General features: G+C 45.3%; 1 protein-coding gene across 4 annotated transcripts; it reads left to right on the top strand.

Annotated features, from left to right (window-relative positions):
- The first annotated feature begins 46,362 nt into the window (after positions 1 to 46,362).
- Positions 46,363 to 106,573, top strand: LOC142583268 (cytochrome P450 6a8-like). 4 transcript variants are annotated; one of them, XM_075693660.1, is made up of 9 exons: positions 46,363 to 46,628; positions 58,664 to 58,760; positions 61,012 to 61,064; positions 62,215 to 62,311; positions 63,934 to 64,059; positions 77,989 to 78,238; positions 92,458 to 92,588; positions 94,283 to 94,391; positions 95,181 to 95,247. In XM_075693660.1, the coding sequence occupies exons 1-8, from the start codon at positions 46,549 to 46,551 to the stop codon at positions 94,352 to 94,354; spliced, it is 906 nt and encodes a 301-aa protein (XP_075549775.1). In that variant the 5' UTR covers positions 46,363 to 46,548; the 3' UTR covers positions 94,355 to 94,391; positions 95,181 to 95,247. The 4 variants fall into 4 exon arrangements, with proteins under 4 accessions (XP_075549775.1, XP_075549776.1, XP_075549777.1 ...); XM_075693661.1 differs by lacking the exon at positions 95,181 to 95,247 and having other exon boundaries at positions 94,283 to 94,392; XM_075693662.1 differs by lacking the exons at positions 92,458 to 92,588; positions 94,283 to 94,391; positions 95,181 to 95,247 and adding an exon at positions 86,700 to 86,791.
- The last annotated feature ends 37,606 nt before the right edge of the window (positions 106,574 to 144,179 follow it).

The raw sequence follows: 144,179 nt of genomic DNA, 5'->3' as shown, positions 1-144,179 counted from the left end.
CTTCTACGACATTGGTATGTGAAATGGGGTGTAATTTGTAGGGTATACTCTTGCATAAACTACATGAGCATTTCTTCTTGTCTGTGCCACAGATCATTGTTGCTACGACTGCAAAGGCAGGGAGCCTGTTTACTGCACCCGATGGGAACAGTCTGTGAATCTTTAATGAAGAGTAAGGATAATGAATAATCGAATAATTCTTAGTAATTTTCAAGCAATATAGCGCTCTTTGCTTTCCACTGTGGTGTTTTTCACTCTAATGTTGGCACAAGGCTTCACTGCAGGATGTCATTTTGTATGAAAGAGTGCACTTGTGCAAATAACACCTCATCGGCAACATTCTGCTGCACAGAATGTCATTAGCTTTCGTATGCATTGGGCACTACTCGCAAACCGGCTGCGTCTTTGTTAGTTAGAATGTAGCATTAATGTAAAGCACATTTGATGTTCTAACAAAAAGCATTGTGCCCTCTTATCCTCTAATTCTCCTCACTTGATGCCTAGTGTTGTAATAGCATGGTTGACACCATGTGAGTCAGTGTGGTGTATAATTGTGATTGGTGGGGTACGGAGTGTACAATGACTTAAGCAACTTTTCCAGACGACTTGAATCGGTATTGTGGAATGCTGTTCTTTTTCACTCACTGTTACCAAGTTTCACTTTGGTTGTCGCAACAAGTATGGCTACACTCTGAAATAACAGATAATGAAATATTTCCACATGATAGCACATATAACATTTTAAGGTGTGATCGGACCGAAAAGAGAGGTGGTGGCGTACTCCTTGGTATCAAATGAACAGTTACCTCACAAGTTATTAATGTAGATTCCAGTATTGAGATAATATGGGCTGAATGTCTAACCTACAGAAACAAGCTACTGATAGGATGCTGTTATCGTCCTCCCGATGCAAACCAGTACTTTCTTGTCGAACTGCGCAATAGTATTTCTAAAGCCCTTGAGCTCTGTCAGGCTGATATCGTCTATGTTTTTGGCGACTTTAATTTTCCATTGATCGACTGGAATAACCTATCATCCTCTTGTCATACATCAATGGAGTTCATTTCTTTAATGTTAGATTTCAATTTATTCCAAATAATTACCCAGCCCACCCGTGGCACTAACATATTAGATTTAGTTTTCACTAACACCCCTGAAACAATTGGTGAAGTTGTTTGCTTAGACGGTTTCAGTGATCACAAGCTACTACAACTTACTCTTAACATTCCCTTGAAATATACAGGCGTCTCAAACAAAACCATCCGTGATTACAACAGGGGAGACTATGGCAATATTAACAAAGAACTTGATACTTTTTTTTCTGGCACCTTTTTAGCTTCGTTTACTGCTCGGTCAGTCAACGAAAACTGGATTCTGTTTAAAGAAAAGCTGTGTGCTTTAGTGGAAACGTATATCCCCCAAATAAGAATAACAGGCGATAGACAGAACCCTTGGTTCACCAAGCACCTTCGACGGCTCAGAAACAAGAAGAAAAGGCTATACGCAACTGCAAAGCGTAGAAACTCACCCGTGGTATGGGATAAATATAGCTCATTTTTGAAAGTTTACTGTTCATCTTTAAAAGAGGCTAAAGAAAAATACTTCTCTCAAGATCTACCTTCACTACTTAAAAACAACCCCCGAAAATTCTGGCAGGTGATTTCACCCAATAGTGGCTCACATCACATTTCACTAAGTGATGGGAATCAAGCTCCAATCAGTGACAAGGAATGCCCAGTCGTCTTTAATGATTTTTTTTTCATCCATATTCACAGTAGAAGACCATTCTAATCTGCCGGAAGTCACTGATCTAGATTACCAGTGCATGAAATCCATCGATATAACAGAGGATAGTATCATAGGTCTCATAAATAACCTTAAGTTGACTACTTCTTCGGGTGTCGATAATATTAACTCAAAAATTTTAAAGAATACAGTCACGTTATCTAGCAAATTTTTATGCAATATCTTCCGCCAGTCGTTGTCATCAGGCCAGCTTCCCTTAGACTGGAAAATTGCAAAAGTGATACCAGTCCACAAAAATGGTTGCAAGAATTCCCCAGAAAACTATCGGCCGATATCATTGACAAGTATTTGCTGCAAAATGCTTGAACATATCATTGCATCTCACATGTATCATCATTTGGAATCAAATAATTTTTTCTTTATTAACCAACATGGGTTTAGGAAAGGTTTGTCATGTGAGACGCAGTTACTAGAATTCACTACAGACTTGCATTTTAACATGGACCATAATCTTCAAACAGATTGCTTTTTTCTCGACTTCTCCAAAGCCTTCGACCGTGTGGATCACTGCCGTTTAATTTCCAAATTATCCGTTCTCAAATTAGACTGCTTAACGCTCTCCTGGATTCGTAACTTCCTAACAAATCGTCAGCAATTTACAGTCGTTAATAATTTTACGTCACCCCTTGCATATGTCAGTTCCGGTGTACCGCAGGGTAGCGTACTAGGAGCCTTGCTTTTTCTTATTTACATCAATGATCTGCCCAATAACATCTCATCCTGCATGCGTGTTTTCGCCGATGATTGTATATTATATCGACCAATTCGCAGCCTTGATGACCATCACATTCTTCAAGAGGACCTTCATCTCGTTACCAAATGGTGTGAAGACTGGCAAATGAAACTTAACTCATCTAAATGCCAACTAATGACATTCACGCGAAAAACATCAACTCATAGGTTTTCCTATTATATGAACTCAAATATAATATCTCAGGCATCAGCATATAAATATCTAGGCGTAAATCTTACACCGAGCCTTTCCTGAGCCTTTCACATTGCAACCATATGCGCAAACGCTTCCAAATCTCTTGGGTATATTCGCCGCAACTTGCGTAATAGCCCGTCTAACATCCGTAAATTAGCATTCGTATCATTTGTACGCCCTCAGCGCGAGTTCGCGTCCCCTATATGGTCTCCCTACCATGAATACCTAATCCACATGATAGAAGCCATCCATAACCGAGCTAGTCTATTTATTTCCCGAAATTACAGCTACCAGTCAAGCATTACTCAAATAAAACTCGACCTTTCCCTTCAATCACTGAGCAGCCGACGTGACATAGCACTCCTGTCCTTGCTCCATAGATATGTTCACCAAATCAAGCCACCAAACTTGCCACTGGAACGCGCGTCTTGCACATCACGACGACTTTATAATGATTTAAGTCTCACTCGCATTTATGGCAACACTAACGCATTTAACTTCTCGGCTTTACCACGAGCGATTCGGTTATGGAATTCGCTTCCTAATAGCACTGTCGCTCAAATGAGCAATGATAAATTTAGACAACTACTGAACCTACAGTCTTCATCATAACAAATATCTTCATCTGTACATATGTCATGTCATATAATACGTGACTTTCTTTTTCTTGTTATTGTGGTTTCAATTTTGTTTGCTTTATGTACTCGCGCTATGTACGTTATTTTGCGCAAGTGTTACATCGCCTTTTATGTTAGGGTGAAATGTACTTTTCATTCCTTTCCCGATAACTCTTTGTATTGATTTAGCGTTTTTTTAACACTGTTTTGGAAGCATGTGATCAGTACAAACATTTTTGACTCTCACATTTTTTAGCGCTCATATATCTGTTTTCTCTAAGGGGGGCGTCATTCGTTCAATGACGCCCCCCTTACTCAATGCTCCCCTTGGGGCCTGTAAGGTACTTTGAAATAAATAAATATTGCAGCTCGCTAGCGCTGCTGCTAACACATATAATGTGCAGGCATCTGTGTTGAAAAAAAAGACCAGCTAAGGGTTTCCCAGGAGACCATGGTCCATTTAGACCCTTAAATTTTGAGCTTACAACTGTGGAAATAACTGGTGAATGAAAGCACACCCAGGAGAACTACCCGTAATATTTTCTATCATTATAATAATGCTGAAGCTTTGAACTACATTTGAACTGACTTGTTTAAAGAATGACCCATTTCCTTGTTCAAGTAAGGCAAAGTTTCCACAGGAAGACAGAAACTTGAAGCCGTCAACAGCAGCATGAATATAAACAGCGCTCAGCGTTTTGCAATCTTGCACGTGGTTATCATATTGTCCATCTCATCTTTTTTTCCACAGGCTGTTCTTTACAGTTTTATGGACATACCCAGTTTAATTTTGATGTCCCTATTTTTTAATATTTGGTTAATATATCTTTCCTTCATCGGCTTTCAACAAAATATGTATTTTTAATGTGCCTTCATTTACCATTTACAGTGATCTTAACCAGATGCATCTTCATACAAAATTTATTGTCCTTAATACTTCGTTTCCTTTTTCCAAACGTGCAAACTGTTTATCTTGATACTTTTTTGTCTTCTGGGAAGATTAGGTCTACTGGATTAATGACTGCATACATGTGTACATCGTTTTCTGTTTTGGTCACCCCTACTCTTAGCAAGAAATTACAGCAGTGCTCATACCCGCTCCATCACAATCACCACTGTTAAGCACACCCTTCCTTCCTTTATTTTAAAACTTTGACTTCTATTGACCTATTATATGCACCAGTTTCTTCTCCCGCAATGAAGCCAGGGGCCAGTGAGCTATGCACAACCCAAACCAACACAGCCAAGGAAAACATTTGCTACTCTGATGACATGCACCTATGTCGAAATGTTGGCTACAGCAACATCCCTTGTTCCAACAACGTTGATCTACTTACATGTTTTTCTAACACAGAAGTTACTGCTTGTCGTGTTCTGTGATTATACTTTTTTGGCGCTTTCTTTAGGATGGATATTCACGAATACTGTTTGTTCCTCCTAACAGCAGCAAGTTTATCCTTGCAAGCGATTGGGGTCAAGAACAACTTTCACCAGGGAAAAGTGCAAGAGGAGTGACTGAAGAAAATATAGTTGCTTCTCTGATCTAATAACTTGAAGACTAAAATGTTGCACCTTTTTGTATATATGCCATGCAATGCATTCATATCAAGAAGTGCAAAGTGTTTTATCTCTACAGCCATATCAGTGTGTCGGCAAGACAATTTTCTCAATGGTGACCTGCTGCTTCGGCTATGAGCTGCCTTCATGACATTTGCATTAAAGGAGATGTACTATCATGGAAAAAAGTACCCTGGAAGTGCGAGCATCGACCAAATTGCATTTCTGTTCAAGACCGCTGAAAACAGTGGGTCACGTATGCACATTCCGAACGCCGATGTTACCACGGCTGATCCCAGCAAATACTGCACCATAAAATTCGGTCTACTCTCGCGCGTCCTGGGCAATTTTTTCCCCGATGGCACATTCTCCGAACAATAGATATGCTCTGCAAGAGGAAATACGGGAAGCACCTGTACTTTAACGGATATAGTACACATTCAGCATACGGAGTCTTTCGTTTTCTGAATGCCCAAGCACCTGTATTTTAACGGTTATAGTACAAATTCAGCATACGGTGTGTTCCGTTTTCTAAATGCGAGAAGCACCGTACTTTAACGGTTATAGTACAGATTCAGAATACAGAGTCTTCCGTTTTCTAGATACAGAAGCACTCGTATCTTGCATTACGGTCTCTCTTTTACAGTTGTCCGTTCTACGGAAATGACCGTTCTTAATTTACGGACGAGTGTTCGGTCACAAATTACAATCAGATTTTCTGTAAAGTAAGGCAAATTTTTTTCACAGTGTAGAGTTAACATCGGAGATTCTTCTTTCGTCGCCGCTTTCATCGTCCTTCCTGTATGCTGCAAAGGTTTGATTATTGGAATGGACTTGCTAATAGAATATCGCGCCGTAATTAACACCCGGGACCGGACGGTGACGTTTTATAAGAGCTTTGGTTTAGTCCATTGCTTATCGCCGCAACACAACTCCTTTCGTCTAACAGAAGACGATGCAGTCATCCCCGCTCGATCGTGTGCCCTTGTTTCCGTAGCATGTGACATATCGTTTTGTTGCGAAGGAGTTGCCGATCAAATAACCACGTTGTTGTTTACTCACGGTATTTCGGTCGCACGAGGAATCGTGAATGTCACCGACGGGCGCAGAAACCTGTTGCTAACAAATTTTAGCACACAGCGACGGCACCTTCCCAAGGGCATGGCTGTGGCTTGTTTTGACGGCGTTGCGGATGCTCGTGGCTGCTGTTCACTACTCGAAGAAGCGCCTACGCAAGACCCAGCTCCTGTACATGACGTTAGCACTGCTTTGTCGCAGCACGAACGAGAGCGGCTTCTGGCGCTATTGGCCAAGTTCAACTTCAACGACTGCTTTGCGTCGACGTCCAGCGTTGGTCGGACGCCTCTAACAAAGTACCGGATAATTACAGAGGACATGGCAAGACCAATTCACCAAAATCCTAATCGTGTGGCTCCTAGAGAACGTGAAGCCATACAAGAACACGTGATAAAAATGCTTGAAGATGACGTGAACCAACCATCAACGAGTCCCTGGGCATCTCCTGTAGTTCTGGATAAGAAAGAAGACGACAACTTGCGTTTCTGTGTCGACTACCGAAAGCTAAATAGGGTGACAAAGAAAGATGTATACCCGCTTCCCCGTATAGATGATTCACTCGACAGGCTTCGTCAGGCACGTTACACCTCTTCAATGGACTTAAAAAGCGGATATTGGCAAATCGAAGTAGACCCGAGAGACCACTAAAAAACTGCTTTCGTGACGCCAGATGGCCTATACGAAATTAAAGTCTTGCCTTTCGGCTTGTGTTCTGCCCCAGCTACGTTCCAAGGCCTCATGGATACTGTACTTTCGGGTCAGAAGTGGAAAACCTGCTTAGTGTATCTCGGAGACGTCATCATGTTCTCCGCGACGTTTAAAGAACACCTCGAACGGCTTGAAGCGGTTCTGCAGTCCATAGGTCCGCCGGCCTCACACTGAAGCCGCAGAAGCGCCACTTTGGCTTTGCAGAACTGCATTTTCTCGGTCGCGTCGTCAGCCACGCAGGTGTCCAGCCGGATTCTGAAAAAATTGCAGCCGTCGCAGTTTCCCGTAAAATTCGATAAAAAGGCTGTCAGGCGCTTCCTCGGCCTCTATGCCTATTACCAGCGGTTTATTGCCGACTTTGCGCGCATTGCGTCGCCGTTAACTTGCTTGACGAGAGACAACGTTGCTTTTATATGGGGCGACGAAGAGCAAGATGCATTCAACGACTTGCGGCAACGTCTCCAGACACCCCCAGTGCTTGCTCCCTTTGATGAGACCGCTCCTACACTGCTCCACACTGATGCTAGCAATGTTGGCTTGGGAGCTGTTCTTGTGCAGCGGCAAGAGTACACAGAAAGAGTACTTGCCTATGCAAGTAGAACACTATCACGTACAGCGGCTAATTACTCCACAACTGAGAAAGAATGCCTCGCCGCGGTAGGGGCGGTTATGAAATTTGCCCATATTTGTATGGCCGCCAGTTCACAGTTCTCAGCGACCACCATTCACTATGTTGGTTGACAAACCCTAAAGATCCTTCTGGACGACTGGCGCGTTGGAGCCTAAGGCTGAGAGAGTTTGACATGTCTGTCTCGTACAAGTCGGGGAAACGACATACGGATGCTGACGATATAGTCACCTGCTCCGCCCGAAGAAGAAGGCTCAGCATTTCTTTGTATTATGGACACATCCGCCATCGCGCAACAACAACGGGACGACCCTGAGTTGCTTGAACTAATCAATTACTTGGAAGATATGCGAAACCACCTAGAGTTTTCGCACGAGGACTGTTGTCCTTTTCTATACGGGCCAAGGTCCTTTACAAAAAAAACTTTTATTCGGCTGGGTCCCCCTATTTGCTTGTCATTCCTGCAGCTCATCGTACGGAAGTACTTCAAGCTTGCCAAAACGAGGTGACTTCTGGTCACTTACGCTACACGCGAACTTTATCCAGAGTGCAGCAAAGGTACTACGGGCCGAGACTCACCACCACCGTGAAACATGACGTTCGCACTTGTCTCAACCGCCAGAGGCGCAAATCGCCTCCGACAACACCAGCCGGCCTCCTCCAACCCGTCCAGGTCCCTCGAAGACCATTTGTTCAAATCGCAATGGATATTTTAGACCCACTTCCTACTTCTACTGCAGGTAATTGCTTTGTTACCATCGCAACCGACTATCTCACACGTTACGCTGAAACAAAGGCCATCCAGAGCAGCACAGCAGCCGAGGTAGCGTGCTTTTACATTGAGCATGTGGTGTTGCGACAGTGCGCACCAACCGTTGTAATAAAACACCTAGGAACCGAATTTACGGCTGCACATTTAGATAACATCTTACTACTAATTGGAACGGCCCATCGAAATTCGACCGCCTATCATCCAGAAACCAATAGGTTAACAGAGCGCCTCAACAAAACGATTGAAGGCATGCTATCAATGTCTACCCAGACATGCTATCTACCCAGAGTCCGAGTCAAACTCCCAATAGTACCGACTGCGCTTCTGTGGAGGACTTGCCAACTCCATCACCACGGTTTCCTGGCAAGAAGCTAGGTTTTACTCATCTTGGTTTTCTGGATCCTATGAAAACGGGCCAACCTCGGTCGACCATATTTCTGAACCGATGCTAACCGATCCCTGTCCTGTTCCTGAGTCAGCAACGTCTATGCTACTCGGCCGGGCCCCTGCCACAGAGCTTCAGGTGTCCGGTCCGCCACGCCAGATTTCTACTACTGCTGATCAACAGGTGCCAAACCTCCCCAATGAGCCTCCTTCTTCTGAGGAGCACCAGGAAATAACACTCCAAGAAGTGACTCACTTGCTTCCTGTTAGTTTGGCTTCAAATAATCATGTTCCCACCCACAAAGTGTGCCTCGAGAGGATGAATGAGACGGCTTCTCGTTGCGGCAACAGAGAAGTACGGACACCCCCGCAGCTAGAGGTACGTTTCGAGATTATCCGAAGTGACCCTGCTAAGTGGCCCGACGTTATTACTGACAGCTTTCGGAGTGTCTGCCTTTCTATTGCTTTGCAAATGTACTTAAGCATACCCGTGGCAAACCGTGAGACCGAACGATCGTTTTCCAAGTTGTCTCGCTGACAAAAAAATCGCCTTCGTTCAAGCCTCCTTGGGAAGGTGAACTCACTTCCTATCATGTCCATTGAAAGCAACCTCCTCCGCGATCTATCCTTCGAACAGACTATATCTGATTTTCCAAAGTGAAGGCACGAAAGATGCCATTTTAAAAGAGGACTGTTTCCACTATACATGAATAGTTCCAACAAGTTCCTTGTGTCGCCTCCCAGCCTACACGTTGCCAATGAAACTTTGAGCAGTGTAATTCAAGATATGCAAATCTTCGTTGTTCGTCTCTTGTTTGTTCTTGATATTTAGCGTGCTTATAAAGAACTGTATTTTTGTTGTTTTTGGTAGTGCCACGTTTATTTGGTGTTGTCCTTGCTTGTCTTACTTTTAATGAAAATATCTTCAAATAATGTTTTGTAGTTACAGTTGGTAATTTTCATGTGTATTCTAGGGCATTTTTATGGTTTTTGTATTGCCTTAAGTATTGTATATATCTATTGCATATTTATAGAGTAACGTGTATAACAATTCCTGCAGTCTGATGCTTGAATTTTAACAAAGAATGTTTTGTATACAACTATGCATTCTCCTCACAGGATGAAACTTAGTGATGCAAACAAAGCCTAGCTTCAGAAGGATCGACATCTGAGCTGTGTTGTCTTTCCTACATTCTTGTTCGTCTTTAGTACACTAAACTTTTCCTTAAAGCCTAGCTTTTGCTGAAAACAGAATGCAGATTAATAACAAAGTGAACATATGTTTGGTGTTTACAACAGCACGCGTTTCAAGTAAGTTTTGTTGTATTATTTATAATAATAACAATAATAATAATCCCGTTGATCGCACCTCGTTCTTTTTAATATGTTGGAATTAAAATGAAACATGGCAGATTTCTTGTAGTGTAGCAGGCAACAGGGTGCGGGGTCAGTATAGGGAAAGAGGGCCTGCATGCCCATTAGCCCAGGGCCCTCATTTTTCTTAATCAGGCCCTGCTCTTGATAGCTGCAATTATCCGGGACCCCCCCCCTCAAAAATATCATGGGAACTGCAGCGCTTCCCTTTCTACTAATCTGCAAGTCCAAAGGGGACATAGATAGAACTGTAGAAAGGAGGGAGGAGAAGAGGCAGTTCCCATACAAGGGGGGAGGTGACGTGAGAAGGCAAGGAAGGCCTATACTATACAACAGTGGTTGTGGGGAAACTGGATAAGCTTGAGGTCCAAGGTACGGTACAGTACGTTCCTGCTATTTCTGAAGAATAAACACCAAGCACATATGTCAAGCGGACAAATTACGCAGGGCGTGCAGAAGCAGAACCGCACTCATTAAAGCACATTACAGGGTCCAGGCGAAATTACGAATGTGATCGACTGTCAAATCAATACTTCTGTGCCTGCCGCGGTGGCTTTGCTAGAGGCTGCAGATTTGATCCTGTGTGCAGCAGGCACATTTTGACGGGGGCGACATAGAAAACGCATGTGCACTTCGATTTTGGGACAGGTTAAAGAACATCACGGTGTCAAAATTAATCCGGAGTCCGCCACTATGGAGTGGCGCATAATCCAAGTTTAGTACTTCTGCCCTGATGCAATGTGCCGTGTGAGGTAATGACAATGCTCAACCCTCTCAATGGTTATGAAATATGGCGCAGAACGGCATCTCCCTGTGTTCTCTGTGTACTAAGCATACAAACAGCAGTGGTGCACGCAAGGTAATGTTTAACATCAACTCACCACTCTCGTATTGCACTAAACGCTGAAGAAATTTCAGATTCGTCACCAACACCACCGCTAATCCACAGCAAGTGTGCTGTCGACGAGTGGCAAGTTTCACATTTTCCTGAGAGATGTCAAGTTTTTGGGATTGGGTAACGCTTAGCGTGTCGTCGCTAAGCCTTTTAGCTTAGAAATAGCCGCACTATCGAATGCCGACAGGTCTGGACACATCACAGCTCTGCCCGCGATCAAAGTCAGAAGACGAGTCAAGTGTGAACATTGTCGATACGTAATGTACGTGCAATGTGTTATTCTTGTATGTGCAGCGTTCAACTCTATGAAGGTATTACTCAGCTCACAACAATCAGCTGTCTCCGCATGCCATGCGGTGTGCCACACCAGCATGCACCTCAAGCCTGGTAACTGCGAAGCTCCCAGGAAACACGATTTGCTAGCCTTCGTGCCCGGAAAATTTTCACGGCATGATTTTGTAAGCATTGTTTATCTGGTACCCTAGACTGACTTTACAAAATAAGGAACTGGAAAACAACTCGACCAGAAGCGCCATCAACACGGATAAAACAGCCTGATGACAGTGGCCGTGAATATGCCAGAATCAACCAGACGCAGACAGTGTGTTGAAAGAATATGTGCACTCTTAGGTGTCGAGTGGTGCCTGGGCAAGGGCACCTCGCCGACTTGAGAGCGCTGAAAACGAACAGCTACTCTTTGCAACAGCAACATTATTTCCTGAAGTAATACAGCGCATGATGCGCGGTGTCTCCAAAACAGCTTGCCGGCGAGAATCGGCACATGTTAGAGAAAGAAAAAGAACACCTTCATTTTCTTATTCGGCGCATAGTGTTTTCGTGATATATACTAGGTCAACCTCCATCCGAACGTTAGTCCCGAAGCATGATTATTTACTTATTTTTATTTATTTAAAAATAGGTTACAGGCCCCTAGAGGCATTGTGTAACGGGGGGGGGGGGGGAAGAGTACACTCAAATATTATAAGTAGAATACATCTGTGAATACATATACAAAAATACAGTGTAAGAAATGCGCTAACATGCTGTAATGTGGTGTTAAAAATTGTACAAAAGACAAACCGAATGCTTTTGAATGCGAGAGGTCAGTGAAAAAGAAATTTTCACAAAGTAAAATATAACTAATAGAACTACAGAGTGAGCGGGACAATATTTGGCTATAATAACAGTATTTAAGGGGTAGCAGCACAATAATAACGACACTCAAGAAAAAATAACACGTTAGGTTATGTAGAGTTTGAAAAAATGTGTTGCTAGAAGATGCCGGAATTTTTGCTGGTCACTCTCATAAGCGATGCCATTAGGAAGATTGTTCCAAAGGCGAATGGCTCTTGGAAGAGCAGAGTAGTTAAATTAATTTCCGTAAACGCGCATGAAATTGAACTGATTGTACAGCCTGTGTGACCTGTAATGAGTTTCAAGAGGCAGGACTGATGGTGCTCTATTAGGGAGATATTTATGAAATAATGATAGCAGGTCTATATCATGACGATCATGTAAGGGCTATAGTGAGAGGTCGAGTTTAATTTGTGTTATGCTTTTGTTATAGTCATAACATGAAATAAAAAGCGCAGCCCTATTCTGGATAGATTTGAGTTTTTCGATCAAGTATTTCTGATGGGGAGACCCGACGGATGCAGCGTATTCAAGCCGAGGTCGAACAAATGTTAGGTAAGCTAGTTTACGAATGTCTTTAGTAGAATTATGCAACTTGCGTCTGATGTACCCTAATGTTCTTGAAGCATTAGCACATATGTATGTAATGTGCGTTGACCACAAAAGAGTCGAAGTTAGGTAAACACCAAGATATTTATATTGAGTATCATGCAAAGTAGTGATGTTATTTATGTGATAAGGAAACATATTAGTATGTTTGCGGCTAAAATAGATAATTTTACATTTAGAAGCGTTAAGCTTCATTAGCCAAGTCTTACACCAAAGAGAAATAAGTTCAAGATCTTTTTGGAGGATTGCATGATCATCGGCACATTTGATGGAACGATAAAGAATGCAGTCGTCTGCAAAAATGCGCACATGTGAGGAAATGTTACTGGGTAAGTCATTAATGTACATTAGAAATAGTAATGGCCCAAGAACGCTGCCTTGTGGTAAACCTGATGTAACATGCGAGAGAGGAGAGGAAAAATTATTAACTACTGTGAATTGCTGACGACTGGAAAGGAAATTGTGAATGCATGTTAATGTAAGAGAATCTAATTTTAGAGCAGATAATTTCAAAATCAAATGGCAGTGTGCTACGAGATCATACGCTTTTGAGAAGTCTAGAAAAGCACAATCAGTTTGGAGATTCTCTTCCATGTTAGCATGCAAATCAGTTGCTAATTCTAGTAATTGCTGTTCACAAGTTCCTCCAAAATGCGTGTTGGTTAGAAAAGAAAAATTTGTTTGCTTCCAGGTGACTGTAGACGTTTGATGCAATTACATGTTCTAGCATTTTACAGCATATAGATGTTAATGATATTGGACGGTAGTTTTCCGGTGCGTTTATTACATGACTTAAATATGGGTATGACCTTTGCTATCTTCCAATCTGAAGGCTGCCGTCCAGTCTCTAAAGACTGCCTGAAGATATGAGACAGAATTTTACTAGATGCGATGACAGTGGTGTTTTTCAGAATTTTAGAATTAATGTCGTCAATGCTACAGAATGTGATTAGCTTGAGGTTAGCTGGTTAGCTCAGATGGTAGAGCGGCTGCCACGGAAAGGCGGTGGTCCCGGGTTCGAGTCCCGGACCAGGGTGGATTTTTCAACTTTCAGGCTTTTCTTTCGAGGAACCCGTTGGGTTTCTTTTGTACCAATTTCTACGAACGGGTGGATGTCTCATTTTCCCTTTATTCAGGTTATTTATCAGGCATGCGGCACCTTCAATTGTTATTTCTATTGGTGATATGTATTCGTACTTCAGCTCCAATGCATCAGGCAGATCAGCCTTCTGTGGTGAATACCGAAGAAAAACAAGTATTTAAAGTGGAGGTACATTGATTATCTGGAATGGGAGTGTTATTGTTGCGGAAAGAAATGTTAGTGTGGTCCTGATCTGGGCTTATAATGTGCCAGAACTTTCTGGGATTAGATTTTAAAAGAGATGGTAGGTCATGAGTGAAGTATTTATCTTTAGCTGAAGACAGGGCTGAACAGTAAACTTTCAAGCTTTCCTTGTATGTGTCCCAAGCTGGTTGCGTGCGCAAGCGCTTTGCACTTTTGTAATGGCGCTTCTTCCTGTTTCTCAGTCAGCGTAGGGATCTGGTGAACCATGGGTTAGATTTATCAATGGTTATCTTAACGAGAGGGACATACTGGTTAACCAAGGCAGAAATCTTATTCATGAAGAGTATCCAATTCTTCTCCACCGATCGACAGTGAAATGAAGGTAAGAGCATGTGCGAAAAGAATATATCTAATTCCGAATTTATAACGTTGTAATTGGCTTTGTTATAATCGCGTAATTTTTTAGTAGCGAAACCTGTAAAAGATGAGGGTACGTTGAGAGTTACTTGCAGTAAGGAATGATCGCTAAGACCATTTATCGACACAATGTGATGAACAGTCTCAGCTGCTGTTGTGAGGATTACATCTAAGATATTATTACCCCATGTAGGCTGCATAACAACCTGAAACATGTTAAAATCGAAGGTTAAATGGATGAGTTCGGTCGAAGTATTACAGGATGAAGATAAGTTACGCCGTCGATCAAAGGAAAATTGAAGTCTCTTAGTAGATAGATGGCATCAAACGGGTCAAGCTTCGTCACTGATTTTATGTTGCTGCGCAAGTCACTAATAAATGAATTAGTAGAATTTGAAGGTCGGTAACATACACCCATAAGTACTTGCAACGATGAGAACATGCATGCAGGCCAAATAATTTAAAAGGTTAGAGTATGAGGTAATTACATAGGATGGAAGTGTTTTTCTTTTTCATAGAAGGACGCCGCCGCCGCCTATTTCATCTTTTTGGTCATATCTGTGAATGTAGTTGTGAACACATTAAAATATTTCTTTATAAGATATATCCCGACACAACCAAGTTTCAGGTAATGCTAGTATGTCAGATTTGCTATCTTCAAGGATGGAAGAAAGCTGGTCGCATTTACACACAAGGCTTGGAATGTTAGTGAAAGATAATGATACAGTAGGAAGGCATGATAGGAGTTAGACTGATTATGGTGTTTTGGACACGTGCTGCCCCTGAGCTATCTAGATAAAGGAATAACAGAGTTAGTAGCGACATCAAATATGTATGTCTTATTGTCTATGGGCAGCCTGTCAACTGTTAGTTTGAATTGTTTTTTCTGTGTCTTCTTGAATGCAAGGAGCGGTCATCTCGCCTGCCGTGTAGCTGGGGAAAAGTCTTCATTGAAAGCGAATGACGATCTTTGAGTTTACATGCTAACATCAGAATGTTTTCTTTGTCCTTGAAAAAGGTTAATTTTGCTATAATTGGCCTGCGTTTATTGTCACTGTGCCTGCCTATTCTATGAACGCGTTCAAATTGGTTATTTGTTGCAGTAATTTGAAGCTTCTCTGAGTAGAACTTTATTATTCTTTGTTCGGATGCAGCCCAATCTTCGTTAGGGGCGTCATCAATTCCACAAAACAGAAGGTTAGAGCGTCGCATCCGATTTCCAGCACTATAACACCTAGGTAAAATGTTATAAAGCTGCTCAGTAACACTGCGCAAGTTAGTTGAAGTTATGACAGCATCGGATGTTTCCTGTTCGGATATGCTGCATGTTTCCAAAGCTGCAATTTTGGCATTTAGGAGCTTAATTTCATTCTCAGCGGACGCACACCTCTCTTTGCTTAGTGTCAATTCGGCAAGTAAATTAGCCTGCCCCTCCTCAAGTTTACACATTTTTTCCATGGCTGAGGCAAAGGCATCTGCTTCCGCCTTGCTCATAGGACCTGGATTACTTTCCACATCGCCAAAATGCATAAGCAGCAGATTAGACAAGAAAGAGCATAAGCGATTTAATGAATCGAATAATGGTGGTGGACAAAACACTGCAATAAAACAGTAATTACTAGACCTAATACAAGGTGCTGCTTCCAGGTAACTAACCTGTAGCAACAATGGTGGTAAGTGCGGCATCCTTGCTGAAGTGTCAAGCCCCAAGTGGATCGTTGCGGACTGGCGCTTTTGTAATGCTCCGGCGATTCCAGGTGAGGCAAAGCCATGCTGAGGTTGCCAGCCCAAAAAGACGGTTTCTTCGAGAAATGGCTCCAGGCAATCCGTAGCTGACTTAGCCCAAGAGGCGGCGCTGGAAAACTGCCAGCATGAGCCAAACGGCTCCGCATGAGGCGGACCAGGCGAAGACGGAAAGTTGCCTCAGGAGTGGATCCGGGAGGACCCGCGCGTCAATGGGCGCGCCGAGGAAGGCCATTCTGGAGAGGCGTCACCCAAAAACAGTTGGCTGGAACTGAGCGACCCATTGCACATCGCCAGGGTAACCACTGCCTGTAACAACAACGGTGGTAAGTGTGGCATCCTTATCTTAGAAGACATTCAAACAGATAGACTTTAATGTACATGCACAAAGAAATAGTTGACTTCGGCCATTCGCTATAGTTGGCTGACTCGACTGCACACCTTTTGATCATGGGCACCGAGTTCGTTGCCATATGCTCACTGGAAACATCTTTTAAATATACACGTTACGAAGCTGAGGGTGTCAAGGCCTTTCTGTTTATGCTGGCAATGCAAAGGGGACACTTGTCTGCAACTCCACCGGCGGAGTCTATAGAGTCGCTGCAACTGAAAAAGCACTTCACATTCGCTTCCGAAAGTTATTTTTACAGCTGAATACAGCGCCATGGTAGCTCGCTCACATTCGTTGAGTCGTCTGACATCGCAGCAAGCACAGACAGAACACTTTAGAATTGCACTAATTTTCTACTGTTCCAGGCTCCAAATGGAAGAAATGGTGATCCGCATATACCAGTACGAGGAGGAGCGCGGCGCGTTAGTTTGAGGCTACGTTCCTCCTCACCGATAAAACTGTCTATAGCTGGTAACACTAGCATACTGCGGCATCTTGGTTCATATGCCTCAGACCTATTTTACTTCCTTGCAGGAGTAGACATATACCTGTAAATTTTTTTGCCATCAGTTCATGTACAGATTTAAGACATACCCCCATCTGCCACATGGTAAAAAACATAAAAAGCATGTTGCATATTTACACTTACCCCAACGCGCCATTATGCTCTTATACTTATTAGGTCTACACAATCTTAATTTGCTCATTGTTATCCTTACTATGACGTGGTTAACAAATAAGCCAGTGGCTTGAGTTTATAAACTAAACTCAAGCAAACATTGACATGTTAAACATAGTGAAGCTATAATTAATTTCAGAGCATAATTTAAAGGAACAGTTTCGTGAAAGTACAACAGTGAAATTTCGTTCACAGTGTCTTCATCTATGCATGTCATACATTTTATTTCATAATCCTACTTTACAGTTCTCTATCAAAGGGAACCTACAAAACTGACAAATAATGTGGGCTTTCAAGTTCAGTGAAGCCTACTGTAAATATAGTTTTCCATTTGTTCGAGTATATATATCACTGCAAAGTACAATGCGCAATCAATTGCTTCTCAGCCAACTATCGATTACCTTTCTCATAGCAACACAAAGCTGACAAGCCTGAGTCCACCCTGTTAAAATCAGGTGGCGTGCAGAAGTGGGCTGGTCATATATCTAACACATTTTCTTACCTTTTTGTTTTTGGCATCATGCGGTGTACACACATTTGCATTTTCTCGTAATAAATGTCTGTTTCTAGAGGATTTGTCTGTAATTCTCCTACTCCATGTATTTTTCGAGTTGTTTCTTTAGTTCAATTAAATCCATCTTCAGCTAATAGCTGCTTAGTCGAGCTTCACAGCAGTTCACAGCAACCCACCGGCGAAGCCAATACGGTTTCAAGAAATTGCACGAGTGGGCAGACAGCGCTCTTAAGACTTAACGGGTGCAAGAGAACTAAGTCGGAAAGAAAGGTTAGGAGAGTCAGAATGCTCATCCATCAGGTAGCCAAATGGAAAAGAGTAAATTCAAAATGTCAAGAGCATCTTTGGTTATCAGGTAAAATGAGTGGGAAAAAAAACTTGGCTCGGCGTTACGTATTTGTGGACTGGAAATAACAGCACAGAGAAGAATAAAGAGTTAGTCGAATGCATAAGTGCTGATATTAGGGGTATCGGGAATAAGGCTGAAATTATCCTATTAGGTGACATTAATGCCCACATACAGGATTTAGATGGCTATACCGACAAAGGGAAGTCAATGTTATACCTTTGCGAGCATCATAACCTCTCTATCGTGACTACAGTGCCTAAGTGTGAAGGGCAGATTACGTGGGAAGTGGAAAACTGGCAATCAACAATTAATTACCGTCTGATGACAGAAGGAATTCATGAGAAGTTGAGAGAAATGGTCATTGATGAAGAAGGGTATAGCAGCCTAGGGAGTGGCATAAATGCATCATTTTTGAAGATGGGATATATAGTTGGGAAAGAGAGCAAGGAGTGAAAGATGGCCAGTTCAAATTTGAATGCTGAACAAATAACAAACATAGTCACTAGTGTTGAGGAAGAACTTGGCAAATGGCCAAGGAAAGAGTGGGAATATAGTGAGCTTCTAAGTGTAATAACGACAGAAATACAGAAAGAGAAACATGTTTGTTGGAAAGGAAAAAAGGAAACCAAAAAGCTGGTGGAACAGGGAAATACGAGAAGCGATCGCCGAACAACAGAGCATCCCGAGGGCACATGCAGGCAAGGAAGGCGCAGTTGCCGCAGTATGAGGTGGCCAGTAAATGGGAAATATATCGTTTCTTTAAAGTTTATGGTTCAAATACTAGTGCGAGCAAAGATAAAAGGTGAAACTGAACGTTGGTTGTCAGAAACACGTGATAAAGAGAAGGCCGCACTTTGAATATTTTCGAACCACATAAAATTATTAGGCCGGAAGTCAACAATACAACAACATATCCTAGACAAAGATGGAAACAAACTGGAAGGACTGCGGCCATAAATTACAAGAGAAAAATAACAGCTGAATTTTTCCAGGGCAATGAAGAGGTTGTATTTGAAGAAAAAGAAAGAGCAAGAAAGAGAACCTGGTGCAAAAGGAGCTGGTACTGACAAATTTCAACTGGAAGAAAACCAAAAAGAAAATTCCTATGGGCACAGCCACTGGGCTAGACGATGTTTCTGTTACGCTGATTAATGAACTAGGACAAAAAAGTAAGGAAGCTCTGGTGAAAACAGTGGAAAAAAACTGTAAAAGATAGACGAATACCGACAGTTAGCGAGGAGAAAGATAGAATTCACTCGTATAGACTGTCGACCATTACATCAGTAATATACAGGCTAGCAATGCAGGCAATCAAATTAAAGCTGCAAGCATGGGCAGAGAATAATGGCATTTCTGGAGAACTTTAGAATGGCTTAAGAATAGGTAATTAGCAAAACGTGAACAAGGTGAATGCAGGAGCCAACCTTCCGACAAGCGGACTTGTCTTCTTCAAGGCGACGTATGCTGTCCTTGCCACAGTATATATAGGGGGGGTTCTTCTAAAGGAGAGAGGGTGTAAGGCGGGAGGGTGTGGCAAGGAGGGAACGTGTACTATCGTGTCGAATTGAGAGTAAGGGAACACTGTGCACAAGGCCAAGGCCACCCCCCCACCCCGGTCTGCCGACGCATGTGTGTTAGCCGGCGTGTCAAGGGCGTCTGACACGCTGGCTGAAAAAAAAGAGAAGAGAAAAAGAAAGGAATGGAAAGGAAAGGCATACAAGGGGGGATACGCCAAGAAATCAAACTGTGTTGTTGCCTATAGCTTGAAATTTAGCATAGCGAATAGATTCTAAAGCTCCCTTTGCAACGTTTATGCCTATTGGTTGCAATGTCTTGAACTTATGGATAAGGTATGATTCTGTGTATTTTCTTTCTCATTCAGAACGGAAATTTGTCTGTAAGATGTAGAGTTTAAGTTCATCAATGTTGTGACCTGGTTGGCTGAAATGCTCTGCGACGGCTTTGGGAAGCTTTTTTTAGCTGTGCCCATGCGATGTCCATTTAATCTGACGTTCATTGTCCTGTTTCACCAATATATTGTTTCTTACAGAAGGTATATTCAAGCATATAAATCACATCCGAAATTGTACAAGTGAAGCTAGATTTGATTTCATCTGTGTAACTATTTATGGTGCTTTTAATTTTAATGTCACTTTGAAGGTGCCTGCAGGTTTTGCACCTAGGGCGACAACATGCTTTTATTACAGGGGAATGCTGTTGGCTAACTTTTGCGTGCACTAATATATGTTTAAAGTTCTTGTTTCGGCGATAGGTAACCCTCGGTACATCCAGGAACGCTTTTTGCAGACGCTCGTTACTTGATAATATTGGGTGGTATTTTCTTAGGTTGTTGTTTATGTTTGGGAGTGCATTAGAATATTTTGTTATAAAGGCCGGCGGTCTGTCAGATTCTAGTGTGGGCTGTCTCTTCACCAATTCCGACTGTCTCTCCAATCTTGACGCGGCATCATAAGCTCTATCGAGAGCAACTTGGGGATAGTTCCCTTCAGCTAACGTTGTTTTAAGGTCATTTATATGGTGGATATAGTCGTGGTCTTCGCTGCAGATTCTTCTTATACGTTTCGCTTGTCCGACGAAAATTCCTTGCTTGCAATGTCGCAGGTGGTGACTGTTGTAGTCTAAATATTGCTGGCTATCTGTAGGCTTCCGGTAAAGTGTCGTTCTCAGTTTTCTATGTAGACCGTCATGTCCAGGAAGTTGATCTGACTAGGGGAGTGGTGAGCAGTGAATTTAATACTCGGGTGAACGCGATTGAAATGGCTAATTAAGTCGGTTAAGGCGCTTGTGCCATGTTCCCATATTATAGATATGTCGTCAATGTAGCAAAGATAGGTGTGGGGTTTTAAAGGGTAGGATTTCAGCAGGTCTGCTTCAAGCTGTCCCATGAAAATGTTCACATACGTGTGAACGAATGGCGTACCCATGCTAGTGCCTAAAGTTTGCAGGTAGTGAATAGAATCGAATGCGAAATAGTTGAGCGTGAGAACTAACCAAAGGAGGGATAAGTAACCTTCAGGAGCGGGCGCTTGGGGATTGATTGCGCAGGATTTAGAAACAGCTTCCATTCTTTCACTCATAGGAATGTTGGTGTAAAGGGCAGAAACATCCAAAGTGACTAGAATAGCGCGGTCGGAAAGGATTTGGTTGGCGTTGATGTCGCCGATAATTCGAAGGAAGTGCGGCGTCTCTTGAACGAAAGATGGGAGGGTAGTGCGTATGTTTGACAGGTGATGATTTAAGAATTTAGATAGCGACTCAGTAGGTGTGTTGTTATTAGACACAATAGGGCGACCTGGGATTTCTGCTGTATATATTTCTTCGACCGGAACTTTATGTATTTTAGGAAGAAGGTAAAAGCGGCCTGCTTTTTTGCTCTTGGGCATCATGAAGCGATAGATTGCGTGATTAGTTCCCTGGACAGGAGCTCCGCAATTGTGTTTATCACACTATTGCTGTAATCTGAAGTTGGGTTAGAGTCGAATTTTCTGTAATGGGTGTGGTTGCTCAGTTGTTGAGAGGCCTCATTCTTGTACTTTTCTATAGGCCAGACTACGATACTGCCGCCTTTGTCTGCTGGTTTTATTACAATATCATTCCTTTTCGCAAGTTCTTTAAGGATTTGGTGCTGAGCGGCTGTCAAATTTTTGTGTTTCCGACAATGCCGCGCTGACTCTAGAAGTTCCTTTGATATCAGTTTTATGCATAAATCGAGGTCTGAGCACTGTTCGGTTTCCGGTGTCCACGTGCTAGGTAGTCTAAGAGAGTCCCTATCTTTTTTTCCTACATCTGGTCTATCGAAAAAGAACTCCTTGATGCGCATGCGTCGTGAAAACTCATTGTGGTATATATCTTTGTGTTATATCTTTGTGGAGTTCGTATTCGTTTACTGCGTTGTTCGTCGGACAAAACGTTAGACCACGTTTCAGGAGAGCAACTTCTTCGGGGCTTAGACTCTGGGATATGTCTACTACATTGCTGCAGTTCTCTGGATACTCGCTTGTAGGACTGTCGGTGGAGCTACGTGCTGCAGGGGTTACATTAGTTTATTTGGGTGGATCTGCAGCTCTAATATCTTTGCGCCGGTACTTATCTAGTAATTTTTCCTCCTTAGTTTGGCCGAATTGTTTAAGTTCTCTTATTTCCGGTTCAGTTAACTTTACTGTCGAGTTGATCAACAATTATCATAAGTTGTTCCTTGCAGTGTTCTTCGAGAATGTCGCAACAATAATAGCCTGGAGGGTAGAGAACCAAGGGCGCATCTAAGCTTAATTCTGAGACCTTTTGGGATTTTCCTCTTTTTAATACAGCTAGTGTAAGTGTTTAGGTCAAATCTGTAATTTGTTTGTTTGGCGACGAGTTTGCGGGATTGGAGGAAAGGGCGAGATTTGTTGTTGCATGTGTATTCCCTAGTGCGTGGTAGTCATTTCTGTTTGGCTCGGGCAGACCTCCGGGGCGAAAAATCTTCAGGTGGTGTTTTTTCACGCTTAATTTTCTTGTAAAGGCCTGCACAGGTGTCTGTATGTGTATCTGTCTGCGTATCGGTTTGCTTATTAGTGTATGTTGCCGTTTGCGTGAAGGCTTCGCGGTTGGTTGTGGGCTTCCGTATGAGCGGATGTTGTGAAGGTGGTGTTGGTTCCGCGTCCACCGTTTGTGTAGATGCTTCTTGGGTTCTAGCTTCGGTGGAACGTGCGTGCGAGCTGGTGTTGAAAATTTCAGGCGTGTGTTTCTGTGTTGAAGCTAAATGGGATGCAGAATTTATTGGTGTTGTAGGTTGCGTCGATTTAAAAGAGTTGCTGAGCCTGTACTTGATGTTGTTAGCCATTACCTTGACGCCAAAAAATTGGGGTATAGTCCGTCCCGGGCGAGCAGAATGTCGGGGTCCTGGTGTATTTCAGCGTGGTGGATGACATCGACGTTCTCGTGTTGGTTTCTAATGTCAAAAAGGAAATCATTGAGCTTACGTGTCCCTAGTGCGTTAGTTAGGAGTGTCGCTGATTGTTGAATAAGTGGCGTGTGTTTGTTTGCGATCCTGGGACGTACCGTTATCAGGGTGATTTCTGCGTTTGGTCTGTTGGTGTTCAAATCGTTTATGAGCGTTTTTGTGGCCTCAACTGTGTTGTCGTCGGTGTCATGGTTAAGGTCATTAGTCCCGCAGTGAATGACGAAATGTGTGATGTGCTGTGGTGCTGCAGCAATGAGGTCTGGGATGGTGTGTGTTGTGGCGCCGCTCTCAAAGCTAATGTGTGGTGAGTGTTGGCCTGGTGGGAAGTGTTCATGCATGTACTTGTAGTCACTGTCTCCAATTAGTGCGATTAATGTGATTTATGTGTTTGAATGTTCCTTCTGTGAGAAACAATATATCGGTGAAACAGGACAATCAATAAACGTCATATTAAACGGACATCGCGCGGACATAGCTAAAAAGCTTCCCAGAGCCGTCGCCGAGCATTTCAACCAACCAGGTCATAACTTTAATGACCTTAAACTCTACATCTTACAGTCAAATTTCCGTTCGGAACGAGAAAGAAAATACAGAGAAACATAACATAAGACATTGCAACCAATAGGCATAAACGTTTCAAAGGGAGCTTCAGAATCTATTCGCTATGCTAAATTTCAAGCTATAGGCCACAACACAGTTTGGTTTCTTGGCGTATCCCCCCCATTTTTGTTCTTTTCTCTTATTATTTTTTAGATGGGGTGTCAGACGCCCTTGACACGCCGGCTAACATGCGTGCGTTGACAGACCGGGATGGGGGTGGGGTGAGGTGGTGGCCCTGGCCTTGCGCACAGTGTTCCCTTACTCTCAATTCGACACGCTAACACACCTTCCCTCGTCGCCGGACCCTCCCGCCTTACACCCTGTGTGCTTTGGAAGAACCCTACCTATATATAATGTGGCGAGAAAAGCATACGTTGCCTTGAAGAAGACAAGTCCACGTGTTGAAACGTTGGCTTATGCATTCACCTTGATCACTTTTTGCTCATCGTCTTGAATTTCGATCTCGCGCATTCCCCGTGTTTTTCAGAATAGGTAGGCGTTTGGCTGATAACTTATTTGTTCTTACTCAATGTATTGAAATATCAAGAGTAGGAAGCAGACCGTTATATGTGGCATTTTTAGATATTACGGGAGCCCACGACAACGTAGACCGCAACATTTTGTGGGATATTCTGGAAAGGGAAGGCTTAGGTGGCGCTTGTCTACAGCTTTTGAGAGAGATTTACCAAGAAAATACCGTTTGCGTTGAATGGGAAGGGATGAGGTGCGAGGAGAAAGTTGATATCAGTAAGGGACTGAGGCAGGGGTGCCCTTTATTCCCACTGCTGTTTATGATGTACACCCGGCAGCAAAATAAGCCGGGGCACGCGAGCGGCGGCCGAAATCGGATGGATGTTATGAGCGTCCCTTTTGGAACGGGGTGGTAGGTTGCGGCGTCAAGCTCTTGCGATTATACTGCCTAACGTCCTATCTAGGTTAAACAATAAAAAAAACTATGAACTACCACGCCCAAATTTTCTGATAAAACTGCATCACCACACCATCTGACGGTCAGTGTCTGGGGTCGAGACATCACGGTGCGCGTCCTTTCAGGCACGCAGCCATGTCCTTTTACTCGTTCGTCGCGTACTAGCTGATTACACGTAACGTTTGGCGGTAGGGGTGGCTGTCTTTATTTAATTCGTCGCACACTCAGTTCAACAGGGGCACGTTGGGGGCGGAGCGCTGGGTGTGAAGCCTACACTGCTCGCTTTGCCCCGACCAGACAGATAATGCAAAGCAGCCAGACTTTTTTTTAACGTGCTATTGTTCACCACTGCTGGCACGAGTTTTTGTTAATCCATGTAACCATGCAGAACGCATTGTGATTTCCGTGCCTGCTATGATGATCACTGTCTGAAGGAACGCCATCACACAACATAGTAAGAAGAGTTGCATCGTTAGACCTGTCTGAAAGCTTCGAGATCAGTTTTTTTTTAGTTTCACCACGCAAAGCAGCAGTTTGTCTGCTTTTAATTACAACTCAATACAGCGTCAAGTATTAAATGGAACGAGTGTTCTATTAGTGTCCGCGGCGGCAGCCTAGTGGTTATGGTGCTTGGCAGCTGACTCGAAAGACGCAGGTTCGGTTCTGACCACGGCGGTCGCATTTTCAATGTAGGCAAAAATACTAGAGGCCTGTGTACTGCGCGTTATCAGCGCACGACAAAGAACCCCAGGGGTTAAAACTTTCCAGAGCCCTGCACTGCGGCGTCCCTCATAATCATATCGTGGTTTTGGCACGTAAAACCCCAGCAGTCATTAGTTTTCTAATATTTGGCACATGTGTCGCACTAAAAATCTGAAGGTGACGTCAGTCTGCCCGGCTGTTTTATGGCGCTGATAAAAAATATAAAAAGCCAACCAGAGGGGCATCGCGCGAGCATAAAGATTTATCTATACAGTGAATGACCTGATGTTCAGTGGTTCGAGTAGAAATTGGCTGTCACGCCATTTCTTTATCTTTACCCGCTCGTGATGTGTTCTGGCTTCTCACCGGCCAGCAATACTTTTTAATGGTTTAGAAATGCGGAGCACCAACCAAAGGTGCGGCGTCTGCTGAAACGGCACCACCTGTACCAGTTGAAGAACGGAAGCTCGTCGCCAGAGTTTTCGTTGAGCGTGCACCGCAGAGAGCGCTTTGCCGAGGAACTCGCAGGTCGAAGACATTGGTGAGGAGAATTATCCGTGCCTTTCGAGATGAAGGAACACTTGCGGATGCCAAGCGGCCCGGCCGGCCAAGATCCACAACGCATGAGGATGACATACTGATTGTGGTCGCATCTGTCGTGGACCCTTTTCTCAGTGCTAAAGAAATCTGCGACGAGCTGTCACTGGATATTTCTCCTTCGACAGTTCGCCGTCATTTAAAAACCGCTGGAATTTGAAATTGTGCTGCGGCGCAAAAACCATCCTGACTGAGCGACAACGCCGACAATGCCTGGACCACCAGCACTGGAGTTCGGAAGAGTGGCACAATGTAGTTTTTTTCTGACGAGTTCACTTTCTGCACTCGGGATAAAAAAAGGAAGGTGTGGCTGCCCTTGATTCTAGGTAACCAATGCCTTCACTTTATCGCCGTGTTAACATATTTTGTTCCTTCGCACATGCGGAAATTTCCCTTGGCTGTAAAAATACTGAGGAGTCGTCAAATTATCCCTATGAATGAAATTATCTGCTAATCTCAATTGAGAAATAAATACATGGCAAGTAACGTAAATACTCATAAATAACTTCTGTTAGCAGCACCTCGAATACACGTGTTTCAAGTTATTTGTACAATGCTGTGGTTTCAAGGTGTATGTAGCACAACCTGTATTGTAAGCTTTCCTTTACCGACTGCAAAATCACTTTTCTGCATATTTTCTTTTCTGTCCATTCTGGTTCTTTTAAAATTGCAGGTGTCACCCTGGCTATACTCAGACCGTTCTTTCAAGTGGCCGGTGTGCAGTCTCCGTGTGGGGTGCCATGAACCAAGATGGGCTAGGACCTCTTGTCTGCATTGATGGGAAATTCATGGCGTCATCTTACAGTTTTCTGCTTCAAGACACCATGATCCCATATGTGCTGGATGGACCCTTCCCCGACGGCTGTTTTCCTTTCCAGCACGACAAAAGCCCCGTGCACATGGCTCGTAAGGTGACTGACGTGCTAGAGAACCTTGGCGTGAGCACGTTGCTGTGGCCGCCGAATGGCGCGGATTAAACCCCATCGAAATTATGTGGGCACGCACGAAGTCCGCTCTGTCCAAACGCAACTTGTCCAGGGCAGACGCACTCTGGAACACCAATCGTGAATACCTGCTTCGATCTGACAGCGAATATGTCGTCTCGCTTTCCAGTTCGATGCCAAGGCAGATGTCAAATAATTTTCGCGAGCGGTCACTTCACCCACTACTAAATTTGTGTAGCAATATCGGGTGCGCGGATAATACATTTTCCCGGTGCTATATTTTGCGTGCCCTCAGGCTAAGTAGTTTTCATTTTGTTCTTTCATGGCCAACCTATGACTGCGCCTATATCTGCTTGCGTTATTTTTGACTCGTCTACTTGCCTATTTTTTTGGTGACCTGCCTATCTCGTTTCATTTGAATTAAATAAACTGATTTCTTTGGCTCAATGCCTCTTTGTTTTCTGTGCCCTCGTTCGTATTTCATGATCACACAGGGCGTTTCAAACAAACAGAATACAAACAGGCAAACTAACGCCGCATGTGGCACAGTCTGTCGCCGAGACAAGATATGTTATCTCTTTAATCAGGGCAACTCCAGCAGCGTACTCTTCACCCTCACCGAGGCCCCGTCAGGCTGAGCACGTCACGGTTTGAATATAAAGAGTGACCCCTACTGCCAAGCACTACATGTGATCAGCTAGTAGTCGGCGAGTGAGTAAAAGGGCATGGCTGCGAGCGAAAAAGGATGCGCACGCATATTGTGATGACTCAACACCAGACGCTCAACGTCACATGGCGCGGCGATGCAGTTTTATCAGATTTCGGCCGTTGCTTGCATCCTCTGGCTTATTTTGATCCCGGGTGTACATGGTGAGGGCGCTAAAAGGAAGTAATATCGGGTTTAACCTCTCATACAAACGGGCGGGTACAGTAATATAGCAGCAGCTTTCCGGTTTATTTTATGCTAACATCATGTTGCTAGCTAACAAATAAAGTGTTTTGCAACGTCAGGCTAATAACTGTGGACAGGAAGGCAAGAATTTTGGTTTGAAATTTAGTAACAGAAAATCAGGTGTGATGGTATTCAATGAAAACAGTGAACAGACTGTGGCAATACAGGGCCAGGAAATACATCGGATAAGAGAATATAAATACCTTGGTATATCGATAAACGAAGGCAATATATATATGGAAACACAGGAAAAAACAATAACAGTGAAGGGGAAGAGCAATGCAGCAATAATAAAGCACGGAGCACTATGAGGATACAATAAGTATGCAGTGCTCCGGGGTATGTGGAAAGGTGTAATGGTTCTAGGAGTTACTTTTGGAAATGCAGTTGTTTGCTATAAATCAGGGGTACAATCAGGACTCAATGGGAACCAAAGGTCAGTGGGACGCATCGCATTGGGCGCTCACACGAAGACTACAAATGAAGCTGTGCAGGGTCATATGCACTGGACTAGTTTTGAAGTGAAGAAAGCTCACAGTAAAATCGATTATGAAGAACGACTGAGGAATACAGAAGAAAGTAAATGGCCTGGGAGAGTGTTGAGGCATCTGTACGGGAAAAACATTGATTCACAGTGGAGGAAAAGAACTAGGAAGTTTACCAGCAAGTATGCGGCCTGTAGGGTGGGCAACACAGCAATAATTAAAGTCGTGAGTGAAAGCATGCGCTGCTGCTGCGCACGAAAGCACGCGCCTGAATGCGCGAAATTGGGACACGCTGTGCGACGCCATTCCAACTTAGTCGCGCGTTACAGCAGTACACGAGCGTTGCCGTGAAGCCCGCTGGGGAAGCCAATACGGTTTCAAGACATTGCACGACTGCGCAGACGGCGCTCTTAAGACTGAACGTGAGTGAAAGCATGCGCTGCTGCTTCGCACAAAAGCACGCATCTGAAGGTGCAAAATTAGGGCAAGCCATGGAACGACATTCGACCTTAGTCGAGTTTCACAGCACTACACGAGCGTTGCCGTGAAGCCTGCGGGAAAAAGCAATCTTTCCTCAATGCAGTGCACAGGGTGTGCTGCACTGCGTTTCATGGTTGAAACAAATATTTTACCCCTAAGAACAGAAGTCTGTGCATAGTCTGTGTGGTAATGCCAGAAATGGCCTTATTCCATTAAAATCCTGTAATATCAGCTTAACACAAACAGGTCAAAGTGCAAACATACAGAGTCTGTTAGACAAGTTATGCAGCCTGATATTGGTGTACGTTCTTTCTTTTTGACAGAAACGGAATCTTCACAGTGTTTTTATGGTGATCTGCTCGGCACTCTGCAAAATGGATCAACCTGCCTGTCCACTGCAGCATAACAATGCACATTGTCACAATTTTCAGTTGTTTTGATAGAAAAAGGACATTCCTGTCTTTGCACAATGCTCTACTCGTCATTCATTAGTTCAGCTCACTTTCCTGAAACCGAAGATAAGAAGTCGTAAATAATACATAGCACACAACGAGCCATGACATTCAACTTGAGCAAGCACATGGGACCATTTAATATAGCGCTGCCAAGACTAGAGGCAAACAGATGCACAGTAGTGTGTAGCTTCCCAAAGAAAATAGATTTCATGAGGCACGATAATTTGTGTGCAAATTCTGCTGGTACAGTTGAGTTACTTTGCTAACGGACCTTTGCGTGTGCTTTATTCACTGTGCCATGCACACCATCTGCATGCACCCTTGAGCTATTGGAAAAGCGTGATGGATCCCTGTTGTAACATAACGGATGAGACAGCAGCAGCTGTGCATTGATGTGTTGCTGTGATCCTATATCTGGGCAACACAGAAAGCATGTTTGCTTGCAAAGAGGTTTGCTGTCTGTCATGTTATTGCGACACGTGGTAGAAAAAGGGAAAGAAAAGGCAGCCTCTGGCCTGTTAAATGTTCATTCCATAAGCATGCTTGAATGGAATGAGTGAAAACCAGTGATGTCCGGGCTCATCGAGGAAGCCTTTGGCCTCTGGACTGCATGCTCATCGGCATTTGGCCAAGTTTGCTGCACGATCTAGTCTACAGCTTTTCTTGCTGCTAGCAATGTTCATCATCAGACATTGTTCACCCTCCAGTGTGAGGTAGTGCTCTGCTCACATTTCTCTTATCTTTTTAGAATAACATCGGAAATCTTTTAACATGAATGTAGTCCACATGTAATTTCAGCTATTCTTGCAATTCAACTCTAGCACAAGCTGAACTTTTGCTTAATTTTGTTAATAGTAAAGAGTTAACAGGCCCATGCGTAGTCATGCAAGTAATAAAAAAGAAGCACGCTTGTCAAGCATAGTTCTTTTTGTATGTGCCAACACAGGTGTTAACAAAACTCTGCTCAATACAAACACTAATTAAGAGCGCACCAAACACTAGATGTGCAGTCTGATAAGCTTTGTAAGTTATGGTATAAAAGCCATTTAAGCTGTCCTACAGTACAGCTTAGTGGCACCTCGGCACTTCCTTACGTCTACAAAATAGGGTGGTGGTGTTACTGAATACTGGTTTTGACAATCAGCGGGCAGTGTTTTCTTGTTAAAATTCCTACAATCAATTTTAAATGGCTGTCTTATATCAAAACAGTATCTTAACATGTTGTTTTATTCAAGACTGTGCATTGCACCCAACACATGTAAGAATTGACAGGGAAGACGTGAACATTTCTAAATACCTTGCCGACTCACTCCATGTTGCCAGTAGATACAGCTGGCTCTGCAATAGTAACAAATTCATTATTCCCTACAGTGAACAGGATGCAGTAAGCAGCTCCTAAATCAAATAAATTTGAAAGATCCATTAATATACCTGCAACACACACTTTACCCAGAAGTTGTTCAAGAAGGTACCCACTCCCTGTGTGCAATGGTGCCAACCAAGTTGACTTCTGTTGACTAAAGCAACACGCCGCAACGATATGGGTCACGACGGACGTTTGACCAAAGGGTCGATTGTCAGAGTCAAAAATGTCGCGATAGCCTTCAAGAACGCGGCAAAGGGCTGCAGCTTGAGCAGGTGTAAGGTCAGAGGAGACCATCTTCTTCATGTCGACGTCAGTACTGTGCGATGACGTCACGGTATGGGCTGAGCTGTAACTATCTTCCACTGTGAATGGCTCGACCTCATCATCCTGCAAAGCGCGAATTATAGCCAAGGAGATCCCCTGAGGCAGAACTTGCGCGGTTAGCGCGAAATTGACGAGTGGAAGGCAGGTGCGGTTACCAGTAATTTTCAGCACAGTGTGCGGCACGATAACACCATGTGTAAGCATAACGGCCGGAATTGGTGCGGCCACGTAATGGCCGTCAGGTACAGCTGGTGAGGACAACAAGTCTACGTGTGTCATAGAGTGAGGTGGTAGGCGAATAAAATCTATGCAGCTCAGATGGCTGGGAGGCGGGTCCACAGGGTCGGCAAGAAGAGGCAAGTCAAGGCGAAGTCAGCCGGCCGAACAGTCAATGAGGGCAGAATGATGGGCAAGAAAATCCAGACCGAGAATGAGTTCGTGAGGGCAATGCTCGATGACGGTGAAGAGAACGACGGTGTGTCTCTCAGCAATGGTGAGTCGGGCAGAGCACATGCCAACAATAGCGACAGTCCCTCCATCGGCGACTTGTACGAATCGGTTCGGGGCAGGCGTCAGAACTTTCTTGAGCCGACGGCGAAGAGCAGCACTCATAATGGACACATGCGCCCCGGTGTCAATCAACGCGCACACAGGAACATTGTCGACGAGAACGTCCAAAAGATTCTGGTTCGTCGGCAAGGTGAAGCGAGGATTTTGAGCCAATGTCGTCTTTGCAGCTTCACCTCCAGAAGCTGCGCTGTCTAGTTTTCCGGTCGGGGGTGCGGCGAGTAGGTCGGAGAAGGAGCACGGCGAGACGGGGGCGAGCGAGATTGACGACGGGAGGGAGAAGGCGAGCGGGAGTAGCGGGGTCGTGTCAAAGGCGTCGCAGGGTCAGATGATGGGGTGGGCATAGAAGGGGCGAAGGAAAAGGACGCACTAGAGGGGCGAGGGTGGTAATTAGGAGAATAGCGTGTGGGGGAAGTCCAGCGGCTGCGGCAGTTGCGAGCGACATGTCCAATGCGTCGGCAGTTAAAACAGATCGGCTTGTCGTCCACGGTTCGCCATTCGGAGGAGTTGCGCTGTCCATAAGAGTAAGAAGGGCGCGGTGGGGCCGTGCGTGGAGAGAGAGGTTCCGAGCATGCGGAACGAATGGAGTGCAGGCCGACGTTGGATAACTCTTGACGGACGATGGCCTGGATCAAGGAGATTGTCACCGGAGAATGATCAGGTGACGGAAATGAAGGGGCCGCCGGTTGTGCCGCTTCGACCTCACGACGAATAATGCGGGTCAAGTCACATCGCGACGGCTGGTGGAAGAGGTCGTCACAGGATGACGTAGCAGCTGTGTTGGGAAGTCGCGTGATGTGCTGGGATAACCGGCGGCTTTTAGCATGCTCAAGACGGCGGCACTCCTTGAGGATCGTATCGATGCTGGTGACGTTGGTAAACACCAGTAAATTGAAGGCGTCGTCAGCAATCCCTTTGATGACGTGATTCACCTTATCGTCCTCAGACATGGTCGGGTCAGCCTTGGCACAAAGGGCCAAGACGTCGAGAATGTAGGACACGTAGGACTCGGTCGACGTCTGTACACGTGTGGCTAGGGCTTTCTTGGCATTGACTTGACGACCGAAGGGATTGCCAAAAAGGTCGCGGAGCTTCTCTTTGAAGAGATCCCAGCTCGAGATCTCCTCTTCGTGAGTCTGGAACCATGCAAGTGGAGCTCCGTCGAGGTAGAAAACAACGTTCGCGAGCATAATAGTCGAATCCCACCTGTGACTGGTGCTGACACGTTCGTATAAGCGGAGCCAGTCGCAACATCAGGACTGCCGACTCCGTTGAAAACACCAGGATCCCGAGGTGGGGAAATGGCGACGTAGGTCGGGGCTGCAGGCGGAGACGGTGGCGTAGAGGAAGTGCCGCCAGCAGGAGCCGAAGTTGCACTGTCGCCGTTGCGACCGCTGCGAAGCTCCATGACGGGTACGGGGAACGTCCACCTCCACCAAATTAATGTTACGTCTAGCTGACGTACGAGTCTACAATATATTTACACGTAGACAAGCGGTGGCAATGATGGCGACGCTATATCAAGCGGTGGCCACGTCGTCTTCCTTCTCCTCAGTGCGGCCACACTGTGGCGGCTGTTCCGCAGCAATATAACCGTTGCAAAGGAAGTTTGTGAACCGATCGAGGGTTTCTGTGAGAACAACAATAGTATACAGACCCTTATAACGTCCTGCAACATTCTTTCCAAATTTTTTTATATACAAAGAGCCTCGACATATGCGAGGCTTCGTAGGTGATTGCTCCAGGAACAGGCACAAGATAGTTGCGAGTATTACAGAAGCCCTTTAGCTGTAAACATTGCAAGCACAGGCAATCAGAAAATAATATTGCCAGGCACTGGAGTTGTTCCTGTCTCATTCCTGTTCGGCTATTTTCTGCACATTACTTACATCTACATTATCGTGCCAGCATTAATTGTAGTGCAGGCGCACTTAGAAATAATAAAAAAAGAAGTGTTGCCCATGTGCAGAACTAGAGAGTTCTTATTGCGTTGTGAAGCCGTTCCAAGGAAACAGTTTCTTTTTTTTCTTTTAAGTCGTGAACGAGAACAGATTAAGCCGTACTTATTGTGGCACCACTACTGCAACTCGAGAACAGTTGCCTTTTACCCCACCCCAGAGGAAACTATTCCTACTAGTCGAATAAATAACAGCACAGATGTATATCACGCTCCGGGCCCTCTTGAATAGAAACAGGCCAAAGCTTCCTCTCGCCAGGTAAATAAGGGCTACTGACGCACAAATTGGCGCGATGTGTCGGCATATGAATTATATTACTTACGTGTTATGGTCAGCAGCACATCACAGCACCTCCGTCATCGCCGTCTGTCAAGCATTAGTCGACGCTAGCGAATATTGCGGACACGAAGGCGCCGCTGCAGGGCTCCGGTACGCGAACTGGCCGTAGCTGAGACGCCGACGCCACTTGGATATTTAGAGCGTCTGTACCGCCGGATCCTCCAGTAATACAGACCGAACAGCACGGATTTCATGAGTGCTGAACAGTGGGTAGTCGACGCAGACACATTTAAGTGACTTGCAGTGAGCAGCACATCCCTCGACCTCCGTTAAAGAAAGGCGGGTACGGAGACGCCACATTGCAGTTCGGTGACACTTCGACATTTCAATTGTCATCACTGCCAAGTTCTCAAGGGAGTACAGGTCACACAACGCAGATTTTGTACTGCGAGAGCTCACCGAGGCCAAAGCCGCACTGCCGCATCGCCACTACTACTCGCGGATTTCCACCAAGTAAGGCAGAACCTAAAACCAACATAGAAGTAGAGCGTCCTTGAGTACGACCATTATCTAGTACACTCTACACATAAGCAACGCAAGCACAATCACACAAGCGACGTTGAACGACGCGCGGTCGAATTTCTCCATGGGAGAACGAACACGCCGAGAACGAACAGGCCACGGCGTCGACAAACAACGCAAGCAACGTTGAAGAACGCGCGGTCACCGCTCGGCGCGTGTCAGAGCCATAGAATTAGCGATCGCGGCAAGAACGAACACGCCACGGCGTCATGTGGCGCCACCATCGCGCTTTCTCAAAAGTCCCTAAATAATTCTGTTCCTAGGCACCTAGGATCAGGTAACGTAAGGGATTTTTGTAAGACAAATAGACGCACGCATGGCGCAGTGCCAAGCACTGTTGCCCGCATCACCGGCGCATCCTATACCAAGTCACATGAAAATGAACCTGTTAGGACAGGTTCAAGCGTAAGACAGCCGACATAAGGAAGTATAATATCGATAGAATTGAACATGCTCTCAGGAACGGAGGAAGCCTAAAAGCAGTTAAGAAGAAACTAAGAATTGTCAAGAATCAGATGTATGCGTTAAGAGACAAAGCCGGCAATATCATTACTAATATGGATGAGTTTTTTTAAGTGGCTGAGGAGTTCTATAGAGATTTATACAGTTCCAGTGGCACCCACGACGATAATGGAAGAGAAAATAGTCATGAGGAATTCGAAATCCCACAAGTAACGCCGGAAGAAGTAAAGAAAGCCTTGGGAGATATGCAAAGGGGGAAGGCAACTGGGGAGGATCAGATAACAGCAGATTTGTTGAAGGATGGTGGGCAGATTGTTCTACAGAAACTGGCCAACCTGTATACGCAATGCCTCACGACCTCGAGCGTACCGGAGTCTTGGAAGAGCGCCAACATAATCTTAATCCATAAGAAAGGTTAGGCCAAAAACATGAAAAATATAGACCGATCAGCTTACTGTCTGCTGCCTTCCATGTATCTAATAAGGTAATCGTAAACGTAATCAGGGACACTTTAGACTTCTGTCAAGCAAAGGACCAGCCAGGATTCCGTAAAGGCTACTCAACGATAGACCATCTTCACACTATCAATCAGGTGATAGAGAAATGCGCGGAATATAACCAACCCTTATATATAGCTTTCATTGATTACGAGAAAGCATTTGATTCTGTCGAAACCTCAGCAGTCATGGAGGCATTGCGGAATCAGGGAGTAGACAAGCCGTATGTAAATATACTGAAAGATATCTATAGCGGCTCCACAGCCACCGTAGTCCTCCATAAAGAAAGCAACAAGATCCCAATAAAGAAAGGCGTCAGGCAGGGAGATACGATCTCCCCAATGCTATTTACAGCCTGTTTATAGGAGGTATTCAGAGACCTGGATTGGGAAGAATTGGGGAAAAAAGTTAAAGGAGAATACCTTAGTAACTTGCGATTCGCTGATGATATTGCCTTGCTTAGTAACTCAGGAGACCAATTGCAATACATGCTCACTGACCTGGTGAGGCAAAGCGGAAGAGTGGGTCTAAAAATTAATCTGCAGAAAACTAAAGTAATGTTTAACAGACTCGGATGAGAACAGCAATTTACAATAGGTAGCGAGGCACTGGAAGTGGTAAGGGAATACATCGACTTAGGGCAGGTAGGGACGGCAGATCCGGATCATGAGACGGAAATAATCAGGATAAGAATGCGCTGGGGTGCGTTTGGCAGGCATTCTCAGATCATGAACAGCAGGTTGCCATTATCCCTCAAGAGGAAAGTGTATAATAGCTGTGTCTTACCAGTACTCACCTACGGGGCAGAAACCTGGAGGCTTACGAAAAGGGTTCTACTCAAATTGAGGACGACGCAACGAGCTATGGAGAGAAGAATGAAAGGTGTAACGTTAAGGGATAAGAAAAGAGCAGATTGGGTGAGGGAACAAACGCGAGGTAATGACATCTTAGTTGAAACCAAGAAAAAGAAATGGGCATGGGCAGGACATGTAATGAGGAGGGAAGATAACCGATGGTCATTTAAGGGTTACGGACTGGATTCCAAGGGAAGGGAAGCGTAGCAGGGGGCGGCAGAAAGTTAGGTGGGCGGATGATATTAAGAAGTTTGCAGGGACGGCGTGGCCACAATTCGTACATGACCGGGGTTGTTGGAGATGTATGGGAGAGGCCTTTGCCCTGCAGTGTGCGTAACCAGGCTGATGATGATAATGAGGAGGAACAATGAATCCTTAATACCGCCTTTAGTAAGCTACGATGCTTACAATCAAAATGGAAATGACATCCTGCAAAGAACATATGGCCACGTCTTAGCAGGCGGCCTGACCAAGGCATTCATGCCAAGAGTGCATGAAATGAGAACAGTGTGACCAAGCAAAAACACTTTATTAAAATGTAATGCTTATTCAAGGTTCAAGCAAAATGTGTGACAAATGGAAATAGAAGTAAAAGTACATCAACAATGAGAAAAATCGCAGAAAGGATTTGTAATGAACTTGAAAGTGAGCATTACTAGTACATAAACAAAATTCCAAGTACACATACAAAAATGAACAGAAAAACATGGAGTGTACTTAAGCTTCTCATTTATCATAGTAAAGAGCACGTGCTATTAGATGGACTAGATCGAAGCGAATGAAAGAAGTAGACTGAAAAATGCAATAGCTTGAGTCGGATGGTAACTGCATGCCTCAAAGCAATGTTACCCATAAGCTAGAAGCTTGAAGAGAGCACAATAAGAAATACCACCGCATGCCATCATAAAACATTGCTGTGACATAAATCAAACAATGGGAACAATGCAAAATTGCAAATATTGTCTTTAGGTTATATCACAGAAGGTAATGGCTAGAAAAAGAAATATACAACAAAAAGCAATAAAGTAAAGCTAGTACAGAATACTTAAACGGGGGAGTCAGTGTAACAAGTAAGCACTACTGTAGTACAGTGAACGATGAGACTGAATAATGCTGCATCTTGCCACACCAGAACGTGAGAAATGAATATGCAAGCCTCATATTAGAAACTTACATAAACATGGAAATAAACTGGAATGCACTGGAAGCTGCATTTGTGTAACAAAGGAAGCAATGGTCACAATAAATAGTAATTGGTTTATCTGAAAAGCCCCGTACAAGAGGCAAATTTGTACCACTCTGGCAAAAACAAGGTTGCAAAGAGTAATTTGTAAACCAGCAAATACATTAATTAGCCCACTGACATGTCGCACTTTGCGCACATCTCCAGTCTACTAAAGCACTCTGAATGACAAAGGTTTAACACATGCAGTCCAGAGCCAATTCAGAGCTTCATCGAGGAACAGCTTGAGAGCACACTACTGAATATTCTGCAGTCCCGCTGGAAATAGAACAGCCGCACATGCTGGTAGTGGTTTCAGTTTAGCGACACTTGCTGCCTTGGACAGGTAAGAGCAGATATCTGCACTGGTGCTCCATTTTGTCGAAGTAGACACATTGATGCACTACACTGGTAGCTGGAATGTTTTGAATGCACAAGCATTGGATTCACGCTACAAGGGGCTCACTATATTACTGCCATTTGCGGCGTCAAATAATATTGAATTTGACCGTTTCATATATTGGACACAAGTTCCCGGAAGACTATGAAATACCTATCACGTGGGTAAAGGGAGCGAAAACACAATCGAGAATCTGAAGCGCGAACGATAAAAGCACGGTATATATGGTGCACGAAAAATTCTGTCAGTGCGCTGAAGCGCGAGGGAATAGGGCGGGCACTTGACCTTACCTCTTGGAATACAGTACTAGTACTGAATCATTTAAAAAAGCCCGTTTGTACAAGTTCTCTTGTCGGCAACAGTCTTGCTAAACGGGACACTAAAATACGACGACGACGGCTCCATTGCGGAGATCGGCAAGATGCGCAGAGACAGCAATTTTGCTGCCTTTCTTCGCATTCTGCAAAATGCGACTTCCTTTTTAGGATCACGCATAGCGGCCGATCCCTACGCTAGGGACGCACAAGCACGATTTCGTCCCTCTAAATTTCGTCCTTATACTGCCCTTAACTTAATCATAGCGTTATTGAACAGGCGCCTCACATAACATGACAATGAACTTGAAGAGCTGAGTAGTGCCCTCCACTCGGCGCCCTCCAATTGAAAACACTACTGATTTTCAAATGAAAACCACACAAACAGATCGCACAGCCCAAACTAATTACAGAATGTCGTTTGCTTGACGGCAAAACACTGCAACACTCACATGACTGAGGGCAGCGGCAGCACGTTCACAACAGCCGCAAACATACTACATCGCAATGCGAGTGCGATAACGCTATTATGCCCGGCTCAAACAGATCGCACAACCCAAACTAACTACAGAATATGGTTTTCTTGGCAGGAAAACACTGCAACACTTACATGACAAAGGGCAGCGGCAGCACATTCAGAACAGCCGCAAACACAACACACTGAAATGCGAGTGCGGTGCCGCAACTATGCCCGGCTCGCCCACCCGCCCGGCATGCTCAAGCATGCTGCCCGGCATCACGAATCACGTGGCCGCCTTGGTCACATGATGTGACGACGGTATCGCCACCTTGAGCAAGGTTGGATCGCGTTGATGGGTTATTGAATACTGTATGTACAAGCACGGCCACTCTGTAGGGGAGCGCGCGCACCCCTCGAGACCGGCCGTGGTTCAAGACGCTAAAGAGGCTGACGCGCCGTGGTATGGCGCCTTAGTGTGCGCGTCTTGTGTGTCGTGCGCATTGCGCTTTTGTAGTTCTCGACCCGTGAATCATGTTGCGCAGAGCCAGACGCCGCGCGCTCTTCCATTGCTCTTTAGCCACTCCATCTGCTGCAAGAGTGGCGAGCTGGAAGTTGCCACTGGGCGTTCCGCAAGGCCTTTCAGTTTCCTCTCTCATTTCGGACGCTTTCCGCTTTCAGTGCCACGTCGTTGTGGTTACAGCATGTTAAAAAAATTACCGACGATTACGTTACTTCCTAATGCGAAATTTGAGCGCAGCAAATAAGCTGTTTCACCTTCTCGATAGATTGAGGCAAAGAAATCGAGCAACACATGTATGCGCTATCAAAGAATTTTTTTTTATATTTCCCGTACTCCTGGATCATCTCGACGGCGGCGACGGTAAGCTTCTGCTTCGGCGGCACGCACCTCTGGATTCTGACGGCGAATCGTCATCTGCCTTGATGCGTTTCCTTCCTTTAACGCTGCGAGCCCGGTACTTTCCAGTAACGAATGGTACGCGCGTTATCAGCATAGAACAGTTTACACCCTTTGGAGTGCCTCTTCTGATAGCGCGCGTGCCGTTCGTTACTGGAAAGTTCCGGGCTCGCAGCGTTAAAGGAAGGAAACGCATCAAAGCAGATGACGATTATCGTTGTGTGGCAGAAGGGGCACGCCAAAGTGTGTGAACTGTTCTTAGAGTGTAAGAGCGGAACCGGCAAAGAGGCTGTCCGCTTCGGGTCGCGTTAGCTGTTAGCTTGTGACCCTGGCTGAGCGCGCCGGTCGCGCGACCCCGGAGACACGCGGGCGTCGCACGCGCATGCGTTGGTTGGTTCGGAGGCTATCGATTGCCCTTGTCGTCTGCTTGGCGTTGCTCTTTCGGTCTCGACCGCGGCTGGATGTGCAATACGCGTTCGAAGACATGACAAAACGTTATTTGCACCGTTACTGCCGGCTTTATAAGCACGCCTCTCCCTGGCTACGCTACGAACTGCGAGAGACTCGGGTACGACCGTATCATCATCATCATCATCATCAGCCTGGTTACGCCCACTGCAGGGCAAAGGCCTCTCCCATACTTCTCCAACAACCCCGGTCATGTACTAATTGTGGCCATGCCGTCCCTGCAAACTTCTTAATCTCATCCGCCCACCTAACTTTCTGCCGCCCCCTGTTACGCTTCCCTTCCCTTGGGATCCAGTCCGTAACCCTTAATGACCATCAGTTATCTTCCCTCCACATGACATGTCCTGCCCATGCCCATTTCTTTTTCTTGATTTCAACTAAGATGTCATTAACTGGCGTTTGTTCCCTCACCCAATCAGCTCTTTTCTTATCCCTTAACGTTACACCTATCATTCTTCTTTCCATAGCTCGTTGTGCGTTGAGCGTATACCAGCGATCATTTCGCGCAGAGGAAGAAATTGCGCGTTGCAGGTCATCGCCACAGGCCTGCAGCCCCCAGAAGTTGGCGGACATTCATCGGAATGGCCTAGATCTCTGCTGCCGACACTGTCCATGAATTTGCTCTCGCAATTACTGCATTGGTTGGTGGAAGGGCTGGATCAGCTTTCCCATGACTTCTGCTTCAAAGCCGATGCGAAGGAGATATTTGCATGGTGAGATCAAATTGCCAGTGCTTTCACCATCGTGAGTAGCTCGCAGATCGTCCTTGAGCAGTCAGAAGGGTTCTACCCGAGCAGAAGAGTCAGGACGGAAAAATATTGTGGAAATCTCTGATTTGTCTGCCCTTCTTGCTCAAGTTCTGGAGTGCCGCACATGCGTCCTCAATTTCACGGCACAGTGCGCACCGTCAGCACCGCGCTCTCCGGGTTTACTTCGCGCAGGCAATGCAGTGCCCGTATACTGCAATGTTCGATTTCATGTTCCGTTGCTTCTATCTCGCGACGCGCCGTGGGGCAGATCGCAGCGATAGCGCGGCGGCGACCGAGTCATGTCCGAGCCGGTGACCAAGGGTGAAGAAAGTAAGGAAATTTATATAATCCTTTAGTAAAGGCGGCCCTGAGAACCGGTTCACGGCTTTGTTGCTCTCGCTACTTAGGAAGTGCTGGCAGTGCATTCATGGTGCGTGCATCGTGCAAGCTCCCGGTAGCAGAGGACATAGATCTGCGCTGTGCCAAATTATTTACGCTTGCGATACGGCATGTCGGCTGAGAATATAAAAAAAATTGGCAGTAATTAAAATATTTCAAGCATTGCGTAAACGCCCGGCACCACACGTTTATGCTTTAGAACTTGGCAGATAATATCTAATTTAAATTTTATATTTAATTACTAAGCAGAAACAGTTCCTGGATTGGCTCGTCAAATGATGACGTACACTTCGGAGGCGGCACTCTCTCGTCTATTGGTCACGTCCTCCCCTTCTTCCAAATCCGGCTTGGGAGTGGCCCATTTAGTGACATAAATGGTGAAGTGAATGGTTCGCTTTCCGAAACGTTATAAGATTCCACCCATGGGCTCTATTCTCGACACGCATTGCGGTTGCACGGCCGTCATTATCCGCCATGTTGATTCGCTCATCGGTTCTCGAGAGGTCACGTGCCTTGAACTTTTGCCGGGAAACGGAAGTTTCGCAAAATGCAATTATACGTTTCATCTAGATGAAGAACCGTGACGTGGAGGTGCAAATTCTATCGACTAACATTTTTTTCTGGCCCTTGGCAGCTAAATTTTGACGTCAGCGCTTCAAAAAGGAAGTGAGCAGTAGTGTGCAGAGGCTACTGTAATGCATCTGTAATTTGGCGAATATGTGGCGAATATGTAGCGAATAGTCGCCATGTCAGCTTGCTGAACGACTGAAGGAGCGTGCCGTGAGGAGCATCATAGGAAGAGCCGTATCGTAAACATCAATGTGACACTGCGTGACGTTGCGCTGGTCGCCATTGCAGATATTTGTCGCCACAAGTTGTCGTGCAACGAGCCGCGCGAATTATGCTAACCAGCAGCCATGTGCAATTGCGGCCTACAGGAGTGCGCATCGCCGATTTTCGCCATCCTTTGGGTCCATAAAAGCTTCTGTTCAAAGCACGCGCTCATAGTATTTGCATCGGTCCCGAGTTTAGTTGACATTTGTGTTTGGGACGCCATATTTTTAAGCACGTTTATTTGAATTTATATTGCCTGAAGATTTCGGACCTTCTGCGACGTTTTCCACTTTTCACTGATGCGTTTGTAGAAGTTGTGACAATGGCGGATCATTAATATACGCAAAGAAATGTGCTCAAGGCGGCGTCTTCAGATTTCCTCACGCGGTGCGATTAACCAGCGAAGTGAACAAGAGACGGCGGCGCCGGCGCTTGTGTCGCGCAAGCGGATACCTCTGACGCACGCAACGCTATCGGTGATATTCGGCCGTTACTCGAGATAGCGTTTCGCGAGATAGCAATAACGTGGCCTATAGAACGTGCGCTCATCGCCATTGATAGGTCGCGCACGCTGTCTCAAGGCAGAGCACAAGCGCGTTCGCGCCTACATACAATGACTGAGTCCGTTTGCGAAGCACACGCAGCCTGGCTAACGAAGGAGACGACGGTTTGTACGCAGCAGACGACGGAAGCGAGAAGCGTTCGCGACGGAATAATCGTCCCCTTTGAGCTAGCTTCATTTTTTTTTTACTGAGTAGGGAAACTTTAATTTTATCGAGGACGTTAGGTTCACTGCCTTCATTTCCGTTTCTCAGGCAAAACGCAATGCTTGCGTCACGTTATGCAAGCAAAACAGTGCATCAGTGCCATTTTGTACGCGTCGCGCCTGGAAGAAAACTGTGGAATGTCTAGAATAGAGCCCCTTGTTGAATTTCTGTATGACCATGGCCCCCAGCAGTTGCCACAGCCGTAGCCATAGCCTCAGTGACTTCATCGGGAAACACATACGCCACCTGCCGGATTTGGTGGATCTCCTTATCTTTGCCATGAAACGGCTCGAGTGTCCACTCTTGTCATTTACTGTGTTAATCTATGCTGATAGTACGGGCACACCTCTGCATGCCTTTCAGGTTATATTCAGAGGCGCTTGGAGTGGCCGAGGTGTACCCCGCGAGACGAGATTACTTTCAGATTTTGACGCAATTTTCTTATTTATTCCGTACAGGTTACTTGCGGTACGAAAACCGCTGCACTTGTAGCATTGTCTCCTTGGTACGGACGTGCGTATTATGAATGACTCAACGATTCAGAATACTCCAAAGAATGACATCATCGGCCAAGTGCTGCATCAAGGGCACGCAAACAGGACACCGACACAAAGTGCCCGAAGTTTCAATGTCAAGCATGCTCCCATTGGCTGGCATTCTGTGCGTGTCGTTTCTCCCGCGTAATCTTCCTTGTATACATTAGGCGTGCCACTAAATAGTTATATCACATCGGCTGTGAGACGCCACCGCTAGCTAGAGCTCACATGAAAGCGTTTTCTACAACTGCACATTAACGCTAGGACTCGCAATAAACATGATAGTAAATTGAGTTGGAAGCTTTATTTCCGGCATTAACAAACCGTTTTGTCTTTTCATGTGATGGTATATCACTTTCCTTTTTCTGCGAGGTGGTGGTGATAAACATTTTGAAAGGGGGAAGGGTAAAGGGGGACGTGGCTGAGGGTTTGGGCTCAAGTAAGGCCCTGGGCCTGCTTGGCCTTTTCCGCCCAGTCCACCAGTTCAAGCTGTCGCTCGACGTCCCCGGAACTGACCTTGGCTCTCCAGTCAGTCTCGCTGCTGACGGGGGGATGAGAGAACGGGGGCGAGGTGCATTCCCACATTATGTGCGTGAGTGTTCCTGTTTTTGAACAGAGCCTACATTGGTCGCTTTCCTTGCCCCCTGTGATTTTGTTAATGTATTGTGTGCGTGGGTATGTGTTTGTCTGAAGTCGCCGAAACGCGACCGTTTGCATTTTGTCGAGTTGCTTGGCCGCCGGTGGTGGGAGCGCGCGACGCCTCAAGCGATACCGATGGGCTATTTCATAATAAGTCTCGCAAGGTTCCTCGTGTCTCTCCTCCTTATTCACGCAGTCTGCATCCGCGGACGAGTCTCGGCGCACGAGGTCTCGAGCCAAACTGTGAACCGACGCGTTTCCGGGCACAGCCGCGTGAGCGGGGTCCACACGAGGGTTTTCAAGCCGCTTAGGGGGCGTCGTGTGAGGACATGGTACGCCTGTTTGGAAATTCTACCACGGACGAAATTGCCGATGGCCTTCTTGCTGCCGCTGATGAGGGTATTCGCTTCCGTATGCATGGCCATGGCAATCGCGGTTTCCTTCGCTTCCACCACTCGGCCAGCCGTGATTGTTGTATGTTCTATCAATCCTCCGTTGTGATCCGCTACCACCGCGGTCATGAGGTCGCCGCGAGGGTGTCTGACTGCGTCTGTGTAGACCACTCCATCTTGCGAGCCGTAGCGTCGCCAAATGGCTTCACTACGGGCCTGCCGACGGCCCTGATGGTACTCGGGGAGCGTGTTGCGGGGAAGAGGTGGGGCATAAATATGCCCCCTGAGCTTTCGCGGAATCGTCATGTACTCTGTAACCTCGGGGATAGCCTCGAGACTGAGCTTCCGGAGGACTGTGCAGCCAGCAGGGGTTAGTGAGAGACTACGGACTTGGGCTGTGTGGTGAGCGTCTAAGAGCTCGTCGATCGTGTTATGCATGTCTAAGGCCTCTAGCCTTGCGGTGGCCGCGTGGTCCCGGAAGGCCCAAGGCTGCCTTTGGGATTCGTCTGATCATTGTGTTAAATTTGGCTAAGTCCGTGACTGCGAGTTTGACATATGGTGTCGAGTACATGGTTCTGCTGGTTATGTATGCCTGCACAAGTCCAAGCAGATCGCCCTCGCCCATGCCGTGGTGCCGATTAGCCACCCGGCGAATGAGCTGTATTGTGTAGTTGGTCCTCCTCTGGAGTTTCTTTAACATGAGCCCGCAGCGCTGCGTGTTCTGAAAGTCTAGCCCCAATATTTTGATACTGGGGCTCTCCGGGACGGTAAGTTCTCCGACCTTAAGTTCAAGGAAGCGCCTCCTCCGTCGTAATCCCCTGGGACAGCTACTTCTGCAGGGATTGATCAGGAGGTATTCGGACTTTTCCGGTGAGCACGTCAGGCCCCTCGACTCCGCATAACCTTTTACGACGTCGATGCCGCGTTGCATGATCTCTTGAAGAGTTTGTGGATCATCTGCCGCTGCCCATAACGTCACGTCGTCAGCGTAGAGGCTGTGGTGAAGCCCAGGGATAGAGCACAGCAGTTCTGGGAGCCCGCGCATCGCCGCGTTAAAGGGAAAAGGGGAGATGACTGTTCCCTGCTGCGTGCCTCGGCTCCCCAGCTCTATAATGTCAGTTTCGTGTTCGCCGACTTTGATCCGGCACTTCCGGTCGGTGAGAAAGTTTTGGACGTATTGGTATGCTCGGTTTCCGACACCCAGCTGGGTCAGGCCCTGGAGCACCGCTGCATGGGCGACATTGTCTAAGGCCTTCTTCAGGTCGAGAGACAGCAATAAGCTTACACCATCTCGCGGACTTCGTATGCTTACCAAATTTTTAACACATATAAACGTCATTTTAAGAGCTAATTACCCGCAGGTATACAACCAACGACGCCTAGAGATACATTACTATGACTTACCATTATTGTGCATTTACCATTCTACATCTGACTGCATTGATGACGCGCCGAGCCAGTTCGAGTAGCGTGCCGTAGCAGGCCAAATATGCACTTCACTCTGGCCAACCTCTATTCCTTCCGTGTAATAAAATACTCTATCCATCTCTATCTGCTTAACAGCGCTGTTCTCTACGAAATTTGTCAACGAAACAACCGATGCTATTAATAAATATTCTCACTGCAACAAACGCGCCATGTTAAGCGCACCATTCGTTTTATAAAGTGAATAGATTTCTTTAGGCGTCCGTCTTTTCATCTGCGTTGACAATCTAAATGGATGGTTTCTGCGTATTTTTGTTTCTTATTCCAAGGTATGTCCTCGTAACTCAATCACATATATTACGCGCCGTTATAAAGCAAAGCGTGACTCGATAGTCAGCGTAAAACCGGTCCGTCTTGCTTGCTCCTCATCTTGTCAAGTTCTCATTTCACGTAGTTAACTCGCACTTAACAGGGTGCTATTTAACTCATAATTAACTGGGAGTTTCGCGAGAACACGCCTCAAATACAAAGCGGTGACACGTGCACGACACGAAGAAAAGCGCGCGAAAACCGGACATTAAAGACCACGCGACACGTGTAGGTTGCATTCGGCACTCTTTGTCGCTAGTTTCTCAATATTCTCCAGAGACTTCGCAGTGACTCCTTATCGAATGGACAAGGTAGTTAAAAGTGATCAAATGAAATCAAATCAATAGCGTGATTCACGCCTATCAGTTACAGTGTGCGCCGTTCGTGTAACGTCCTCGGTTATCTTCTAATTCTCGACGACATTTATTCAAGACAGCAAGTACATTTTCCCGGTGAGAAACACTCCACGATGCGACCTTGACCTGCCACTGACGCACCAGTCGCCCGTAACGAGCTCTTATCACAGCCGTCGCCCGCACACCCCGCAAGGTATTGACAGCGACTCTTATCAGTGCTACTGTTATCAAAAAGGAAAAGGCAATATGGCCTACAAAGTGGCGCCAGCATACGGGACGTTTTTGGACCGACACAGCGCACTTCGCGTGCCAATCCTTCTGCACGAGGAAGCTTCGCGCTCATCCGGCCGGCAACTGCGGCAAGTACGTTACAGAGTAGTACCGAGTACACATACCACTTCAGCTAGAGCTTCCGGACTCTTGCTTTTGTCGGGCCACAAATGGATACGGCAAGCTCGGCTGCCCTTGCAACGACGGCTGCCCTGCTTTTGAGCGCCGTCGCATTCGCGCTTCTACTCAGGTGAGAAAGATTAGTTAACCTCTGCGACACCAAGTGGACTGTTGTCTAGCATTCTTTCTTCGATAATGATCGCCATAATGATCGCCGCGTCGTGAACATTAAACGGCGCTTTAAGGCCGATCCACAAAACGGACGAAATTGCTCTTTTGGACCGCGGTCCGCGCATCATGTGATAGGACGTCACCTTTTCGTGCGTACCGCCGTTGGCCCGCGCAAGACCGCGGCCCTTGCGGTCCAACAAATCGGCGATGCTTTTCTCGCTTCAGTTTTGGCGGCGGGCCGCATGCAAACCGCAGTGATTTTAGCGTAGCCAACGAATGTGGTCCGGCAACAGACTGTCTTCGGCCAAATCTAATCTAGTTTTCGGCTCAGAAAAATCCAGTCAAGCCAGTCGTTTTTTGTCCGCCGTTGCGCCTGCACGTGCGTGCAGCAGACATATATATTTTTAAAAAACCGCGTCCTCTTGGAGTGACGAGGAGGTTTTTTATTTTGTATCCCTCATTGAGCAGTTCCCGGCTTTTGTGGGACTCGAGCCGGAATGATAACAATGATAACACTATGGCCGAAAGTGTAGCTGGCTGATCTGCTCTGCCGTCTGCTATGGCGGTCCGCCGTGTGGATGTGCTCTGCGCCGGACCGGAGCGCGGCGGGCCGTGAAGTCGCATCACGTGACAGATCGGCCCGTAGACTTGGTCTGTCGTGTGGATCGGCCTTTACGAACGAGGCACAAGCAAATGAAACGAAGAGAACGCAAGGAGAGGGAAAAGCAGGGAGCTCAACCAGACGAGAGTCCGGTTTCCACAAAGAGAGAGAGGATAGGCTGGGAGGTTAACCGGAGGCCAGTTTCCGGTCTCCGCAAAACGCGCAAAACATACACGGCGCTAAACAAAGCGTCACGTGTTGTGCTACAGACGGGGACAAGATATTGCAGGATCCGCGAGTGCGTGCCGAACTGCAATTCTTGCGCCCTTCGACGAAGCAAGCGCGTCCTGTCGAGACATGGCATTGCGCATGCTCGCCCTTCGATGCTCGTGCGACTGTCCCTGCGTAAATTACTCGCCAGCGGGCTGTCAGACACACGATGATTCCGGAACATTACGCTAACGAAGCGGTGTCACTCCGACAATAATAATAATATTTGGGGTTTTACGTGCCAAAACCACTTTCTGATTATGAGGCACGCCGTAGTGGAGGACTCCGGAAATTTTGACCACCTGGGGTTCTTTAACGTGCACCTAAATCTAAGCACACGGGTGTTTTCGCATTTCGCCCCCATCGAAATGCGGCCGCAGTGGCCGGGATTCGATCCCGCGACCTCGTGCTCAGCATCCCAACACCATAACCACTGAGCAACCACGGCGGGTGGTGTCACTGCGACAATGAAACATTTTAGACCGAGTGGCCTTAAAGGGACACGAAAGGTTAATATTAAGTCGACGTGGACCCTTGAAATACCATCCTAGAAACCTCCGAACGCTTGTTTCGTGCGAAGAAGAGACTTATTTTAAGCGAAAATGTGTTCTGAAGCGTCCGCGTACCTCTAGCGCAGTTCAAATGACCCGCCCTCCGATCGAGGAGTATTGACGTCATGGTCTCATAGTGACGTTGCGCCGTCGGTGAGTAAAACGGCTCCCGCAGACGGCGCTATGGCTTTTTTGCACAAAACGCAAACGCGCGGCCAGACAGAGCCAAGACGGAGCCGGCAGTAGCGCGAAAGCGGAACTATGGTGGCTAGCGGAAGGGAAAGAGCACGACGATAAGCTGGTTCTTTATTTTATGACGCCAACTTCGACGCTCGTTGCAATGGATGACCCTGACAACGACACATTAGCTCGCGATGCTGGGCTCGAGTTCAGCGATTTAAGCACTGATGAACATCACCTGTTAGGTGATGTTAGGTGTTAGGTGTTAGGAATGATAGGTGTAACGTTAAGGGATAAGAAAAGAGCAGATTGGGTGAGGGAACAAACGCGAGTTAATGACATCTTAGTTGAAATCAAGAAAAAGAAATGGGCATGGGCAGGACATGTAATGAGGAGGGAAGATAACCGATGGTCATTAAGGGTTACGGACTGGATCCCAAGGGAAGGGAAGCGTAGCAGGGGGCGGCAGAAAGTCAGGTGGGCGGATGAGATTAAGAAGTTTGCAGGGACGGCATGGCCACAATTAGTACATGACCGGAGTTGTTGGAGAAGTATGGGAGAGGCCTTTGCCCTGCAGTGGGCGTAACCAGGCTGATGATGATGATGATGAACATCACCTGCTGTTGAGGGCTCGCGCTGCCGGCGTCGTTGCATAGTACTTACGACGACGGCCTGCTTTGAAAGGCACTTCACGCGACTTCAGTAAGTCGGGGTTGAAATTGTAATCCTTTGGAGGAAAGTGCAGCGAGCACACTGCGGGATTTTTCGGCTCTTTGCAAGCGCGCTGTGGCAGAGGTACGGCGCTTAACCACTTCGAACGGAGAGGTTCACTCTTTGGCACACAGTGATGAGTAACGTTGTATTCGCCGCTGCAACTGCCTTTGGCCAAGTTCCCCGGACCATTCGCGCATCCCACGACATCACATGGACGTGGCATTCTCGCTGCTTGTTCCAAATGCAAGTTTCGCGAGCCAGCAGTAAAACCGCAGCACGACGCGATAAAGAAACAACTGAAACTCCAAAGCGCGCGCTGCGCAAAGGCGAGCGCGCAGAGCCAAGCGAAAACGAAACCTATCGATCACCCATACTTCTCAAGGGTAACGTCAAAATGTTATTTTTTCTTAGAATCGAATAGAAGTAGACAATTAGCGTTTTCTTGTCTTATAATCTAATGAAATTATCTTTTTAATTCGATGAGTTGAGTACTAGTGACAAATTATGATGAGGAGTGCTTTAGTCATCGGGCTAGTACCGGAATGTCGCTGGGGGGTCTCAAATCGTGTCATGCATTTACCTCAATTTCTCGGTTACTAAAGCTCTGTTCGCGATGATATTGATGCCTTAGACGTTATAGAGCATTGCTTTGTCACTTTAATTTCACTTTCTGTTAACCTTTAGTGTCCCTTTAAAGATGTCTGTGCGCCGCAACCTGAAACGACGTGAACGAGTGGGGAGAGATTCTGAGCGAGAATAAGGCGATGCGAGGGACCCTATTTGTTGTCACAAACTTGTGAAGAAAAACAGGCAGTCGAAAAACAATTGAAGCGGTTACGTACTTCTTTATCGATATTTTTCCGGCAGTTCTCCATCGAGCCATCAGACACAATGCCTAATGGAGAGATATGTTCTTTGTATAGCACATACAGTCGAGGCCACTGCTATCGAGAACACGCGAGCCGTGGCATCGCTCCGCGGAGAGCTTCACTACCGGCGCCTCATGAAGTCTTGCGGCGCATGCACAATCGAAGCGTTTGGCAAAAAATCCAGCCTGTTGTGGCGCTGGGCGGAACGATGCCAGAGATCCCGTGTTCCCGCTAGCTGTGGCCGTGCCTCTATATTTAACGTCGGGTATGAGAGAAGGTGAGCGCTGACGCATAGCTAAACGCACTTGTTCCATGGCGCCAGGTGGTGACCTCTGCAGACTGTAAAGTTCGCGCGGCTGATAAACTGGTCGTGGCATCAATTCCCTGCCGCGATTCCTTGTCGCACTCATGCGCAGTTGAATGAAACACACTAGCGCGCTGAATTTTTGTTGCGGCGTAGTAGAAAATAACGCCGCACCGTCGAAAAAAACCGGTAACTTCCACCAGCTGTCCCCTTTTGTTACAGATAAAGATAGCAGATATCTGGTCACAAATAATGGCGAAATCTACCCTACGTAATGATAATGATAATAACAGGAAACATGTTTTATTATATTGAAAACGGCGCAAGTTCGGGAAATATAGCGCCACGTGGAACAGTCTTAATCCCACAACCTATCCTGATTGTATTGCACTTAGTGTTGCACAGACGAGCATAAGGAACGTACGTCCAACTCTTTTTCCTTGCGTTCCTTATGAAATTCCAGCAACTAGCTCCATTCATTGCTTTACTAAGTGCCCCACAGCCTTTAATAACGATGAACATTTAAAAATGTTTTTCAGAAATACAGGTAACATTGTTACCTTTACAGAATGGAATTTCTTGTAAAGGTGCACGTTAATTTGTCAGCCATTAGAAAAATGTCTACACGTAATTTTTAGACTGTCTTTCCACTATTGTTACTAGAACTTACTAACAGTTAATAGAAATCATACCAACGGTATTTGATCTTCCTAACATTCCCCTAATAACACCCTAGACACAACTCGCCACCAACATTATATTGAATCATGTTCACAGGCTGTCTGTCAACTTCCTACAGTCTAGAAACGCTTTTCTTTAGACTTTCTATTAACATTCATTAAATTGAAGTAAGTTCATACACTGTCTGTCAACTTCGTACTGACGGTGTATAAACAATCTTTTTAGACCTCCTATAATGTTCATTAAATTGAAGCATGTTCAAGCATTATCTCTAAATATCCTATTCATAATTTACTGGTGCTCTATTCAGGCACCCTAGTAATATTGTGCCAACAGCTGGACACCTACGAAGAATAGAAGCGTGTTTGTAAACTTTGTCAACATCCTACTAGCATTCTAGAAACAATCTCTTAGGGCTCATCATGGCTTGGAAATTTATTTGAAACCTCCTACCAACATTTTCCCTTTAGACATTCTAGAAACATTGACCAGAATCGGTCGCAGTGTTTGAATAGAAGTGTGTTCAACGCAGCTTATAAATGCACACTAACCTGCGAATTTATAGCTTTAAATCACCCGGTATACCACCCTGTAATGCCCAGTGCGGTGACAATTCATTTAATTTTGTGGGCCCTAATAACGTCGTGCTCCTCACGAATGTTTATGCAATCTTAGTGGAGCTTTGATAAATTATAAGATCTTGGCTTTCCCGAAGACTGCGGCTGAGCGGGCATTTATAAAAGAACGCTTCTTACTTCGCGGAAACATTACGAACGTAGTCGGGTATGTCGACGGAACGTACGTAGGAATTAGGGTGCCTTCAATGTCAGCGTTACTGTGATTAGCATTGAAGCAATGTCTAGACGCACATATTGGCAAATTTGTCACTTCTGTGTAGCAGACTTAAATTTTGTGTTGCCGACGTCACACATGCGGCAGCCTATGATACTGACTTTTTCGCTGGTTGCTGACTTCTTACCGATTGTTCTACTTGTCTATCAGGGTGCCTTCTATATGGCTCACTTTTTGGGGAAGGAGGGTAATGAAGTATAAATAGATAAATGGATATCACAAATTGTGTGAAGTACCCTGTGAATGCTAATCTCACAAAGAACTTGGGTTTTTTTATGAGATTACTTAGTACGTAGCACAAATTATTTAGTATGCATAATGGTGAATTTTGGTCATGCGTCATGTATCGGCCGCACTATGAAACAGCAAGGCATTGCACAATTCGTTGCAGTGCGAGATGCGGATGTTGCGCCAAGCCTGTTGTGCCTATGCATTTATGGCAAGATGAAAATGCATTGAGAATCTTAGTGTGCTGGCTTGCATGAAGAAAATACTTCAGAGTGTTTGCTGTGTTCACTGTTGGTGCATGTGCCAGTGGTTCAGTGTATTTTCTTTCTTTTTCTTGGGGGGGGGGGGGTCAGCGTTATTCTGTATGGACAAATCGTATATTTTCTTCTCATAATGGGGCTCTAATTCTTCAGCAGTAGAACAATGCAGATCCAATGCTCTGCAGAACTCGGTGTGCGTGAAGATGTCATGAACCACTAAGGCAAAATTACATATCGGGGGAAATGTGGTGCAGATGCCAATGAAAAGTGGGTGTTTAACCCACCATGATAAAAATAAAGATTGCAGAGCGAATAGACCTTTTGTACAGCTTAAGAGTAATGATTACACAAACTGTGACATGTTCAAACGTGTAAAAGCTTGCCGCAATGCCAAAGTAGGATGAGCAATATGCAGCGTATTTTGGCATTGAACATGTCTTGTAAATGCTATTTTTATTGTAAGCCTCAAGACTCGCTATCACGCCTTTCTCTCCGGCACTCCCTTTACTGAAACGCAGCACTGTCTTTCTATTGGTGTCATGATGATGATGGTAACGGCAGCAGTAAGGCTGGTTAATGCTTGCCCCTTTGATTCTTGCGAGTTTAGTGGTACAGAATATGGCACGTGCATACACCTGTGCAGCAAAATTTTATGCTTGTGGTGATTTGTTGGAGAGCTAATTCGTGTTGGGACATTTCAAAGATGTGCGCCATTGTGGCTTAATAACTAGATCATTGGTGAGGTTGAAGACTCGTTGTATCGGTATAGAAGCTTGAAGCTGAATTGCACCACAACTCGACGGGACACAAAGAAGAGAAATACACAGGGCAGAACACTCTATTGTGTGTGTTACTCTTGTCTGTGTGCCGTCGAATTGTTACGCGATCCAACTTCAAATAGAGCATTGGGCCTCTTTAGTGCAGGACCGAGGAAGAGAAATACACACAGCAGAACGCTCTGCTGTGTGTGTTAGTCTCCTTTGTGTGCCGTCGAATTGTTGCGCGATCCAACTTCAAATAGAGCATTGGGCCTCTTTGGTGCAGGACTGAGGAAGTGCGAGCTATTCGACACCATGCCAGTGCCTTACCACACAATTATGGAAGTCTGAAGGTTTGCAAACAAAGCTTTGCTTTCAAATCCACCTGCTCATGTAATAAAAGCACTAATTGATAGAATCAACGTACAAAAATAATGGTGAAATGAATGGCCTTTGAAAATTTGTATGTTGACACTAATGACATAATAGGTGCTACAGCGAACTCGGCAATTGTACTGGACAGAGCACTTTGTTTCCTATGTGAAGCACATGCTTTCATTACATGCTGTGCAGATAACGAAGCTCAGTTTGTTTTAATGAGGTACACAACATTCACTGTAATCTGTTTTTGATTCTAAAGTGCCAAACACCACCTCATTTTCAAGGATGTCATGGGAATATTTGGCGAGAACTGTTTACAGCCCCTCATAATGGAAGTGTGGCCAGCCAGCTTTGCTTGGGTGCCTTTATCGATTTATGTTCCTGATCATTGTGTGCTATCAAGCTGCTAAAGTCTATGCTACCAGTGCAAGGCATTACGTGATTCTATAGTCGGATACAACTTCAGGAGGCCGCAGAATCTGCACTTCAACGGCAGGTGAACACAAGCCTGCACCAATGGGCACACACTCTACACTGAAGTCGTGCCGCTCATTGGAGAGGGACATACCCGCTCATTGGAGAGGGACTATTTCTTTAGCCGTGGAGGCAATCGGCTGCTGCGCTTTGGTCATCTAGGTGGGGCCTCTTTTGTCTTGTGAAGTTGTATCTGACTAGAGGATGCCGCTTTTCATACAACACAAAAGGACAAAGTGTACAATTATTTGGCCTATGAAATGGATACATCACAAGTGAGCTATGCATGGGCTTAAGCTGTGTGAAAATTAGTACATGCAAATATATGACATTGTTAAAGGATATGTGGTATCGAACATGCATGTAATGGCACGCTTAAATCGGGGAGTGTTGCATTCATGTGCACAGTCTATAGGTGATAGCATTATTAAGGTCATGCCGTTTCCTGTCGTTTCATTGCGAAATACACACACCGTTCATCTTGTGGCTAATCAACACCCACTGTATTCTTGCACATAGAAAGAACAAACAGCAGAATGACGTATATGCTGCATTAGTGTCTTTTTCATTTACACGGACCAGGTTCTTACGTGTTTGCCCATTTTGAAGAGACATCAAGTGCATGTTACAAGTGTCCCAATATGCACAGCACAATATTTACTGCAATAATTTTATTCATGTTCTTGAATAATAAACAAAATAATAAACTGAAAGCTCCTTTATAAGGTGTGTTCTGGGGGCTCGACTGGAAAGCAGTGAGTGCACTGATCCTACTGTTGCAGAGGAGCCCTCGGGACCTTGCCCAACTCTGAAGAGCATGTGCCTGGTGCTTGCCTACTGCCACAAGGCGGTTGAGTGCCTCCAGCAGCAGAATGTTTTGCTGCAAGAAAAAGTGGATTGTTGGAATGAATCAACCGCATATAAACCATTATTTACAAATAAAAATGCTCATTGCACTATTCGTACTAACTGCCCTTAACTGTGGAGGCCTTTAGTGTATGCATAATAAAATAATTTGTCAGGACCACATTGCTTTATTTTTCATAACGGGTTGTTTTTTTCAGAGCCAATTGTAATGTTTATTAGTGTGCCAACAGCTGAGGTGTCCTCGAACCTTCACGAGTCTCTACTGTCAGCACCACAAACCTATTTTTGTTTGCCGCAACATCAATGGCGCTCCCTACAATGCCGTCTTATGCGAGCTGATTGCATCCTATGCATACAAACATCATATTTTTGTCCCATTACGTAATTTTCTACCTTCCTCGGCAGCAGTTGTCTCTACTTGACATCCATTATGTCACGCTTATGTAATCACCTGTTATAAATTGGCAACAAGTGATTGAAGACGTGCATGGCCTGCCCACCGATTCCATTTTTTTTTCTTAATCTCAACTAGCATATCAGTTGCCACGGTTTACTACTCCACTGTCTTCCTGCCTTAATGCTATCTCCAACAATTTTTGTTACTTCGCTTTCTGCACAGTCCTCGACTTCTCAAGTTTCTTTGTTAACCTCCAGGTTTATGTCCCATATTGCATAACCGGTAGAATGCAGCGATTCTAAACATTTTTCAAGGATATCGGTAACGTGGCGATCACGATTCGGGAATGCCTCCCATGTGCTGTTCAACCCATGAAATTTTTGCATAAGTTTCCTGCTTTATATCAGTACCTGCTATTGATATTTTACCTGGATAAAGATACTCTTCCAGAGATTCTGCGGGCTGAATGTCACTGATGAATTTCTGTTATGTCACTAAGTTAGTGAAGGTTACATTTATCTTTTCCATATTTTCGCGGGGCCACGTACATGTGAAAGCACAAACACCCATTGGCTCTCAATGCCTTTTTTAAACTGCTGGACATTTAGTTCGTCACTACGAAAGTGACTTAATCCGTGCACTATTATTATGCTAAATATGAAACAGTAGAAATATACTTATCTGCAGTTTGTCGATGCCTCCGTCACTGTGTTGGTTGCGAAATCCATCGTCGGCACCACCTCCTTGTCGCATCGTAGCTATATCGGCTGTCTTCCTTTTGCACACACGATGCAATATTCGTGACGCTCGCAGTCACGCAGAGTGGAGGAACTCAGCGCACTCACAGAAGCAGCACCGGATAAGTTGTTTGTTCAGGATTGTGCCGTGAACAGTAGGTACGCATCGCGATCTGTAAAATCGCCTAAGCTATTCGCAGTCTTTCGGGGTGCACGGAAAGAATGCTCACGGAGGAACAGAACTATCCAAGAAATAGTGGTCATTGTCGAGCCTGATCACTACGTCGCACACTGCAAGCTCGTTGTACGAGTTTGTTTACAGTGGGCCTCTTCGATGTTTAGCCGCCATGCTCGCCCGATGAATGTATGTGATGACGCCACCACAGCGTTCCCTCGTGGTATGATGCGAAGCGTACTAAATTACAAATTAGTCGAATACACATTCAGTGTGCATCTCGTAAGCTTGAAAATGCTTTTAAACCACGTCAAACTAACTAATAATATTGTATTAAATGCATTTGTTTTATAACTCGCTTGTGCGTGTAATGCACTCGGTGGAACGACAAACAAGTGAAAGAAGGCGCGACCATGCACCGACGGTATGATCATGTGAGCCCCAGTTTGTCGACCGCCCAGAAGGCAACGCCCAAGGAATAATAGCCACCCAGAGTGAATCTAGATAAACCAATGAAACTGGAGGCTTGTCGAAAGATAAACTGTGTCTCGGTACCATTTGTGCTTTTATCTTGGGGTGTCGCCAGAGCTCGTGAAGATCCCGAGTTTCGCCAAACTCGGCGCATCCTGCATAGCACCCCAGTACTCCGCTATCACACAGACCAAGAAGTGTAGCGCAAGCAAAATTTCACGAAGTGTGCGGACATCGCCGCACCCTCGCGTAGTGCGGTAGAACTTTTAAAAAGGTTACTTGTAAATGTTTGCGAACATATTTCTTTAAACATTTCAGTGGCATTCCGTCAACGATTCGCCACCGACTTCGATTGGAACTGTGATTTAATGCAAGAGAGCTTGATTCCTGAGTATGTAATATATCGGCATTAATGTGTGTTGGAAAAAATTTTCAAAAACTCTCAAGTTACTTCCCAGTCTAAATATCATTCGGCAAACTGTCCGAGCCGGTGACCTACTGAGGGTACATGTCCTTCAAAAAATATATTTTGATGATGTATGCTAAACCATTCGTTACGCAAAAGTAACGAGCCTTTTGACGGACATCTAAAGTTTTTATTTATACAAAAGCTAGAAGAAATGTTATCGGTGTAGCTAAAGTATTCTTTATACAAAAGTGAGTATGTGGAAACCTTTTAGGGCGTATGAACAAATGTTTTTATAGAGAAGTAAAAAGGAAGTGTTTTAACTGTGTATTTAAATTATCCCTTATACAAAAGTAAGAAGGAAGTCTTTTAACGGTGTATTTAAATATCTTTTTATACAAAAGTAAGAACGATGTCTTTTAAAGGTGTACTTAAAATATTATTTACACAAAAGCAAGAAAGTATTTTGTGTATGAACAAATCTTACCAGACTGTAAATGTAGATAAGCTGTCAATGAAGTAAATAGAAAGTTGACAGATGTTCAAAATAATGTTAATAGGCATTTTTGTAACGGTTACGTAACATCGGCCACAGCTTCACTGTACATCCACTTTGACAGGGTCGAGTGGGGGTGGCTTTTTGTTTATAAGTACCGGTTGTCATGTACTTCTGTGATATAATCTCGGAAAAATACTAAAACTTAACGAAATAACACAGCGATACAAACGCACGCCTCCCTACTCTACTCGCGTACATGCATGGTGCCTCATATATTACATTTTAGGACAACCTACACGCTGCAAATGATTGCTTGCAACCTTCATGAGATATTAAATAACACGCTATTAAGTGATACCAATCTAATTATTTTCTGCGACTTTCCAGGTGCACCATATCTTTTTTCTCTTGAAAATAGTTATTGCGCTTCATATGTAGATATGAATTTGGGCTTATATGGTTTATTCTCTTCTCATCTAAGACAGTTTTTTTAATGCAATAACTAAAACCGTTTTCAGTTACTTGATTGCCGAATTGAAGCAAATCCTTATTTTCTTGCTTCGGTTTCTTAACTATGTGCTCGGTTTGTAGTGTTTATGAGCAATTGTTTTTTCAATGTGTATTTAGTTGCAGCCCGGCTGTGCAATGCATAATTAATTTAATTATTGCATGTTTTTTCCATTGCAATTTTTGTTGCTAACATGCTGCTTATGCCGATGTGACCAGGTACAGGACTTTATCAAGTTGGCCACCTTTCTGTATCGATATGTTTGTTGAAAAAAAAAATAAAGAGTAGGCGACTACTTTAACTGTACTCATAAGCTGGCTTTACATTTGTTTCGGTTTTAAATGAAATAAGTAAAACCGTTTTCAGTTACATGATTGCCGAATTGAAGCAAATCTTCATTTTATTGCTTCGGTTTCTTAAATATGTGCTCGGTTTGTAATGTTTATGAGCAATTGTCTTTTCAATGTGTATTTAGTTGCAGCTCGCCTGTGCAATGCGTTATTAATTTAATTATTGCATCTTTTTTCATTACAATTTGTTTTTCTTTGTCCCATGCTGCTTATGTCCAGGTCATAAGGTACAGGACATTATAAAGTTGGCCACCTTTCCGTATTCATATGCTTGTTGAAAAAAAATAAACAGAGCGCTCCTAGTTTATTACTTGTATTCCTGAAGCGGTGTCGCTTTTGTTCCGTTTTTTTTCTTTTGCATTTACGACAGGAACACCACCGGCTCAGAGTTCACACTGCTACTCTGCCCACAGCTCTCAAATATATCGCCTTAGTTTCTAATATGCTCCATTAATTTCCAGGTGGCGACGGAAAACCTTCGATTTCTTCCGAGGGACTGGCATCTCAGGTCCGCCCCCGAGTATATTCTCGGGCCATTTCTACAAATTCTGGCAAAAGGTAGGGTGCTTAAGGTTACCTACAGTGATAATGAGGATTTTGATAAAAACAAATATTTTATCTGTCAGGTGGACAGCGCCCTTAGTTTATCATATTTTTCTAGGAGCACTCCATCATTCTCTGTGTATAGACCTTTTTATGCAAGTCAATAAGTTTTTTCAAATGACACGAAACGCATGTGCAGTGATTCAGCGATTGTCCAGGCCTTACATAAATAAGAAATAGTATTTATTTGCTACTCCAAGGAGAGTCTACTCAATTCATCACAAGGTTTTTACGAACACCACAAAATTTCTGCAATGACTTTTTTAAGTGGAAGAAATGTGTCTTCACGATAGTTACTTTCACGTGAAGGTAAACTGAAAAGTGAGATAATGCTAAATGACACTCGCTAGCTTGATTTGATTTTTTTAGGCCTCTATTCGAATGCCTACCTCGGTTCTGCTCTCTCAGTGCTTTCATCATAGCGACCCACCCGACGTTGTTTATGGATTCCATCGGTTAGCACATATAATAAGAAAACATCGCGTGAATGGTATGTACGATGACTCGACAATGCTGCTTCGGTGAGGTCTTCCTGTCGAGACCACAAGCAAGCGAATGTGTTCGTGTGACAGCCCTTACAAAAATTATCAAAGAAATTTCGTTGCGTTCTATTCAATTTATAATATATTCTATATTCTTTATATTGAAATGAAATTGAATCCTACGAATTTTTTTTGTGTGCAACAGACCTGCCAAAAGTGAATGCAAGTAGCATGATTAAGTTTGTCTTTCAACAGAGTGCAGTACTTCCTCTTTAATCTGGCGAGAAATGCCCATGACTCGTATTGCTTCCAATGAGACCTGCCTTAATATATGTGCCGGCTGTAATATCAGAATAAAAGCAGCACTGGTAGAGTTACAGGCCTCACTTGACGATTAAAGGCCGGCCGGTCAATTGTGACACGTAAATGTCACGCTTGCATTGCTGACTCCGCCGCACACGTTGTCGAGTATTAGGAGGTAGAATGATAGCTTTCTATTGAATTGTTCATTGTGCAATAGGTTTTTTCGTTTGCCAGTATAAACGCGGTATCTAGTTATCCGTGAAGAGACATATCTGCTTCTAATATATGTGGCTGCATTTGGCTACTGATGCGAAAGGGTCAATTGGCCCATTGTGAGAAAAAGCCGGCGTTTGTCTTCTGTAGCAGAAACAAAAGTTCACCGCCCCTTCCACTGCGTGAAAATGGTCGAACGGAGAAGCCGTGTTAGTTAAACCGAGTGTTAATTACACATAGTGTACTTCCAACGCTGCCGATGTGCTTCCGCATCCCGGGCGCGCACTTCGGGATTGGCTTCCCGCGCTGCCGTTTAACCTCGGCACCTCAGGCGCGCAGTTCGCGGTCGGCCTACAACGACGAGTCCCTTCACAAGCCAGCTCTCGTTTATGCTCGCGGTAGGCAGCCTCTTCCTCAGGCGTACGAACTACCCGTGGTCTACACATAGTTGTGGATGGGACTTAATGTGCAGAACAACTAATCCAAAACTCCGTATATTCGGCGCAAGGCCCACCACTGGAGATGCGGGCGCATGCAATCGTTCTGACGAGCGGTCAGAATGGTTTGACGATTGACTTGCCTGCCGTTATTTCTTGCTGGTGTCAGAAGTGGGCGATAAGTGCCGGCAGCGACGTGCTCCTAGTAACCCGTTTCAATCGCTGGGCGCTGTTCGTTGGCCAGAAGCTTCCAGGATAACATTTCTTTCTTCTGCGGCAGGGAGGAATCAATCGTCGATAAATTCAATGCTGTACTGGCTCGATCGCCGAACTGCACCACGTGACAACCGTGTAAGATTCGCGCATGAGGTAGCATTCTCCCAGGGGAAAACGGGTCCCCTTTCCCCCTGCTGAGCTCTTCGTTTCTTCTCCCACTAGGTCACGCGGCCCATCCTAAGCGAAGTGCGACATGACGGCACAGCGTCCGCATAAGCATCTTCGCTGTAAAAACTGCGCCTAAACTCGCATTACCATTGGCTACGACGCCACGTGACGAGCTGCGCCTCGGCGGCGCAGACATTTTCTCCGACTTTCTCTCAGTGGAGTCTTGCATTACTTGGAATAACAAGATGTAACTCTGATGTAAACTTGACACATTTATCATAATTTGGAACCGAAAGGAATAATTTACAAATTTGTTAACTTTCTCGTGTTTTCCGCAGCATTGAAAGCAACTTATGTACTAAATACAATCCAAATTTTTCTTTTAAGAACACCGTGGAAGTTATGGATGAGTGGTTCCAGAAGTACGGTGACATCTACGGGTAAGTGAATGTATCAATTTGTGTTACTCTTTCCTATCCACGTCCACAATGAGCCATACAGATATCCACCAAGTTTGTGCGGAAAATGCTCATTTTATTAGCATATTAATGCAAGGAACTTTGCCTTATACACAGTTATTTCGAAGGCAATAAATGTGAAATGTTAAAATGACCAGTGCTCTCTGGACGCCTCACTGACCCACTGGGTGGTAAAACACTCTACACCATTTCAGGCACTGCGTTTAGAATGTAAGGTAATTCTGCAGAAACAGTTCATAGGCTCCCATTAACTTAGCACAAGCACAGAAGCGGGGTCTTCGCAGCATACGAGAGTAGTCTAGCATTGCAGAGATCAGACGAGGACACCACGAGAACCGTCAATGTGGACTCTGTTACAAAATCAGCGAAAGCTCTAAATCATAGCCTTGAGGTTTGCCACCTTCCTTTGTTGACGCTAGGGACTAAGGAAAATGTTTTTGAGTTATTCAAAGTAACAACTAGCGATATTCATCTGTCCCGGCCAGCCTTCTCCGCAATCATAGTCGCAGTCATTTTATCCAGTTTCATTTTCACCGCATTACATCAGTATTTTTCTAAACCTTACATTGAATTTGCAAGAACCGGACGCGTTTGTGTGACGGATATTGCGATAATAACACTATGACTCGCACTACACCTCACTTTTCTTTTTGCTGCTATATCAATCGCATCAGAACCTCTAACTTTTCAATTAGTCTATATAAAAAAGTGTCACCTTTTATTTCTTTGAAAGTAAGAGTGATTATGCCAATGCTTTCATTGTAGTGAAAATTATTGTTTGAATCAAGCATTATTTCATAAATTCAAGCACCACATATGCTGTAAAAGAACAGCAAACCTATATCTCCGTGGGAATGAAATGCTTTCTGTAGTATAAGTTTCCCATTTGTGAGACTATTTCTTATATCTGTTTCATCTATAATCTCAAATGATGGCAATGGCAGCACCGGAAGCTGGTTTAAGCATTCGTAAAGGTTGTTTTTTTTTTTCATGCCACTTCAGCTCAAACGCTCTCCAGAGCTTTTCCTGAGTGCGGTGTACTTCACAGCTGGCATTCGCTCATTTTTTTCGGGTCTTTCAAAACTTGCCTGTCTCTTCGATGTCATCGCAGGATCTTCAATGGCGATGTCCCTTTTGTCCTGGTGAAGGATGTTGAACTTTTGAGGCGTGTGTTTGTCAGCGATTTCGGTCAATTCGTGGACAGGGGGGTGAGTGCACTTAAAACTGCTTCCACGATTCGCAAACATTCTAAAGCGGACGAGGTCATGCAGTAATTAGCGCAACGCGCAATTGATACCGTCGCTATTCTCGTGTGTCGAACTGCGGTACATCGAAGGAGTGCAGCCGCGTGCCAATCTTTCGACAACAGCACGTATTCAACTGAGCAAAGTAATGCATTTGCATTACTGGCCTCACCAAGACAAGACCCTTTGTGGGAACGCGGGAAACGAGATGAACAGTTCAAATGATTGAGACAAGCGCTCTTATCAAAACGGTGACTCCAGGTTGAGGCTTCCCTTGTTCTGCTTAATTATTCGCCATCGTCTTGAGGCCCCATTGTCTTGTTTCACTTTCATCAAGTGTGTTGCACAACTTAGGCTTGAAGCAGCTACAGTCGACGGTGAATCAGAGAACACCTTCTACAAGAGTTCATCTAATGCTTACTTTTGGTATAGGATAAAACTTTATAACGGATTTTGTGGCATTGGCCAAAAATAAAACCTAATCCTATTATATCTACTACACTTTGTGATTCTATTCTGTGACTACGTCGTCACCTTCAGATTCGTGAAGTAAAAACACTTACTCCCTGCTGAAAAAGAAACTATAAGAATCGCATAAGCTAAGCGTCTCGACTATGAGTTTCCTGAAGGTTGCCTTTTGAGTTAACTATCTGACTTTGATTTTTAGTCATGTTTATTGTGACGTGCACTGGCATTGTGCCTGCACAGTTAGCGGATGGCAGGAGACACGGGTAACTGCACTGCTATGCCATTGTAGACAACACTCGTGACAGTTCTGTCTCGTGCACTCCACGAACGCTTTGTAATTGGAAGTTGCGTTGTCACAAAAGCATCGATGTGACACTATTGCCCGGTAGCTGCCAGGAATGAGACGCGACCGCTTTGTCGCTTAGACCAGTGCCCTGTTCTTCATGTCAAGTGCTCGTGCGCGTTGAACTACACGCCCAACTGGGCGTGTGCGTGTAGTGTAGGGGGCTGGAGGTTTGTACACGGGGATTTCAATCACGTGACGGTGGCTCTGATTTCCCCTTTTGCACCTTGTCTGCAAAATATAGAGGAGTATGCGTCACTTTTCGCAGCACTTAATAAATTGCGCCAATATATTTCTTCCACAAGTGCTTGTCATTTTGTAGCCAATATCTGGAAGCTCTCTTACCTTTACACGAAATTAAAAATTCATAGGGGTTAAGGTAATCACTGAACCTCCAAGTCTCGAGCAAAAGTTGCACAAAAATGCTATAGCTGACTGAAGGACTTAAGCTGCTTATTTTGTACTATTGGAAAGTTTACATGCTGATAAATCATGACTGCGCAGTTCACAAGCGCAGTTCTGGAACATGGAACAGCTCTGTTCCATGCAAAAGTGTCCATTTTTCTCAAGTTTTGAGGTATTTATGACGGTGTAAGAAATCAGAAGTGCGAAACTTGCGTTACTAAGTACACCACCATCCGACAAAACAAGAATGCGAAAACGAGATGCAAGTTCTAATGCACGTGCGGGGTGCTAGGCGAAACAGTCGGAATGCTCGCGGCAACCTTCGATACGCTTCTTCACTTGTCGTGCTTGCCCTGTGTATTCTTCGCAGAATGTGTGGAGGTACGTGACTGACAACCCGGCGTTTCGAAACTCAATCAGCGCTGCGGGTGTGGACAGGTGGAAACCCATACGGCGGTGCATTTCTTCGGCATTCACGGCAAACAAGCTGCGAGGGGTAAGCATGTTATCTCTTCTGTCAGTGAGCGGTTGTCGTCCGCTAGCGGCCGTTATAGCCCGCCTTCAAAATTTCTCGCTCTTATGGCCTCACAATTGCAGCGAATGACATCAAACGGACACCTACGGTAAAATTATATTTCTTGTGTATTACTAGATTACCCTTTCACAATATAAGGGACGCTACTACCAGCAGGAGAAAAGGCTTCGTAAGCGAGAAAAGGCACAAAACGGTAAGGCGCGTGTTCGCACACCTGTTTGGCGGTGACGTCATGAATTTTTGACGGCGCCTACTAGTACCCACTTAGGCATCTTTTGAAAAAAAAAAGGATTTCATTGCATTCCAAGAAGCCAAATATCGAGCGCGCCTAGTTTGAGGAACCTTCACTGAGCCAGTGCGGCCCAAAGATTAAAAAAAAGGTACTTTGAAATCCGCGATGTCACAGTGACGTATCGCCGTTGTGGTTTCGACGCGAAATTGAAAAACAAGCACCTTAACTTTCGCCATTATTTTCTTTTTGACTTTTCAAAGAACACTTTTATAAGTGCAGAGTTAGTGTTCCTCCTTTGTGTTCCCTTAATAGCGAGCGCCTTGTATTTGATTTTTTAAGGCAATTGCATTTATTTGAATATCAATCGCACCTAGCTCCCTTGCCGTAGTCCTGAATCTCGCTATCCTCAACGCACACTCTTAGATATGTCTAGCCTCGGCACTAGACCTCGAAGATTAATTAGATAATGTCAAATAAGAAAGAAATCATTTTAACATTGGATGTGTGCGAAAGAAGCCGTCTTTTGACGCTACAACAAAACAGTACACCTATGGCTTTCAGAATTTCGGTACCAGTACACCCCAGCCGTATTGCATCGCAGAAAAAAAGCTGAGCAAAAAATGCGCATAGTAACTTTTCTCTTCCGGTACACACAATAAGAGAATCACGTTAGAGCCATTAGCATAAAACAAACGTAAAATCGCTTTTCTGGTGTTGCTAATTTATCTTCACACTTAGCCCATATATTGTATTAACAGGAGCTGCAATTGTTCGCCTCATTTCATTCATTTCGCTTTTTCCTCTATTTACTCAATAGCCCTAAAGGCGTTACAGAAAGGTGGGGTTAGAGAACAAATAAACAAATCTAATGAAATAGCGCATGGCCACAGACACCAGTAGTGCTCAACATTTCAAGACGAGTGATATGTGCCGATGGAAGCGGGAAGGTGAAAACTTCTTTTTTTAAATAAAATATTGAGAGTAGAGATTGCTCTTGCCGTAAGGCGACTTTCACGTGACGGTCACGGCGTGATAAGTGCCTTGGAGGCTTAAAAAGAGGCAAGCTCAAATCAATATTATTGCGATAGCAATTATACGGACCCTCCAGGCGAATTCCCATCATCATTGTTGCCGTCGGTGTCGCCGTGATGTCTTGTAAAAATGCCCAAGAGCGTAGGTGCGTGGCAGTGCGCCGTATGCTTTAGGTGGAATGGAAAGCATGCGAGGGTGAGCCGATTGGAATGATGACTAGGTGCGGTGACGTCATTTCGCGTGCGCAACGGAATATGGCATGGAGGATACGCGCCGACATTTTCCGTGTGCGAGGAAGGGGGGGGGGGGTGCGGACAGGGTAACGCGCGTCTCTGCGGTTACCCTGCTCGCAGCTGTGGCTGCACATAACGACGCTGATCGCGGCCAGGCGCACCCTATTTCTTTATTTCTTCCTTTCTTTCGTACTCTCTTTCTTTCTTTCCTTATTGATTTACTTAAGCCAATACACCGATTGTCTTAGGGGACACGGATACATACTTAGTTTTAGTTATGTTTAACTGCAGTTTATTTGAATTTAGCCTCAAGCTTAGTTGCTGTAACCAGATGTTAGCTTGCCCAAAAAGATTTTCTTTTCCTCTTCCTGGTGAAGAACATGGTAGTATCATCCGCGTAAAATATAATATTGGAACAGCCTTGTATACCTACAATATATTTAATATACAGTAAAGATAAAAGAAGTCCTAAGACGGATCCTTGCGGCACCTCGTACTTAATGTGCTGAATTTCGGAACTAACTCCGTTTATTGTTGTGTATTGTATTCTAGAGGTGAGATAGCTTTTTATCAAGGATAATGCGACACCAAGAATTCCATAAAGAAATAGCTTTTTCAAAAGGACATCATGTTGCATGCAATCGAAGGCCTTGCTAAAATCGATAAAGATACCTAGAGTTAGCGTTGACTTTTCTGTGCTGTCAAGGATTTGTTCTTTTATTTCAAGTAAAGCGGTTTCTGAAGGTTTAATCTGGCAGAAACCATTTGCTCCTGAGCTATAATTTTATACGTGTTTAGAAGCTCACAAAGTCTTCTATTAATTACGTGCTCAGCAATTTTCGCGAAGACAGAAAGAACGGATATTGGCCTGTAAGTATTCATGTCGCTAACTGGGCCACCTTTATTAATGACAGTAACACGGGCTAGCTTCATCTTATCTAGAAAGACGCCCTTAGCAAGACTTAAGTCACAGTTATGTGCAAGAGCCGTGCATACAGCTTCACTGACGGCTTTCAACGGCTTCACTTTTATATCATCTTCAACAGAAACACAACTGTCTTTCAACGATAAGATTATAGTCTGTATCTCGTGCTGCTCAGTAGGCGCCAAGAACACCGTAGAAGAACCTGGACTTAATATTTATAACGGGACAGCTGCCACAGTTTGGCTGCACTGAGAAGAAAGAAGACGACGTGTGCCCGCTTGCTATAGCGTCGCCATTTTGGACTCCGTTAGCTGCCCTGCAAAAAGATTGTAAATAGTATAGGGCATCGGCTACACGTAACATTAATTTGGTGGAGGGGCGGGGTAAAGGTGCGGGGTGGAAGTGCGTTACAGAAACCGGAAGGCAGCACAACTTTCGGTTTCTGTAACGCGCCCGCCACCTTCTGACGAATGATGGACTCTTTGCTTCAGGGGTTCAAGTGGTGCACCTGCCTGTGCTATCTGGACGACGTCATCGTTTATTCGCCCACATTCGACACGCATCTAGACCGTCTTTGAGCGATTCTTGACGCGTTCCGCCGCGTCGGTCTCCAGTTGAACTCGTCAAAATGTCACTTCGCTCGCAGCCAAATCACCGTCCTTGGACACCTTGTGGATGCCAACGGCGTGTGACGTGATCCGGACAAAATTCGCGCCGTTACGAACTTTTCTATACCGAAATCTACCAAGGACGCTCGTAGTTTCGTAAGGCTGTGCTATTATTTCTGACGCAATGTGAAGAATTTTGCGACCATCACACGTCCCCTTACAGCCCTCTTAAAGAAAGATGCCTCTTTTTCTTGGGGACCTGATCATGCCGCATCTTTTTCGTAGCTCGCTACTCTCCTTACCACGCCTCCAATCCTGGCCTACTTTGACCCGTCTGCCTCAACGGAAGTTCGAACTGAGGCCAGTGGTCACGGCATAGGAGCAGTGTTAGTATGACGCCGGCGTGGACATGATCGCGTTATAGCCTATGCCAGCCGACTTCTTTCACCCGCCGAGCGCAATTATTCAATCACAGAGCGCGAGTGCCTCGCTCTTGTGTGGGCTGTTGCGAAGTTTCGTCCTTGCTTGTCCGAACTCCCATTCTGCGTCATCACTGATCACCACGCTCTCCGCTGGCTATCCTCGCTCAAGGACCCCACGGGAGGACACGCTCGCTGGACGTTACGCCTGCAAGAATATACCTTATCCTTGGTATATAAGACGGGACGCTTGCACCAGGATGCGGATTGTTTGTCCCGTTAACCCGTCGACGAACCGGCTAATGCGGACGCCATCGCTTGCGTTGTATCTGTGTCCCAGTTGCTTCAAATCGGCAATGAGCAACGCCGCGACCCTTCATTACGAGCCCTCATCGACCGTCTGGAGTCAATACCTGGCGACGCGTCTCTGCGGATGCTTTTCCTCAAGGAGGGAACATTATACCGCCGCGATATCGATCCACACGGCCTTGACCTTCTGCTCGTCATTCCACCACACTTGCGTTCGACTGTCCTCCAACAACTTCACGACGCTCCCTTGGCTGGACACTTGGGTGTCTCGCGCAAATACGACCATGTACACCGTCGATTCTTTTGGCCGGGTCTCGCCCGCTCCGTGCGGCGCTACGTTGCCGCTTGTGAGCCCTGTCAGCGCCGGAGAAGCCCTCCACAATTCCAGCTGGGTATCTCCAGCCGATCGACATCCCACCCGGGACCTTTTAACGCGATAGCGTTAAGGAGCTGGTGTCGTAGAAAAGCCGGTGCCGTTGGTGTCGGCGTTGACCGTGTGCAAAAAATCCCGGAAGGCAATTTATTCACAAAAAAACTTGCAAGATGGGCTGGGGGGGAATCGAACCAGGGTCTCCGGAGTCTTGGACGGAGACGCTACCACTAAGCCAGGAGTTTTTTTTTCTTTATTGTGCCGCTTGACACAGAGTTTACGAGATCAGGAGAGCAGATTAACCAGATCATAGTACCGAGAGCCGTCAGCTGTTTGCTGACTACAAGTCATCAGTATTTCGGCATCTGCAACATTTCTAATCTTGGAACCCACTCTGGTACATACCACTGCAACTTCAGCACTTCGACAAAATGGGACACCGATTTGCAAAAATCTTCGCGAACTGGTCTAGCGTCGATATCCGCATTGTGTTCAGCAGTCCGAGTTCGCCATATACTGTGCAGGCCCAGGAGCATAACCAGATCGAAAGGCACACCATCGTCGTTTTCGACAGTTGGATAACGGATTCCATGCGGACTCAATGGCAACTCTTTTTTCAAGGTTCTCTGTAAGATCTCCCACAAGAACACTCCACCCCAGAAATCTAAAAACACATGCTCAATTGTCTCTGGTTTTTTGCATTACAAACAATGAGTACCCCACGGAACAAATAAACCCTTTCCCTCTAACCATGTTTTAACGGGTAAGGTTCCTGTGTGCAGCTTAAAAAAAGGTTTTAACCCCTGGCGCAACTAGCGTTCTTTAACGCCTTTCAAAACATCTTTTCCTTTGCCTGACAGTATAATTGACGGTACAATGGCACAGGAAATAACACATCCATAAGGTCCTTGTACAGTTCTTACTTGACAAGTCAGTCAAATAGGCACTTTTGTCCCACTTTGAACTATCGACCTCAGCCACGGGTTCAATAGTTCAAAGTGGGACAAAAGTGCCATAGTGAATGCGGTGTTGCCTTAGAAACGTGCCGTCGAAAGTTATACTGCGGCGTATATCGGTAAATATGAGCATGTAAATGACAGAACTCGCAGTTACATGAGTAGCGAAGAACGTTTCCGCTACATTTCTTCTACGCTCTGCGCACTCGCAGAGCCATCTTGCGGCAAACACAAAAGACCCCCTCCTCGCAATATACGGCGCTGCCCCGACACGTGGCGCGCCACTCGCCCCATGATCGCGTCCGCTTTCGTGGCGCTCCGCGGCCCGGCTGTCCGTGGCGATCACGACATTTGGCTCGCGTAGATCGTTTTGAGTGGGCTGTGCGAACGGGGCGCGATAACGCTATCGCGTTCCTCTCTTGAAGGCGAAGCTTGAGCATCCTCCAGTTTTTTCCGTGTTGGTCTAGACCTTCTTGGACGATTTCCTCTCTCGGGCTCCGGAAATAAATGGGTCGCCGTCGCCGCTGATTATGCTACGCGGTACGCAATCGCCAGAGCCCACCCGACAATTTGTGCTACTGACGTTGGTGACTTTCTTCTCTATGACATCATTTTAGTGCACGGTGATCCGCGCCAATTACTCACTGAACATGGCCGCAGCTTTCTCTCGGCAGTCGTAGAGGACATCCTCCACTCCTGCTCCCCCGCAGGGGCGTCTGCGCAAGCAGGCGTTTGGTGTGTTGCGACACCACGGACCCGAGCACACGAGGGTTGGACCTTCCCGCGTGTAGCCGTGCGCGGCTTAGCCGTGTCCGGGGAAAGGGGGATCCTGGGGGTTGAGCCGATGCCGGGTGTTCGGACCTTTAAGGCCCCCCGGCGGAGGCAACACGCCTCTTTGGCCTCTGCTTCACGTAGACGGCACCCCCGGACTGACCCACCCGGGGGAAATCGGTAGTCGCCTTTTCCTGTCTCTCTCTTCTCAAACCTTCGTCTTTATCTCTCACTTTACATCTTTCCTGTCTTCTTCTCTCTTCCATTTACTTCCTTTCTCCACGGCGGCAAGGGTTAACCTTGTGTGGATATCCTACCTTGGGTACACCATATTGGGTTATAGTGATGGCGTACGGCTGGCGTCGTGCAGGCTTGTACACAAGCTCTGCCGCGTCCCCTCGTTGGGCTCCGTGGTGGGCGGTCGGCGCTGTTGCCGAATCTTATATATTCTCATGGAAACTCCCTTCCCCAAACTTCCTGATCGCCCTCCGAAACGAGGGCGCACCGAAGATGTTTTTCAGTTTTTCGGACACCAAATCCAGAATTTTCCCCGGTTCCACGTCATTCACTCTGAAAAGCCAAACAAAGCAGTGGGAAACATATCACCATTCCTTGTCTCAAAGTCCTTGACTGATGTTTTTAGACCAGGTTACAAGGTGTCCAGGATGGCAAGCGGTGACCTCCTCTTGGAGCTCCGCGACCAGAAGCAATATGAGCAACTACAGAAACTAGTGTCATTCGGGGAGACCCACATAACAGTAACGCCACACCGTACAATGAACACCACCCGCGGTGTTGTTTCCGATGATGATCTGCTTGAGCTGACTGAGGCGGAGCTCCTGGAGGGCTTCAGTGAGCAAAATGTTATCAATGTTAGAAGAATAAAGATAAGGCGAGATGGTAAAGAGATTCAAACGAAGCACTTAATAATCACCTTTGGTTCAAGTGTCCTGCCCGAGTCGATTGAGGCCGGGTACATCAAGCTCCGCGTTAGGCCGTACGTGCCCAACCCACTCCGCTGTTTCAAGTGCCAGCGCTTCGGCCACAGTTCGCAGAGTTGCCGAGGCCGCCAGACTTGTGCTAAATGTAGTGCCCAAGAACACACCACTGAAACGTGTGAGAACGCTCCCCACTGTGTAAACTGTGATGGGGAGCACGCCGCGTACTCGCGGTCGTGCCCCTCCTGGAAGAAGGAAAAAGAAATAGTAACGATCAAAGTGAAAGCGAATATATCGTTCAAAGAGGCACGAAGGCGGGTAGCATACCTGCCAAAGAAAACCTTTGCCGAAGTGGCGCGTCATGGGGCAGCGTCACAACGGCCTCCGGCGGCTGTCCGACCCTCAATCAGTGAGTCGGCAGCTAAGCCATCTACCCCGCGGCGGTTGCAGCTAGCGCTGCTCCGTCAACCGAGGAGAGGGGACCACCGACCCCGAAGGTGGGCGCAGCCGAGGCTGCCTCAACCTCCCCGGCCCCTTCCAGCGCTGGCAACAGCCGGCGCAGCCAAATCGCTCAGGGAGCCCCATCGACCTCCGGGCTGGTGGGCGCAGGGGTCTCGCCTTCCGAGGTGAGACTCTCTCGAAAAACTTCTCGCTCTCAAGAGCGCGTGTCCGGCGCCTCAAAAGAGGCAATGGACACAACACCTATCCCCACGGCGCTCCAAGCGCCTAAGGAGCGGCGAGGCTCCCTCGAACGCTCCAAAAAAGGCAGAACCCCGGTTACAGGGCCTCGCAAGAGCTCTGTAATCTAAGGCATCACTTCCGTTTCCGTAAACACAGCACCAATCCCCTTTAAACATGGATACACAAGTCATACAATGGAATGTCAGAGGTCTTCTGAGAAACCTTGATGATGTACAAGAACTCATCCACCAACACAATCCAAAAGTGCTGTGTTTACAGGAAACACACCTAAAATCAAAACACACAAACTTTCTCCGACAGTATTTAACTTTTCGCAAAGATCGCGATGATGGTGTCGCATCACCAGGCGGCGTTGCCATTGTCATCCATAAAAGCATTGCGTGTCAACCTTTACAGCTACAAACGCCTCTTGAAGCAGTGGCGGTTCGAGCTGTTCTTCTAAACAAACTTATCACTATTAGCTCTCTTTACATCCCCCCACATCACAAATTAACGAAACATGAATTCCAATCCTTTATAGATCAATTGCCAGAACCTTATGTTGTTCTGGGTGATTTCAATGCACACAGCAGCTTGTGGGGAGACTCTCGTATCGATGCGCGAGGTCGTCTCGTTGAACAATTTCTTTTTTCGTCCGATGCGTGTCTGCTGAATAAGAAGGAACCCACTTATTACTGTCTTGCAAACCATACCTTTTCTTCAATTGATCTGAGCATAGTTTCTCCTTCTATTCTGCCTGAACTTGAATGGGAAGTTACAAAGAACCCTTACGGAAGCGATCACTTCCCCATACTACTACGAACACCCCAAGAAAACGAATATCCACCACAGGCACCTCGGTGGAAGATGGAGACAGCTGATTGGGACAAATTTCGAACTCTTACTGGTATCTCATGGCATGACATTTCCTCGTTAGAAATTGATGCTGCTGTGGAGTATTTTACAGCCTTTATAATAGATGCCGCATCTAAATGCATATTACAAGTAAATGGCCTGTCGTGCAAACGGCGTGTCCCGTGGTGGACCGACGATTGTAGGATCGCACGTAAAAAACAGAACAAAGCGTGGGGTTTGCTACGCGCTTCTCCCACTGCAGAAAATCTTATCAACTTTAAAAAAGTAAAATCCGAAGGCAGGCGAACCCGCCGACAGGCCAGAAGAGAAAGCTGGCAGAAGTCTTTATCGGGCATCAACTCGTACACAGATGAGGCCAAAGTCTGGAGCAGGGTTATTAGGATAATAGGGCGACAAGCACAATCACTCCCTCTGGTAAACACACAAGGTGATACCCTCCAAGATCAGGCAGACTCACTTGGGGAGCACTTTGAGAGCATCTCGAGCTCAACCCATTATTCTCAGTCCTTTCTCAAATATAAACAATCCGAAGAATGTAAGCCAATAATGAGAAAATCAAGACAGAATGAACCCTGTAACCGGCCTTTCAGTATTGCCGAGTTGAGAGCTGCCTTGAATACATGCCAAAGCACTGCACCGGGACCTGACAGAGTCATGTATGACATGATCAGAAACTTACATACTGACACGCAATTTACACTACTTACACTTTTCAACACTCTGTGGGCTGCGGGATACCTCCCATCTACATGAAAAGAGGCGATTGTGGTTCCTGTCCTGAAGCAGGGAAAAGACCCCTCCTTGGCAGCAAGTTATCGTCCGATAGCTCTTACCAATTGTCTGTGTAAGCTCTTTGAAAAAATGATTAATCGCAGACTCGTACATTTCCTTGAACTCAACAATATACTCGATCTCTATCAGTGTGGCTTCAGACAAGGGCGGTCAACAACCGATCACCTTGTGCGCATTGAAGGAAATATCCGCGATGCATTTATACATAAACAGTATTTCCTATCGATATTCCTTGACATGGAAAAAGCTTATGACACGGCATGGCGTTACGGGATTTTGCGAGACCTGTCGGAAATGGGCATCCGTGGAAATACGCTGAACATAATCGAAAGCTATCTGTCAAATCGTACCTTCCGTGTAAAAGTCGGTAATGCACTGTCACGTCCTTTTACGCAGGAAACCGGTGTACCCCAGGGAGGCGTACTTAGCTGCACTCTCTTTATCGTTAAGATGAATACACTTCGTTCTTCACTGCCCCCAGCCATTTTTTATTCCGTATACGTAGACGATATACAGATAGGCTTCAAATCCTGCAACCTTACAGTATGTGAAAGACAGGTACAGCAGGGCTTAAACAAGGTGTCCAAGTGGGCAGACCAAAATGGATTTAAAATTAACCCGCACAAAAGTTCTTGTGTTCTCTTCACAAGAAAGAGAGGCCTGGTACCTGATCCCTGTGTAGAACTGGGTGGACAACAAATTCCTGTTAACAAAGAACACAAATTTCTAGGTATTATCCTTGACTCCAGGCTTACCTTCATTTCACACATAAGAAGTCTGAAAGCAAAATGTCTAAAAACCATGAACTTACTTAAAGTCCTATCCCACACTACATGGGGTAGCGACAGGAGGTGCCTGTTGAATCTTTACAGGAGCCTAGTTAGATCACGGCTAGATTATGGTGCCGTAGTATATCACTCTGCTGCACCGAGTGCGCTAAAAATGTTAGACCCCGTTCATCATCTGGGCATCCGCCTCGCCACTGGCGCATTTAGAACAAGCCCCGTCGAAAGTCTATATGCAGAGTCAGACGAGTGGTCACTACATATTCAGAGAACATACATTAGCTTCACCTACTTTCTTAAAGTGCGCTCTAATAAGGAACATCCGTGTTTCATGACAGTAAACGACTTAACGTGTGAAACACTCTTCCGTAACAGACCCTCCATGAGACTTCCTTTGTCGCTGCGTGTAAGAGAACTTAGTGAAGAAATGGATGTCCCAATACTCGAACATCGCCTAATGGCTCCTGCTAATCTATTACCGCCCTGGGAGTGGCAGATGATAGAATGTGACCCATCCTTTGTAGAGGTCTCGAAGCACGCTCCTGAGCTTGAAATTGCTATGCATTTCCGAGAGCTTCAATCGAAGTACTCCTGCTACGAGTTTTACACGGACGCGTCCAAATCCCATGCTGGTGTATCCTACGCTGCTGTTGGCCACTCTCTTTCTGAATCTGACATGTTGAACCCCCTAACAAGTATCTTCACTGCAGAAGCTTATGCAGTACTGTCTGCCGTAAAACACATAAAGACACTGAAACTTGACAGAGCAATAATATTCACAGACTCGTTAAGTCTTGTAAAAGCACTAATTTCTTTACAAAAGCATACAAATCCTGTCTTCAATGAACTCTACACACACTTATGTAACATCTACTCATTACACAGACATGTTGTAATATGCTGGGTTCCTGGCCATAGAGGAATCGAGGGAAATGTGCTTGCTGACGAGATGGCCAAATCAGTGGCATCGCAGGGTAGCCGTTCTGCTGCAGTCCCTGTCACAGACATGAAGCCTTTCCTCAGAAACAAACTGCGAAGCCACTGGCAACGCTTGTGGGACGCAGAAACGAGCAATAAGCTTCACGTAATTAAGCCTAAGTTAGGTTTATGGCAGCCAACAAAGAAAACACGAAGAACAGACGTCCTTTTCACTAGACTGAGAATAGGACACACATTTGGCACTCATAATTTTCTTTTGACTGGTAACCAGCCTGCAACCTGCGGTAGATGTGGCGACCGGCTGACCGTCCTCCATGTCTTCCTGGAGTGCCGAGAAGCCGAAAAAGACAGGAGAAAACATTTTCCTTTTGCATACAGCCATCACGTCCCTCTGCATCCGGCCATGTTCCTTGGGGTAGAACCGCTTTTTGGTACCAAAGCAGTCCTCGCTTTCTTGAAAGATGTTGTACTACATGTTACAAGCCCATTCATTTCTTAGCGCATTCTCTTTCCAGAGGATATCGCTAGGATAGATTCTCTGTATAGCACATGCCTCTAGGCCCTTGCGTTTCAAGGGTCCCGGTGAGGCACTAGTGCTCTAGACAATATTATACATCTAGACAATCACATATTTTATATATTGCATCATCCTTTCTTAATCCATTTTAATGTTCACAGTACTCGCCAATAGTCATTCCCATAACTTTATTACTCGTACATTTTAAGGAATTTACATCAACTCTTTTAGGCCCCTTTACAGCCACAGCGCATTAAGACCATAAACCCATCAGGCACTGCGAACTCATTAATCATTAGCATGGCGCTCTTTGGCCACATCTGGCCCTTGCGCCATTAAACATCAAATATTCATTCATTCCACTCCTGCTCGACAAAGCACAAGTTCAGCAGGTCCTACCACCCACCGACCAAGGGCCTCACGGAGCGCCTCAACCGGACCATCACCGACATGCTTTCGAAGTACGTTGCGACCGACAACCACGACTGGGATCTTCACTTACCATATGTGATGTTCGCGTACAATTCATCCCGTCACGACACCGCTGGTTATTCACCATTCCATGCCCTATATGGCCGAGAACCCGCGTTGCCCTTGGACACTTTGCTGCCCTCGGCCACACGTTCAGCCATTGAATACACCCGCGAAGCGAACACCGACCACGCAGGCCAGCTCGCCCGCACCCGTCTCGAGGCCTCACAGGAGCATCAGAGAGGTTTCTATGATTGCCACCATCGCGACGTGCACTTTTGTCTGGGTTCTCTGGTGCTCCTCCTGTCCCCCATTCGACTTGTGGGCCTTTCTGAAAAGCTGCTGTCGTGCTACACTGGCGCATACCGTGCGGCGAGACAAGTGACCGATGTCACGTATGAAATCATCCCCGCCGACCTGTCAGCGTCATTGTCAGCTACAAGTGACATCGTTCACGTGGCGACACTTAAGCCATACCACACACCCTTCCCCGCGGATGTGTAGAGTAAGCACCGAGACGGTGCACGCTTCTACTGCCGGGGGTGATGATACGGAACAGCCGTGACAGTATGGCTGCACTAAGGAGGAAGAAGACGACGTGTACCCGCTTGATATAGCGTCTCCAGTTTGGCCTACGTTAGATCCCTTGTAAATAAACTGTAAATAGTATTGGGCGTCGGCTCGTCGTAACACTATATATTCCGTGGAAGAGACCAGTGTATCATTTTGTGAGGACGCACTAGCATCGATAAAATGAGAATGGAACGTATTGGCAACCTAAATATATGAGAATTCACTATGCTGAAATTCAACTTTTTTTGGTATAGAGCCTTTGTTCATTACCTCGTTGATCGCTTTCCGCATGAGATGTAAATTTCCCTTGATAGCAAAGAAACTCGTTCGCATAACATTCTTGTTTAGCGCGTTTAGTATCAGAATTTAATTTGTTACGCCCAGATTTGAAAGACCGATAGTCATCTTCGCTTCTGCTGCTCTTCGAGGTAATACGCGGTAATAATAATAATAACCCACCACATTGCCGATGGCATCGTGTGCGCTGTGTTCCAGCGCGCCTGTTCGCGTCGAAGCTACAAATATTACGAAGGGGAATTCGCTCGCCGCTGCTGCCGCTCTTCATCACGCCAGCGTTCCGACAGCACGTGTCCGCGATCATTGAGTCATGTTTTTTTTTTGCCTGTGCGCGCCTGAGACCGCGCTTGTTGATTCAATCAATGAGTAAATATTTACAGCAGCTTATACAGCTTATAAATGTGCTAACCTTACCGCTTCCAACTATCCGACAACTTGCTCTCGTAATCAGTGCTTCGCCTTTCGTGCGAGACTGCATTTCTTGGTTTAGTTAACCTTTGTGGAACGAGCATATGTGGGAAATACGGCGTCTAGTACCTTGGTGACGGCTGCAGCTTCATTGAAAAGACGTTGAATTTGCCATAACGCACAGATCAAAACTTTGGCAATGCCGATATAGGAAAGTGTGCCCGATATAGGCAGACATGACAATAGGTGCGAGTGCAGACTCATAGAGAGCTGCTCAATATATTTTCTCAGTAAACTCGCACTTGATCCTTAGAAAATAACTCATACGATGTCTATAGCTGTAAACCTTGCATAACAAGGTGTCAACCTCCTATCCCACATCTCCGCTGAAGCATGAGAGCTGGTCTTCTATTTCTGTTCTGGCCAAGTACGACTGCTTAATCGAATCTCTTGTATACTATGTCTTGTACAAACGTTTTTTTGTTCTGTAAATATTGTTCATTATCTCTTCCCCAAACTGTTAGTTGTTTATAGTATTTTGTGTGATGATTACAGTTCTTTTTTGTGCTACAACTCTTACTTACAGTTATTTACAAACTGGTAGTGTTATAAAACGGGACACTCTGAAAATACAGTTGAGTCCAGATTAGTACTTATATATATGTGTGTTGTGCATCGTATTGCTAACATTAAAATTAAACTCCCTTACTCATTGAGTAATTTAGAGAAGCGTGCCGTGAACGAATCGACTTGACCAGTTTGTTCCAGGCATGGTCGAAGCTGTGGACAGCTTCTTGGAGATCCTCGAAGAGCGAAGCTTTCGCGAAGGCCAGTCTGGTGAGCAGATCGACGTGCAGCCTTGCCTAAACACCCTGGCGTTTGACCTGGTTGCCAGGACGACGTTCGGTATGCGTCTTGACGTCCAGAAAAACCCCAGCAACCCGCTGTTCGTGCACGCCACGTCAGTAGTTCCGGGAACACTGGCCACTCTCTTCCGCCTGGCAGCGCGTAAGTTTGCTCACTTGACCCATCTGTCAAGTTAAGTCAACATCATCACCAGCCTATTATTTCATCATCATCACCATCATCCTCATCATCACAAGCCTGTTACACTGCCCACTGGCAGGACGACGGCTCCTCCCAGCGATCTCCAATTACCCCAGTTTTGAGCTAGCTGATTCGAACATGCACCTGTAAGTTTTAAAGGTATAGATGTCAACAGCACCTGAGGATTAATAAACAACCTTTGGAAAACACACCTGTAAGACCCGTGTCCAATGATCCAATAGAAACATGTGGGGGGTCCCATAGCAAAATCCATAAGTTCCCATATACCACACGGGGGAAGGCATCATATTAAGAAACCTGTATATAACCACATATGTTGTGATGGTGTTCCCCATATAATATATGGGAATATGCAGGTTTCTATATGTCATCCCATGCGTTCATATAATGATATAGGATTTCTCCCGTACCATGTACGGGAATATTCGGTGCTTTTACGTGATTCTCTACAAACATACATTTGTATGGGACATATCATGTGTGGAAGTTCACTGGTTTTTATATGAGAACACCATATGTTCATGTGGGGCATCTTTTTCTGTGGGAATATCGGATATGTTTTTTTTTAATTTTTCGTATGAAGGTAACAATGGAGCTAAAATTGAGGAAAAGCTTGAAACTTGTTCGTTTTCGATGCTCATCTTTAGTAAAACGAAGAAACAATTAAAAATGCAACAGGTTGACGTTAGACTAGGGCAACCTGAAGAACAGATGAGCACAACCTCTTGTACTAGTCTGTTCTGCAGTTCTACCACGTCAAAATTTGCGCTGTTCCATTGTGAATCATAACCTTTATTTTATCCTCGAATTTATTGGGCTTTACATAAGAGAGCGGGCACGTAAGCCACGTGACATAAATATGGAGTAAAACATCATCTATCAGAAAATTCAGTGTGAGACATCAAAATCTAAACAGAATAACAATACAAATGTAAATTAGCGAAATCATTATAACATCACAAACATTTAACAATGTTAACCGTGCAGAACCAACTAGCGCAATATTTTACGTTACTGAGCCAAAACTTCTGCATTATTTGGGTTAGCATACAGGGTTTGGTACAAAGCACATTGGATATTCAAAAATGACGGAGATGAGAGTTTGCTATAAATATAGCCAGTACTAAATGCTGTTGTTGTCGTGGGAGTCAATGTAAAGAGTCTAGCCGTAGGTGCCGCTGTTAGTGCAATCAGTACAAAAATATTACTTAGCAATCGATATACACGTAAGGATGACTAAATTGCCCTAACGATAAAATCAAACAATAAGCAGAAAGCATTTAGGTTAGATTGAGAAACACATTCTTGCATTTGCTTTTCAGACATCTTGAACTTGTTCGCCCCATTTTTGCGGCTAGCGTTAGGACTGTTTTGCTACCATGCGTTTCCACGTATGGTTCTTGCAGGACGATTTCCCTACTCAACTGCACTTAACTAGTGAGCTTGCTCTCATCAGACAACCACGAAATCTATTTGAGCTTCGAAGGAAGACCTATATGTTAGACATACTACCATGTGTATATATCATCATCATCGTTATCATCATCAGCCTGGTTACGCCCACTGCAGGGCAAAGGCCTCTCCCAAACTTCAACTACAACGGCCAGGTACTAATTGTGGCCATGTTGTCCCTGCAAACTTCCTAATCTCATCCGCCCACCTAACTTTCTGCCGCCCCATGCTACGCATCCCTTACCTTGGAATCAAGTCCGTAATCCTTAATGATCATCGGTTATCTTACCCCCTCATTGCATGTCCTGCCCATGCCCATTTCTTTTCCTTGAATTCAACTAAGATGTCATTAACTTGCGTTTGTTCCCTCACCCAATCTGCTGATTTCTTATGCCTTAACGTCGCACTCATCATTATTCTTTCCAAAACTCGTTGCGTCGTCATCAATTCAAGCAGAAGCCATTTCGTAAGCCTCCATGTTTCTGCCCCTTACGTGAGTAATGGTTAAACACAGCTGTTATATACATTTCTCTTGAGGGATAGTGGAAACCTGCTGTTCATGATTTGAGAATGCCGGCCAAACGCACCCCAGCCCATTCTTATTCTTCTGATTATTTCACTCTCATGATCCGGATCCCCGGTCACTACCTGCCCTAAGTAGATGTATTCCCTTACGACTTCCAGTGCCTCGCTACCTATCGTAAACTGCTGTTCTCTTCCGAGATTGTTAAACATTACTTTAGTTTTCTTCAGATTAATTTTTGGACCCACCCTTCTGCTTTGGCTCTACAGGTCAGTGAGCATGCATTGCATTTACTCCCCCGAGTTACTAAGCAAGGCAATATCATCAGCGAATCGCAATTTACTAAGGTATTCTCCATTAACTCTTATCCCCAATTCTTCGCACTCCCGGTCTCTGAATACCTCCTGTAAACACGCTGTGAATAGCGGGAGATCGTATCTCCCTGCCTGACGCCTTTCTTTATTGGGATTTTGTTGCTTTCTTTATGGAGGAATACGGTGGCTGTGGAGCCGCTATAGATATCTTTCAGTATCTTTACATATGGCTTGTGTACACCCTGATTACGTAATGCCTCCATGACTTCAGAGGTTTCCAATGAATGAAAGGCTCTTTCGTAATCAATTAAAGCTACATGCAAGGGTTGGTTATATTCCGCACATCACTATCATTCACACTATCAATCACCTGATTGATAGTGTGAATATGGTCTATTGTTGAGTAGCCTTTACGGAATACTGCCTGGTCCTTTTGTTGACAGAAGTCTAAGGTGTTCGTGATTCTATTTGCGATTACCTTAGTAAACACTTTCTAGGCAATGCACAGTTAGCTGATCGGTCGATAATTTTTCACGTCTTTGGTGTCCCCTTTCTTCTAGATTAGGATTGTGTTAGCGTTTTTTCAAGATTTCGGTACGCCCGAAGTCATGAGGCATTGCGTATACAGTGTGGCCAGTTTCTCTAGAGCAATCTGTCCAACATCGTTCAACAAATATTCTGCTACCCGATGCTCCCCAGCTGCCTCCCCCCTTTGCATAGCTCCCAAGGTGTTCTTTAATTCTTTCGGCGTTACTTGTGGGATTTCAAGCACCTCTAGACTATTCTCTCTCACATTATCGTCGTGGGTGCCACTGGTACACTGTAAATCTCTATAGACCTCATCAGGCATTTGTACTATCTCATCCATATTAGTAATGATATTAGAGGCTTTGTCTCTTAACCCGTACATCTGATTCTTGCCTATTCCTAGTTTCTTCTTCATTGCCTTCAGGCTTCCTCCGTTTCTGAGAACATTTTGAATTCAATCCATATTATAGTTCCTCATGTCAGCTGTCTTACGCTTGTTCATTAACTTAGAAAGTTCTGCCAGTTGTATTCTAGATGTACAGTTAGAGGCTTTTATATATTGGCGTTTCTTGGTCAGATCTTTCATCTACTGCGATAGCTTACTGGTATCCTGTCTAACGGAGTTACCACCGACTTCTATTGCACACTCCTTAATGATGCCCATAAGATTGTCGTTCATTTCTTCAACACTAAGGTCCTCTTCCTGAGTTAAAGCCGAATACCTGCTCTGTAGATTGATCCGGAACTCCTCTAGTTTCTCTCTTGTCGCTAATTCATGGATTTGCGTCTTATGGGCCAGTTTCTTCCGTTCCCTCCTCAAGTCTAGGCTAATTCGACTTCTTACCATCCTATGGTCACTGCAGTGCACCTTGCCGAGCACGTCCAGATCTTGTATAATGCCAGGGTTAGCGCAGAGTATGAAGTCTATTTCATTTCTAGTCTCGCCATTCGGGCTTCTCCATGTCCACTTTCGCCTATCCCGCTTGCGGAAGAAGGTATTCAATTTCCGTATATTTTTCTGTTCTGCAAACGTTACTAATAACTTTCCCCTGCTATTCCTATAGCCTATGCCATTTTCCCCCACTGATTTGTGTCCAGCCTGCTTCTTGCCTACCCTGGCATTGAAGTAGCCCATCAGTGTAATGTATTTTGTTTTGACTTTTCCATCGCCGATTCCACGTCTTCATAGGAGCTTTCGATTTCCTGGCCATCATGACCGGATGCAGGGGCGTAGACCTGTACGACTTTCTATTTCTACCTCTTATTAGGTTTCACAACAAGACTTGCCACCCTCCCGTTAATGCTATAAAATTCCTGTATGTTACCAGCTATAACCTTATTATTCAGGAATCCGACCCCTAGTTCTCGTCTCTCGGATAAACCTCGGTAGCACAGGACGTGCCTGCTTCATAACACTGTATATGCTTCTTTTGTAATCCTAAGCTCACTAAGCCCTATTATAGCCCATTTACTACCATCTAATTCCTCCAATAACAGTGCTAGACTCGCATAACTAGATAACGTTCTAACGTTAAACGTTGCCAGGTTCAGATTCCAATGGTGGCCTGTCCGGAACCAGGAATTCTTAGCACCTTCTGCTGCGTCACAGGTCTGACCGACGCCGTGGTCAGTTGCTTCGCGGCTGCTGCGGAGTGAGGGCCGGGGTTTGATTGTTGCGTTCATATAGGAGGCTGTGGCCAAGTACTGCACCAGGGCAGCCAATCCGGTCTCGATGAGAGTGTGCGTTACGGGTTCTGGTCAGCGGGATCAGGCCGCCCTCCTTGCCTGTTTGTGCAATTTGAACAACACGCGGATTTCTTTTTATACGGTGGAAAATTGCGCGGACCCGGGATTCCAACCTCGGTGTATATATATATATATATATGTGTGTGTGTGTGTGTGTGTGTGTGTGTGTGTGTGTGTGTGTGTGTGTGTGTGTGTGTGTGTGTGTGTGTGTGTGTGTGTGTGCGTAGGAGGTCTTCCGAGACCTCGGTTGTGAAGAATTGGGGATAGCATTGAAGGGAGAATACCTTAGTAACTTACGAATCGCTGATGATATGGCCTTGCTTTGGAACTCAGGATAGCAATTGCAATGCACGCTCACTTATCTTGACAGGCAAAGCTGAAGGGTGGTTCTAAAAATTAATCTGCAGAAAACTAAAGAAATGTGTACCAGTCTCGGAAGAGAACAGCAGTTTACGATAGGTAGCGATGCACTGGAATTGGTAAGGAAATACACCTACTTAGGGCAGGTAGTGACCGCGGATCCAGATCATGAGACTAAAATCATCAGAAGAATAAGAATGCGCTAGGGTGCGTTTAGCAGGCATTCTCAGGTCATGGATCGCAGGTTGCCATTATCCCTCAAGAGATAAGTGTACCATCTTTGTCTTACCAGTACTCACGTACGGGGCAGAAACCTGGAGGCTTAATAAAAGGGTTCGACTTAAATTGAGGATGACGCAACGAGATATGGAAACAAGAATGATGGATGTAACGCTAAGGGAAAAGAAAAGAGCAGATTGGGTGAGGGAACAAAGCGAGTTAATGACATCTTAGTTGAAATCAAGAAAAATAAATGGGAATGGAAAGGGCATGTAATGAGGAGGGAAAAAAACCAATGGTCATTAAGGGTTACGGACTGGATTCCAAGAGAAGGGAAGCGTAGTAAGGAGCGTCAGAAAGTTATATGGGCGGATGAGATTAAGAAGTTTGCAGGGACCACATGGCCACGATTAACACATGACTGAGGTAGATGGAGAAATCTGGGAGAGGCCTTTGCCCTGCAGTGGGCGTATGCAGGCTGATGATATATATACATATATATATATATATATATATATATATATATATAGCTTTGTACGGGCACATGCAACATGCCGTACAGGATCCCGTGTGCACATGTACTATGGTAGAATGTGCGGCGAAGACGATGTTTCGCCACTAGGAGTCATAGTCGCTCCTTGAATGGAGGTGCTGCTGTGGCGTACGGTGGTGGATACCGGGAACAATCTATTACTCTACCAGAATGCCGCTTATATAAAACACAAGGTGTCACCTTTAGACAATCGTGTGAGCATCACCTTCTTTGCGACTACTCAGTCGCTGAAGAATACGTTATTTATGGGTGTCTGATTGCTACCGTTCAGAACCTGGAGACGGTACATCAGTACCAGTTGGAGTTGGAAAGGGCTGAATTAAGTAGCACCCCGCGGTGCGCCTTGATTTCTGCAGCTTTTCTTCTGCACGCCCTGCGTAAGTTGTCCGCTAGACGTATTTGCATGGTTCCTTGAACGTACCTTGAACTTAATTTTATTCTGTTTCCCCGGAACCGCTGTCGTGTCAGTTGTAGTCGCGTTTCCGTGACTTCTTACGTCACCTTTTCCGTACCCCCCCCCTCTTGTATTTGTAGGGGAACTGCAAGCGAATATTTGGAGGGCGTCGGTTCAACCAATTCTCTGCCTCTTCTCTCCTTCCTCTCTTCAGTTTTATCTAGTTAGACCGTATACTTGTACATTAGTAGAACGGTAAGCGCATGCGGAGGGTCGTCACTGATGATTACAGCTGTCAAAAGGCTATTGTGGCGACGCCAAGAGAGCTCTAGAGGGCACTGTTCACATTCGACGCGGTGCGGTCCAAACGAGTTTCTCGTGTCTCTACTCTGCCACGCTCCTTCCATGTATATACGCACTCTGAACCCCCACCCCCTACCCCTGACGCGGTTTGCCAGATAACACTAACAGCAGCAGCAGTCAGAAAGTCGAAGGAAGCGGCAAAGAAAGCTTCACTTTAACGTTGTCAATGATTTCTACCGAAATTTCTTCGCGAGAAAAGTGTATATGCTTACCGTAGTCTTCCCTACAATTAGGGGCTTTCACCTTACAGCGCTCTATAGCATTCTAGCAATGTGAAATGATAGGTATGGGGCATTTTGGTTTTCTTTAACCGACGTTTCATTCATTTTTTGGGGAATGGTACATTTGCAAGTATCAGCTGCGAAATGCAAAAGTAAGACTCATGGAATCATTTCATGCATTTGTCGAGAATTCGGAAATTTAAATTAAACAAATTAAAGGACAAAGTTTAGTGCTCGGTCACTCTGTGTCAAAACCAACCATCGCAATGCTCTAAGCACCATACGCTGGATTGCCTAAAGCCGGAAAATCTTGTGGAGTACCTGACAATTTCCACACTATCATTAAGCAAACAAATCAACTAAGCATTTACAGGCAGCGGCTCTGGCGCAAACCTGCAAAAGCACAGTTGCAGAGTTCTTGTGCACTTTCTGTGTCTTCATGAGCAAGCGTAGAAGCCGCGTCTGTGAAATCCTCGATATTATGTGTGTCGCCACAAGGGAAGTGAGTGCGGGAGGAAGAAGGCACCTCGAGGTGATGAGAATTGCGCCGTTCATGTCCTTTCCCTTTGTGCTTCGACACCGCTGTGCTCGCTATGCATCTTCGGGGCGTCTCCTCTTTGAAAGTGTAGCAGTATGCGCTTTCCCTGTGGCACACCAGGGGCCCTATTTTGTAACGGTTCGCTTTAGAACTAATTTAGGTAGTTGTTGGGCGCGCTCGCCGTGCCTGGTGTTGTGACGCAGTTAGCGAAAAGCCGTTAGGCCATGTGATTCAATTAGTTTCGCGTGTACACAACCTTACTGGGACAAGTTGATAACGCTTTCTCTGACCCCAAGAATTACTGTAATTAATTTCGCTACTCTTTGGGATACCGTGAGGCACGTTTGCCGCGCGTGGCGTTATGACGCAGATAGCAAAAAGGAGAGCGGACGCGGGACGCAGTTTTCTTTCGCGCCTAGTCAACCTTACTGGAACAAATTCATGGCACTTGGTCTCACCCCAAGCATTATTATAATTTGTTACACTTAGGGACAATTTCGAGGCACACTCGCCCCGCCTGTCTTGAAGCAGCGAGAAACCGCTAAGCCATCGTGACAGTGTTAGTTTCGGATGTACTGAATCTTAGTGGAACAAGCTTGTGACGCTTTTTATGGCCGCGCAAGGACATACACCTTTCGGTACACACGCTTGTCGAATACGCGACAAGCAATTGCCAGGAGTTATAATATGGTAGTGTGCAGCTAGCGCCGGCAGAACGCACAAAAGATAACACCGAAGAGCTGAAAAACCAAGAACTTGAAACTCGAAAATTCCGTCTTCTGAACGTCTGAAAACAGGCTTTGCGGCCACACACCTTTCATGAGTGCAAGTAGAAGGAATTCTGTGACCGTCCAGCATGCTTTGTTTGAGAGCGTGTGTTGTGGCCACCTCGTTTTATACGTAGCGTACTATCTGATCGATTGAAACCCTGTTCGTTTAGAAAATGCGCAGTCGCCCGCGTATTTGCGCTCCTAAAGGGCAGGAAACAAGGCCCGGGTATGGGGGAATGCTTGGAAATTGAAGGTTTTCGTGATATGGGCGGTGTTGTTTAGAATGAGCGAGGTATTTTCTACGCCATGTATGTAAAGAGGAATTGCTTTTGTTTTTATGCTGCCCATTTACCATTTTCGCATCATTCCTATAACGTGTTAGTACCGAAATGACACATGCTTGTAATTTACTTTTCTCAGCTGACTTCCGGTAGGGCTTCGTACGGGAACTACTGCTTCTCAGTGCCACACCATTGGATGAATGCACAAAAAGCCCAAAACGAGCATTTATGCAGAGCGAAATAAACATTTCCTTGTTTCACAAGGCGTCTTGCGTCTTCTTTATGAAATTGCAGATGCCACACATTAGATGCAGGCTTGTAAAGATCGTTCGCAATCATTTTTACTCAATAAAACGATTCCGCACCAAGACTGGACGAGGTTGAGCAATAGGATTAAAACAAAAATTAGTCTACGATTAGGCTTCTTGGTAATACGATCTTTGAGCGCAACTGCTACCTTATTTCCACAACAGGCAAACACCTGCCGTGGTTGCTCAGTGGCAATGGTGTTGCGCTGCAGAGCACGAGGTCGCGGGATCGAATCCCAGCAATGGCGGCTGCATTTCGATGGGGGCGAAATGCGAAAACACCTGTGTGCTTAGATTTAGAGGCACGTTAAAGAACCCCAGGTGGTCGAAATTTCCTGAGTCCTCCACTACGGCGTGCCTCATAATCGGAAAGTGGTTTTGGCACGACAGGCAAGCGCATGCAGGACACGCAGTGCCGAACGGAGGCGGTTCTGGGTAATTATTATTTCACGTTTCTTCTGAGGTGGGATGACGAAACGGGTGGAGAACAGGGATATTGAGTAGAGGTCACACACCGCACCATATGGTCGCACTTGGCTGGGGTGGCAAGTAGAAGTAAGGGGACGAAAGGCTATAACTGTCTTACGAGTCATCGCAACAGGGCAAGAGTGGAGGTGGGCGATGGACAGCAAGGCGCAAGCACTGGCAGAGGCGACAACTTCCCCATTTGCCCCGCAAACGAGGAAGCGAGAGACACCGCTGAGAGCTGTACAGCCACGCGGCGTGGAGATGGAGGAGCGGAGATCCGCGGAACACGCGCGAGGCGGCAAGGAGCGCCCGCCGCCGGCACCTCGGCATTGCCGCGACAGCGGGAGAAGGGACGGCGAGGGTAGAGTGGACGGCAGCGGCGAAGGTCGCCGCAACTGCCCTGCGCAGAGAAAGGGGGTGAGAAGGTACGCGAGAACACGGGATCCGGCTTTGGAGGACAAGGGGGGACGAAGACTCGCGCCGGGCACGACAGATGGCGCCTTAAGCGCGCGCAGCTAAAGCCGCGCGCTGGCCCCGGCTACGAAGTGGGTTACGGCGAGGCACAACGTCGAGCCCGACGGCGACGCGAAACGCGGGAACGGGCGCCAAAGAACTGCTCTCTAAAAGCTGCATCGCTCAATGCAGCCGGCGTAACGCGTTCCGTCTAGCGTTCGAAGCACGCGCGCCCAGAACAAACCAGAAGTGTGACTCACGTATTAAGGCGGGCGGCTTGCAGCGTTACAGTCAATTCGGCAGCTGGGCTCTATGGGGGTGTCCACTCATGAATTTCTTTCTCTATGGCAGGACTATAAAAGCGTCTTTAGAGCCGCCCAAACCCAGGCAATCCGACAGCAACGCGAAAATCCCAAGTTGCGGTAGCAGGAGACAGAAGCAATCCGGCATCGTTACCTGTGGGTTGCACAAACATGACGCAGGTCAGGTGCACATTGGTCAACCTTCACTTACCCGCATTTTCCTGTAGGCGAAGGGTCGGCCATTTTTTTACGTCGGTCTCGTACTTGAATTCTCACCTGCTCTCGATACTCATCAAGAGCTTCCATGCCATAGCTTCCGCTGTATATTTACCAAATATTTCTTGCCGTTTACATAAAGGATACAAAGAAGGTACGAAATATTCATCACTGCATCCGTTTGTTATGGCAGCCCACTGCGATAATCAATAAATCAGCACTTGTTTGCAGGTTACTCAGGGCATTTGGGGTAGCTATTCAGGATGTCCCTTATTAGGATTGTGGGCTTTAGTTTGGCTCCATCCCCACGTCCAATCCATTCGCAGTTTCCTAAGGAAGTTCAGGCCATGCAAATTTGGTTTGTTTAGCATAGATACAAGCATTCAGAGAAACCTATAGCTCGCGCCGAATCCTGACGCGGCCTATTCATATGCATAAAAGATGATACAACCATTTTCTAAAGTAACGCCCGGACTGATTTTAGTGAAATTTGTTGCATTTCAGAGAGAAAGGTAAATTCTAGTGACTTTTGGAAGCAAAATTTCTATTAAGGGCCTGAAATATGGTAAAAATGTTACAAAAATTCGAAAGTTAGAAAAGAAATGGAAGCATTAAGTAAAATAAAACAGTAGCTCTGCATCAAGAACTGATATCGTGGTTCTGTAAACGGTATCCATTAGATCATTGAAAGCGGACAAATTCAATATCTCAATTTATATATTACGTGAGTTCGTTGCGTTGGGTACAAGGGTTCTGCAAAAGCTGTATTTCGATATTACTGTATTTGTTGAGATTCATGCGTAACACATCAACTTTGTCCGCTTTAGATGTACTATTAGATGCAATTAACATAACTGCGATATCACTTTTTAATTGCCGAGTTGCAGAGTTGTGAACTTGGAAGTCTCATTTTATGAAAATGTGTGATTTTTGCCAATTTTTAATACGAAATTGAAAACTTAAATAAAAAATTTGGCACGAACAGTCACTAGATTTCAAGTTGTTCTTTTAAATTCAACAAACCTCATCCAGATTGCTGCAGTGATTACCGAGAAAAAGATATTCTTTTTCTACACGTATTTAGATTCGGGCACCCGAGCTAAAGCTTCCTCCTATGACGAATCCTTTGTTCGTGCCCAGCTCCTGTGCCGCCTCTGTAGATGCATTTAAAACGCAGAAATCTTTTCATTAGACAACCAGGGAAGCAACTTGAAGTAATATTCTTGCATTTCAGAAATAACGCTAAGTTCTAGTGACTGCAGGGAGGAGAATTTTGACTTCGGGCTTCAGATATTTTCACAAACATTAGCAAAAAAATTGAAAAAGTTAGAAAAAAAAATGCCAGTTTACAAATCCGTAAATCTGGGCCAAGAACCGACATTTCAGGTAAGTAAGAGGTATCCCTTAGAGCATCCAAGGCTAGTAGATTGGATGTAAGAACTAACTGCTTACGCAAGTTGGTTACAATGTTAACAAAGGTATTGCAAGGCACCTGCTCGCATATAGTTGGCATATTTCCCGAGCAATTTTCATTGCACCCCTTTTGTCAGCTTTGGATGTATTATTACACGCACCTCACAAAACTACAAAAGCTTTTTTCGCTGCTGAGTTACAGAACTTCAGCAAGATTATTTTTTTTTAGTTTTCTTATTTTTAGAAATCTTTATTTAAAAATAGGCGGCCAAAACAAAAGATCCACTACGTACAATCACTCCATTTTAACTTATTATTTGAATTGTATTTAATGCTATTATGCAAAAGAAGTTCGAACCGACTAGCGGTAGAGAGCAGTAAGTTTTTCTTTAATTTTGGTATTCATATTTGATGAACTTGTGCAAAACCCCCCTGAAGATGCTAACAATGCCTCTTAAGCTATATATTCCTACATCCAGTACACTCTCCTTAGATGCTTTAAGAGTGGCAGTTCGGAGAATCTTCCGATCTGTTTTTGCTGTAGAGTTACTGATTTGTTCACTTAGCGTGTAAACTTTCTCAAACGTGCCTTTCAAGAATATTTTTTAAATATTTCATTACTGAAACCCGAAAAATGAAAATGCTGCTTTGGATTCAGTACAATTTATCTTCTTTCTCAATGTCATGCAACTTCATTCAAATCAGTTCAGCGGCTGTCTCATCAAATTATTACTTCGTTGCCCACGCATTTCAATAGACAAATCGAAATTGGTCTCGAGGTAGAGATTCTATAGCAAAGCCCCCTCACGAAACCCCATGAAATGTTTTGCTTGTACAATGAAAGTTATGCGGCGCCCTCTAGTAAGCGTTCTAGCGCAATAATTTTCAAAACTTTTCCTTATTAAATTGTTATGTGAAATTGAAATGCCGGATGCCATGTTACTAGGAGGTAAGATTCCTCTGTGGTTCCTTTGCATCTACTAGCGTCCTCAGGCGGCACTTCTTTGCGGCTTACTACGGAGCTGAACGCCATACCGACAACGATAGACTGCGTTATGTTTAAGTCCCAAGCCAGCGCCTTACTACACGGCAAGTGGCGTCGTCTCGTTAGGATGCCAGGAAACTTGCGTGATGATCCTTGCAGGGCGCAGGTACAGCGAACCAAAGTTCTGCGGCGCCCGGCATAAAACGCGCTCACGCTAAAATCCGCACACGAGGCGGTGGGCCAATTGAACCTTCTACTTGAGCATGGTCGCTTCGTTTCACTTTATTCTTGGCACACGGACCACTTTCGTGAAGGTGCTGCAATCCTTGACGCCGTGTCCAACGTGCCACGGTCGCTCATTAAGAAATTCACTGGAACGCCCGTACAACGAAGTGACGATATGACGAAAGATTGCGCATCTCATTACCAAACTTCAATCTAGCACGTGTATCACGAACGCCACGCTCAGCGATGACCGCTACAACGAGTATGACTGCGCAACAAAGGAATACATACGACCCCGATGGCTAATTTGTTGCTTTACAATGAGCGCCACATAGAGGCGGCACATAGGAAGCGCGTCCCTCCAGGAGGGTCCGTATACCACCGTAGTTGTGGTGCACCTCCCCCCTGTCCGCCTTTCAATCGACGGGGTGAGCTACTGTGAACTGGCGACGGGCGACATCGCCGAGGCCATCAAGGACTACACGGAGGTCGACGAAAGCAGCAGTGGTGACCATCTGGCAGAATAACCAATAGTTTTGAAGTGGCAGGCAATCGAGGCTACGCAGCTGTACCTTTGGATCCCCTCCGGATTCCACCGCCGTGCATGTTACGAACCTGGTTGCCACGGCGTTGACCGCAGCCGCACTTTCTTCCAAACTAATTATGCAGAAGAAATAATAGAGTTATTTCTCGAGTATCGCTTGAAATCATGCTAAGAATTTTTTTTCTTTTGCCGAGCGTGTTTAGCTTTCCGTGTAGCACGTTCTGCAGTGCGCGATATTTACATCAAATTGACCTGCATAACGAAGAACTTTCGAGATCGCCTGCTCTTTGTTATAAGTGCTTTCCACTGTTGCAGTTTTTTGCGTGGAAGCATAGGTGCCACGAGTCTCGAATCGACGGTATTATGTGTATCGCCTCAAGGGAAGCCACCGCCGGAGGAGGAAGGCGCCTGCAGGTGGACATAAAGTGCTGTGGTTGAACGCGGTGAAACCAAGTTTGTCGAGGTGTTGCTCACTTTGCGAAAGGAGACAGACGCTGCTCTGTGCAGTGAACAACTATGTACCGCATCTACAAATGCTCAACGAGGTAACACACAGACGCTGCTCGGCGCGGCAGGAGCAGCGAGCGAATTGACCTTAATACTGCGTCTCGCTTCAATGCGATCAAAGGGTCGAAGGCACAGCGCATACGCAGCTTCCACCACTCGGCGCACTTTGTCCGCATGTCAGATCTCTTTCAAGTTATGGGCGCCCTCACGGCATACGCAGCAGCCGTGACTTTGGGTGAGCTTGAAGGTCGTATTTACGTAAGCAGCCGTTTTCTTGGTCTGTACCTCGAGTAGAAGAGCTGTCGCTGTAAAAGAATCGCCGCGTTCGCGCACTTTGCGTTTGTGCTTCGACGCCGCTGTGCTCGCTGTACATGTTGGCGGCGTAGATACGTTTGAGCGTAACGCACGTTCAGAAACTGAAACGTCACTGTAACGTTTTTTTCCCTTCTTTTCCTGCTGTGTGAAATTACAAACAGAGTTTTTCTCGGACGTGAAAGGCTGCGTGCCTCTCATGCTGACTCTGGAACGATGGCTCGGATACGATGCGTTCCAGTCACTGGCCAATTGCTCCATACCCGCCATGAAAATGCGGAGAAAGGACTCCACGGTAAGCAAAATGAACGCAATCTTCTTCTGACTGCTAAAATGCGCCTCCATAATTTTGACAATGAATATGTGCCAAATATTATCGTGAATATTGTTCCTTATTTCAACCATTCATAATTGCTACAGACGATGTCAGGGCGTACATTGCATGCATCAATGTTGGGGTCTAGAGTTGCTAGCAGATTTACCGCTAACAGCAACTATTGGAACACACAGGAGAAGTTGAAATAGCTTGCTTAGTTCAAAGCAGATTCATATCGAATTAAATACTGTGTGTTTAACAGAAACACTGAAGTTGTGGCAGTATTGCACCTGGTACTAGATACTTAATTAGTGTCGTTGTCTGCGTTGTTTGTGAAAATCCAGAAGTTTTGGGATTCTCGATGACATTCAATAAGTAATAACCAGATCATGTAGCTATGCATTGAGACCAGACAACAGCTTGTGATAAACTAAAACGCTACATCATATAGATTAAACAGCCGCCTGTTGTTTTACTTGAGTATACTCAATCATTTTATTTCACGTATGGATGGATGGATGCAAAACTTTAATAAGGTCCTGAGGTACGCGACTCAGCGCGCTGCGGGCCGCTCCCACGTTGGGACAGTCAGGCCTTGCCCGACCGCCGCATCGTGGGCCCTCTGGACAGCCCATAGTTGCGCCCCGGCATCGGGGCTCTTGATAGCGGAGAGCCACTTGTCCACATTGATTTGTTCCGTGCCTCGTAACGAGGGGCAACGCCAGAGCATATGGTCTAGGCTAGCGCTTGCGTCTTGCTTTTTACAATTCCCTACTTAAAGCTTCTCGATCTTTCTTTTTTCGTTTGCTTTCCTAAAATGTGCTGTTCTTTTTATATGTAATACTTTTCAATTTATTGGTTTATTTATCGCATCTGTGAAGCTCTGATTATTTATCGGCATTCTGGTGCAACACTCCATGCTTTGTTCATTGAGTATATCTGTGACTAGCTTGCTTTTTTGTCTTTATTTTGTTTATGAAACGTTGGTAAGCCACGGAATCGTACTTCTCGCTCTTGTAATCACCTCGCGGCCGTTCAGGAATAATAAGTAAAATGAACTCAAGCACCAAGGGTCAGGTGTGTAGCTCCCGAGTAAATATCAGAAATACCATTAAATTTATTGGTACGACATTTCATTCAGAACAATTAAGATAGGTAACTAATATGTGAAAGCAGCTGAATCACCTAACTAATGTGCGTTAGACTAAAATTTATTAAGGTTAAACCAGTTTATGCAGTCTCCAAACCGCATCTTAAAACCATTGCGGTATCTATTTTGTGGGTTGTTACTGAATGAAAGAGTAGCTTACATTTAAATATTTTTCTGGTGATTGAGAGTAGAAATAAAAATGGCACTACAAAGTCCTTTGCATTTAAGAATATTTTCAGCTAAAGATGTCGGATTGCCTTGGTAGTTGTCTTAGGCAGCAATAAGGAATGTCGACCTCATTTCAATCAGTGCGAAAAAACTTAACTTTTCTCTTAAGGATAGCTTCGTTCGAAATGAAAGAGCGAGCCTTTAGTTTCATTTTGCATTCGGGATGCTAAGGACGTTGGGATGCAAAGAACTTTGCCTAAGAAAGAATGCTGACAGCGTAAGAAGTATCTTATTGCGGCCGTCAACGCTAACCACCTTTGTGCATAGTAGTGAAATCCTCCTTAATCAATTCAAGGTAACACGGCCAGACCTTCTCCAGTGTATGCTGGGAATGGAATTCGACAGAACGCAGATAGACGTGAGCTGATTCCGGTGGACCAAGGAAGAATGGGAACTCCACAAAGGTGCGCCTTCTCGTCACATATCTGAAGCTTGCGGGGTCGCGCATATTATGAGCACTACGTTTCCATAACCGCTTTTATTGCGTGTAAGTATACACTTGAGGCGCCATTGCGGCGTCGCCGTCGTCGCGCTGTCCCGGTGTCCAATCCCGCCATCCGCTCGGGCGCAAAGGGTTAGAGGGTCTCCAGAGACACGCAGTGCGTTTGGCTGTAAACAAAACAAAAAATTGAAGAAGCCAATTGCAGCACTGTCCCGCTCCGCTCTATGGACTTCGACGGAGCCACGCAACGTTCTGTCCTTTCGCTCCTGACACGAGCGCTATGAGCACGCATGCTTTAGCCTTCCTTTTGAGGAGCTGCGCGAAAAGTGGACCGTCATGCACACACTGGTCTGAGCAGAATGCGCAGTAAACGTGTAGGAATGTATATCCAAGTCCGTCTTTCTTTCGGGCACCGATGAACCACGGCGGTTCTCCTTCGGCCTCAACTCGTGCAACGTCGAGATGGGACGCCTTCGATGCCCGTTGGTGGGGTTCCTTTAAGAATGAAGCTATCGGGCAACTATTCTTGTGTATGAAGCTATATATATATATATATATATATATATATATATATATATATATATATATATATATATATATATATATATATATATGATAAAGCTATAGTGTAGACAGGTCTCGCGTAACGTTCTCGCGCCGTATTATTCTGCTGCCTTGACACCGTTGTATTAGTGCCCATGCCACATTAGAAATCACTTGAAAGACCTTTATTTTCTTTGTCAATTTTCAGGAAAAGAGAAAGTTACAATGCCCGATAACGACATTGCTACGAATGCTGCCAACATGCTTCAAGCAGGGTGCGTTTTTCTAATCAATGATTAAGCGGGAGTTTAACAAATGGGCTTTAAAAAGCAGATTCGAGACCGTGGGGATCACGCTGTCGAACTGCCTGTTCTGCATCGCCAAGTTCCAGACTGTCCAGGACAAGATCAGGGCGGAAACTGAGGCCGTTCTCGCGAAGCACGTGAGTCAACCAAGTCTGAGCCTTTTCTTTTTCCAAATAGTGAACTCGAAGAAAAAGCAGCGAGATGAGACACTACAAATGCAAATTGAGATATATATATATATATATATATATAGATATATATATATATATATATATATATATATATATATATATATATATATATATATATATATATATATTTCAATTGTGAGGTGTTAAACCAAGACAAGATTTAGACGCGCTGTAGGGGGTGACTCGGGATTAGTATTCAACCCCCTGCGGCTCTTTAACGTGCCCCTAGATCAACGTACGATCGGCGTTAACTATGTATTTTTCATTTCGACTCCTTCTAAACGAGGCCACCGCGGATGGCATCGAAACCGCAAGGTCGAGTAGCGGTGCTGTGCCGCAGCCACTAAGTTACTGCGACAGGTCGCCAACGAATGTAGGCCATTAAGAATCCTTTCTGTGAACGTCGCAACATTTGTTTAGTGGCAAGAGGTGAATTGGTGTGGCTAGGGGCCTCATACTTATTTTGCAGTACAAATGGTCCGTGACGAATTGGTGAGGTTGCGCTGTAGGTGCAGCTAACACTGTTTGATCGGCTGGTTGTTTGCTACATTTCTGAAACCACTTTTGTCATCACAACATAGGAAGTGTCGCAGCTAAAGTAAGCAAGGCAGGTAAAGAAACCTGGTAGAATATACCACTAAAATATATGATTATATGATGCCGTGTTCGGTCATCAGTCGTCCTCCACCACCAGAATGATCAATGCGCTCAAATTGCCTGGATTATATAGAAAAATATTATTTAAGCGAATTTTATGTCTTTGCTAGGGGCGTGAATTCCTATTGAAGAGCTGCCTTTCCTTTAGTGGCAACATGTAACAGGATAGGTTTCCGCCTTCATGTAGCACCAGATACTACCGGGCCTTGAAACATTGAAATCACAGATTTCCAGTGCACTGTGTCGTGTATAATTATTTTCTTTTACCCGTATTAGTCATGGCGCACGAGATACTTGCAACGCCGATTTGATTAAGCGTCCGTGAGCCATGACACTGGTGGCCCCAAAAGATCTTTTATCGAACTGACCCCGCTCATTGCCTGAGACGGCAACTGCGTGGTCGTTACGTTGTCTGCAGCCATCACGCAGAACAGCAAGCTCGCGATCAGGAGAGGCCAACGGTGCCGCTAATAGCTTACCGCTTCTAGTTGGTAGCTGTGCTTCATTTAACAGGTGATCACTATACTGTTTGTCTTCATGCCATGCCAGGCCGTGCCATCATGACATGGCCGCTTAGTGGCTACGGACATCCTCCTGCGCATCACGAGGTAAAGCGTTCGATTCCATTTTCCGAGGGCATCATACAGACGCTGCCAAAATTCGTAAACGCCCCTGGACCGAGCATCGGGACAGCATTTCAAAGAAAGGGTGTCGCCCAAATAATCCTGAGACATCTACTGTGGTATTGACCACCAGCTCAAACTGATCCAGAGAGCGGCGAAGATGGGAAGAGCCAGTGGAGCCCTGGACAAGGGGCGCCGATCATTCGCCACAAACCTTTCGGGAGCCGTGCAGAAAAACTACGATTATTCTCTCAATAAAGTTTACCTCTGTCTCTCTCTCTGGCACAGATGTGCCACTTCGAGCCGTCGAAAGCATAAAATAATTCACTTTTATTTTTCGTACGTTTAAAAAGATTCGTTCCTACGCATTAATTCTTAAACTTCCCCTTTCATTTAAAGAGCATTCTTTTTTGCAAACACATTTACATTCATTGTATTTATTCAGTGCGTTATTCCTCTTTATTGCCGCCTAGGGGGAGTTCACCTATGACGCCATTTCCGACCTACAGTACACTGCACAGACAATACTGGAAACGTTGAGAATGTACGCTCCAGTGATTGCGTAAGTATGAGTGTCTTTCGCACGACGTTTCAATGAAAAAAAAAACAGCACTATGTTGTATTGATAATTATGTTATCGATATCCCAGATTCCAAACGATTGTCTCCTCAACTAATTCCATGCAAAAGTAGTTTCTTTTCCTACTCTGTGAGGTGTCAGATATCAACGGCGGGACTTAAGCCTTTGGACGCACTGCAGTGGCAGCGCCTACGCTGTTCGGTATATTCAACACGCGGCTGCAGATTCATTTCCCGACAAAACACCAAGAGGCTAGTGACCTTTATTCCCCATAAAGCTTTGAACAACCCATTTCATAATTATCCCAACAGAAACTTCTTGTTCGTCTATATCTCCCGCCTTGGAGGGTATACATTCCTAGAAAAGCAATGACACTTTAATCGAGTTAAAAGATTAGTTTCGTAACTACCATTTATTGCTTATTGAGCCATGGACAACTGAACCTTTGCTCAAGCGTGTCAATAACACTACTCTGTCCTTTGATTGAAGCTTCCCGCGATTGAATGAGAATGCTGCGTAATCAACTACACAGTAGCATAAGGGATCCGCTAGGTTTTGACCTGCTAAGTAGATAACTGCAGGTTATCGTCATTCATCTAGTCATCCGCGACAACGTCTCGCATATCCAAGGTATTGGCTTGACGCATTTGTCCACGTCATTCAATCAACAAAATCAGATATGTCAAACGGAGTGACAAGGCGTGTGCTATGTCATCGAAAACAAACAAATCGGGAATACCGTTGACCGGTTCTCTACAATCTCGCTGACCGCAGGTTTACAACCAGACGTGCGTCTTCTGATTACCGGTACGAAAACGTGCTTCTGCGGGAAGGCGTGAGCGTCATGGCCTGCAGTCACCAGGTTCATCACGACCCGAACTTGTGGGAGCGACCAGGTGAATTCGACCCAGAGAGGTGAGCACACTGCAGACACATGGGCGGTCAAGAGTGCGTTGACAGTTCAGCCAACGATTTTGCGGCGTGACGCGTCAACGAGGTACCAATCTACATTCACGAAATCCTCATTTTTCAATGGGCCCGTCATCGAAATACCTCAATGCAATGTAACGCCTCAGATTAAAGCGCGGCGGTTTGCGAAACCAGCAACCGTGATCACGTATTCTCAGGCTACTTTGTCCAAAACGTCACCCGTACGACCGCCACGACTCCGACTCCAAGTGTGTCGCCTCTGGTACCAACGGCACTATTTGCCCTCACAGTGTGTGCATGGGCAGGCAGGCACACCAGGAACTGCACGCGACCATCGACTAGAGCTCAAACGTTTCTGCTCTGCCAGATAGGTTACCTTTGGCACTGTCCGTCATTCTAATAGGGGAATGGATAAATGTCTATATGCAATAGGCAGTGTCTATTCACCGATGTCCCAGTATTGTTTCTTGTTGTTTGACTTCCACTAAGACAGGAGAGAGGCTGTACTTTTGTGTGCTGTGGTGCATAGGGCATAAGCAATCATTAGGGAAACCTGTAGGATGCCTGTTTTCTTTTTCTACGTTAGCAGTTTATTTAAACAAAGCATGTTCACTTTTAGCGGTGAATTTGCTCACCACCTTGTTGCTGACAGCTAAATTACTAAATGAACAAGCACCTCCACTCTTCCGATTCTCTGGGCCATTTGTAAGCGTGGCTTCGAACTTCTTGAAAATATACAATACAATACATTTTATTACGTCTCTCAAGGTTACATCAGCAATAAAGGAGAGAGGACGCAAGGCAAAAAGCTGAGTTGTTGCAGCTTGAGAGCCACCCTATGCTTTCTGCCGGAGTGTATAGCCCAGCACCGATCAAAAAAACAATGGGAGAGCGCATTCGCAAACACAAAAGAACTACAGCCACAAATTATCTACATCCGGCATTTGCAGGAAGTTACGCCTCTACTATCACTGGACGTCATTTGACAAAACTGCTCCACATATTCTATGCACAGGAAACTCATTTACAATCAACCTCGCTCTCGATATAATGTAAGTAATATATGTATATATATATATATATATATATATATATATATATATATATATATATATATATGTGTGTGTGTTCTCATCGCGAACTATATTGATTGAAGCATGGGAATGAGTTTGACTAATTTGTGCTGCGAAGTCTCTTCAAGTATGCTGTCTTTTTGCTGAATATTGAGAAAATGTGATAAAATTTATGTGACTGTTTATGGCATGTTGTGCGGCAGAAAGGTACATAGCATGACATTTTGTTCCGAGTATTGTAGGATATAATCGAACGAGTCATGTTGAGACTTGATAAAAGGAACTCATTCATAGTGGAAACACAGTTTAACACTTAGAGATTCACGTGAATGGGAAGGAATAACTCTGACATTGTCATGATAATAAACCTTGCAAAGTAGGGACCCGTATGAGGGCATCATGGTACATTGGCTATTAATTGCTTGTTTTTGAGCAATTAGAAGTTTCATTTGGTTCTCCTTGGTTGTTGTCCCCCCGCCCATGAGACAATAAGTTATATGTGGCAATATAAATGCATTGTAAACTAATATTTTTACTTTAGGGGCAAGCGTGTGCCTCTGTCGACATAGGACGCCATTAATCCTGCTTATTCTAGGGCAGATATTCTCAATAAGTTTATCCCAATTAAGAGACGTGGTCAAAACAACACCAAGACATTTCACAACTGGCACGACCTCAGTTTTTTTGTCTGCTAACCAAAGATCGAGATTTGCACGCACCATTCTGTTTTTAGCTCGGAATAATATTGATTTCGTCTTCGTAATGTTTACTTTTAGGAAATTATTAAAGGACCATTGACGCAGGAATTCTAAGAACTGATTGCCGAGTGCTAGTAGGTCAGTTTCTGTATTACTTGAGGCAAGCATTGCGTGGTCGTCTGCATAGGTTATTATGTGTACAGGAAGAGGAGCAGAAAATATATCATTAATGTTGATATTAAATAGTAGCGGCCCCAGAATGCTGCCTTGGGGTGCACCACAGAGGATAGGTTGTCAGTTTGATATAGCGTGATTAAGGGAGACCATTTGTTTATGATATTTCAAATATGATTGAATTAAGGACAAGCTCGTTCCTCTAATGCCATAGTAATTGAGTTTATGTACCAGTAAACCATGATTAAGCAGGTCAAATGCTTTTGAAAACTCAACAAATATTCCTTGTACAAGGAGCTTTTCCTCAAACGCATTTATTATTACCTCTTCTTGCTTAATTAGTGCCATTTCCGTGGACCGGAACCGAATCGACTGCCTGATAAAACTGAATGTTTAACTAGAAAATTATGAATTCTCACGTAAATAATCTTTTCCAGACCTTTGGATAATATCGGAAGAATTGAAATAGGCCTGTAATTAGCCACATCCGAGGTTGCACCACCTTTGTGAATGACAGCCACTTCTGCTACCTGCATTTCGCTTGGAAAGGCGCCAGATGCTAAAGCTAGCAGGTTACAGATATGCATTAGCATTGGGGATAGTATGTTAACTAGAAACTTGAAGGGTTTGACCTGAAAGCCAACTTTATCTTCAGCTGTGCTATTTATTAGATTTCTAAACACAGTCATGATTTCGTCTTCATGTGTAGGATATATGAACAGGGATTCCGGAATACATGGCGTGTTATACGCGTGACACACAGTTGTATCATAGGGACAGCATAATGTTTTGGTTACATTAACAGAGAAATAATTAAATTCATTAGACAGTTCCTCCCCACTTATTGGTATACCATCGGTATACCATCTTTCATTATTGTCGTAATAGTTCTTTTTGAGGAGCGATTTAGTAATTTGTTCAATTGGTCCCACTGGTTGGGAACATTTCTTTTGGATCCCTCGGAAAACGCATCACTAAAATACCTTAACTTGGCAGTTCTTAGTTCTCGATTTAGCTGGTTGCGGTATTTTTTTTATATTTCTGAAGCTTTTATGATTTGCGCAAACATTTTCTCTTTGGTCTTTATTTTGCGCAGCAGGTCTGGCGTATCGAAAGCCTTCTTAGGATTGCGTTTGCGCGGATGGTCTTGCGGAAAGTATTTGTGATAGACAATTTTTATTTTTAACAAAAATGCATTATACGCCTCATTCAAATCTTTTAAAGATAGCACATCGTCCCAACTTGTTTCATATAGCATCAAACGAAAATGGTCAAATGTGGTGATATCAATGCGTCGAAAATTTGGAGAGGGTGGTGTGGGAACTCGATAAGTGCGTTCAGCTGGGACAAAGGCGAAAACAGGAAGATGGTCACTTAAGTCGGAGAGTAGAGTGCCAGCTTTTTTTTCGCATTTTCTGCCGTCGTGATTACAATATCAAAGGAGGAATATGTGGAGCACGTGGTGCGTGTAGGTACTTCGGTAGGATTAAAAAAGTCATATGCATCTAGTAAGCTTATGAATTCTCGTTGTGGTGTTGAATCACATCGCGTATCAATATTCAGATCACCCGATAAATATAATATTTGCTGGTTTGCTGTTACATAACCAAACAGGTTTTCGAGAATGTCTAGTCAGACTCCCAAATTTCCATCAGGATGAAGGTATAGAACGCTGAAAATGTTATTTCTACCTCCTAGTGTCAGTATTTCAATTTCTGGGGTGGAAACTGTGAATACTTTGTTTTCTAGTGCAGCTAGTGTGTTCAATATCGGTAACGACACTCCGCCATCTCGGCGCCCACGTCTATTGAGAAGAAAATGTGTATAGTTACTTAGAACTAAATAGTTTGCGTCATCTTGATACCAGGTCTCGGTAAACATAATTACATCAAAATAAAATTTGAAAACTTCTTAGATCATCTTGGCAACGTCACTGCTATTCGTTATCTTTAGCCACGTGCTGTTTTCAGATTTCCGTGCATAGACTGCCCTCCACGCACCCGGACAAACTTCCAGTTTGACTGCGCTTCCTATTGCTAGCCAGCCCAGTAAGCATATCAAAAGACACGTTCCACTGAAAGAAAAAAAGATGCTTGAGTTTTACTGTGCGACAACCAGTATATGATTACGAGGAATGCCGTAGTGCGGGACTGGGGATAAATTTCCACCACCTGGCGTTCTTTAACGCGCGCCCAATGCACGATACAAGGGCATCTTTGCATCGTCGTTGCATTACCAACGCCGTGCCTTGTGTTTCATTTCTCGCAGGTTCTCTCCCGAACAGAAACTGTCTAGAGACCCACTTGCTTTCCAAGCGTTTGGCGTGGGACCTCGAAACTGTGTCGGCATGAAGTTGGCGCAGCTGGAAATGGCGCTCGTTGTTGCCAAAATCGTGCACCGATTTCGGCTGCATCTTGGTTCGAAACACGTGAATGTAAGGAGCGTTTGAGTACTTCTGTTTCAAAAAGATTGGGCGACATATTTCGCCTTGAAACAATGCGTGTATACACGTGTGTACTTCTCCTTCCATTTTCGTACTGTTTAAACTTGCAATAATAGGCGCTCCTTCTCTATATAAGGTGTAAGTTTTGGGGCTAACATATTGTTTTTAAATCGCCTGTCAAATATAGCACAAGTCTACTCATAGAGCTGGATTACTCACTGAGGCGTACATCAACTGCGCAAGAAATCAGAGTACGTAGACATAGTTAAAGAACCATAAGAGCTCCAGTAACCAACATTTAACCAATAACCTTTGTATATACAAATCGCAATATGCGAATTGAATCAGAAACGACACAACCATGTGGTACTGCTTTTTTTTTTTGCTCTCAGTGGCACTAGTTTTGAAACAATCGCCGTCAAAGTGGCGATAAAAATTCACTGTTATTCCACTTGTTTATTTCACAATACGCTCTTTTATGCATAGACCAATATTTACCGGAATGCCAATGCACATTTTGGGGGCTCATGATTTGAAACTGGTGACATCTTTGGAATCTTTTCGACAGCAGTATATCTTGCGAACACACAGGCTGCAATTCGTAAATTGCGGTATGTGCCGTGAGGCAATAACTTTAGAGTTTAATGAAAAAAAATTACATGTATTCAATCCGAGATCTTTATTCTTCGTGCAAATAACATCCGCCTCTCGTAGCATTTCAAATGAACGTGTAGTACTTGATTTTTCAAAAGTTTGTTAACCCTAAAAACACGGCAACTTTACGCATGTTCCACAATATGGCAACAGCTTTCTGCCTTGCGTGTGCGTAGAAAAGAACAGTTCATTCATCGGTGTGCTTCTAGGCAGGCCACTGATTTCAGATATCAGAGAGTCGTTTCTCGAATCTCCAGAGCTGGTTCGACTTTTCCACTATTTAAAAAAAACATCATGGCGAGCGTGATCGCTCACACCAGAATTTAGTGGAGGACACGCGCTTGAAGACAGCGTGGATATAGTGAGGAAGAGAAGGCCACTGAAAGCGGCCACAGCGCGTGCGCTCCTGCTTCCCTTCCACTTCTTTGGCGGAGTCCGCCATCTTGCGTTGGTCAGAAGAGATGCGTCGGGAAAGCATATTTGCCGAGTTCCTTTTATTATCCACCGATGGCTTGCACTGATGTAATCCTACACGCCATGATGGGAATGCGGCACTGTGAGCAGCTGAGTCCTTTGGCACGTGACGCGGCTCTAACGCTCTTCAGCTGAGCAGGCAGGGAAGGGGCCTCTGCTAGGCTTTCCTTCCTCCATGGCAGCAGGTAACCCGCGGGGCAGTGCAGTTGATAAACCGACGTCATTCCAGGCGGCCCATCGGAGATCTATTAAATGGAGAATTAAACTAGGTTCGTGATGTCACGCGCAAGCTATTTACTGGCGCAGCCCCGATGAAAATACGCGGCACTAGTTCTAATGACTCCAAATGTCCCGTTATAAATCAGTTTATTGCAGTAAACCACTGGAAACAAAAGCAAAAATCACTACGTTGAATTGCAGCCCGAAAATTAGGATTGGCAGTTTTTTCATGTAGACTAGATTTCCTTACAAAACTCACTGGTGCTGGCTCTTAACAAGCATTCTCTCAGCGTTACGCAAGTAGTAGCTGCTTAGCAGAGCGCGGCCACTGAGATCCACTGCACAGCTATGTAATGCAAATCACTAGAGTCCTGTTACTCCTTACTTATCGTAACTAATGCTAAAGACCAGTTATAAGTGAGCCATCTCCATATAATAAGGAATCTGACAAGTGCTTGACAAACCCTACGGTTTGCAAAAGCGTAGATTTCCAAAGGGATAGCTTCTCAGTCAAAGCAGTAACGTTGGCCTTGTCGCCTGGAGCTTGACCTAGTCGGTAAGTGGAAAGGGCCGAGGCGGAAACGTGATGATGTACAAGTAAAAATAATCCTGCGGAAACCAAAATATTGAGTTACCATAGGGTCACTTCCTATTGTCTCAGTCGAAACGGGTCGTGTGTACGAGCCGTGTGCCACAGCCAGGCTTCTCTACCATGCTTCTCTCTGGACACGCTGCGCCGTCTGGCGGTTGGTGCGCGAAGTCCTCCTCTTTTTGCGCGGCCTCTTTGACTGCACTGGTGGCACGCCTGCGCGTACTAACCCTGAGAATTAATCCCTGGCTGAACCCGCGGATTCGTAGTGCAGTGCCATAGCGCCGGCCTGCTGTGGCATGGTTTCTAATCGGCCCAGCACAACTTTAAACAGCTTTTTTTTATTACAGAGAAAGCGGCGTGCAAAGGGGGGGGGGGCAGGCAGGCAGGCAGGCAGACAGACAGACAGACGGACGGACGGACAGAGACAGACGGACAGAGACAGACGGACAGAGACAGACGGACTGACAGACAGACAGACAGAGACAGACAGACAGACAGAGACAGACAGACAGACAGAGACAGACAGACAGACAGAGACAGACAGACAGACAGACAGACAGAGACAGACAGACAGAGACAGACAGACAGACAGATAAATAGATAGATAGACAGATAAATAGATAGATAGATAGATAGATTGATAGATACATACATAGATAGATAGATAGATAGATAGATAGATAGATAGATAGATAGATAGATAGATAGATAGATAGATAGATAGATAGATAGATAGATAGTGAGGAAGGCTAGGGATGCTAATCGCAATATTAAGGTGTTTAATTGCAATCCTAAGTAAAGAGCAAATTGAGCAAGCTGCTCCGAAACGAAACGTGATGGCTGTTTTGCCAGCGAAGTGCGCGCCTCGTCCAGGAGAGAGAACGAATCATGCGCAAGTCCATGCTCTGTCGCCATGCCCGCGCATTTGGCGTTCAATGCCCCAACACAAAGCGCTCGCCAGAGCGAAAAGGGCCCGATTTCGCACTGGGGCACAAACGCAAACACTGACGTGCGGGCACGTTAGTACGTGTTCGCCTCTCAAAACGCGGGGCTTATCGGCGTTTCGAAGTGTCCAACACGCGTTCGTTTCTTAAGCAGTTGGTGTCGATTTTCACTGCGTGTCTCGAACGTTTGCCCAAGCGCCGTAACTTCCCGGAAGACTACCGCGTGGTATGACGGGACCAATTGCAAAAACGCCCGTGTCCCGTGCATTAGAGGCACGCTAAAGATCCTCTGGTGGTCAAAATTAATGCGGAGTCCCCCACTACGACGAGATTTATTCTCATATCACGGTCTTGGCTTCTAAAGCCCCAGATATATATTCAACATCTGCCTATGGAACACTGATTCTAAATGAAGAGGTAAAGCGTTGTTATCTTAAAAAAAATGGACTGGCTGAACTTGAGACCAGGAGAAATAAATAATTGATACCAGTTCTGACAGTGCTAGCTGGGATTATTATTATAAGTAATTATCGCTGTAAACCGAAGGCGCTTGTTCGTTGGCAAGCTTAGGTGATGAGTCAACGACTATGCAATTTTTTGTTCGTCACAGGTGATGCAGTACGAGAGCGCTACACCTGCCGCATTTTTAGCACTGTAAGGCGAATTTTGTGCTCTAATTCGTAAACTTGTTGATTTCTCTTTCTTCATCAGGGTGAACTGAAACGACACACATACTCCATCATTGCATGCCCCGCGGACGGAGTCTGGATCCGTCTTGAAAAGCTCATGCATGGATCATGACAAGACAGATCGACTGCGCAACAACTTTTCAAGCGAGTCCGGACAACCAAGCATCATTTGCCGTCGCGCACGCAGAAGACAAAAGCAAGTGTTCCTAGTGTTCACTGTGCATCACGGAAGAAAAAAAGAATGGAAGAGCATGGAGTGTTATTTCTAATACGAAAGTCCTCTGTCGGTCCTCGGCAAATTGCTGCGGCATTGTGTGTCGCATAATGCGTCGCTATTCAATAAATATTTGTGCATACCACATGCGTAATTTGGTGTTAACATGATACGCTTTATTGTTCCGTCATTGATCTCTGCAACCCTTTCGCCATCTTCCAATCCATGCCAGCGACGTTGCAATAAAGAATGGAATATTTAACTAGTCTGGTAGATAAATTTAACTTGCTCGAGAAATATACTGAGGCAATGTGAAAGACTCCTCTCTTCATTGTATTTTCCTTTGCCGTCTGTGAAGGGTAGCAAGCCGGACCCTCGTAAGGTTGTCCTCCTTCTCTTTCCTCTCTTTGCTTTCTTTCTGGGCGCCGAAACTCCGAAGCTAATGCCACCATTGAGAATGTCACTGCAGATATAAGTCCTCTGCAAACTGTTCCGGCATGTATCTCCCACAGTGTCACTCCGGAATAAATTTTAGTGCAGACCACAGTATAAATTACATAAAAACACGATACGCTTCTCAGTACGCTATTCGATATGTACAAACCTATTTTTTTGTCTTCCATTTCATGCCGGCAACGTGCACTAATGAGTTAAATAATGAGCTACATTGAAATGAAATTTTACTACTTCATTAGATTGCTTTAGGGCAATACGAAATAGACGTATTCCTTTCAGAATCTTCCCTAACCCCCAGTGTAAGGTGAACTAGACTAGACGAGACTAGGTAGACTAGACTCTCATAAGGTTGAGCTCCAGGCCTTCTCTCCTAGCTTTCTTTCTGTTCTGTTGAAGTGACTAGCGCAAGAGTGGACACTATACACTAAAAAGGCGACAAGGAAAAGAGCGAACTTCCACCTGGTGTTTATTACAAAAAAGTATGTTGCTACTCTCGCGCACGCGATCATAATCAGTTACATTCGTGTAGTTCAACATGGTCATCGCAAATAAACAAGAGCGCACCATTGCCGCGCCAAGGCCTAAGGCGGCCTCCCACACACAGACCCCAGGAATGCAAATTCTTTAACAGTCAGTGCAATAAATGATTTGCTGACGCAGTTGCCTTCTCCGATAGCCGCTGCCTCACTGATGAGTCTAGTGTGTTCTTGAGCGTTGCTTGCTATTATTTCTATTATTTCTGTTTTTTTTTTCAAGGAGTGGATGACATTTGCATTGCGAGCAATGCATCCCAAGGAAACCCTCTCTCCTTTTTCGAACTTTCTGATTTTGTTCCTGTAGTCTCGCGTTTAGGCACCTACCCGTTTGTCCCACGTAACATTGCCAGCAAAAAAGAGGTATGCCCTACACTACTCCTCTTGAGCGTTCGACGGAGCCCTTTCTATGCGCAACGTTGCATGTTTTCGGTTGTCCTGTGAAAGGGCTGGTTTTGGCGTGTAACTGAGATAACTTTTGGGGCGCGGAAATGACGACTGAAACTCCCGCCCTTTGGCACATTTTCTTTAGAGTATGCGAGATAGCGTGAATGTATAGGATGACCGCTAGATTTACACCGTCACACTAGGCGCCACTCCCCGTCTGCACCAACAGGCTGGCGCGCCGTCAGGGCCGCCTGAGGTACTACAGCAGGAGCTCCTGGAATAGCGCACTAGTCCTGCGTCTTACGAATCACGACTGTGCCTCGCCTGGTCGTTCGACTACCGCCTCTTCTTCGTGTAGTCTTCTTCAATTTCTTTTATCCTGCCAAGCGCGACAAGCTGCCCCTGAGCCGCCTTCTGCTTCTTCTTTATCATTTTAGACAGAAAATTTAGAACCCACAACAGTTCTCACAAAGTCCACGTTCACACAACTTAAGTCAAACTAACTCCTTGCACTACAGCAGGAAGCTGCAGCGGTGGCGTAGAAGTAGAGCATCCACCTCGCGTACAAGAGAACCGTGGTTCGAATCCCGGTGCCGTGCAGTTTTCCACAGGATTAAAAAAAATGGTCCTGTTCATAAAATTGCATAAACAGGTCTGGAGTGCGGCCCGATCTCGGTGACTTGAACCGGTGATGGAGTCCCTCACCAGAGCAGGATTGGCCACCCTGGTACAGTTCTTGGCCACAACCTCCTATATGAATGCAACAGTCAAACCCCGGCCGTCATTCCCCAGCAGCTGCGAAGCAACTGACCCCGGCGGCGGTCAGACCTGCGACGCAGCAAAGGGTGCCAAGAATCTGTGGGTCCGGAGAGGCCGCCATTGAAATCTGAGCCTGGTAACGTTTGACGCTAGAACGTTATCTATTGAGGCGAGTCCAACAATGCTAGTGGAGGAATTAATGGGCAGTAAATGGGATATAATAGGGCTCAGTGAGGCTAGGAGGACAAAAGGAGCATATACAGTGCTAAAAAGCGGGCACGTCCTGTGCTACGGCGGCTTAGCGTAGAGACGAGAACTAGGACTCAGATTCCTGATTAATATAGCTGGTAACATACAGGAACTCTATAGCATTAACGAGAGCCTGACATGTCTAATTGTGAAACTTAATAAGAGGTAGAAATTGAATGCCGTGCAATTGTTCGCCCCTACATCCAGTCATGATGACCAGGAAATCAAAAGCTTCTATAAAAGACGACCAGTTGGCGGTGGGTAAAGTCAAAACAAAGTACGCTATACTGAGTGGCGACTTCAATACCAGGGTAGGCAAAAAGCAGGCTGAAGAAAGGCATAGGGCGAATATGGCATAGTTTATAGGACTAGCAGGCGAGAGTTATTAGTAGCGTTTCAAGAACGGAATTATTTGCGGAGAATGAATACCTTCTCCCGCAAGGGGGATAACAGAAAGTGGACGCGGAGGAGCCCCTATGGCGAGACTAGAAATGAAATAGGCCTCATACTCTGCGTTAACCTTGGCATCATACAAGATATGGACGTGCTCGTCAAGGTGCGCTGCAGTGACCATAGGATGGTAAGATCTCGAATTAGCCTAGACTTGAGGAGGGAATGGAAGAAACTGGCGCATAAGAAGTCGATCAATGAGTTAGCGCTAAGAGGGAAAATAGACGAATTCCGGATCAAGCTAAAGAACAGGTATTTCGGCTGTAACTCAGGAAGAGGACCTTAGCGTTGAAACAATGGACACAATTATGAGCATATTAAGGAGTCTGCAATAGAAGTCGGGGGCAACTTCGTTAGACACGATACCGGTAAGCCATCGCAGGAGACGAAAGATCTGAGTAAGAAACGGGTTTAACCTATGTAGTAACCTATGTAGCAGCTTGAGGCGGCAAGCGAGAGTGATGGCTAAAGCATAAGCGTGGTGGTACGTCGGCTGGTATATCGAGACAATGTGGCAGCTCAAGCTGAAGAGCACCTGCCGCACAGTCAATTAGGGCCCAATGACTGGACAAAAGATCCAAGCCGAGAATTTGGTGGTGGGGGCACTTCTCAATGACGACAAATTGCACTAGAGTGGGGTGACCGGCTATGCAGACACGGGCGTGCACACCCCAAGGACAGCACGAGTCCCTCCTTCAGCGACGCGGAGGATGTGGGAAGCGGCAGGTGCGAGCACTTTATGAAGGCGACGACGAAGATCTGCACTCATCACACAGATGTGCGCCCCAGTGTCGATGAGCGCAGAAATGGTGATACCATCAACACCGGCGTCTAACAAGCTTTGTCTCGTCGGTAGCGTCAGAAGAGGACTTGTGGTGGGAGCGTCACCTCCGAACGCTGCACTACCGTTTTCGTGATGGGCACGTCCAGGGCTAAAGGGCGATGACGGGCGCCCAGTCTGCGGTGAGGGAGACGACGGGTGGCGGGGAGCGACTATTTACAGGCCTTGCGGTAATGCGACTGGGTTGAAGGTGGGATGCGGTTGCTGTCCGAACGGCGGCGAGTGGTAGACGGCGTTGGAAGCGGCGAGGACCAGTGGATGGAGAAGCACGGGCGACGTGGCCAATATGGTGACAAGTAAAGCATATTGGTTGATCGTCAGGGGTTCTCCACGCACCAGGGGACAGGGATCACTAGGCAAATCACTACACTTGACCACATGAGGGCGGACGCCATCAACCTTATGTTGGGCTGGGAGCGGTGCACACAGAGCGAATGCCCTTATTGGCGAGCTCCTACCATACAAAAGACTCGGACACATGAAATCGTAATCGAGCTCGAGTCACCGGCGTGAACTGGGGCAGGGGTTGTGTCCTCAACTTCAGGGCGTACAATCCCTGTCACCTTTTCTGGTGGAACTGACGGCTGCGCTGACGTTTGGCCTTCACAAGACGACGTTGCCGCCGTGTTGGGAAGGCGTGCAAACGCGTGACCAATGCGCTGTCTTCATAATGGCGTCGACAGTAGGGAAATTCTTGCACATCAAAAGGGTGAAGCGGCCCGCGAACACACGCAATGTGCCTCGAGCGGCCACTCGCGCGGCAATTTTGAGCGAATTTGCGGGCTTCTTTCGTGCTCGGAAAAACACTTTCAGATAGCACGTATTGAGCAACAGAAAGCTGTATCGGGAGGTTTGCATATGGCTCTATAATTTCCTTATTGACACTTCATGTTAATATTATACTTGGGTACTTGAATGAATAATTAAGACAATGTGCAATTAGGCGGAACGAAAAATGTAGCTTGAGAATCTCCAACGGACGGCAATCAAGATTACTTTTGTTCTGTCCAGCTACGTGGCATTTGAATATCTTTAAAATATGGCTAAATTTAGGTGGGATGCCCTGTATATGAAAGAGAAGTAAGGAAACGGAGGAGCTGGTTTATTATTCACATCAAGATTTCACACCTATAAAACAGATCGGAAAAGACTATTTGTTGCAACCAACCTCAATGCGTGGTGTACCACACACCATCCGCACTTTCGATACATTCTACGGTATTCTGGGTTCACTTTACAAGGCGTTTTGTTCGAAAATTTTTGTTTGTAACTATGCAAAACACACCCTGGGAACCTTTCCATCAAAGTGCACGCATACTATCTGATAGTCTTTGTGTTGCAAGTTAAATATAAAAATCGTTTTTAAATGCAAATAATAAGAAAGGAAACCGAGGTGTCCGAATAATAATGTGAAAGCATTATATGTCCCAGGAACCAAAGAAGCTGGCGTTGTCCACAAAGGGAAGCGCAGTAGCGGATTGCACAAGACTAGGTGGGTGCAACGAAATTAGGAAATTTTCGGGTGCTTGTTGGAATCGGTTGGCGCAAGACAGGAGTAATTGGAGATCGCAGGGAGAGGCCTTCGTCCTGCAGTAGACATAAGATAGGCTGATACTGATGATGACGATGTAGACAAAGAGTGGCACGAAGAATAATAGTCAGGGTATTGTGCGACTGGATGTCAAGATTACAGATTGAACAAGTTAGAGTAAGGTGACTTCAGGTGGCATAGAGTAAATTAAAGTGTATATATTGGAGGTAAAATAAAATAGAACAGCTGGATTAAACTGCATTAGCGTTGATTAAAGCTAATTAGCGTACCTTATGGTGTGTTGAATTTCACTAAGTTGGACCAGGGTGGATTAAGGTGGCTAAAAGAGGATTACCATTGATTCATTTGGATCAGGTAGGTCGAAAGTAGATTATGGTGGGAAAAGATGACTTTCGAATTCAAATCTCGCAAAGTACTTAAGTGAACGTCCATTTTTACTAGTAAAATCAAGATTCCACACCAATATGGACAACAGCGCAATACTGTTGACAAAGTTTTGCTCTGAGGTATATATTACTACGAGGCGATGCAGGAGCGAACGATAATGAGAGGATTGACGAACACGACAATCGCCGCTAGTTGTGCGCACGGGCTCCATCTTGTATGCCTCTCTTCAGCCTGTTCTATATATGTTGGAAATATATCGTCAAGCGTCTTTTCTGCCCTTAAATATATATATATATATATATATATATATATATATATATATATATATATATATATATATATATATATATATATATATATATATACACCTGTGTGTGTGTGTGTGTGTTTGTGTGAATGGCAAGAGAGCGCTTATTATTCGTCACACACTCACACCATGATTTGCCAACTAAGGGAACAACAGGGCGATGCTGCCAGTTGGAGGCAACGCCAATGACACGGTCTACAACGCCCCATCATACACACTTCTACTAAGACATTCTGCTACAGTTGTATATATATATATATATATATATATATATATATATATATATATATATATATATATATATATATATATATATATATATATATATATATATATATGTGTGTGTGTGTGTGTGTGTGTGTGTGTGTGTGTGTGTGTGTGTGTGTGTGGTAATGTTTAACAGTCTCGGAAGAGAACAGCAATTTACAATAGGTATGGAAGCACTGCAAGTGGTAAGGGAATACATCAACTTAGGGCAGGTAGTGACGGCGGATCCGGATCATGAGACGGAAAAAATAAGAAGAATAAGAATGGGCTGGGGTGCGTTTGGCAGGCATTCTGAGATCATGAACAGCAGGTTGCCACTATCCCTCAAGAAAAAGGTGTATAATAGCTGTTTCTTACCAGTACTCGCGTACGGGGCAGAAACCTGGAGGCTTACGAAAAGGACACTACTTAATTTGAGGACGACGCAACGACCTATGGAAAGAAGAATGATAGGTCTAACGTTAAGGGATAAGAAAGGGTCATAATGGGTTACGGACTGGATTCTAAGGGAAGGGAAGCGTAGCAGAGGGCGGCAGAATGTTAGGCGGGGGATGAGATTAAGAAGTTTGGACGGTTGTACTCAAACTGAGTAGAATGCAACGAGCTATGGAAAGAAGAATGATAGGTGTAACGTTAAGGGATAAGAAAAGAGCAGATTGGGTGAGGGAACAAACGCGAGTTTATGATATCTTAGTTGAAATCAAGAAAAAGAAATGGCCATGGGCAGGACATGTAATGAGGAGGGAACATAACCGATGGTCATTAAGGGTTACGGACTGGATTCCAAGGGAAGGGAAGCGTAGCAGGGGGCGGCAAAAAGTTAGGTGGGCGGATGGGATAAAGTAGTTGGCAGGGACGACATGGCCAAAATTAGTACATGACCAGGGTTGTTGGAGAAGTATGGGGGAAGCTTCTGCCCTGCAGTGGGCGTAACCAGGCTGATAATGTATATATATATATATATATATATATATATATATATATATAGCTGTGTACAAATTATATAAAAGTTAATGGCAATGATATTCGATGAAAAAAGAAGCTGCTGCAGGGGGGGGAGCGATGCGACATTCATTAAGGAGCTTGTTTAAGACAAATAAGAGGAATATACGTCCTCTGTGCCTCAGAACTTCGCGAGGTGCACCGTGAAAAATAAAGTTTTTCAGAGGAAACGATGCTATGTCACGAGTTTTGGCAGCAAGCAAAGCAGCTCTCTCGGCACAGCACGTGAAATGGTCGATGATGACTATCCTATGGTATCAAGAAGCCGTGCTCGGATCCATTCCGATCAAGACGAATGCGCTCTTAGGAAGGCCCTGGTAGGGCACGTACACGATTGGTTGGAGTAGACCAGGGACAACATGCTAAGCAGGAAACTTGATGACGATTATTAATATAATTGTTATTATTGATGTTTACTGGTGCAAGGGCATGTAAGGCCATAGAGCGCCAGGACATGTGTTTTGGTTTAGTAAAATTGTGGGTTCAGGGCTGAATTGAAATAAAGGCTGTATAGACGCCTACACGTAAGACAAATCTGTAAATACTCCCGAGTGAATGAATTCTAAAATATGTATTAAAATAAATATATAGCCTTAAATGCATTGGTGACAGGCACACATGGTAAATTATTGTGGATTGCCCGAGTCCTTTGCTGTGCAATTTTTGCTTACGCAAGAAGTTCAAAAGAGCTCAGACTTACTTTTGTGCATCAGATTGTTCCTCATCTGTGAGGCACAATCTGGTGGTTAGGATGGATTGAGATGATGTCTAAAAGTGAGCTTGAGCAAGATAATTAAGCACTCTTTTAGAGTTAAACAGTGCATGCTCTGATAAGAACGTCGAGGGATAGGGCGGTAGATGGTGCACGTAGAGTTTTCTAAAATGACCTACTCACTCGCGGTGAAGTTCGGGACATTGACTGAGGGCATGTAGGACGGTTATGTTCTCACCGCAGCGTGTGCACGTCGGTGGGTCAGTTGCAGTCAAGAGATATTTGTGTGTGCCATAAGTATGTCCTCTTCTCAGTCGTGATATGGTGACTTGGGTGTGTCTATCAAGCTTCGGTGGGATATATTTGGTAAACTGGGGTTTAGCAGGTGCAGCTTATTTTCAGCTTCATTTTCCCATTCAGGTTGCCAATGACTATGGAGCGCCTTTCGTACCGCGGGTTTCATATCTACACCAAGTACCCAGCTTACATTACACCATGTACCCAGCCCAATGAGCCGCTCTTCCAGCATTTTTCTCCAACATTTCATTGCCTGCGATGCCAGAGTGGCTTGGCGCCCAGCATACAAGAGCAAGGTTTCGCTTATACGCCATGTGAATGCGTTTAAGGAACTATTGTAATACATGGTTTTGGCTTGCTTTGCCACAGGACAAGGCTGTGACAACGCTTAAGGAATCTGTGTATAATATAGACTTTTATATTTTGTGTTGCACTATGTACTCACCAGTGATCAGAATACCGTACGCTTCCGCTGTAAAGATGCTCCCACGGTTATGAACGGCTTTAGAGTTGGAGAAGTTTGGGTCATGGGCTGCACGTGATACCGAAGTTGCAGACTTTGAATCATCAGTGAAAAATCATCAGTGAAAGATCAGTGGACTGATCACTTATGAGTGCTTTGCATGGATGTTGTTTTAGCGACATGGTTCTTATTGCATAGGTGACTCCGCGATATGTACGCTGATAATCCAGTGGCCACTGATTCGACTCTACATAGACACATTGAACAGGGCTCGTACGAAAGGCACCACGTGCTAGGCGGATCCCGATGTGATAGACACGATCGAGTAGCTTAAGTGTTGTTTTTGAAGCCGACTGGTAAACAATGCATTCATAGTCTATGCGTGACAACACAAGGCTTTTAAAAAGATATGGGAGGCAATACCTGTCTGTTCCCCATGACTGGTGAGATAAAGTCTTTGAAAGGTTCATAGTTTTAAGACATATCAGCTTCAGCTGTTTTATATGCCGCACGACAGTTAGCTTACTATCGAAGATTGCACCCATAAATCTTTGTTCTTTTCTATTCACCAGGCTTCTCTCATTCATCGTAATGCAAGCGTCAGGACATACCCCTTTTTCGTCTAGAAAACAGCATGCAGGGAGCCTTTTCTGCACCGAATCTAAACCCGTTTTCGTCTGCCCATTTCTTGAGCCGATTAACACTCAACTACATCTGGCGGTCACATATGGACAGGTTGCAAGATTTAAAGCTGATTTGGATGTCATCCACATAGACAAAATGAGACACCATCGATGGTAAAACAGAGCGGAGAGAGTTTATTTTGATTATGAAAAGTGCGCAACTTAGCACTCCCTGTTGTACACCGTTTTTTTGAACAAAACTGCGCGATAGTACATTGCCAATTTTTACGCAGAACTTTCTTTCAGATAAGTAATATTACAAAATGTTTAGCATACTACCACAAATTCCTTAGGACGACAGGTCTTGCAGAATACCGTATCGCCAGGCGATATCATATGCCTTCTTAAGATCAAAGAATACGCATGGAAAGTATTGGCTGTTTACGAATGCATCACGTATATACGACTCAGGGGGAACAAAGTTATCTGTTGTAGACCTCGCTCTTCGGAAGCCAGATTGGTGAGGGTCCAATACACCATTATATTCCAGAAAATAAACAAGGCGACGAATAATCATTTTTTCATATACCATAAGTGAACAGCTAGTGAGTGCAATTCGTGTGCAATTGTTAACTAAGGAAGGGTCTTTGCCATGTTTCAGTATTGGCAGGACTATTGCCTCCTTCCAAGATGAAGGTATATGACCAGTTGCAAAAATCCTATTGTATAGACTTAAGATGCAGTTTAGGGACTCACAAGGCAAATTCTTGATTAAGTGATGTTATTGTGTCACAGCCTGGAGCCGAACTGTCACAAGAGCCTAGGGCAAGCTTGAGTTCATGAAACGTTAGTGGATTGTTGTACCCATGTGATGACTTGCTCGGACGTAAAGGAATATATTCAGGTATTCTTTAATGGCGTAAGAACTTTTCGGAATAATTTTCCGAGCTTGAGACCCTCTCAAAGTGCTGACCAAGAGTATACGCTTGGTCTTCTATTGTACCGCCAGAACCAGTGAAAAGAGGAAAAGGATTTGGACGTTGTCCTTTTAGTTTACGTACCCTATTGTATACTTTGCTAACATCCGTGTATAAGTTTATCGAGGTTTCGTAGCGTGTGCAACTTTCTCTTTTGGATATTCGGCGGATATGGCGGCCATTTGCTTTGCACCGCTTGAAATTTATTAGGTTTTCTGTTCTTTGGTATTGTGAAAATCTGCTCCATGCTTAGTTCTGTCGTTTCTATGCAATTTCACAATCTTTGTTCCACCACGGTTCTGGATTGACTTTATCTGTGCAGGACTGTGGTATGCAGTTTCGAGCGGAACAGACGATGTGTTCTGTGATGTAGCTGGCAAGTTCCTCTATAACTAGGTGGTCCACTTCTTCCGGGGCACATTTTATTTATTTTTCTATATTTCGACCAGTCCGCACTATGAAGTCTCCATTTTGGGGGGTAAGCTGGTCCATCGTGCCACTTTGTTGTTTCTAGGAGTGTTGGCAAGTGATGATCCCCATATAGATTTCTAATAATTATCCATTCCAGATATGGAAGAAGTGTTGCCGACCCTATGGCTAAGTCTACACAGGAATGCGTGTTGTGTGTAGGACTGTAGAAAGTCGGCTCTGTCTTTTTATATAGGCAGTCTGCAGATGAAAGAAGGAACTCTTCTACTGCCCGTCCTTTCGCATCACATCTTGAGTAACCCCAAAATGGGCTGAGAGTAATAAAATTTCCAAATAATTTTTAGGGCTCAGGAATCTGCTCACTCAGCTTTTCAAATACTGCAATGTCAAACCGATCTTCAGGCGATAGATGTCATCACCATCATCATAGCCTGGTTACGCCCACTGCAGGGCAAAGGCCTCTCCCGTTCTTCTCCAACTACCCCGGTCCTGTACTAATTGTGGCCATGTTGTCCCTCCAAACTTCCTAATCTCATCTGCCCACCTAACTTTCTGTCGTCCCCTGCTACGCTTCCCTTCCCATGGAATCCAGTCCGTAACCCTTAATGACCGTCGGTTATCTTCCCTCCTCATTACACGTCCTGTCCATGCTCACTTCTTTTTCTTCATTTCAACTAAGACGTCTTTAACGCGCGTTTGTTCCCTCACCCAATCTGCTCTTTTCTTATCCCTCAACGTTACACCTATCATTCTTCTTTCCATAACTCGTTGCGTCGTCCTGAATTTAGGTAGGACCCTTTTCGTAAGCCTCCAGGTTGCTGCCCCGTACGTGAGTACTGGTAAGACACAGTTATCATATACTTTTGCCTTCAGGGATAATGGCAACCTGCTGTTCATGATCTGAGAGTGCCTGCCAAACGCACCCCAGCCCATTCTTATTCTTCTGACTATTTCAGTCTCATGATCCGGATCCGCAGTCACTACCTGTCCTTAGTAGATGTATTCGTCCTCAACATCGTACGGCACGCATGCGCAATGCCATGTCTCGGCAGAAGGCACTTGCTTCGCTAAAGGACGCACGAATCGCAGTCTGCACGCCGTTCGTAGATCTCGTAATCTTTTCTCCCCGTCAATTATACAACAAAGCATGGCGCTGTGTTTAGTGCCGTGTTTGTTTTGCGCGTTTTGTGCAAACCGGTAAATTGCCTCTTGCTTGCCTCGCTGCCTTTCCTCTCTCTATCTCTCTCTCTCTCTCTCTCTCTCGCTTTGTGCAAGCCGGACGCTCGTCTGGTTGACCTCCCTGCCTTTTCTCCCCTTGCTTTCTCTTTCTTTGCGTGTGCCTCGTTTTCAAGGCTCTGTTGCAAGTCGAGGAGGCGATGATAATTATTGTGGCGATACGTGATGCTTGTCGAAAGAAGAAAGCTATAGACACTCCGCTTGGTGCACAAAAAAAAATTAAATTATGGGGTTTTACGTGCCAAAACCACTTTCTGATTATGAGGCACGCCGTAGTGGAGGACTCCGGAAATTTCGACCACCTGGGGTTCTTTAACGTGCACCTAAATCTAAGTACACGGGTGTTTTCGCATTTCGCCCCCATCGAAATGCGGCCGCCGTGGCCGGGATTCGATCCCGCGACCTCGTGCTCAGCAGCCCAACACCATAGCCACTGAGCAACCACGGCGGGTGCTTGGTGCACAAGTGCCGACTACAGCACGGTGAGGAATTTTGTTTCACAGTCTGAGATGCACTTCAAGCACATTTAGGCTTGCTGCACTAAACTGAACCTATATAGTGACGCAGTTATCGAAAAGCAGCTCCGCCGTCCACGCCTAGTTAATTTGAGGTAATTATCCGTACTGGGAGATGTTTGCAACGCTTTTTATCAGCCCAAGCATAATAAAAAACTTATTTCGGTAGTTTTTGGGCACGGTCGCCGCACCTGGCTTTGGGATGAAAAGCACCTTGGTCGTGTGACGCAGTTTTGCGTGTATTGAGTCTTACCGGGACAAGTTTTGGTGCTTTCTCTGACCCCAGACATTATCGTAAATAATTTCGCTACTTTTTTTGGGCACTTTTCAATCACGTTTATACGAGGCGTGAATTATGGCAGCTGTCTTGACCTAGCTTTCGTCTCCAGCAGTTTCACAAGATATGTTAAATGGTTTTCCGATATCGAGACACATGAGAGTGATCATATTCCCACATACCTTGTCATCAAAGGAATGTCCAGTCCCACCCCACAGAACACCATTTGATTAATTGACTGGACCACTTTTACTTCCACCATGGAGGATGCTTGTCGAGAGGGCTTGTCCTCTGGATTAGAGGAAGCAATCAAGTCTGCAATGCTACACGCCGCGCGCACGGTCACGGTTTCGTCGAAGCACACGGAATTGGATATAGAGTTGGAGCGACTTCGTGCACTCCATCGTCGTGCGGAGCGGCGTTACCGGCGTACAAAATCCATCGAAGACATTAGGACAGCCAGACGACTACAAAAGAAACTTCAACGTCGCATGGATAGATTGGCATCTCGACGTTGGGCAAGATTTTGCCAGTCACTACACCCCCGAAAGCCACTTTCCCACATCTGGAGAACCATACGTGGTCTACGTTCCTTCCCTGAACAACGCTTCCCATTCAAATCGCTGGCGCTCTTCCAGGGGCGGCTAGAGGCTGACGTTGCAAAAGACTTTTGTGCAAGGATCGCTGGTCAAGCAACCGGTCCAGGCTTTCAAACCGCCAGTCGCATCCCTGTTTCACGTGACGGCCGCATGGATCTTCCTTTCATAATGGAGGAACTAGAAGCGGCTCTTGCTCTATGCAGGCGTTCTTCATCCGCGGGACCAGATGGAATAACCTACCGCGCCTTGAACAACCTGAGTGATGGCGCACGGAGAGAACTGTTACATCTCTACAACTTATCTTGGCGGGATGGCACGGTTCCCGAAGAATGGAAGATAAGCCGCTTGGTCCCTCTCCTGAAGCAAGGCAAGTCCCCACTTGAACCCACCTCATACCGCCCAATAGCGCTGGCCAGCTGTGTGGGAAAGATAATGGAAAAGATGATCCTTGCCCGCTTGGAGTGGTACCTGGAGCACTACAACATGTTACCGAATTGCATGGCTGGTTTTCGTCGAGATCGCTCTTCAGTAGACAGTGTTGTTGATCTCGCTACGTACGTCCAGCTTCAAAAGTCACGCAAAAGATTATGTGCACCTTTGTTCTTGGATGTCAAGGGGGCATACGATAACGTATCTCACGAGGTTATCCTCGATGCTCTTGAGATGGTTGGTCTAGGTGGTCGAGTTTCCAATGGATCTCTCATTACCTTTTTATGAGATCGTTCTTTGTTTGTACCGGTGATGGTAAAACCGCACTACACTACACGTACCGAGGTGTTCCTCAAGGCGGTGTACTAAGCCCTACCCTATTCAACCTCACACTCATTGGTCTCGTTGATCATCTGCCAGCAGCGATCAAGATATCAATGTACGCCGACGACATATGTATATGGACCGCAGGTGTGACACGTCCTCAGATACGTGCAAGACTTCAAAAAGCTGCTACTCTAATAGCTGTATACCTCCGCAACCAAGGTCTTGAAATCTCGTCAGACAAATGTGCACTGATGGCGTTCACTCGCAAACCAATGACACCCTACGCCATATCAATAAATGGCCAGTTAATTTCTTATGAGAAGACACAAATTTCTTGGCATAATCATTGATAGAGATCTCTCATGGAGCCCGCACGTGACCTACTTGAAAAAGCGTCTGACAGCAATCTCCCAACTTTTCAAGTTTCTGGGAGGAAAGAGTTGGGGAATGTCAGTGCATGCAATGTTGGAATTGTACAGGGCTCTTTTTCTGGGGTTCTTGAGATACAGTTTGCCCGTAATGACCTACACCTGCCAGACAAATCTTCGTGCTCTACAGGCTATTCAAGCTCGGACTCTCAGGGTTTGTCTTGGTTTGCCAAAATACACATCGATAGCAGCGACTATTGCGATGTCTCGGGACCAACCTATACAAACACACATTGCGGTAGAAGTGTTGAGAGTGCACATTAGACACGTTGCCCGTGCCTGTTCCCGCCATCTGGCAACACTACCGTCAGAAAGGCCGCAGGCAGCATTTTGTACTACGATTTCGGAGTATTCCACCTGCCTCGCGTCAGGCTTCACCCCCGCAACTAAGCCATCGATTCCTCCATGGTGTTTGGCTCGACCCGCAGTGCACCTCACCGTACCAGGAATCAGGAAAAATCTGAGCTGTCATCGCCTGCTGTTAAACAACTAACTCTGCTCCTTTTGCACGAGAGGTACGCCGAACACGTACATATTTATACTGATGGATCGGCAACTCTTCAGTGTTCCTCTGGAGCCGTGGTCTTCCCAGCGAAAGCCACCACCATCAGTTTCAAGACATGTCACCCAACGACACCGATGGCAGCGGAATTTGCAGCCCTTCTCGCTGCACTTCGTCTCGTCAGCCAAGAGCAACCTCGAAGATGGTCAATATTCAGTGACTCGAAGGCTTCACTGCAATCTTTGCTATCGGCCCTGCGGCGCGGACCACACGAACAACTGGTATTTGACATTAGAGAACTCATTCATACCTTAACTTAGAAAGGACGCCACGTGACATTTCAGTGGCTTCCAAGTCACTGCGGAGTCATAGGGAGCGAACACGCTGACAACGCTGCTCGGTCGGCTCTTCAAGGGGACGTAGAGGAGCCGATACCGTTATCCAGGACAGATGCCGTTTGAAAACTTCGAATGATCAGCCGTGACATCACGTTCTCCTTGTGGAACGCTGGAAGTTTTCACGACTACCGACTCCACAATCTTGACTACCCTCTACACCTTTGTATTCCAGCTGGACTCTGCCGTCGCGAAGCTACCGTGCTTTGTCGACTATGGCTAGGGGTGGCTTTCACCAAGTCTTTCGCTTACCGAATTGGATGGGCCGACGACGCCACGTGTGAGGACTGTGGTAACGAGGAGACTTTTCAACACCTTCTTTGTGACTGTCCTCGATATAATTTACAGAGACACTAACTCGCAACCGCGATAGCGCGCTTTGTCCAAAGACCTCTCATAGAGGAACTTATTTTAAAATACCGCCATCACAAGCCATCGCAGCAGAGGGCGACGAGGGCACTGTTGCGGTTTTTGAGGGCGACAGAATTGGGCAGGCGGCTGTAGCCTGAACAAATGTTGATAGTGTGGCAAGTGTCACTGTGCTGTGCGATGACAGTATTCGGTGCCAGTGACCGATTGTGATTGTGTGTCTACGCTCCTTCCTTTCCTTATCTCTACTTTGTTACCACTTTACCTCCCCCTCGCCTCTCTCCCCAGTGTAGGGTAGCCAACCGGATCTTTTTCTATGGTTAACCTCCCTGCCTTTCCCCTTTCCTCTCTCTCTCTCTCTTTTCAATCACAGTGGCCGCGCTCGCCGTAGTGGCGCAGTTAGCGAAAAGCAGCTCGGCTGTGTGCTGCAGTTAGTTTCGCGTGTCCTGAATGTTAGTGGTAGAAGTTTGTGACGCGTTCTGTGGCCCGAAAAATTATTGTAATTCATTCTGTAACTTTTTGGTACATTTTGAGGCATGCTCGCCGCGCCTGGGGTTGTGAAACTGTTAGCAAAAAAGGATGCCGGCCATAGTGAGTTAGTTTTGCGTGCACTGAATTTTAGTGGGACAAGTTTGTGACACTTTTTATAGCCCTGCAACAACATTCACCTTATTTCGGTACTCAAGCTTGTCGAAAACGCGACGAGCGATTGCCGAGCGTGATAACGCGGGAGTGTTTCTTGCGCCGGCTGGACGCGTAAAAGAAAACACGGCGGAGCTCAAGAACTTGACATTTACGTATTCTGAGCGACTGAAAACAGGCTTTGCACCCAGGAATCTGTCTAGAGTGTGACTAGAAGGCATTCTGCGAGCGTGTAACATGGTCTGGTTGAGCCTGTGTTGTAGCCACCTCTGTGTACTTGGCGTACCATCGCGTCGACTGAGGCCAAATTGTTTTGGAAACGCGCTGTCACCCGTGTATTTGTGTCCTTAAAGTGCAGGAAATAATGCCCGCGGAGGGAGGGATGCTTGAATATCGCATGTTTTCTTCACATTTTATGGCATTGTTTGGAAGGAGTCTGCTGCGAACTGTACGTAAAAGTGAATTTATCTGTAATGCCGCTCATTCACCACTGACGCACGTTTCGCCTTTACACGCAACACTCCTGTTAGCTCAATATACCAAAATGATACATGCTTGTAATTTACTTTCTTTCAGCTGATGGCATCCGGTGGAGCTTCGTACTGCAACGACTGCTGCTTACCTGGTGCCACAACTTTGAATGAATGCAGAAGAAGCCCGTAGAGAGCATTCATATAGAGCAAAATAAGCATTCCATCATTTCAGAAGACGTCTTTCGTTTCCTTTATGAAATTGCACCTGACAGATTCGGCGCAGTATTGTAAAATGGTTCGCAATCATTTCTACTAAATAATGAAACGATTCCACGCCATGGCCACGCGGCGTTCAGCAGAGGCGAAAAAATAAATCCCACGCCGAGCAGCGGAGCCGGCGCGGCGTGTACCAACTGTTGTTCAAAACGCGCGCGCCCATAACCGAAACCGGAAGGTGTTAATACCGTCCGCTTGGTGTGCTACAGTCAATTCGGCCGCTGGGCTTTATGGGAATGTCCGCTCTTGTTGAAATTTGTTGAAATGGCACTCTTGTTGAAATGGCACTGCTCTTTCACGCACTTGCTGCAGTTGCCGGCCGGACGAGCGCGAAACTTCCTTATGCCGAAAGATTGGCACGCCAAGCTCGCTCGTTCGGTCGCTCGAAAAACATCCGGTCTGCTGGCGCTACTTTGTCGCCTGCATTCGCTTTTCTTTTTTTATAACAAATGCGCAGATAAGAGACGCTGCAAATAGCTCGCGGGGCGTGGGTAGGTGACGGCTGTGATAACGGCATGGCACGGGCGCGTGCTTCGCGTCACTTTGAGATGCACTAACCACGTTGCGCACTTGCGAAGAAAACTAGTTTGGGACATTAGAATCTTAATCAGAGCACATCGCAACTTTAACACTCCGAACCTAATTACACTGTACTACGCGTATATTCATTCACATTACCTATAGTATCTCGACAAAGGGCAATATACTTAACTAAATTACGGTCAACACACCGCACGTCTTTCTACTTTATCTATTTGGAACGCTTTGTCAACCTATCTCAAGCACTACGTACTTTTAAAAAAGAATTGTTTTCTAGCATACCTAATTCTAAGGTTTATGTTGATCTCTTATAAAGAGAGTTCCTTGTTTAGACTTTTTGTTTGATATTTTTTTATATTTATCTGCGCTGGTTTTCCTGTTCTAATTCAACTATGTTTACTACTGCTATAATACTGTTTTACTTTAGCCGCTACACTTGTGGGTAAACTTGCACGGGAGGTCCCCCTACAGCCTAGTGCATTCGGACCTCCTTCTGTATATCTGTAAGTAGTTTTTGCTATTATTGAACTTGATCCGGAAACTCTGATATGCGTCGGCTAATGCACACCACCATACAGATGCGTCATTGATGTTGGCTCCGCGGTTTCACCGTGTTAGTCGCGTGGTTTCGAAATTGGGATTTCACTAATATATATATATATATATATATATATATATATATATATATATATATATATATATATATATATATATATATATATGTATGTATGTATATATCATGAGAAGCCAACAAACAAGGACACCAAGGAGAACACAGGGGAAATTACTTGTGCTTAATAAGTGAAAGAAAAAACTATGAACGATTGTAATTAACGGTGGATCAAAAAACAACGCGCCGTAGGCGACGAACGATCCCACTTCTTCCAATTACGCGTATGATGCTCTACTAATTGAGCTAACACGGTGCCGTCTTCCCATCCTTTTTCCGGGGTATTTAGGTGCTCCTACGGGAACTGGAACCAACCCTGGGGAGTGGAGGCCAGCGGTAGTACTATATATATATATATATGCATGCTTGGTCGCCTTTCCTCCGAAGAAAGGAATACCGCGGGGCCCTCTTATTAGTGGTCAATTCATCAATGCATATCAACGGGACGAGCAGGACAAAGGCCAATAGTTTTTGCCAAAACTATTGCTTGGTTTTGATTTTCTGTTTTCTTTCCAGGCAGGCCGGCAATAGCGACATCGGCCAGTGCTATCTTCCAAGGAGATCGATGACTTCGTTGTACAAAGTAAGGAGCCTCATACCTGATTTCTGGCGTTTAGTAAAGCAGATGCAGTGTCTCCTCCGTAATGTAGATTCTGTACTAGGTGCTCCGCGCTTTCTCTGTTTTTATCTGCCGGGGTAATGGATCATGCTAGTGCCGAGGCGTGCGCCAACGCGCATTCCGACGCATTCAGCCTGAAAACACACGGAAATCTGGTTTCGACGAGTGCTGCCGTTGCATACGATGGCCGCAACCTCACCAAAGCAGAGACGAATTATTCCATTACGAAGAAGGAATGTTTGGCCATAATCTGAGCACATAGCATATTTGCACCCTGCCTCCATGGCCGCGGCTTCGACATAATTGCCGGTGATCATGGGCTTTGTTGGGTGTCCCGTTGAATGACTCCTCGGACCGATTATCTGGCTGGGCTGTGCGGTGGCAAGGCTTCGACATGTCTGCAGGTCATGCAACAGCCGTCATACCAGTGCCGACGCGCTTGCCCGTTCGTCTGTGTCAACAGAAGGCGCTGCTTGCCTGCGTGCCTTTGAGGAAGTACTTTCGCTCCCAGTAGGCTGCGACATTGCCTCACAGAAATGCAAGGACGCCTGGATTAGCGCACTTCTCCGCTTCCTTTCAAACTCGTCATCTCTTCCCCAAACTGGACGTGCTTCGCGCCGGCAAGCTTTTCACTCCGAAATTCGACATGGCCTTCTTTATCACACGAATTACGTCTCTGACGGCCGCAAGTGGTTGGTGGTCATACCTCCGCATATTCGTGGTGCAATATATTCTGGCTTCCACGCTGACCCACATTGTGCACATGCGGGTATCTTCCAGATGCAGACTGAGATTGGCTCTAGGTTTTAGTAGCGTAAAATTTACCGCTTTGTCTGCAAGTACATTCAATCGTGCCCTCAGTGTGAACGCCGCAAGTTTCGTGCTGCCCGCAGTGGCGTCTGCGTCAGCAGGCATTTGGTGTGTTGCGACACCACGTACCCGAGCACATCGGGGTTGGACCATACCGCGTCTAACCGTGCGCGGCTTTGCCGTGTCTGGGGAAAAGGGTATTCTGGGGGTTGAGCCGATGTCGAGTATCTCGACCTTTACGACCCCTCCGCAAAGGCAACGCACCCATTTGGCCTCGGCTTCACGTAGACGGCACCCCCGCACTGACCCAGCCAGGGGGAATCGGTAGTTACCTTTTCCTGTCCCCCTGTCCATTCTCCGTCATTCTGTATGTCCTTTCAATATTTCCTGTCTTCTCCTCTCTTCTATTTACTTCCGACTTTCCTGACAGCGAGGGTTAACCTTGTATGCGTGGCGAAGCTTGGGTACTCCAGATTGGGCTATAGTAGCACCGTTCAACTGACAAGGGCTTGTCGTACTCGTAAGACGTTCTCCGTTCCCGCCTTGGGCTCGGTGCTGGGCGGTTGGCGCTGTTACCGAACTCATGACCTCTATATGGCTCCTTGTAAACCACTTTCCCTTGATCGCCCTTTAAAAAGAGGGCGCACCGATGCAACCTTTCAATTATTTTTGAAAAACAATGACGAACATTTCCCTAAGTACCATGTAATCCATAGTGAAATCAACACGAATGTACGTAAATTCTCCGCCTTCTTGGTGGCGAAATGCCTTAGCAGCACGTAGGACCTGGCTCAAACCCACAAAGATGACCAATGGTGACCTGCTCTTTGAATTGAAGGATAAAGCTCAATCTGATAAAATCAATGACTTTAAATGCATAGGCGATGTAGCGGTCACTGTGTCCGCACATCGAATCATGAACTCGAGCTGTGGAGTAATCTGTGAAGACGACTTCATGGACCTTAGTAACGAAGAGTTGCTTGAAGGTTTTCAGGAGCAAAATATCATCAAGGTAGAAAGAATTCTAATCCACAGGAATAACGAACAACTTCGAACAAAGGTTTTAAGGCGCAACCGTGGTAGAGAAACGGAAAGACGATATAAGCATGCGTGGCCACGATACGCACACGACAAACTGCCTTACAATATTTAGACTTGAGGGGAAGCTTCGTTAACAAACTATAACACGGCGATGAGCACTCGAATACGACGAGAGAAATAATTGAGACGTCGAAAATTTCCTTGAAATAAATCTGGTTTGAGAGACAAATGTTTGTATGTATTGAATCTCTTAAAAGATGAGGGGGGAAATATGCGCTCACCGAGAGGGCATCGTCAGCACGAGACCACCACCAAGCTCCTTACGGGGATGTGGAGAGCTTCGCGGCCGGAACGAAGCCTCCCCTCTCCGCCGGCCAGGCGTGGAAAACGCGCTTTCCGATCGCTCAAGGTTGCGCAGGAATAGTGTAGCTCTAGCGTCTAGGAAAAGCTTTAACAGGTGCGAGGACGGCACGCATAGCGTGGGAAGCTAGCCGCCGGAATAGCTATCTTCGAGAGCTATTCTATATTATATTATATTATATTATACTTCGAGAGCTATGACTGATGCTTTTCTATATATATGTATTCATCTCATCTATGCGATCGCATGCGCGTGCTGTTTCTTTGTCTCTGCGCGTAGTAGTTAAGAGAGCCAGTTTAAGGGCGGAGAAGAGGGAAGGAAAGGAAAAGCAAACTTTCAGCGCCGTGGTTTTAAAGCGCAAGCGTGGTAGAGAAACGGACAGGCGATATAAGCATGCGTGGCCATGATACGCACACGACAAACTGCCTTACAATATTTAGAATTGAGGGGTAGTTTCGTTAACAAACTATAACACGGCAATCAGCACTCGAATATAATTATAACCCTAATAATAATTGTAAATATTCATCTCATCTATAGGATCTAAAGCGCGCGCTGTTTCTTGCCTCTGCGTGTAGTAGTTAAGAGAGCCAGTTTAAGGGCGGAGAAGAGGGAAGGAAAAGAAAGCAAACTTGCAGTGCCGTGGTTTTAAGGCGCAACCGTCGTAGAGAAACGGAAAGGCGATATAAGCATGCGTGGCCACGATACACACACGACAAACTGCATTACAATATTTAGACTTGAGGGGAAGCTTCGTTAACAAACTATAACACGGCAATGAGCACTCGAATACGACGAGAGAAATAATTGAGACGTGGAAAATTCCCTTGAAATAAATCTGGTTTGCGAGACAAATGCTTGTATGTATTGAATCTCTTAAAAGATGAGGGGGGAAATATGCGCTCACTGAGAGGCAATCGTCAGCACGAGACCACCACCAAGCTCCTTACGGGGATGTGGAGAGCTTCGCGGCCGGAACGAAGCCTCCCCTCTCCGCCGGACAGGCGTGGAAAACGCACTTTCCGATCGCTCAAGGTTGCGCAGGAATAGTGTAGCTCTAGCGTCTAGGAAAAGCTTTAACAGGTGCGAGGACGGCACGCATAGCGTGGGAAGCTAGCCGCCGGAATAGCTATCTTCGAGAGCTATTCTATATTATATTATATTATATTATACTTCGAGAGCTATGGCTGATGCTTTTCTATATATATGTATTCATCTCATCTATGCGATCACATGCGCGTGCTGTTTCGTTGTCTCTGCGCGTAGTAGTTAAGAGAGCCAGTTTAAGGGCGGAAAAGAGGGAAGGAAAGGAAAAGCAAGCTTGCAGCGCCGTGGTTTTAAAGCGCAACCGTGGTAGAGAAAGGGACAGGCGATATAAGCATGCGTGGCCATGATACGCACACGACAAACTGCCTTACAATATTTAGAATTGAGGGGTAGTTTCGTTAACAAACTATAACACGGCAATCAGCACTCGAATATACTTATAACCCTAATAATAATTGTAAATATTCATCTCATCTATAGGATCTAAAGCGCGCGCTGTTTCTTGCCTCTGCGTGTAGTAGTTAAGAGAGCCAGTTTAAGGGCGGAGAAGAGGGAAGGAAAAGAAAGCAAACTTGCAGCGCCGTGGTTTTAAGGCGCAACCGTGGTAGAGAAACGGCAAAGCGATATAAGCATGCGTGGCCATGATACGCACACGACAAACTGCCTTACAATATTTAGACTTGAGGGGAAGCTTCGTTAACAAACTATAACACGGCAATGAGCACTCGAATATGACGAGAGAAATAATTGAGACGTGGAAAATTCCCTTGAAATAAATCTGGTTTGCGAGACAAATGCTTGTATGTATTGAATCTCTTTAAAGATGAGGGGGGAAATATGCGCTCACCGAGAGGGCATTGTCAGCACGAGACCACCACCAAGCTCCTTACGGGGATGTGGAGAGCTTCGCGGCCGGAACGAAGCCTCCCCTCTCCGCCGGCCAGGCGTGGAAAACGCGCTTTCCGATCGCTCAAGGTTGCGCAGGAATATTGTAGCTCTCGCGTCTAGGAAAAGCTTTAACAGGTGCGAGGACGGCACGCATAGCGTGGGAAGCTAGCCGCCGGAATAGCTATCTTCGAGAGCTATTCTATATTATATTATATTATATTATACTTCGAGAGCTATGACTGATGCTTTTCTATATATATGTATTCATCTCATCTATGCGATCGCATGCGCGTGCTGTTTCTTTGTCTCTGCGCGTTGTAGTTAAGAGAGCCAGTTTAAGGGCGGAGAAGAGGGAAGGAAAGGAAAAGCAAACCTGCAGCGCCGTGGTTTTAAAGCGCAACCGTGGTAGAGAAAGGGACAGGCGATATAAGCATGCGTGGCCATGATACGCACACGACAAACTGCCTTACAATATTTAGAATTGAGGGGTAGTTTCGTTAACAAACTATAACACGGCAATCAGCACTCGAATATACTTATAACCCTAATAATAATTGTAAATATTCATCTCATCTATAGGATCTAAAGCGCGCGCTGTTTCTTGCCTCTGCGTGTAGTAGTTAAGAGAGCCAGTTTAAGGGCGCAGAAGAGGGAAGGAAAAGAAAGCAAACTTGCAGCGCCGTGGTTTTAAGGCGCAACCGTGGTAGAGAAACGGAAAGGCGATATAAGCATGCGTGGCCACGATACGCACACGACAAACTGCCTTACAATATTTAGACTTGAGGGGAAGCTTCGTTAACAAACTATAACACGGCAATGAGCACTCGAATACGACGAGAGAAATAATTGAGACGTGGAAAATTCCCTTGAAATAAATCTGGTTTGCGAGACAAATGCTTGTATGTATTGAATCTCTTAAAAGATGAGGGGGGAAATATGCGCTCACCGAGAGGGCATCGTCAGCACGAGACCACCACCAAGCTCCTTACGGGGATGTGGAGAGCTTCGCGGCCGGAACGAAGCCTCCCCTCTCTGCCGGCCAGGCGTGGAAAACGCGCTTTCCGATCGCTCAAGGTTGCGCAGGAATAGTGTAGCTCTAGCGTCTAGGAAAAGCTTTAACAGGTGCGAGGACGGCACGCATAGCGTGGGAAGCTCGCCGCCGGAATAGCTATCTTCGAGAGCTATTCTATATTATATTATATTATATTATACTTCGAGAGCTATGACTGATGCTTTTCTATATATATGTATTCATCTCATCTATGCGATCGCATGCGCGTGCTGTTTCTTTGTCTCTGCGCGTAGTAGTTAAGAGAGCCAGTTTAAGGGCGGAGAAGAGGGAAGGAAAGGAAAAGCAAACTTGCAGCGCCGTGGTTTTAAAGCGCAACCGTGGTAGAGAAACGGACAGGCGATATAAGCATGCGTGGCCATGATACGCACACGACAAACTGCCTTACAATACTTAGAATTGAGGGGTAGTTTCGTTAACAAACTATAACACGGCAATCAGCACTCGAATATAATTATAACCCTAATAATAATTGTAAATATTCATCTCATCTATAGGATCTAAAGCGCGCGCTGTTTCTTGCCTCTGCGTGTAGTAGTTAAGAGAGCTGTAGTACTCCATAAAGAAAGCAACAAAATCTCAATAAAGAAAGGCGTTAGGCAGGGTGATACGATCTCTCCAATGCTATTCACAGCGTGTTTACATGCGGTATTCAGATACCTGGATTGGGAAGAATTGGGGATAAGAGTAAATGGAGAATACCTTAGTAACTTCCGCTTCGCTGATGATATCGCCTTGGTTATTAACTCAGGCGACCAACTGCAATGCCTGCTCACTGACCCGGAGAGGCAAAGTAGAAAGGTGGGACTAAAAATCAATCTGCAGAAAACTAAAGTAATGTTTAACAGTCTCGGAAGGGAACAGCAGTTTACGATAGGTAGCGAGGCACTAGAAGTGGTAAGGGAATACATCTACTTAGGACAGGTAGTGACTGCTGATCCGGATCATGGGAGTGAAATAATCAGAAGAATAAGAATGGGCTGGGGTGCGTTTGGCAGGCATTCTCAGATCATGAACTGCAGGTTGCCATTATCCCTCGAGAGAAAAGTGTATAACAGCTGTGTCTTACCAGTACTCACGTACGGGGCAGCAACCTGGAGGCTTACGAAAAGGGTCGTACTTAAATTGGGGACGACGCAACGAGCTAAGAAAAGAAGAATGATAGGTGTAACGTTGAGGGATAAGAGAAGAGCAGGTTGGGTGAGGGAACAAACGCGCGTTAAAGACATATTAGTTGAAATCAAGAAAAAGAAGTGGGCATGGGCAGGACATGTAATGAGGAGGGAAGATAACCGACGGTCATTAAGGGTTACGGACTGGATTCCAATGGAAGGGAAGCGTAGCAGGGGACGACAGAAAGTTAGGTGGGCAGATGAGATTAGGAAGTTTGGAGGGACAACATGGCCACAATTAGTACAGGACCGGGCTATTTGGAGAAGAACGGGAGAGGCCTTTGCCCTGCAGTGGGCGTAACCAGGCTATGATGATGGTGATGACATCTATCGCCTGAAGATCGGTTAGACATTGCAGTATTTGAAAAGCTGATTGAGCAGATTCCAGAGCCCTATAAAATATTTGGAAATTTTATTACTCTCAGCCCATTTTGGGGTGACTCAAGATGTGATACGAAAGGACGGGCAATAGAAGAGTTCCTTCTTTCATAAGGAGCCTGTCTATATAACAAGACAGAGGCAACTTTCTACAGTCCTACACAGAACACGCATGCCTGTGTAGACTTAGCCATAGGGTCGGCAACACTTCTTCCATACCTGGAATGGATAGTTATTAGTAATCGATATGGGGGCGATCACTTCCCAACACTCCTAGAAACTGCATACCACAGTCCTGCACAGATAAAGTCAATCCAGAACCGTGGGGGAACAAAGATTTGAAATTGCAAAGAAACGACAGAACAGAGCATGGAGCAGATTTTCACCATACCAAACAACAGAAAACCTAATAAATTTCAAGTGGTGCAAAGCAAATAACCGCCATATCCGCCGATTATCCAAAAGAGAAAGTTGCACACGCTATGGATCCTCGATAAACTTATACACGGATGTTAGGAAAGTATACAATAGGGTACGTAAACTAAAAGGACAACCTCCAAATCCTTTTCCTCTTTTCACTGGTTCTGGCGATACAATAGAAGACCAAGCATATACTCTTGGTGAGCACTTTGAGATGGTCTCAAGCTCGGAAAATTATTCCGAAAAGTTTTTACGTCATTAATAAATACCTGCAAATATTCCTTTACGTCCGAGCAAGTCGTCAGAAGGATACAACAATCCACTAACATTTCATGAACTCAAGCTTGCCCTAGGCTCTTGTGACAGTCCCGCTCTAGGCTTTGACACAATAACATGACATAATCAAGAATCTGCCTTGTGAGAACCTAAACTGCGTCTTAAGTCTATACAATAGGATTTTTGCAACTCGTCATATACCTTCATCTTGGAAGGAGGCAATAGTCCTGCCAATACTGAAACATGGAAAAGACCCTTCCTTAGTTAACAATTGCACACCAATTGCAGTCACTAGCTGTTTACTTATGGTATTTGAAAAAAATGATTATTCGTCGCCCTGTTTACTTTCTGGAATATAATGGTGTATTGGACCCTCACCCATCTGGCTACCGAAAACCGAGGTCTACAACAGATAACCTTGTTCCCCCTGATTTGTATATACGTGATGCATTGCTATACAGCCAATGCTGTCCATGCGTATTCTTTGATCTTGAGAAGGCATATGATACCGCCTGGCGATACGGTATTCTGCAAGACCTGTCGTCCTAAGGAATTTGTGGTAGTATGCTGAACATTTTATAATATTACTTACCTGAAAGAAAGTTCTGCGTAAAAATTGGCAATGTACAACAGCGCAGTTTTGTTCAAGAAAACGGTGTACCACAGGGAGTGCTATGATGCATACTTTTTATAATCAAAATAAACTCTCTGCGCTCTGTTTTACCATCGATGGTGTCTCATTTTGTCTATGTGGATAACATCCAAATCAGCTTTAAATCTTTCAACCTGTCCATATGTGAACGCCAGATAAAGTTACGTGTTAATCGGCTCAAGAAATGGGCAGACGAAAACGGGTTTAGATTCGGTGCAGAAAAGTCTACCTGCGTCCTGTTTTCTAGACGAAAAGGGGGTATGTCCTGACCCTTGCATTACGATGAATGAGAGAAGCCTGGTGAATAGAAAAGAACAAAAATTTATGGGAGTAATCTTCGACAGTAAGCTAACCTTCATGCAGCATATAAAGCAGTTGAAGCTGATATCTCTTAAATCTATGAACCTTTCAAAGACTTTATCTCACCAGTCATGGGGAACAGACAGGTATTGCCTCCCATATCTTTTTAAAAGCCTTGTGTTGTCACGCATAGACTATGAATGCATTGTTTACCAGTCGGCTTCAAAGACAACACTTAAGCTACTCGATCGTGTCTATCACATACGGATCCGCCTAGCACTTGGTGCCTTTCGTACGAGCCCTGTTCAAAGTTTCTATGTAGAGTCGCACCTTTGCCACTGGATTATCAGCGTACATATCTCGGAGTCACCTATGCAATAAGAATCATGTCGCTAAAACAACATCAATGCAATGCACTCATGAGTGATCAGTCCACTGATCTTTCACTGATGATTTTTCACTGATGCTTCAAAGTCTGCAACTTCGGTATCACGTGCAGCCCATGACCCAAACTTCTCCAACTCTAAAACCGTTCACAACCGTAGGAGCATCTTTACAGTGGAAGCGTACGGTATTCTGATCACCGTTGAGTACATAGTGCAGCACAAAATACAAAAGTCTATACTATACACAGATTCCTTAAGTGTAGTCACAGCCTTGTCCTTTGGCAAAGCAAGCCAAAACCATGTATTACAATAGTTCCTTAAACGCATTCACATAGCGTATAAGCAAAACCTTGCTCTTGTATGCTGGGCGCCAAGCCACTCTGGCATCGCAGGCAATGAAATGGCGCAGAAAAATGCTGGAAGAGCGGCTCATTGGGCTGGGTACATTGTGCAATGTAAGCTGGGTACTTGGTGTAGATATGAAACCCGCGTTACGAAAGGCGCTCCATAGTCATTGGCAACCTGAATGGGAAAATGAAGCTGAAAATAAGCTGCACCTGCTAAACCCCAGTTAACCAAATATATCCCACTGAAGCTTGATAGACACACCCAAGTCACCATGTCACGACTGAGAAGAGGACATACTTATGGCACACACAAATACCTCTTGACTGCAACTGACCCACCGACGTGCACACGCTGCGGTGAGAACATAACCGTCCTACATGCCCTCAATGTCCCGAACTTCACCGCGAGTGAGTAGCTCCATTTTAGGAAACTCTACACGCACCATCTACCCCCCCATCCATCGACGTTCTTATCAGAGCATGCACTGTTTAACTCTAAAAGAGTGCTTAATTATCATGTTCAAGCTTACTTTCTAGACATCACCTCAATCCATCCTAACCACCACATTGTGCGTCGCAGACGAGGAACAATCTGATGCACAAAAGTAAGTCTGAGCTTTTTTGAACTTCTTGCGTAAGCAAGAATTGCACAGGAAATAACTCGGGCAATGCACAATAATTTACCATGTGTTCCTGTCACCAATGCATTTAAGGCTATATATTTATTTTAGTACATATTTTAGAATTCATTCACTAGGGAGTATTTACAGATTTGTACTACGTGTAGGCGTCTACACAGCCTTTATTTCAATTCAGCCCTGAACCCACAATTTTACTAAACCAAAACACATGTCCTGGCGCTCTTTGGCCTTACATGCCCTTGCGCCAGTAAACATCAATAATAACAATTATAATAATAATCGTCATCAAGTTTCCTGCTTAGCATGTTGTCCCTGGTCTACTCCAACCAATCGTGTGCCCTACCAGGGCCTTCCTAAGAGCGCATTCGTCTTGATCGGAATGTATCCGAGCACGGCTTCCAGATACCATAGGATAGTCGTCGTCATCGACCATTTCACGTTGTGTGCCGAGAGAGCTGCTTTGCTTGCTGCCAAAACTCGTCACATAGCATCGTTTCCTCTGAAAACTTTATTCTTCACGGTGCACCTCGCGAACTTCTGAAGCACACAGGACGTATATTCCTCCTATTTGTCTTAAACAAGCTCCTTGATGAATGTCGCATCGCTCATCGCACCACCACCAACTACCATCATCAAGCTAATGGTTTGACACAAAGATTTAACTGCGCTCTTGGCGGCATGCTCTACGAATATGCTGCCTCTAATCACACTAATTGGTACCTTATCTTGCTTTTGGTCACGTACGACAACAAGACTGCACCAGAGGTGACCGCAAACTTATGGCCATTCTTCCTCTTGATTGGCCACGGATCTTCGACTGCACTGGACACCATTCTTCCGTACAGACACGGATCATTCGAACGTAAGCACATTTCTGAAGGTGATTGCCGTGCCCACGAACGCCTTCAGCCCGGCCGTTTGTCTACAACCGTCGACTAGCGGCAGCAAAACTCTCGACGTGACAATGGCCACCCGCCCTGTAATTTTCTTCCCGAGCCGCGTGTATGGCTTTGGGTTCCAGCTGCTGGCCTCTCACCCAAGCTTTTCCGCAAACGTTATAGACCCTACCGTGTTGTAGCGTAGACATCGTCTGTGCGCTATATCTTCCTGCTTGTCACGTCTACACATTGCGGATGCGATGCTCTACCAGTTGAGCTACCGCGGCGCCATTTGCCCTCCACTTGCTGGGGTATTTATGTTGTAGTGGTACAATTGACCCAAAGAGTATCAGCCTCCAAGTGTTAGTGGGATCGCCCCCCCCCCTGCAGCAGCTTCTTTTTTAATCGAATATCATTGCCATTAATTTTTATATAATTTATACACAGCGATATATATATATATATATATATTTTGCGATTAGCATCCCTAGCCATCCTCCTCATCTGTCTGTCTATCTATCTATCTATCTATCTATCTATCTATCTATCTATCTATCTATCTATCTATCTATCTATCTATCTATCTATCTATCTATCTATCTGTCTATCTGTCTATCTGTCTATCTGTCTGTCTGTCTGTCTGTCTGTCTGTCTGTCTGTCTGTCTGTCTGTCTGTCTGTCTGTCTGTCTGTCTGTCTGTCTGTCTGTCTGTCTGTCTGTCTGTCTGTCTGTCTGTCTGTCTGTCTGTCTGTCTGTCTGTCTGTCTGTCTGTCTGTCTGTCTGTCTGTCTGTCTGTCTGTCTGTCTGTCTGTCTGTCTGTCTGTCTGTCTGTCTGTCTGTCTGTCTGTCTGTCTGTCTGTCTGTCTGTCTGTCTGTCTGTCTGTCTGTCTGTCTGTCTGTCTGTCTGTCTGTCTGTCTGTCTGTCTGTCTGTCTGTCTGTCTGTCTGTCTGTCTGTCTGTCTGTCTGTCTGTCTGTCTGTCTGTCTGTCTGTCTGTCTGTCTGTCTGTCTGTCTGTCTGTCTGTCTGTCTGTCTGTCTGTCTGTCTGTCTGTCTGTCTGTCTGTCTGTCTGTCTGTCTGTCTGTCTGTCTGTCTGTCTGTCTGTCTGTCTGTCTGTCTGTCTGTCTGTCTGTCTGTCTGTCTGTCTGTCTGTCTGTCTGTCTGTCTGTCTGTCTGTCTGTCTGTCTGTCTGTCTGTCTGTCTGTCTGTCTGTCTGTCTGTCTGTCTGTCTGTCTGTCTGTCCGTCTGTCCGTCTGTCCGTCTGTCCGTCTGTCCGTCTGTCCGTCTGTCCGTCTGTCCGTCTGTCCGTCCGTCCGTCCGTCCGTCCGTCCGTCCGTCCGTCCGTCCGTCCGTCCTTTGCACGCCGCTTTCTCAGTTATAAAAAAAAGATGTTTAAAGTTGTGTTGGGCCGATTAGAAACCATGCCACAGCAGGCCGGCGCTATGGCACTGCACGACGAATCCGCGCGTTCAGCAGGGGATTAATTCTCAGGGTTAGTACGCACAGGCGTGCCACCAGTGCAGTCAAAGCGGCCGCGCAAAAAGAGAAGGACTTCGCGCACCAACCGCTAGACGGCGCAGCGTGTCCGGAGAGAAGCACGGTGGAGAAGCCCGGCTGTGGCACACGGCTCCTACACACGACCCGTTTCGACTGAGACAATAGGATGTGACCCTATGGTAACTCAATATTTTGGTTTCTGCCGGATTATTTTTAGTTGTACGTCATCACGTTTCCGCCTCAGCCCTTTCCACTTACCACTTAAAGTTTAATATTTCTGCCATGATGCGGTGCGCCATGTGAGAAAATGACAACGCTCAATTCCCTCTCAGAGATTATGAACAATCACTCGCAACAATGCCTCAAGCAAACATCTCCCTGTGTGTTCTGTGGACTATGCAGACAAACAGAAGTGGTGCATGCATGGTAACGCTTAACATCAACTCGCCACTTTCGTATTGGACTAAACGCTGAAACAATTACAAACTTGCCACTAGCATCACCGTTAATTATTGTCAATCAAAGCAAGCAATGTGTGCTTCGTGTACATCGATTCTCACAGTGCATGGGATCTGCCATTTTTTTGTGTTCTACTTTTCAATCTCCATATTGCTACTTTGCTAAGCTAACCTACATCTTCAATGTAAAAAAAGCCTAAAGAAGCATCTTAACGTAATACAGAGCAATCTTTCATGCTCGTATGTTTAAAAAAACATATTTCTGTAGGAAATGAAATTGCGGCAGAGTGTTGATGCGACTACAAGAGTAACTGGTACTTTGATCCATAAAACAATTGAATCTTGGTAGAAGAATGCCAGTTACAGCCACACTATATTGTCCTTTCTAATCCAGGCTCGCAGAAAGCGCTGGAATTCCGCATGATGCCCAGCACCTTGCTTTTCTTGGCACCGACGAGAGGCATGACAATTTTAGGATGGTTTGCATAGAACAAGATAAGCTATCCAGATCAGAGCGTACATGCGACTAATGTACGAGCTGCTTTCTTTGTGTAGCAGTTCTTTCCTCATCCTTATGCTTAAATAAAATGAGGCCACTGAAAGTATGCCGAAAGTGCTGATAGGCCATATCTTACAAACTTCAATAATCAGAACATCCAAAATCAAGAAAGGGGCTGACAGATGGAATAGCACACTGTGGTATAAATGTTATAAACATGGATGAGGTGCCTCAGAAAGGCTGGCCAAAGTTTCGATGGGAGCTATCTTCGTCAAAAGCGGCCTGGTCAGCCTCGGCATGTTAGTTTTAAAGGGCTACTAGGGTGACGTCACGTGCGGTTGTCAGTGGCAGCTGGTTGTAAAGGGAGAGACGTTAAAGAGAATGAGCGCTGTCTGACGTCTGTAAGCATGGTTCCTAACATGAGGGCACAAGACCGTGAGAATAGGAAGGCAGCGAGAAAAGAAACGAAAGAAAAGGAGAAAAAAAGAGATGCCAAGAGGCAAAAAAAGAAAGACAAGAAAAAGAAGGGGATGGGAGCGTGTTGGGGAATTGAGGGGTTAGAGAGCATTCACGAGTGGCATTGACGGCATTTTTCTGCCGTTTTAGAAGAGCTGGTCAGGCGGTCAGCGCGCGAGTAACAAAAACGACTCCAAAAGACATCAGTTGAAAGAATGACTTGAGTAGCGTAGTAGCAACGCGTCGGGTAATATTGAAGAAGTTAAGATGGCGACAAGGAGTCTGGGATGCAATGCATGTGGTAGCTGGCAGGCAGAGGCATGGTGTTTTAGGGACGTCAGCCTCAGTAGCTCAACGTAGGTGTCGTCACGGTGGTATTATAGAGCTGGTGATATCGTGTGACTGATGCGCACAAAAAGGTATCCTGGCATCTGGGACTTTGGATTTGGTTGGTGAGGGTGTTAAAAAAATATGATAGAAAACAGACAAAAAAGGGGCGGAACTAAATGTGGTATAACATATAGGGGGGTGACATGAGTAAAAGCGGGCGGAGGCAGGTGTACATGGGACAAGGGGTCATACAGTTGATATAAACGTTAAAACATGAAATAATATATTAAATTGAGTAGTAAGCAGGTAAAAATTGGGAACGGTCGAATAGGTGAGGTTAAGAATTAAGTTTAGCTGGTGGCAAACTGTGTTTTGTGCCTTGGTTGATGACATGAGGCTTTCCGATTTAAGATACAGCTTAAAAGTTTTTAAAGATTCTAAGTTGCTATGTGTTAAATTGATTCCCATTGCATGTAGGCATTTAAACTTGTGTAGGAGGTACGATTTTATATATTTGCTCTAGCGAGGTGAGCGGAAATTTGTAGTCTATAGAGACTTGCTTTGTCACACATATGACATGTTCATTGAAGTGGCTGGCTACTGCTTTAGGTAAATTGTTTTGTATCTGCGCGGTGACCGTTGAGTCTTTTATGAATTTTTTGTCCTGTCTCACCTATGTATTATTTGCTCCAAGTGGCACATTCTAGACAGTAGGCAACATTGCTTGATGTGCAGATGAAACTCGAAGTTACCTTGTTTGAGTAATTTGATGCTGTACTTATTACTGTAGTAGTAGATTAAATATGTTTGCATGTAGAGCACCCGGGCGGCCACAGGGACTGTTTCCTAACTTCGTTTTTGTTTTTAGTATGGCAGATACAAGAATATCCTTAATATTATAGTGTTGCATCTCAAGAATACTCTGGGAATGGCGGGAAATATCTTGTTTCTGGTTGCTGGTGAGAATTGGGTAGTACTTATTGAGGATGTTGTTCATGTTTGGGATTGTGTCTGAGAATTTAGTAGTAAGAAGAGGCGCTGTTTTTGTGATCCTAGGGTGGGGCTCGAGCACCTCGGCTCAGTCAAGTTTGGTTGGATCGGTGCAGGCTTTCCGAAGGGCACTCTTTGGGTGGTTCCCGTTTGATAGGGTTTCGTTAAGGTGATCAAGTCTATCTATGTACAGTCTTGGTTTTCAACACACATGCGACGTAGCCATGTGCTTGGCCTTTAAAGATGCCTTCTTTGCAATGTGGCTTTATGGTGGCTTGTATATTCTAGGTACTGTTGTTTGTCAAAAGGTTTCCATACAGCATTGTCATTAGTGTCCCAGCGTCAATGCATGCTGTTGTGTCCAGAAAGTTTATGCGCTCCATTGAAGATTTTGATGTGAATTTTATTGTTGGGTGAAAAGAATTTAGAAATCCTATATATTTATCAAGGCTGTCTGGACCATGTCCCCATATTATGAATATGTCGTCTATGTATCGTAGGTATGTGTGGGGCCTGTCAGTGCTGCGCAATAGGAAGTCTGTAGAATCCCCATAAATATGTTCACATAAACATGTTTTCCCATGTACATCTGCTTCTGCCCGCTTTTGCTCATGCCACCCTCTTATTTGTTATTCCAGTTTCAGTTCACTCCCATATTTGTCTTTTCTTTATTATATTTTTTCGAAACACCCTCACCAACACATTCCAAAGTCCCAGGCGCCAGGATACCTTCTTCGGTGCCTCAGCCACACAGGGTATTGCCACTTCTGTATAACGCTGTGACGACAGCTACGTTGAGCTACTAAGACTAACGTCCCTAGAAAGATCATGCCGCTGCCTTCCAGCTACCCTATGCACTGCATTTCGGACTCCTTGTTGCCATCTTCACTCCTTCTAAATTATCCGACGCATTGCTGCTATGCTACTCAAGTCATTCTTTCAACTGTCTTTTTGGGTTTTTTTTTGTTACTCGAGCACTGACCGTCTCACCGGCTCCTTTAAAGCCACAAGAACATGCTGCTAAAGACACCCGTGAATACTCCCTAACCTCTTGCTTCCCAAACACCCTCCTATGCCCTTCTTTTTCTTTTATTGTTCTTTCTTTCCCTCTTGGTTTCTCTTTTTTTCTTCTTTTCTCCCCGCCTTCCCCCTCCCACTCTTGTTTCCACGTCTTAGGAATCATGCTTACAGACATCAGGTGACCGCGCTCATTCTCCTTCAAGTCTCTCCCTTTACAACCAGGCACTCCCGACAACCGCATGTGACGTCACACTACTAACACTTTAAAACTAACATGCCGAGGATGACGAGGCAGCCTTTGACAAGATAGGTCCTCCTAACGAAACATTGGCCACCCTTTCTGAGGCACTTTATCCCTGTTTATAACTTTTACATCACAATAATGAGAATAGTGTTTTGAAATTGCATGGCTGTGAACGCTGCAGATTGTAAAGCAGCACATCAGGTGACCACAGTCAACACATTGAAAGGCAGTGGTTTAAAAAGCTTCTTTTAGACCATACAACTTGCCAAGCTGTGTCGGAACCCATTTTCTTGAGAAGCATTATTTCAAAAAAGTGAAATGAAAGCTTCAGCATGAAAAGCTACAATAACGCATGCCAAGTCTACATTAGAAATTTCAAAGACAATGAGGTGCTTAAATGTTCACTTCTGTTAAGACAGGTGTTAAGCAGCAGGTGAATACAAGCTGTCAAGGTCCTGTCAAATTAACCGCACGTGTAGCCACCCGACTTTCTTGATTGTTTTTAATTCAAACTGATTATGGTGGAAGCTTTGTGCGCGGTTTTCGCCGGAAACTCATATCCCGAAATTATCTCGTGCTGCTTTTCACACCCACAGATACATTTAAATTCTGTGCCGAGACACAGTGCATATACAGCAGAAGAAAAAGATATACATATAGGCATTTGCCTCATTCTTGCTTTGGCATTTCTTGTCGCTCTGTATACATCATGCAATGCAACTCATTCAGATAACTTGTAGATATGCAGTTATGTTTCTTAAATGAGGTGACTGTTGACTTACTCTTCAAAGCAGCCACTTTCTCCGGTGTTGCCGGAAGCTTCCCAGAAGCGCGGCACATTGTCCGGCAGGCCTGACCAGTCAGACTGCTTTCACCTGCTTGCACTGGTGTCCACAGGTGCCATGCTACCTCTAATGTGCACTTTCCGTCGGAAGCAGACTAGAATATGCAATGCCACTTGTTGAGTGCCATCACAAATCCCACACCAATCTATACCTGCAATAGATATGAAGTGTTTTTTTTTCCTGAGCAGTATTCTTAACACTAAAACACACTTGTATAAAACAATATGATATAGGTTAATTAGGTCCGTCAATTTCTGATGCAACTCTATAATTTCCAATTTCTGCCCCTCGAACAAGTTTAAAAATATGGGTTTAAAGCCAACCTCACGAAGAAATTCATTTTTGTGTAAAGGATTAAACTAATAAAATTTTCCCATTTTAAGGGCAGCAAACACTCATATTTCGTACAGTCTAACCGTGCGATAGTGAAATTAACAGAGAAAACGAAACAATTGATTCAAATGGGCGCACCGCCATGCAGAGAAGGTGACGCCATGCAAGAACGAGTGACGTCAAGGCCTCCGAGATTGCAGTGTCACACGGAGAACAGTGCAGCACATGTTACCTAGAGACCTACGCACGCCAGTCTCCAAAGGCCACCACCATCACACTACATGGCCTTGTTCTAAAGAACACTGGAGACATGCCTTGAAAGTATGATTACCTTTGCATGGTTGAATACAACTGAATTCCCTTGTGGTCTCTGAAAACCACTCGCACCACTCACTCATCTCAGCAGTTATATTTTCATCATGACTAAACTGCAGCGACGAATGCACCATGTCCCGTCACAACTTCCAACTTCAGAACTCGGTGTGCACACTCCTTTTACTGCGACCAGGTTTGAAATGTTTGTTGTAACAGTACAGCGCTAGTACAGCGGCAGTGGAATTCTCTTTAATGACAATTGCACCTTCTACATCTTTTTGTAGGTTTTTGCGCAATATGTGCGTTGCTGTTTTTTGTCATTAAGCCTTTCAGTTGATGTCTAGCGCCCGTTCAGTCTTTGTCTCTTTGTGTGTGTGTGTGCCCTTGGACTTGTCATGATGTCCAAGTTCAGCTACCACCAACTAGAACTTTTGCATTAATCAGAAGTACATATTAGCACGCTTTATAAAAAGCCAAAGGAGTAGCACTATGCTGACCGGAAATGAGAAATGGTAAGAATATTCTGTCTCAAAAGAACATTTCATGTTTATCAACGCTGACGGGCAAGTAATTAAGAAAGTTGGTGTACGTTAATGTTTACCTTTTGAGTTATACCAGGGACAGAAAGAAGACAAGACACAAAAGCTACCAATTCAACAATAATTTCGATGCAAAAATAAAGATAATATTTATACTGCGTGTGCCCTTGCACTGCACAAGCGATCTTTTAAGACAAAGGGCACAAGTTGCAATACAAATGTACAAAACCTTGATAAACAGTACTTGCATAAAAATACAACCATTAAGCACGGAGTGACCACTATTCCGTGTCATTTAGAGAGTATTCCTCTTTGTAATGCAATCATAATGAGCACTGGCTGACAGATGTCCCTCTTTTATAAATCGTATGCCTCAGTGATATTGTTGATCAATCGGTTGCTTTTAGTAAACAAAACAGATGAACAATCTAAATCTGGCGTGCATCACCAGTTGTGTCAATGCATTGTCAAGTGGGACGAGCATGCTTGTCCCTTGAGTGGATAATGGCGCTCTCCTGGGCACATGCTGATGCACCGGCTAGTCTGGCCCATGTACAAGACCGTCCATT

This window comes from Dermacentor variabilis, chromosome 5 (genome assembly GCF_050947875.1).
Source record: "Dermacentor variabilis isolate Ectoservices chromosome 5, ASM5094787v1, whole genome shotgun sequence".
NCBI classification, from domain to species: domain Eukaryota; kingdom Metazoa; phylum Arthropoda; class Arachnida; order Ixodida; family Ixodidae; genus Dermacentor; species Dermacentor variabilis.
This window is presented reverse-complemented; position numbering and strand designations above follow the sequence as displayed.

Coding starts and splice junctions, on each gene's coding strand:
- LOC142583268 (XM_075693660.1), top strand. CDS start 46,549: ATGGATACGGCAAGCTCGGCTGCCCTTGCAACGACGGCTGCCCTGCTT. Junction 46,629..58,663: donor GCATTCGCGCTTCTACTCAG/GTGAGAAAGATT, acceptor ATTAATTTCCAG/GTGGCGACGGAAAACCTTCG. Junction 64,060..77,988: donor CGGCAAACAAGCTGCGAGGG/GTAAGCATGTTA, acceptor CGACTTGACCAG/TTTGTTCCAGGCATGGTCGA.